Source organism: Ornithorhynchus anatinus, chromosome 2 (assembly GCF_004115215.2).
Source record: "Ornithorhynchus anatinus isolate Pmale09 chromosome 2, mOrnAna1.pri.v4, whole genome shotgun sequence".
NCBI lineage: Eukaryota > Metazoa > Chordata > Mammalia > Monotremata > Ornithorhynchidae > Ornithorhynchus > Ornithorhynchus anatinus.
This window is the reverse complement of record NC_041729.1, coordinates 150,726,643-150,838,469: the sequence shown is the minus strand read 5'-3', so window position 1 is coordinate 150,838,469 and position 111,827 is coordinate 150,726,643. Positions and strand designations below refer to the sequence as shown.

At 45.7% G+C, this 111,827-nt stretch overlaps 1 protein-coding gene, 1 long non-coding RNA gene and 1 other non-coding gene across 3 annotated transcripts; 1 reads left to right on the top strand and 2 right to left on the bottom strand.

The window, feature by feature from the left end:
* Positions 1-4,705: 4,705 nt before the first annotated feature.
* LOC114809022 lies at positions 4,706-7,020 on the bottom strand. Its single transcript, XR_003756777.2, has 2 exons — positions 6,927-7,020; positions 4,706-5,176 (listed from the first exon to the last, which is right to left on the bottom strand). It is a non-coding gene; the product is annotated as an uncharacterized LOC114809022 (long non-coding RNA).
* Positions 6,898-65,920, top strand: YAF2 (YY1 associated factor 2). Its single transcript, XM_029057502.2, has 4 exons — positions 6,898-7,008; positions 7,433-7,558; positions 63,555-63,707; positions 64,146-65,920. Exons 1-4 carry the CDS (start codon positions 6,983-6,985, stop codon positions 64,381-64,383), a joined length of 543 nt encoding a protein of 180 aa, XP_028913335.1. The 5' UTR covers positions 6,898-6,982; the 3' UTR covers positions 64,384-65,920.
* An 8,406-nt stretch (positions 65,921-74,326) lies between these two features.
* LOC114809732 lies at positions 74,327-74,465 on the bottom strand. The gene has a single exon (XR_003757509.1). It is a non-coding gene; the product is annotated as a small nucleolar RNA SNORA7 (small nucleolar RNA).
* Positions 74,466-111,827: the final 37,362 nt, after the last annotated feature.

The window sequence follows — 111,827 nt, the reverse complement described above, 5'->3', positions numbered from 1 at the left end:
GGAGGATTTTTGAGAGCATACAATCACCTTGCCCTCTCTTATTTTACCTCGCTGCTCTCCTACAACAACCCAAACACCCTCCACCCCCTGATTTTCCCATCACTGTAGACAGTACCACCAACCTCCCTGTCTCACAAACCTGTAACCTTGGCATTGTCCTCGACTCATCGCTCTCATTCAACCGACATATTCAATCTGTCAAAAAATCCTTGCGGTCAAACCTTCTTGACATAATAATAACAATAATAATAATGTTGGTATTTGTTAAGCACTTACTATGTGCCAAACACTGTTCAAAGCGCTGGGGTAGATACAGGGTCATCAGGTTGTCCCACGTGAGGCTCACATCTTAATTCCCCATTTTACAGGTGAGGTAACTGAGGCACAGAGAAGATAAGTGACTTTCCCACAGTCACACAGCTGACAAGTGAATCCATGACCTCTGACTCCCAAGCCCATGCTCTTTCCACTGAGCCACCCTGCTTCTTTAGACATCACTAAAGTCTACTCTTTTCTCTCCATCCAAATTTCTACCATGTTAATCCGAGCATTTATTCTATCCTGCCTTGATTACTGCATCAGCTTCCGTGCTGTCCTCCCGGCCTCCTGTCCACTTCAGTCCACAGAGGAGCAGCATGGCCTAGAGGAAAGAGCCTGGGCATTAGAGGACTTGGGTTCTAATCCAGCTCCGTCATATACCTGCTGAGTGATCTTGGGCAAGTCACTTCACTTCTCTATGCTTTAGTTTCCTCATCTGTAAAATGGGGATTCAATACCTGTTCTCCCTCCTACTTAGACTGTGAGCCCCAGGTGGGACAGGGACTGTGTCCAACCTGATTAGCTTATATCTACCTCAGTGCTAGTACAGCACTTAGCACATAGTAAGTGCTTAACAAATACTATTATTATTATTATTATACTTCACTCTACTGCCCAGATCATTTTTCTACAAAACTGTTCAGTCCATGTTTCATCACGTCTCAAGAAATTCTGGTGGTTTCTCGTGCACCTCCACATCAAGCAGAAACTCCTTACTGTTGGCTTTCAAACACTGGATCACCTTGCCCCCTCCTTCCTCCCCTCCTACAACCCAGCCAGCATATTTCGCTTCTCTATTGTCAACCTACTCACTAAACCTCGATCTCGTCTACCTTGCCGCCGTCCCCTTTGCCATGTCCTACATCTGGCCTGGAACTCCCTCCTGCTTCATGACCTACAGCCTGCCACTGTCCCCAACCTCAAAGCCTTATTAGAAGTACATCTCCAAGAGGTCTTCTCCATGTCCTAATTTCTTCTCCCACTCCCTTCTCCATTACACCTTGCACATGGATTTGCCCTTGATTCACCCCTCCCTCAGCCCCACTGCAGCTCTCTCATTCACCCCACACATCCAATCCGTCACCAATGCCTGCCAGTCTCACCTGTATAATATCGCCAAGATCCACCCTTTCCTCTCCATCCAAATGGCTATCTTACTGGTATAAGCTCTCATAATATCCCAACTGGATTATTGTCTCAACCTTCTCTCTGATCTCCTTTCCTCCTGTCTCTTCCCACTCCAGTCTATTCTTCATTCCGCTGCCCAGCTCATCTTCCTGCAGAAAGGCTCTGAACACGTCACTCCCCTCCTTAAAATCCTCCAGTGGTTGCCCATCAACCTCCGCACGAATCAAAAACTTCTCACTCTGGACTTCAAGGCTCTCCATCACCTTGTCCCCTCCTACCTCACCTCCCTTCTCTCCACTGCCCACCCCGCACGCTCCGCTCCTCTGCTGCCCACCTCCTCACCGTCCCCCGTTCTCGCCTATCCCGCCGTCGACCCCTGGGCCACATCCTCCCGCGGTCCTAGAATGCCCTTCCTCACCTCCACCAAACTAACTCTCTTCCCCTCTTCAAGGCCCTACTGAGAACTCACCTCCTGCAAGAGGCCTTCCCACACTGAGCTTCCCCTTTTCCCTCTGCTCCCTCTCTGCTCCCCCTCCGCCCTCTGTTCCCTCTCCCTTCCCCCCTTCACCTCTCCTCAGCTAAGCCCCCTTTCCCTCTGCTCCTCCCCCTTCCCTTCCCCTCCCCTCTGCACTGTGCTCATTTGTATATATTTTTATTACCCTATTAATTTTGTTAATGAGGTGTACATCCCTTTGATTCTATTTATCGTGATTAAGTTGTCTTGTTTTTGTCCTTCTGTCTCCCCCGATTAAACTGTGAGCCCGTCATTGGGCAGGGATTGTCTCTACCTGTTGCCGAATTGTCCATTCCAAGCGCTTAGTACAGTGCTCTGCACATAGTAAGCACTCAATAAATACTATTGAATGAATGAATGTACATAACCATAGTGTATTTATAATTGATCACATTTATTGAGCACTTGCAGTGTGCCGAGCACTGTACTAAATGCTTATTTATCTATATAAGTGTTGGTTTCCCCCTCTAGACTGTAGGCTCGTTGTGGGTTGGGAACAGGTCCACCAACTCGGTTATATTGCACTCCCTCAAGTGCTTAGCATGGTGCTCTGCACAGAGTAAGCACTCGGGTTGATTGATTGATTCCACTTTCTTGGTGCTGTGTCACTGCAGTAGCAAAGGTTATTCAATTCAATCCCACCAACATGGCTGATAGGTGATCCCTAGAGGACCCCACTGGACTGGAAAGCCCTCCCTCCTCAAATTTAACAATTACTCTCCCCCACTTCAAAGGCTTACCGAAGGCACATCTCCTCCAAGAAGCCTCCCCCCCCCCCCCCCCCCCCCCTCCCCGGGCTCTAGACTGACTGTAAGTTCATTATGGGTAGGGAATGTGTCCATTTATTGGTGTATTGTACTTTCCCAAGCACTTACTACAGTGCTCTGCACACAGTAAGCACTCAATAAGTATGATTGAATGAATGAATAAATGAGTAGTGAGAAGAAACTCCCGCCAAAAGTGTAACTATCCTGCCGGAAACCTTTCATCTGGTCCAGGTAACTGTGGAGGTGATTGAGCAAGCAATGTGTCTGATTCCCTTCAATTCCTCTGCTTTTCCCACTTTCAAAGCCATTCTGCAATAACGTCTTCAGGTCATGTGTGATTGATCTCTCTCCCACCGTCCCCCATCTTATTTCCCTCCACCCTGCCACGGGCACTTCAGCATTCCCCATAACCCAAGTTCTTGGGTACTCATGCCTCTCCTTCCCCTGGACCAGTAATACATCTCCTTTTAAACTTATTTGTAATTTATTTCTCCTTACTTGAAATGACTTTAATGTCTGCCTCTCTGGCTACATGGTAAACTCCTCCAGGGCAGGGGTAGTGTCTTTAACCTCTATTTCCTGACTGAGAAGGTGCTCCATAAATACTACTACTAATAATAATGATGTTGGTATTTGTTAAGCGCTTACTATGTGCAGAGCACTGTTCTAAGCACTGGGGCAGATACAGGGTCATCAGGTTGTCCCACGTGAGGCTCACAGTCTTCATCCCCATTTTACAGATGAGGTCACTGAGGCAGGTCACTGAGGCACAGAGAAGTGAAGTGACTTGCCCACAGTCACACAGCTGACAAGTGGCAGAATAGGGATTCGAACTCATACCTCTGACTCCCAAGCCCGGCCTCTTTTCACTGAGCCATGCTACTACTGATCAAGTACTCAATCAATCAATGATATTTGTTAAGTGCCTACTGTGTACAGAACACTGTACTCCATGCCTGGGAGACACAAATACTCCAGAGTCTAGAGACCCTTTCTCTGCCCACAATGAGTGTTCAGTCTCGAGGGCGAGAGACACTTTAATATAAATTACGTTGGAAAGAGCACCGGCTTGGGAGCCAGAGGACGTGGGTTCTAATTCAAGCTCTGCCACATATCTGCTGTGTGACCTTGGGCAAGCCGCTTCCAGTGGTTGCCTATCAACCTTCCTATCGAGCAAAAACTCCTCATTCTTGGCTTCAAAGCTCTCCGTCACCTTGCCCCCTCCTACCTCACCTCCCTTCTCTCTTTCTACTGCCCGCCCCGAACGCTCCGCTCCTCTGCCGCTCACCTTCTCACCGTCCTCCATTCACACCTATCCGGCCGTCGACCCCTGGGCCACGTCCTCCCGCGGTCCTGGAACGCCCTCCCTCCTCACCTCTGCCAAACTAATTCTCTTCCCCTCTTCAAAGCCCTACTGAGAGCTCACCTCCTCCAGGAAGCCTTCCCAGACTGAGTCCCCCTTTCCCTCTGCTCCTCCTCCCCATCGCTCCGACTCCCTCCCTTTCCTCTTCCCCCCTTCCCTGCCTCACAACACTTGTGTATACGTCTATAATTCCATTTAGTTATATTGATGCCCATTCACTTTTATTGATGTCTGCCTCCTCCCTTTATAGACTGTGAGCTCATTGTGGGCAGGGACTGTCTCTTTACTGCTATATCATACTTTCCAAGTGCTTAGAACTGTGCTCTGCACACAGTAAGTGCTCAATAAATACGATCGATTGAATGAATGAATGGCAAGAGGACGGGTTTGGGATGTGGGTTCTAATCCCGGCTCCGCCACTTATCCTCTCTGTGACCTTGGCCAAGTCAGTTCACTCCTCTGCACCTCAGTACCCTCATCTACCAAATGGGAATTAAGGCCATGAACCCCAGGTGGGACAACCTGATTACCTTACACCCACCCCAGTGATGGCGGACATCGGAGTCCGCCAGTACAGGGTTCAGATCGGGGGCGAGTAAAGAATTACTCGGAGGATCAAGCCAATAGCAAACAAGAGCAGCTTTATTCCAACTGATTACAAGTACCCCCGGTAGGCCAAATCGGTGTAACGCACGCAGCGGGCGTCCATCCCTTAAGGGAGGTGGCGAGCCTGGTCCAGTGGTTGGCTTCTTCTTATAGTTCCCTTCTTAAGGTGGAGTCCGCTTTTGGGCCCGTTCATGTCGAGCGGTGATAGGACTGATGTTTGCGGCCTTTCTGTCGTCACCCAGCGGCCTTCTAGGTTCCAGTGTCGAAACTTGGCCGGAGGCTGGTTCGTCAGCTAGGCAGGAAAAGCCCTCGTGACCCCGTCGGGTTCCGCGCTTCCCTCGGCCTTCTTTGATCCGAGTCAGACGCGTCCCAGGATAAGGGTTGAACATCGGGGTGGCTTGCCCGTGCGGCTAAGATCGCCGCATCCCAGGATAAGGGTTGAACATCGGGGTGGCTTGCCCGTGCGGCTAAGATCACTGCCTGTTAGGGCGACAGTTATTTCTTTGCGGGGTTGAGATAGTTGGACAGGACAGTTGTTAAATATATAAGTGCATTATCAGGGCAGCAAAAGCACATCATGGCCTCCTCTTCAAGGCAGCAAAAGCACACCAGGGCCTCCTTTTTCCGCCATCACCAGTGCTTAGAATAGTGCTTGGCACACAGGACGCGCTTAAGAAATACGATCATTACTAAGAGGAAAGGAGGGCTTAGTCAGGGAAGGCCTCTCGGAGGAGCCGTGCCTCCAACGGGAATTCGAAGAGGGGCGAGGGACTGTCGGTCAGATGTGAAGGGGGAGGGTGGCCCGGGCCCTCTTGGGGGGAAGCGAGGGGAGGGCCGGGGGCCGGCGGTGTGCGGGGAGCCCCTTGTCCGGTCTGCCCTGTTAGCCCGGCCCGGAGGGGAGAGGAGACCCGGAGGAGAGGTGCTGAGGGGAGGCCCTGGGGAGAGGCGCTGACGGGAGGCCCTGAAGGGAGGCGCTGAAAGGGGAGGCCCTGAAGGGATGAGCTGAGGGGAGGCCCTGAGGAGAGGTGCTGACGGGAGGCCCTGAGGAGAGGCGCTGAAGGGGGACCCTGAAGGGAGGCACTGATGAGAAGCCCAGAGGAGAGGCGCTGAGGGGTGGCTCTGAGGAAGGGCACTGAGGAAGGACACTGAGGGGAGGAGGGGAAGGGAGGCCCTGAGACGAGGCAGTGAGGGGAGGCCCAGAGGAAGGGCACTGAGGGGAGGCCCAGAGGAAGGGCACTGAGGGGAGGCCCTGAGAGGAGGCCCAGAGGGAAGGGAAGAGAGGCCCTGAAGGGAGGCTGAGAGGGGAGGCTCGGAGGAGAGGTCCTGAGGAAACACACCGAGGAGAGGCCCAGAGGAGAGGAGGGGAATGGAGGACCTAAGAGGAGGTGCTGAGGAGAGGTCCTGAGGGGAGATCCTGAGGGGAGGCCCTGAGGAGAGGCCTTGAGGGGAGATCCTGAGGAGAGGCCCTGAGGGGAGGCCCTGAGGGGAGGTGCTGAGGGGGTCCCTGAGGAGAAGCGGTGAGGGGAGGCCCTGAGGGGGGCCTGAGGAGAGACCCTGAGGAGAAGCAGTGAGGGGAAGCCCTGAGAAGAGGTGCTGAGGAAGGGCACGGAGGGGAGGCCCTGAGGACAGGCCTTGAGGAGAGGTGGTGAGGGGTGGAGGGGAAGGGAGGAGCAGAAGGGAGGGGCGGAAAGGAGGAGAAGGGAGGAGGGGAAGGGAGGAGGGAAAGGGAGGAGGAGAAGGGAGGAGGAGAAGGGAGGAGGAGAAGGGGAAAGGAGGAGGGGGGCGGGGAGGGAGGAGGGGGGCGGGGAGGGAGGAGGGGGGCGGGGAGGGAGGAGGGGGGCGGGGAGGGAGGAGGGGGGCGGGGCCGGAGCCCGTGGTCGCTGGGGCCCGTTTGAAGTGTGGAGCGCGGACGCCGGTTGGCGGGCGCGGGTCACGTGGGCGGGCCCTCTTCTCCCCCCTCCCCTCCCCCCCTCCCCCCCCGCCCCGCCCCCGCCAGCTGGAGGCTGCGCCGGAGGCCGCGCTGCGATCGGCGGCGGCTCCTCCTCCTCCTCCCCGCTCCCTCCTCCTCCCCCCGCCGGCTCCTCCTCCGTGCGGCGTCGCGCGCCCCTGCCCGCCCCCACCTCCCCCCGTTTCCGCTGAGGAGGGTGGATCAGCCCCCCGCCTTGACACATCCACACCGAGCCGGGGGCCCGAGGACCTCACCCACCCACCCACCCGCCGACCGACCGACCGACGCGCCGAGGCAGGCTCAGCCGCGGCCCACCGGCCGGCCCCATCCGACTAGCCATGGGAGACAAGAAGAGCCCGACCAGGTGAGAGAAACGCAGACGGAGAGACGGAGCGGGCGGTCGGAGGGCGGGGGGGGGGGGCCCCCGGGGCGGGGAGGGGGGGGGAGGGTGGCGGGACGGCGGAGGCCGCCGGGGGAGCGGCGGCCTCGGCCCGGGCCCCACAATGGAGCAGCCATGGCGGCGGCGGGCGGCGGTGTCAGGAGCCGCCCCCCCCTCCCCCCCCGCCGGTCCTCGTCCCCCCCCCCCCCCCCCCCGGAGTCGGGGGGCGAGGGGGAGTCGGGGGGTCCGGCCTCCCCCGCCCCCCGGTCCCCCCCGGTGCCCCGGCGGTTGGACCCCCCCCGATGCGGCCTGCCGGGCCCGGCCCCCCGCCCCCCTCCGGCGCCCCGCGCAGAGCGAGCGCCCGGGACGAAGGACTGAACGGTGTTTTGTGTGCGTCGGTGCGGTGCAGGCCGAAGCGGCAGCCCAAGCCGGCCTCCGACGAGGGCTACTGGGACTGCAGCGTCTGCACCTTCCGGAACAGCGCCGAGGCCTTCAAGTGCATGATGTGCGATGTCCGCAAGGGCACCTCCACTCGGTGAGTGACCCCCCCCCCACACACACCGGGACCCCCCCCCCCGGGACCGCCCCCCTCCAGGAGGAGGAGGAGGAGGCTCCCCAGGCCCCCCCACAACAGCCCAGGCCGCTGGTCCGTCCCCCCTCCCCCCCGACACGCCGACCTCGGAACGGGGTCTCGTTCCACCGCTTAGCGCAGTGCTCTGCACACCCTAAGCGCGCACCCAGGAGGACGGATAAATCCGGGGCGGGGGGCGTCTCCGAGCCGCCTTGCCATTTTTAGACCGCCAGCCCGTCGTTGGGGGGCAGGGATCGACCGTCCGTTCCGAGCGCTTAGGCCAGTGCTCCGCACACAGCACGCGATCAAGGCGACCGAGTGGATGATGTGAGGAAGCCGGAGGGGTTTGGCTGCTCCCCACGTTTCGGATTCCGGCCGCCGCGATTCACCACCCCCCCACCCGACACCACCCGACACCACACGACGCCACCCAACACACACACACCTTGTGGTTGCATTGTTGCGTCTTTATCGTCCACCGGGGACCGTGCAATCCCCGACCGGGCCCGGCTTGCCCACGCAGATCGCGGGTGACGGGGGAGAAATCCGTCCAGATTTGGGTTTTGAGGGGGGATGTTACGTTACATTCGAATTCTTCCAGTTCTCTGTCTTATCTGAGCTCAAACAAAACCCCCCTCAGTGAGGGGTAAAATGTCCTATCAGTGGCCCAGTTAAAAATCTGATTTTCATTTTTACCTGGTAGCGGTCTTTTGAAGAAAAAAAAAACTCTATTGTGTAGGTTCAGACATTTTCAGGGAATTTAACCGGCACTTCCTGCCCGATTCAGAAAAATGTGTGCGGGAATATCGGCTGTGAATTAAAGGGAACGGAACCGTCTCGTGTACGGAATAAGGTGGTTCCCCGAGTGATGGGGTATAATCAGTTCATCATCCGCAAAATAGAAACCTGCCGAAGGGGGTTTTAGTGGTGGTACATGAGTTGGATCTATTCGCTACTACAAGAATTGTATTTCTAGTTGAGAATGTTCATCTATAATCTGGCAATTTTAATTGTTCAGTAAATGAGTAAAATCTTTTTCCAGATTTTTTGCCTGGGAATGCAGTGTCTTAAATTTCAAGTTGTCTGTCATTTTATGTTCAGATTTGGAATGTAATCATAATTATGGTATTTAATAATAATAATAATGTTGGTATTAAGCACTTACTATGTGCAGAGCACTGTTCTAAGTGCTGGGGGAGATACAGGGTCATCAGATTGTCCTACGTGAGGCTCACAGTCTTTACCCCCATTTTACAGATGAGGTAACTGAGGCCCAGAGAAGAGACCCAGAGAAGCAGCGTGGCTCAGTGGAAAGAGCACGGGCTTTGGAGTCAGGGCTCATGAGTTCGAATCCCAGCTCTGCCACTTGTCGGCTGTGTGACTCTGGGCGAGTCACTTAACTTCTCTGGGCCTCAGTTCCCTCATCTGTAAAATGGGGATTAAGACTGTGAGCCCCACGTGGGACAACCTGATTCCCCTTTGTCTACCCCAGCGCTTAGAACAGTGCTCGGCACATAGTAAGCGCTTAACAAATACCAACATTATTATTAAGTGACTTGCCCACAGTCACAAAGGTGACAAGTGGCATATGGGGATTCGAACCCACAACCTCTGGCTCCCAAGCCCGTGCTCTTTCCCCTGAGCCACGCTGCTTCTCTAATGTAAGCACCTAGTGTGGGCCTGGCCCTCTACCAAGCACTGGGGTGGGTCCCAGCAAGTCGGATTGGACTCCGTCCCCTGTCCCACCTGGGGCTTCCAGTCTCAATCCCCATTTTTGCAGATGAGGTCACTGAGGCCCAGAGAAGTGAAGTAACTTGCCCCAGGTCACACAGCAGACAAGGGGCGGAGTCGGGGTTAGAACCCATGACCTTCCGATTCCCAAGCGCCTGCTCTGTCCACTGTGCCATGCTGCTTCTCTTGTAGGGGTCTTTATGTACTAGCTGCAGATTTCCCATAATTTAAAAAAACAAAACAGACTCTGGGCATCCCTCACCACCCACAACCGTATTAATACCCAATTTTAAGAGAGCCGATTTTTTAAATCTTTTTCCTACATTGGGAGAATGTTCTTCTTTCTTATAATTCTGACTTAATTAGTATTTTGATCACACCTGGTGTTAGCATCTCAAATGGTGTTTTGAAGAAAGCAAGGAAAGATTGGGTTACTTTTGGAGGCAAAAAAAGAAACTAAATATTGTCAACTCACTTTCTAGAACTGAAAAACTTGGTGCTGTTGGTTTTAAGAAGTCTGGGTGGTTTCAGATTATTTCATTTTTTTCCGCACTCTGCAGTTCTTAGTGCGCTACCAGAGTGAAAGGTATGAACTCCGAGGGTCCCAAACATTATATGAGTTTACTCATACACAGTAAGCGTCCTTCTGGGAAGTATCAGAATTTTAGGAATTTCCAGGATGCATAATTTTCATCCCTGTAATTCCTAGTCAACTTCTTTTAATGCACAAAAACAAAAGTGGGACAGGACTTCCGAGATGAGGGGAGATATTTCTGTGCCTCAGACGTTTTTGTTTTAGGTTTTTCCAGCCAGGAGAGTATTGTTAAAGACCAGGGGATGAGAGAAAGTTAGACAGGGAAGTAGCCTAGGTAGCAAGGAAAAACGGATGAGCTCATTCTACCTCCACTCATCCTCTTCCCTTCTGCTCCCTTCTGGATCCTTCTCCTGGCCTCCCCTTACGCCTTTGGCATCAGGTAGTGTTTTGAAACTCCAGGCGTGTTAATTTTTGCTCCGTGTTTCCAGCCTCCCTCCTAATATCTAGTGGGATTCTTGTTTGGACCCAGGAAGAGATGAGACATGAAGCCAGCAGAAAAGCAGATCATGCTTAATGTAGTAGGCTTTGGTCGCAGGTTGTGTTATTTTGTTTTCCTTTCACTGGGAATGTTAGAGGCCTTAAGCACACCGTCGGAGGCAGGACTTGCAGCAGTTTGAAGTAATCATATACCACATGTCTGAGTCACATGCTCATTAGCAGTCAGTGTGTCTCCAAGGCAAAGGCACTGCTTAAACAAGTCAATACTGGAGGGGGGAGAATGTGGCCTTAAAGAGCAAGGTTGACTCTTACAAATGAGTTTGAATTGGCTGGTGAGTTGATTAAAGAGAATAGGGCTGGAAAAAAAATCTAGTTCCTTCCTCCAGTGTCCCTCAGATGTATGAATTGAGTGCTTACTGCGTGCAGAGCACTGTACTGAGCGCTTGAGTGTTCAGTATAACAGAGTTGGAGAGTCGGTCGATCTGGTCCCTGCTTACAAGGAGTTACGGTCGGAGGTGGGGAGACAGACGAGATCTGGAACCTGGGTTCTAATCCCGGTTCCGTCACTAACCTGCTCTGTGACCTTGGGCAAGTCACTTATCTTCTCTCCCCTGCAAAATGGGGATTCAATATTTATTCGCACTTCTACTTCACCTTGAGTCCCGTGACGGGACCTGATTACCTAGTATCTATCCCAGCACTCAGTACACTGCTAAGCACATAGTAAGAGCTTAACAAATGCCATTATCATTACTACTATTATTCATATCTTAAAATAAGGTATGAATACGTATGTAAATGCTGTGGGGTTAATAAAGGGAACAAATCCAAATGGAAGGGAGAAGGGAGTCAGGGAAATGAGGGCCTCTTGGAGGAGTTTTGATTTTAATAAGGCTTTGGAGGTGGGGAGAGTGATGATCTGTCAGACGTGAAGGGTGAGGGAGTTGTACACCAGAGGCAGGACATGGATGAGGCGGCAGCGGGGAGATAGAGGAGACGGAGGCACAGTGAACACGTTGGTGTTAGAGGAGCAAAGTGAGAGATCTCTGTTGTAATAGGAGGAGTCCGTAAAAGAGACTGAAAGTGAGTGTCCAGGGGGATGGGAGACCCAGGAGTGGACGCTGTCAGAGAAGTCAAGCTTGACGTTTTCCAGGAGAAAGGGGGTAGTCCACAGTATTGAAGGCAGATAAGAGGAAGATTAGGCTGTAGTAGAGGCCACGTTGGATTGGGCAAGAAGGTAATAATTATGGTATTTGTCAAGCGCCTACTATGTTCCAAGCACTGTTCTAAGCACTGGGGTAGATACATGGTAATCAGGTGTCCCACGTGGGGCTCGCGGTCTTAATCCCCATTTTACAGATGAGGTAACTGAGGCGCAGAGAAGTGAAGAGACTCGCCCAAGGTCACACAGCAGACAAGTGGAGAAGCTGGGATTAGAACCCACGACCTCTGACTCTCAAACCCATGCTCTTGCCACTGGGTCATCCTGCTGCTCATTGGTAACCTTGGTAACCTTAAAGAGGACAGTTTTGGAGGAGTGAAGGAAATGGAAGCCAGAATTTGGAGGCAGTCGATGCAGAGAGAAATTGCTCAGAGTTGGGTGAGGAATGGCAGGAGAGAGATGGTGATAACTGGAGGGAGTTGTGGGGTCAAGGGAAGGCTTTTTTGGGGTTTTTTTTTTTTTTGGACGGAAGATACCTGAACAAGTTTGAGGAAGACATTGGAGAATGAAGAGATGAAAATGGTGGTCAGAGAGGGAAGAAGGGAGGGGGCAAGTGTTCTGATAAGGTATGACGAGATGATAGGGTTGGAGGTGTAAGTGGAAGGGGTAGATTTTGAAGGGAGGCTGGAGATCTCTTGAGGTACCGCTGGGAAAGGTGGGTGAGTCGAAGAAGAGTCAGGAGGAGGGAGGGACTGGAGAGTAGCAAGGGAAATTTTAGGGAGATATTGCACTTGATGGTTTCAGTTTTCTCAGTAGAGTACATGGCCAGGTCACAAGGAGAAAGAAGTCAGATGGTGGAAGGTCAGGGGCTTTGAGGAGGGAGTTGAATGTCTGAAACAACCAGTGAAGGCAGTGGGCAGGGGGATCAGTAAGGATGGAGAAATAATATTACCAGGTGGAGTTAAAGCATGGGACTGGGACTCAGTGGGACCTAATCCGGCTCTGTCACTTGCTGAATGAGAGATGGGTAAGGTCAGCCTGTTTAATGGGATTTTGGCCACCATTGCTCCCTGGCTCATTTCCAGGAGCAGAGGAAGCACAATGTGGAAGCACAGTCCAGGGCTGAGGGGTTAGTGGTAGGAGTTCAGCAAAGAGAGGGAGGAACGTGAGTTGAGAGGAGATGATGGAAGTGTTGAGGGTGTTCGTTTGTGTGTGTAAGTGAAGGGAAGGAAGTTTGGGTAAGGAGACTAAATGGGGTAGGATTTGAGAAAATGGGTGTGGGTCAAAAGATTAGATGTCTAGGGGGACATAGGACAGATTTGAAGGGGATTGGAGGGGATGTGTGTGTGGCAGGGGGGAAGACAGGTGAAAAGGTTAGATAGAGGCACTTCAGAGTTGGTGAAAGTAGAGATGGTTCAGTGGATAGAGATGAGAGCCATCACAACATAAAAATCTTAGACATTTAGAGTAGGAAGAGCTATAACCCCCTTCATTACCCAGTGTTGTCCATTTCTTTGGGGAAGTTCTAATATATAGTTAAGCTAAATCCTAATTGCATCAAAAGCCCATTTCCCATTCTGTCTTTAATAACAGCAACAACAATAGTGGGATTAAGTGTTTACTATGTGCGAGGCACCGTACTTGGGTAGGGGTAGATAAAAGGTGATCAGGTCAGGTACCAACCTTATTCCATGAAGGGTTTACAGTTGAGGGGGGTTAGTCTAGGAAGGAGGCAAAACAGGTGTTCCCCATATAACCGATGAAGAAACTGAGAAGCAGAAGTTAAGTGACTTGCCCAAAGTGACACCGCAAGCAAGTGACAGAGCCGGATTAGGTCCCACTGAGTCCCAGTCCCATGCTTTCCACTGGGTCTTGTCGTCTTTGGAATTAGAAAGTAACAGGTCACTGTCCCTGGTATAGTTATTCTGGAGTAGAATGAAGTTTCATTAAATCAACATCAGTTGACTGGGAGACATTTTAGAACTTGAAGCAAACCAAATAAAACCAAATCATCTACCGGTTTATCCCAGCTTGGTCAGCTAGTGCAGTGTCCTCTGCCTCATTCCATCCTCACAGCGTGGCTCAGTGGAAAGAACCTGGGCTTGGGATTCAGAGGTCATGGGTTCTAATCCCAGTTCTGCTGCTTGCCAGCTGTGTGACTTTGGGCAAGTCACTTAACTTCTCTGTGCCTCAGCTACCTCATCTGTAAAATGGGGATTAAAACTGAACCCCACGTGGGACATCCTGATCAGCTTGTATCCCCCCAGCACTTAGAACAGTGCTTTGCACATAGTAAGTGCTTAACAAATACCACCATTATTATTATTATATTCATCTGTCTGGAGAAGAGAGGTGAAGTTATTCTGATCCAAGTTCCTTATCTCTTTGCAAGGGGACCCATTTTCTAGCTCTTGAATATCTTTGAGGAATCTGTAGTCCTCCATAGAGGTGAAGCCCAGAAAATGTCACCGAACAATCTCAGTCACAGAGTTTAATGAAAAGTTACATTCATTCAGATGCTACAAGAATTGACATGTACTTGCACTTTACAGTTCCTCAATTTTTCCCTAGTGCTCTGCGGAAGGCACCTTGGTTTAATTTTAGTGAGGTGGGCCCAGCTGTCCTGCCAGAGGAGAATCAGCAAGCAAGAATCAGGGGAGATCAACCCACCCTGGAGAGACCTCGTAGCTAGGTACTGGTCCCCAGGGGGAGTGGTTTGTTCCTCAAATGAAGGTGCAGAGTCTCATGATGAATGGGATTCTCCCGGCAGCATTCTGTTTCCTCTCAAACTTGCAACTTCTGATAATACTTGTATTCTGCTTAACGCATTTACCAGCCTTCAAAACGATTTTTCAGATTGTAACCCCAAATAGTAAAATTAAAAGCGTGTACTTTTGCGCTGGCCTATTTTTTTTATATCCTTTGCTAGGGGTGAGTATCAGTTAACAGGGATGCCTTCCCGTTTCTGTCAAAATAGTAATGTCATAAATAAACTCTGAGGTGCTTTCCAGAAGAATTTTTTTTGAAATTAGTGTAGTTTTGGATGTTGGCTTCTTGTCTCCTCTGTTGTTGACCACCTCTAATCCAATTAGCTCAATGGCAGTGAGAGCAGTTAAACATTAGTTTCCTCACTATCGCTCCTATTTAGTAGCTTTTTAAATATTAAAAGGACATAACAGGTAGGTGTTGAACTCATAACTTCATTCTGCGTATTGATATTGTGAAAGTCGTTAACGTCATTATAATAGCTGTCTTGCACTTCAGGGTTGAATAATTGGTTATCTTGAAAGGCAAATCAGTTGGCATCGATGGTCTGTAAATGTGCTGGTTACTGAGGCTTGAAGCTTGAAATTCCAAACTGTACGGTACCATTTAAATGAGCTTACTACTAAAATGGAGGTAAATAACTTGTATACTTGATGCTCGAAATAGTGTTTCTAGAACATTGAAGCTGTGGGATTTCAGCCACGCCCATTAGCAAGTATCCGATGACTGTGATCGAAAGCAAGTTTAATGAACACTGCTTCTTTTTTGTTAACCTTTTTATTCCCAGGTTTTCATGGAAAAATAGTTTCTTGTAGATGAACTGAGTCAATCCACCAGCCGCTTCTGGCAATTAAGCATTTATACCCCTTCTCGATACTTGTGTACTTAGGTGTATCCAGTTGAACGTTAAATTTGTTCAGATGCCATCATTGCTTAAATTGTAAGTTTTCCCTGTGGGTAGGCAACGTGTCTTGAGTGAGTGCCTGAATGGTAGTTTTCCAGGGGTGGACTTGTGCTTTTCAGTAAATACCATTACTGTAGCTATTTGACTATGGGGAGGTGCTTGCATGGTCTTCATCTAGGCTTTGTGGTAAAGGTTTTGCAGGTATGGCTAGGTTGGAAAGGACAACTGATGAGGATTTTGTGGAGCCTGATATTTTTTTTTAAAGTCTCTTGATTGAATGAAATGCAGTTAGACGGATCCACCCTTGATTGTGTTCTACTGTGTAAGCATGAGTTCTGTGGGGGGGATTTTGGAAGTGGCTTTCTTTGACATCTCCAAAATTTATGGTTATGTCTATTCCTAAAGGGTTTTATTGCTTGTAGTTTTTAGACCGGCTGAATTATCAGGGTCAACTTTTCTTCTGGTTTGATAGGGCTCTTTCAGTAAAATATGTTAACCCTGATGTCTTGGCTAAAATTTGTTTGAATAATTACATTTTCCTGCAGAAATTCCCTTTAGTACTTCCAGTTAGATTATATTACATTGTTTGTCCAGTTGAAACTGTAACAGTTCAGTTTGTTGGGTTCGATCAATCAGTGGTATTCATTGAGTGCTATCTATATGTAGAACACTGTGTTTAGTGCTTGGGAGAGTACAGTTGGACAGAATTAGCACACAGGTTTCCTGCCCATAAGAAGCTTACAGTCTAATGCTTTTTAAAAAACTTCCATGTCAGGAAAGGATTAGGATGAAAATCTGTATAAATAAATGACCACATGATCTTAAAGCCTTCTACAGGGTATAAAAATAGTGTTCACAGCAGGATCAAAGTATTTTGTGTGTGATATAGAGAACATTACTGATAATACTAAGGTATAACAGGATTTTACAAAGTCTAGTGCTTTACGGAACTATCTATATCCGAAGTTAAATTTAGGTTTTATTATTCCCAAACAGATCTCTAGTTTTTACCGGTTGCCGTGCATCTGAATTCAGGATAAATTTTCCTCAGAGCTTTGATACATTGCACATGTACTAACAAAAACCAGGAAGCTTGTCTATGTCCTAATTTCAGGGCCATGAGGTATAGAAAGTCTTCAGTTTTAGCCATCTATTGCAGTTTTATTGAATATTTTTCTGATTTTGTGTTATTGGACTTTTGGGCACCTCAGAGGATTTTATAAAATACTGCCATTATTTGTGCCAAGTTATGAAATGCTTTGAAGTTTTGTTTGGCTGTCGAGGTCGTTGTTGCATTCAAAATTATTTTTCTTGTGCCTTCTGGATGTTGACATTTTTGGCTTTGAGATGACCTGTTTTAGAAAGACAGGTAGGGAGAGGTTAAGAAGTCTGTGGTTGGTTAGAGGTGAGAGGACACAACCCCTGTGTGCTTTTTTTTTTTTGGTATTTGATAAGTGTATTGAGCACTGTACTAAGTGCTGGGGAAGATACAAATTAATCTGGTCATAGACCCTATTACACTACATGGGGCTTACAGTTCAAGTAGGAGGGAGAACAGGTATTGAATCCCCCTTTTGCAGATGAGGAAACTGAGGCACAGAGAAATGAAGTGACTCATCCAAGCTCACACAGCAGCCGGGATTAGAACCCGAGTTCTCTGACTTCCAGGCCCATACTCTGTCTGCTATGCCATGCTGCATGTCAGTGAGCTCACATTCCCCACACCCCCCAAACTTATCCTCAAATCCTCTTCCACTTCAACCCAGCCCATACACTTTGCTCCTCTAGTCAGTTATATTTATAGAGTGCTTACTATGTGCAGAGCATTGTACTGAGCACTTGTAAGAGTACAGTATAACAGTATAAAAGAACATGCACTCTCCCCATCTTCAAAGCCCTACTGAAATTATATCTCCAGAAAGCCTTCTCTGACTAATCTCTCAAAAAGTGGCATGGTTAAGCGGATAGAGCACGGGCCTGGGAGTCAGAAGGTCATGGGTTCTAATGACAGTTCCACCACTTGTCTACTGTGTGGCCTTGGGCAAGTCACTTTACTTCTCTGTGCCTCAGTGACCTCATCTGCAAAATGGAGATTGAGACCGTATCCACCCCAGTGCTTACTACAGTGCCTGGCTTAACAAATACCATCATTATTATTATCAATTATTATTATTATTCCTCTGCTTTATTTTCCTTCCATTCTGTGTCATTTGTGCACTTAGTGCCTCCTAAGCACTTAGGTACAAAGGAATAATAGTATTTATTAAGCATCTATTATGTAAAGATCACTGTACTAAGTGCTGGGAAAACAAAAACACACAGATGAGAATTAGACATGGTCCCTGGCCCTCAAGATGCCCACATATCTTTATATTTGGTTCCTTTACCTGTAATTTATTTTAGTGCCTGTCTTCCTTATTAGCCCGTAAGCTCCTTGAAGGCAAGGATTATGTCTACCAACTGTACTGTACTTTCTTAAGCACTTGTACTGTCCACTGAACAGAATGCTCCGTAAATCGCATCTATTGATCTGGCGTGATCTCCCCATAATCTTCTTCCCACTCCCTCATCTATATTCTCGTCCTTCCCTTCCATATCTCAAAATCTACCCCTCTGTCTCCATTCCCCCTCATCTTCTAAAAACACTCGTGTCCACTTTTCCCTCCCTGAGTAACATTTCAACTGCTCATTCTCTGATGGCCCCTTTCCCCTCAGCTTTCAAGCATGCTCACATCTCTTATCTCTTCCCCCGCCCCCAAATTCCCACATCTGTGCTCTCTGAACACAGGAAGTGCTCAATAAATGCCACTGATTTCTGTATTCCACCGCATCTTCCAGCTCTAACCTCTTCTCCCTCTTCCCATTCTGGTCCAGACTCTGTGAATGAGTCCCCTAAACCCACTGCTTCCACTTCCCCTTTTCCAGCTCCCTCCTTGACCCTCTACAATTCAGTTCCTGTTCCCTCCACTCCACCGAAACCACTCTCCCAGGCCTGTGACCTTCTTGCAAACTTAATGGATTCAATCCTTATTCTCTCAGACCTATCTATAGCGTTGAAGGCATCTTACCACTCCTTTCTCCGTCAGTGGTGTTTATTCTTTCGAATCGACTCTCCCAAGTGTATAGTACGGTGCCCTGCATATAAGCACTCAATAAATATTGATTGTTTTGTGCAGAGCATTTTCTTCAGGAAACATTACAACTGTTAACCAGCTGGCTATAGGGACACAATTCTTATCTCTTCAATCGGTGGTATTTACTGAGTGCTTACTCTCTGCAGAACACTGTACTAAGCACTTGGGAGAGTAAAATACAACAGACTTAGTGGACGAGCTCCCTGCCCATAAAAAGCTTACAGTCTAGAGACTTCCTGGCGGATCCTTCTCAGTGTCTTTTGCTGGACTTTCTTCTGCTCTGCCTTCCCACCCCCTACCCTTGGGTGCCCCTCAGACTCTATTCTGGGTTCTTTCTATTCTCAGTCTAGCCCCACTCCTTTGGGGAGCCGAGCTACTCCCTCTGTGAGGATGACTCCTGAGCTCTTACTGTGAGCAGAGCAGTCCTGATCATTCAGGTCCTCTGCAGTTGTGCATTTCCTCCTGCCTCCAAGGCATCTTGATACAGACCCGTCTGGCACCCCAGGCAGGCTCCATATGTTCCTGCCCAGTCCTTTCTCCGATTCTCCATTCCTTTCAAGATAATCTACTCACTGACCCGTGTTCTCACCTTGCTTGCTCATGTCCATCCCCCTTCCTGGAACTCCCCCCACCACACACAAATTGGACAGTTCATTGCCTTCCTTGTCTTCAAAGCTCTTCGGAAATCTCATCTTGTCCACAAATCTACATCTCCAGGCCTGATCTTTCTCCCTCTCTGCAGTCTCTCATTTCTTCCTGCCTACAAATCATCTCTACGTGGATGTCCACCCGCCACCCCAAGCTTAACATGTCCCAAACAGAACTTATCTTCCCACCCAAACACTGTCCTCCTCCTGACTTACCCTTCGCTGTAGCCGGCATGACCATCCTTCTTGTCTTATAAGCCCGTAACCTTGACTCCTCTCAGTCATTCAACCCGCATAGCCAATCCATTGCTAAATCCTGTCAGTCCCCTCTTCACAACATCACTAAAATCCGCCCTTTCCTCTCCATCCAAACTGTTGCCATGTCAGTACAGTGCTCTGCCCACAGTAAGTGCTCAATAAATACGATTGAATGAACGACTGAATAATAGTCACTCATCCTATCCTGCCTGGATTACTGCATCAGCTTCCTTGCTGACCTCCCATCTTCCCCTCTCTTCCCCACTCCAGTTCTTTCTTCACTCTGCTGCCTCGATCATTTTTCTACAAAACTGTTCAGGACAAGCTTCCCCACTCCTCAAAAAGCTACAGTGGTTGCCCATCCACCTTTGCATCAAACAAAAACTCCTCACCATTGCCTTTAAAGCACTCAATCACCTTGCTTCCTCCTACCTCATTGTGCTCCTCTCTTCCTACAACACAGCCCACATACTTTGCTCCTCTAATGCTTACCTTCTCCCTGTGCCTCAATCTCGCCTATTTGCCCCCGACCCCTCGCCCATGTCCTTCCTGGAGCACCCTCCCTCCTCAAATCCCACAGACAATGACTTTCTCCCCCTTCAAAACCTTAATGAAGGCCCATCTCCTCCAAGAGGCCTTCCCAGACTAAGCCCCCTTTCCTCTCTTCGCACTCCCTTCTGCCTCACCCTTACTTCCTTTGTTTTTCCCTCCCAGCCCCAGAGCACTAATATACATACCTGTAATTTATTTTATTTATATTAACGTCAGTCTCCCTCCTTCCCCCAGTCTGTAAGCTCGTTATGGGCAGGGAATGTGTCTATTTTTGCATTGTACTATCCTAAGCACTTAGTACAGTGCTCTGCGCACAGTAAGAGCTCAATAAATGATTGAATGAATCATTGTTAAATCTCCTCTAGGAAGCCTTCCCAGACTAAGTTTTGATTTCCCTTATTCACTCGCCTTTGGATCTGCACCCCTTTAGAACCTGATATTCACCCCACCCCCACAGCATTTATGTACATATCGTTATACTCTTCCCACGTCCCTCCCTCTCTAGACTGTAACTCTTTGTGGGGCAGGGATCGTGTCTATCAATTCTCTTGTATTGAACTCTCCCAAGAGCTTAGTCAAGTGCTCGGGACAGTAAATGCCCAGTAAAATGCCATTAATCGATCATTGGCTGGGCCAGTGATCCCCCCGAGGGAGGTGCCCTGGGTTTAGGAGAAGGTGTTTCCCTTGACTGTTTAGGGTCAGGGGATTCTAGTCTAATTTTAACCTGTCATTTATGTAGGAAGGTTGCCCCATTTTAAGGATATGTTCCATTAAACTTTTTTTTTTAACCTTATGACCTTGTCGTTTGTTTTAAATTAGGAGGCGACACCGAGTCAACCTCTTAAGTTAAATAATAGAATTTTTGTATTTAAGCTCTTACTCTCTGTCAAAAACTAAATACAAGATAATCAGGTCAAACACAGTCCCTGTCCCACATGGGACTCACAGTCTAAGGGGGAGAGAGAGCAGGTATTTTAATCCACATTTTACAGATAAGGAAACAGGTCCACAGAGGCTTAAGTGACTTGCCCAAGTTCACACAGCAAGCAAGTGGTAGAATTGGGGCTGGGATCCAGGTCCTCCGACTCCCAGGCCTGGGCTCTTTTCATTTGGCCTCTACTCAGAGTAGGGGGAGAGATTTGGATTCTCTCCAAATAGAAAATCTCAACTGCTGGCATTTGGGAGAGCAGAATCCTTTCTTGACCCACTTACCTGGAGGGGATTTAACTTGAGTGGGGATGGCAGCATCCAAGAAAAAAACTCGGGAGACTTTGAATGTTGGCAGCTGAACCCTCCTCCTTCCCCTCCCCCTTCCCTTTCCTCTGGTAGGTCACATGTCTCTATGGGTCAGAGGCTTGTTCTTCATACTCAGTACAGAGAACCAAGGTAATGGGCAGGTTGCCCAGTTAGAGCATAAACACGGGATCCAAATAGAATGTTTCAAAATAAGGGCTAGCAGTTCTGGAAAAATCATGTATTTAATTTCACTTTGACAACCTTTCTTTTTTATTATTAATTTTTTAGGTTAGTACCTTGACTCTTTAGAGTCTAGGGCTGTATACAATCGGTAGCTTTTTTTTGTCTTTTCAGCAGTGAGCAGCTTTCACACTTAAATGGAACAATAGCCCCTAAAGGCCTTGGAGCTAGAGGGCCAAGAAGGGAGATGGTCCGGCATGCTTACGGCATGCTTACGGTGGCTTTGAGGACCGCTCGGAGAGGCAGATCTAGACTGTACACGTGGGCGTGTCTTGTGATGGACAAAGGGTCAGTCCCTCCCCAAATCCACCACCCACCTTGCTCTCCTCTCCCCACGTCTCACTCCTTTTCAGCTGCTGCGGTACTCCTTCCCTCTTCAAGATTGCCCCGGGGTTCCCATAGAACTAAAGCTTCTCGAAGTCCATGTCCACTGTGACAACTGCTCGTGGCCAAAAGTAAAGTACAAGCCCAGGAATTTCTTTGACTCCCCAGCCCCCATCCAAGAAAAAGGTTGTGTGGGAGGCATGTATCTCTTTCAGATCTGGATGCTGTGGTCTTGGAGCTAAGTTTGGATCAAGGACTGGGCTGCAGAATTTCATCCTGTGTTGGGTTCCACCAGGTCTGCCAACTCTATTATATTGAATTTTCCCAAGATACTGGGCTCTGCGCACAATAGGCACTCAATAAATAATATTGATTGAGGTGGATGACAAAGTTTCTTCTCCTCCTCTTCTTCCCGCCCCCCCAACTCCCCCAATATCTTTGGCCCTTGGTTTCGAGAGGTTGAGCAGGCCAGCTTACAGCTTCCTGCCCTCCTCAAAAAGCTGTGGGCATGAAATTAATGGTTTGAGCGCCTCAGTGCCAGTCTCAGTGAGTCATCATCCCCTTTGCTTTTCCGGATTGGCATTGTGCTCTGGCATCCTCCCAGCAGGGACACGTTAATGGTATCGCTGCAGTGTCTGCACCGGGGTGACAGCAGTTGCACTTACTAGGCAGAAAGGGTTTCCGTTCCTCCCAAAGTCCCTAATTTACTGTCAAGGAATATTTGGGGGAACTGGGGCTTATCGTGAGCTGCAATAGCTCTGGGAGCCACACGAGGTTTGTTGTCTTAACTGTTGCTGATGAACTGCTTCTTGCCAGCCTCCTAAGGCTCGAGGCAAGGACAAAGGGAGCGTCAGGTGCAGGAAAAAATAGGAGCAGCTGCTGCTGCGCCACCAGCCTGCTTCCAGCTGCGCTGGTCTTCATGAAGCCTGAGGTGAAGGGGAGAGGAGCAGTTTTGCTGCTGCTGCTGCTATCAAGAAAAATAAAACTGTTCCCCTCCGTCCCCGGCCCAGACCTCTGCCTGCCTATCTCCATCTTGTCACCTCTGAGTGGAGCACAGGCAGTATTGCGATTGGTTGTTAAGATGATTCGATTCAATTCAGTTCATTCAGTCATGTTTATTGAGCGCTTACTTTGTGCAGAGCACTAGAAAGTACCAGAGATATGGGGGGGTGGGGGGAGGAGGGGAGAGGAGGAGGAGCGCTTGGGAGGGTACATTACAACAATAAACAGACACATTCTTTGTCCACAACGAGCTTACATTCTCGAGCTGGGGGAGACAGACATTAATATAAGTAAATAAATTAAATATGTACATAGGTGCTGTTGGACTGGGAGGGGGGGATGAACATTCATTCATTCAATAGTATTTATTGAGTGCTTACTATGTGCAGAGCACTGTACTAAGCACTTGGAATATGCAATTCGGCAACAGATAGAGACAATCCCTGCCCAGTGACGGGCTCACAGTCTAAACAAACAAAGGGAGCAAGTCAGGGCGAGGCAGAAGGGAGTGGGAGAAGAGGAAAGGGGGATTTAGTCTGGAAAGGCCTCTTGGAGGAGATGGGCCTTCATTAAGGCCTTTGCAGGGGGAAAGAGTCATTGTCTGTGGGATTTGAGGAGGGAGGGCGTTCCAGGCTAGAGGCAGGACGTGGGTGGGGGGTTGGCGGTGATATAGACGAGATAGATGAGATGGGGGCACAGTGAGAAGGTTAGCATTAGAGGAGTGAAGTTTATGCCAGTACCATCAGTAGGGTTGTTGCAAAAGTATTTAAGGCACAGTATCCTCACTTACTACATTTTTTTTTTCTGTCAGTGGGATATGCTGTGAGACTGAGGATAAAGTTGGATGAGAAGTGAAGTAGGAATAAGCAAAAACTTAGAAGAAGAAGCATGGCCTACAGGGGCCTGGTAGTCTGAGGACCTGGGTTTTTAATCCTGGCTCCGCCACTTATCTGCTCCGTGACCACTTAACTTCACTTCTCCGTGCCTATTACCTCTTCTGTAAAATGGGGAATAAGACTGTGAGCCCCATGTGGGACAGGAACTAGGTCCAACCCGATTAGTCTATATCTGCTCCAGTGTGTAATAGTGCCTGACTGATAAACGCTTATTTACAGATACCCTTTTAAAAAAAAAGGTGATTCCAGCATCTTCTGCCCTATCAGGTGGCACGTACCTAGGGATGGCCCAGTCAGACCTCTGTTTCGGGGGGATTGGTAGTGTTGCCAGATGGGTTTCCATAGAGGGAAAACGTTTCTGGCTTTGCCTGTGGGCAGAGATGTACGTTCAGATATCTTATAAAGTAGAGGTTGCGTTCTTGCAAAACCTCATGTTAAGGAGAATTCACCATTTGTTTGCATGCCTTGTGCATGCGCACAACCCCTTCTCATACAGCATCACACTGACACAGCGTCGTCCAGTATCCAAAACAGGCTTGTGTTATCACACAACATTCCCAAATTCCCCATCCGTGCCCTAGCCAAAATGGGCAGTAAGTGTGCATTCAATCAGTCAATGGTATTTATTTAGTGCTTACTGTGTGCACAGCACTGTGTTAATTAAGGGCTTGGGAGAGTGCTGCGAGCTGGTGGCTGCCAAGGAGTCGACTCCAGTGGAACTCTGACGGAGACTGTGTCCTACCTGATTAACTTGAATCTACCCCAGCACTTAGAACAGTGCTTGGCACATGGTAAGTGCTTAACAAGTTCCATTTAAAAAGAAGGCAGATTGTCATTGTGTTCTTATTTTTTGCTGTAAATAACCAGGTGAGTCTTCAACTTGCAGTGCAACCTTAAAAATGTAGACTCAGTAACTTCCAGAAGTGGGGAAAATATTTCCTCTTCCCTACTGACTCCCTTCTGTGTTCCCTTCAGAAGCATATTAGCACTGGCAGCAGAATTGAAGTGTGGAGAATACAGTACGCAGCTGTTAGTGCTGTTGGCCTTCCCCCTGTGAATCTTGTCTTTGACTCTGCCTCTCTCCAATCTGGCACTTTCTTGGTAACTTACTCTTTCTCCCCTCCCACGTTCTTCCCTTTTTTTTTTCCCCTCCTCCAGAAAAATTTTAACTCTTCAAGATAAGCTTAGGTACTAAACTGTGGATTTTAGAGTAAATATATTAACCAGTAAAAAAGGACAGTAGCAGAATAAGCAAGGGTGGACCTATTCACTATTATAACCAATTTAAGAAATTAAACATTAATCCAGTGTAATTTTTCGTTATGAAATGCAAAAAAAGTAATTTTAGCATTCTAGGATTTTATGGTTGTCCTGAATAGGAGGCAGATGTGAAAATCAATTTTTGTGTATTTATTGGCAATTGTTGTCTACCAACTTTGTCACGTTGTACTCTCCCAAGCGCTTAGTATGGTACTCTGCACACAGTAAATGCTCAAATAAAATTGATTATTAAATTTGAGAAACATCCTGTTATGAAGTTGTTATTACTCAGTGTTGCTCAACTTCCTAATCTATGTGGTTGTGATTTTCATGTGGAGGTATGAATCTTGCACTTCAGTGACTCGAAAATAACTCCCTAAAATGTTGTCTCTTATCGAATAAGGTAATTCTCCATCTCAATGGTATTGCCAAATTAATTTTAGTAGCTGTTGCTTGCATATGTATGTCAAATACTGAAAGCTTTTGGTGTGTTTACCTACAGGGTTGAAATGTATTAATCCAAAGCAAATGATTCACCTTCATCAAGCTAGACTCTAGATTGTAAGTTCCTGATGGGCAGGCGACATGTCTATCAACTCTGTTATACTGTACTCTCCCAAGTGTTTAGTACAATGCTCTGCATGCAGTAAGCGCTCAGATAGCACTCCGTGCTCACCAAGAGACCGGGAGCAGTATGTATTTAATCAAGAAAAGTTGAAGTTTTCAGAGGTCTTACAATTAACCTTGAAAGCTAGTATTATACATTTTAAACTTGTCCTGCTACGAAGATAATTCTGAAATCCGAGTCAATCACTTGGCGTATTTACTGAGCGCTTACTGTGTATATTTACTGAGCGCTTACTGTGTATCGAGCCCTATATTAAGCACTTGGGAGAGTACAGTAAAATCGAGTTGGTAGACATGTTCCCCGAGTCCACTCTGAAGTTTTTTCCCAGCACGTTACACAAAGCCCTGTCTGGTCCTTCTTTCAATAATAAACCAAAGTTGTCTCAGAAGACCAAGAACAAAGCCATTCAGACCACTTCTTCAAGTTGTTTCTAAATGGGAGTTTCTAAAAATAAATAAGATACAGGTAACCGGTTCCAGAATACTTGCCGCACGGTTTCTGGAGGTCGTTTCTTCCTTTTCCCCTAAATGAAATGCCTGAGTGGCTTTCAAGTAGAGTAAGTCATTTAGCATTGGGGTTTCGGATGCCATGGAAACACCTTGGCCTGGCTGTTTTAATCAGATGCACCTACTAGCCGTTCTTAAATTTAAATCGTCATGGTCTCAGGCACAACATTTTTCCATAGAAAGATCTATTTCTAGAGTTGCTATCTTTAACTCTGTCTCACAGTGTCGACCTGCGTATGGTATAGTACAAAACAATTTTTCTTCAAGTAGCTCAAGGGTCCTGTGGTTTTTGTTCCTTTTAGATACTTAAACATTTCAACTCTTCTAAGTGATTCTAAGAATGTTTTTGACTCCTTTGTGAAGTAATTGGTCTGAGGCCATAACAAAAGGGCGAGTGGAGTAAGTGACTGTGGTAAGCTCATATCGAGAGGAAATATAGCAAGTTGGAACTGATACAAAACAACCACTAGTGTTGCTGGTAATTTGTAGTGCCACTGTTGCACATTTCTCCATCTACCCTCCTCTTAGGGTTCTCTTCTTTCCTTAGTTCTTTACACCATAGAGTTCCCATTTTCTTTCTTAAATGGTACGAGGACATACGTACATGATGTTTTCACCTAGTCCCTGCACTTTTGGGTTTCTTTCTGCTCCCTTTCCATTCTTCTCCTGAGCTGGTGATTATATTTCCACCCTCTGATTGGGCCTTTTTCTTTGTATCTGCTAGTTTCTCTCTCTCCAGTTCACGGCCCCTTGTTTTTCTGCTCATTCTTTTCTTCCACTTCAGTCAGTCGGTGGTATTTGAGTGCTGCTCTGTGCAGAGCAGTGTGATAAGTATTTGGGAAAGCACAATGATCTCTGCACTCAAAGAGCTTGCAATCTAGAGGGAGAGATCACATTAAAATAAATTACAGGTAGGGAGGAAGCAAAAGAGTATAAGCATGCATACATAAATTATTTGGGGTTGGGAAGATTGATCCAAGGCATTTAGGGGGTATGAACCAAAGCACGTAGGCAATACAAGAGGGATGGGGGAGTAGAGAGGAGAGATGATGAATCATTCAGTGGTATTTAGGGCTTACACTGTGCAGAGCACTTTACTACTAAGTGCTTGGGAGATACAGTTCAACAGAGTTGGCAAACATATCCCCTCCCTTCAAGGAGCTTACAGTCTAGGAGGGGAGATATGTTAAAATTACAATTTTTAAAAAATTTTATGGTAATGCTGGGGTAGATACCAGATAATCAGGTTGGACTCTGTCCATGTCCCACACAGGGCTCACAGAATTAATCCCCATTTTACAGGGGCGGGAACTCACTCCCAGGCCCATGCTCTAACCACTAGGCCATACTGCTTCTGTGCCTGTGATAGGCATGTAAATGTTATGGGGTGAATATCAAGTGCTTAGAGGGTTCACATCCAAGTGTATAGGCAACACAGAAAGGAAAGGGAGTAGGGGAAATGAGGGCTTAGTTGGGGAAGACCTCTTGGAGGAAATGGGATTTTTCGTAAGACCCTGAAGATTGGGAGAGCGATGGTCTGTCGGATATGAAGGGGAAAGGGTGTTCCACATGAGAGGAAGGCAGCAGTCAGGAGGTTTCCCGGAGGAGGTATGATTTTAGGAGGGCATTGAAGGGTGGTGTTCTGTTTGTTTTGAAGGGGAAGGGAAAGGATATAAGTGCGTGCAGCAACATGGTAGTTACTTTGGATGGTGAAGAAGGTACAGATTCTAGGTGCAGAGGAAGGTGCAGATGCAGATGTTGTGAAGGGAAAACTGACCAGATTTGAATTGCAGGTTGAATGAGAAAGACGAGTGGAAGATAATGCCAAGGCTGCAGGCTTGTGAGACAGGGAGGGTCTCCATCCAAACCGCTACCATGTTAGTATAATCACTCATCCTATCCCGACTGAATTACTGCATCAGCCTCCTTTCTGACCACCCAACATCCTGCCTCTCCCCACTTCAGTCCATACTTCACTCAGCTGCCTGGATTATCTTTCTGTAGAAATGTTCAGGGCACTTCACCGCCCCCTCAAAAAATTCCTGTTGCCTATCAACCTCCATATCAAACAAAAACTCCTCACTATTGGCTTTAAAGCTGTCCACCTCCTACCTCACCTACCCTTCTCTCCTTCTACTGCCTAGCCCACACACCCCACTCTTGTGGTCCTAACCTTTTCACTGAGCCTCAGTCTTGCTTGTCCCGCCGTCAACCTCTGGCCCATGTCCTTCCTCTAGTCTAGAGAACACCCTTCCTCCTCAAATTCACCTATCACTCTCTCCCCCCCGCTCCCCCAAAGCCCTCCTGAAGGCACACTTTCTTCAAGAGGCCTTTCCAGACTAAGCCCCACTTTTCCTCAGCTCCCTCTCCCTTTTGTGTCACCACAACTTGCTTTGCTCTTCCCACCCCACAGCACTCTGTAATTCTGTTTAATTCTATTGATTCTTGTTTACTTGTATAGATGTCTCCACCTCTCCTCCCCACCCCCCCCCCCACACCAGACTGTGAGCCCTTTGTGGGCAGGGATTGTCTCTTAATTGCTGTATTGTACTTTCTAAGCGCTTAGTACAGTGCTCTGCACACAGTTATCACTAAGTAAATGCGACTGAATGAATAAATGAAAGTGTTGTCTACAGTGATGGAAGAGTCAGGGAATGGACAGTGTTTTGGTTCTTATTGCTTTGATTCAGGTTTCTTTCCCACTCCTCCCATCCGTCCAACTTCCTGTTCCTTTCCTTGGTCAGCTCTCTTCCTCTATTTGATTTTTCCCACCTTGCCTTTGCACTAGCATCCTCTCCCTACTGGGTAGACTGAAGAAAGCCTGTCATTGTATTGAAAACATGGCAAATGTATATTATTTTCCCTCCCTTGTCCCTCTTAGATTGCAAACTCTACAAGGGTATGGATCACGTGAGCTCGTTTTGGACAGGGAATGGGTCTGCCAACCCTGTTGTACTGTACTCTCCCAAGCACTCAGTACAGTGCTCTGCAAACAGTAAGCAGTCTATAAATACCCTTGATGTCCTTCTGTTGTATGTTCAGTCAGTAGTATTTATTGTGTTCTTACTCTGTGCAGAGCACTCTACCGAATGCTTGCCTAGCATAGTGCTCTGCACGCACAGTAAGCTCTCAGTAAATGTTGGTGGTGGTAATGTACATCTTGCAGGAATCCTGAAAAGAGCTAGCTAATAACGTGGATGATAAAGTCTGAATAACTACTGAGTCACCTCACCTGGCAACTGCCTGCTGGACTCTGGCTCTGTGGTCCAGCTTCACCATGTTGCTGTGGCTATTTTGGGGCTGTAAAATGCTAATAATCATTCTGGTATTGGTTAAGCGCTAGGTACCCGACACTCTACTAAGCACTGGGGCGAATACGAGTAAATGGGGTTGGACACAGTCTCTGAGACTCACAGTCGCAATCCCCAATTTACAGCTGAGGTAACAGAGGCCCAGAGAAATGAACTGACTTGCCCAAGGTCACACAGCACATCAAGCGGCGGAACTGGGATTAGAACCCGTAACCTTCTGACTCTCAGGCCCGTGCTCTATCCACTGTGCCGAAGGGTTTTGTACCTAAAGTTCTTGCATATATTTCCCAGTGTGCTGCATCCTTGCCCACCCACTTGCTTGGTGCACCCACTGCCATGATAATAATTTTAGGCGCATACTCTGTGCCATTCACTGTACAAGCAAATCGGTTTGGACACAGTCCCTTGTCCCACGTGGGGCTCACAGTCTCAATCCCCATTTTCCAATTGGGGTAACTGAGGCCCAGAGAAGTGAAGTGACTTGCCCATGGTCCCACAGAAGATAAGTGGCAGAGCCGGGATTGGAACCCATGACCTTCTGACTCCCAGACCTGTGCTCTATCCACTATGCCATGCTGCTTCTCACGCCTGGCAGGGATGAGAATACGAGCGGTGGTATGCAAACCCACTGCCGTGAGTCGATTCTCTTGCCCAGGTTCTTGGCCGAAGGCCCATGTCCTTGTTCTTTAAAAGAAATGCTGTGTTCACCCCCATCAGTGCAAATCAGCCAGCTCTCTTCTGGAAATTGACTTCTCCCTCCAGTGTTGGTTTACTTAAGCTTTTCAAGCCTCTTGAAATTCCGTCCTCATTTTTAAAATTAGGGCAAAAATTTGTTTTTAAAGTGATGGATACATTTCTAAAACTGCAGTTCCTCAGCCTTAGAAGGAAATTGGAGAACTAAATCTCAGTGCTCGGGACTCAGCATTTCTGATCTTATGTAGGTTTATTTTTTCATTTTTTTCAGAGCAATGAAAAATAACTTAAAGTGCATAAAGTGTGTGGTCCTCCCCCATTCTGAAATGAATAAAACTTAAAGAACTAGGAAGAAACTCATCCCTGGTGCACCTGAGAACCAGGCATTCACTGCTGAGCCTGTTTTTCCTATGCAGGCTCTAACCACAGATTTGACTTTCTGAAGTAAAAGAAGCTTTGGAAAGTCTATATTGTGGTAAAATTGATTTTCTTGTATTCATTCCGCTCAAGAGCTGTTCACTGGGGAAAGTTCCCTCAAAAGTTGCAGAGAAAATTGAGCCCCGTACACAACTGTCATAATGTCACAAGATCCTTTGTGGGCCGTTTCATGCTTGCTTCATAATTCCTGCATCCCTGAGTATTTATTATCTTGTTTTATAGGGTAGCATATTCTTCTGGAAAAAATAACATCCATTAGAGAGGAGAAAAGTTTTGTATGCTTTCACTTACTGTCAAGACTTGCAAATGTTCATAAAATGAAGAGTGCTTCAGTTCCAGACCTGTTAGTGGATATTCTAGGTGTGTGGGTGTTTTTTGGATTTTGTTTGTCTTTTAGGTTATCAATTGACTGTTTGCTGAAGTATAAAGTATAAAGTATATATTTTTCATATGTTGGGTAACTAGTTTACATATTGCAGTTCCCATCCTCAGATTATTCTTATCTATTATGAAAAAATGAGCATTCTTTGTGAGAGTTTTCACAGGCAATCTGATTTGTTTGATGCCTGTTTAATGTTTTTCTTCTGTACTGTTGAAAAAAGAGCAAGGTTGAATTTTCCCTTTTTCATTTTATTTATGACAGTGAATTTTTAACTTTCAAAGGACTAGACAGTCAAAAGAAGCTAGCTTCTTTTTGCTTTATGGCCTAATGGGAAGGGCCTAGGAGTCAAAGGACCTGGGTTCTAATCCCAGCTCCAGCAAGTCACTTAACTTCCCTGGGCCCCAGTTAACTAATCTGTAAAATGGGGCTTCAGTAGTTGCTCTCCCTCCTTAGATGGTGAGCCCCATGTGGGGCGTGGACTGTGTCCAACTTGACTAGCTTTAACCTACCCCAATGCTTAGTACCATGCCTGGCACATAGTAAATGCTTAACAAATACCTTTCAAAAAGACAAAACACAAGACTGTCCGACCTGATAAATTTGTATCAGCCTCAGCCCTTAGGACGGTGCTTCGACACTGTAAATGCTTAACAAATTACAATAATAATAATTTGTTATTAATCAATGATATTTACTGAATGCTTACTGTATGCAGAGCACTGAACTGAGCCCCTGGGAAAGTACAGTGCAACAGAGTTTATAGACACATTCCCTCGCCACAAGGAAGCAGTGTGGCGTAGTGGAATCCAGTAATAGCTTTGTTATCCCACATGCTTCGGAAATGGGGCTGAGTGCTGGAGGGGTTTATATAATTATACAGAGGATTTGAAGAGAAGCCCCGAGGACCTATAGCTCAGTAAATCATTTTAGAATGAAACTTTGTGGATCATTTCATTCAATCGTATTTATTGAGCGCTTACTGTGTGTAGAGCACATTTTAGGATATAAGCCATTAGCAGATATTGCCCACCGTATAAGACAACTTCCACAGCACAGTTGACAGAATTGCCCAGAGTGGGGTGAATTAAAAAACCTGAAGGATAGTTCATTTATTCATTCCATTGTATTTATTAAGTGCTTACTGTGTGCAGAGCACTCTATAAGCGCTAACCTCCTCACTATGCCTCATTCTCATTCCCGTCCAGTCGTCGTCGTCAGTCCGCCCCCCCCCCATTGACCCCTGGCCCACGTCCTACCACTGACCTGGAATGCCCTCCCTCCTCACATCCGCCAAACTAACTCTCTTCCCCTCGTCAAAGCCCTACTGAGAGCTCACCTTCTCCAGGAGGTCTTCTCAGACTGAGCCCTCCCTTTCCTTCTGCCCCTCCTCCCCTCCCCATTCCCCCCTACTCCCTCCCTCTGCTCTACCCCCTTCCCCTCCCCACAGCACTTGACATTAATTAACATAAATTACAGACATATGCATAAGTGCTGTAGGGCTGGGGGGCGGTGAATAAAGGGAGCAGGTCAGGGCGGGGCAGAGGGGAGTGGGAGAAGAGGAAAGGAGGGCTCATTCAGGGAAGGGCTTTTGGAGAAGGGGTGCCTTCAGTAAGACTTTGTAGTGGGGGAGAGTGTCGGATTTGAGGAGGGAGGGCGTTCCAGGCCAGAGATAGAACACGGGGGAGGGGGTCACTGTCAGTGAGATAGATGAGATGGAGACACAGTGAAAAGGTTAGCATTGGCGGAGCGAAGTGTGCAGGCTGGGCTGTAGCAGGAGAGTAGCGAGGTGAGGTAGGAGGGGGTAAGGGGATTGACTGCTTTGAAGCCAATGGTGAGGAGTTTTTGTTTGATGTGAAAGTGAATGGGTCGTGTGCTAATTCGACTTTGTGCTGGCCCCACATGGGAGTGGCATGCTGACCTGGGAAGAGCAAAATATTGCAAGCCACTTCTCCATGAGGAGTGAAGGGGTCAAGATTATCCTTGGATTGAACAGCTCTAAAGTGCAAGTGAGTTGAGATGATGGGTTTTGTTTTTTAATGTCATTTGTTAAGCAGTTGCTATGTGCCCAGCAATTTTCTAAGCACTGGGTTAGGTACAAGCTAATCAGTTTGGAAACAGTCCCCGTCCCATCTGCGGCTCCCAGTTTTAATCCCCATTTTACAAATAAAGTAACTGAGGCCCAGTGAAGTGACTTGCCCAAGGTCACATAGCAGACAAGTGACTCTCGGGCCCTTGCTTTATCCACTAGGCCATTCTGTTTCTGGATTAAAGAAGCATTTGATACAGTGTCAGATATTCTAGTTTCTACTCTCATGTTTAAATATTAGTAAATAATGACAGGTGAAAGTCTTAAAGGCAATGTACTAATGAATTCGAATTGAAAATCCTAATCCAGTCTTGCATATAATGGAGTTTTTCTGAACTTTCATCATTTATCATGTTAATTTTTGGTATTTGAGAGATGTTTCTAGTTATAGGCTTCCATGTAGCTAAAGGAATTACCAGTGGCTCTAGTGTTAGAAACATACGGTGTTAAGTAAAATGTGAGTGTTGGACAGCATTATTATGTAGCACTTTACCAACCATCAGGCTCTGGCAAATTGGAATTTCTAATATTCTCTCCCACCCTCCCCCATTGCAGTGCCTTACAGTATGCTACGCTCTTGCCCATCTATTCTCTTTGCGCTTGGTTCCCTAATATAATGATAGTGTTTGTTAAGCACTTACTATGTTCCAGGTACTGTACTAAGTGCCGGGGTGGATACAAGCAAATTGAGTTGGACGCAGTCCCTGTCCCACATGGAACTCACCATCTCAATCCCCATTTTCCAGATGAGGTAACTGAGGCCCAGAGAGGTGACGACCTGCCCAAGGTCACATAGCGGACAAGTGGCGGAGCAGGGATTAGAGAGTGTGGCGGGAAGTGACCAAGAGAATGGGAGTGATGCCGCCTGAGCCCCTAGCATTGTGAACAGTTCCTCTGTGCATTTTTACTATCGTAAAGCTTCCTATCTGATGGGAGACTCCATCATCTTAAAAGCAGTCTTGGCCGATTGCTCTTTTAAGAAGAATGTTTTGACTAGTGATCAATTGCGTTCGAGTCCCTCTAAAGGAAAGAGGATAGCGAAGCAGCTGCCGAATTCTCTCATAATAATAATTATGGTATTTGTTAAGCACTTACTATGTTCCGAGCACTGTTCTAAGGGCTGCTGTTCCCCCTCCTCGCCTCCCTAGCTTGTAGTATGGTGCTCTGCATTATAGTAGGGGCTTAATTTATACTCTTACTAATACTGATCAAGTCAAGTTCAGTGCAGTTTTTAAGTGTTCCATAAAGTCTCCAGAAAGATCTAGCAGGCTCTCTTGGGTTGGATTGGCAAGCAAATATATTTTTACATCTGGTTAGTGAACAGGCCCCCTTTGAATGGGTTCAGAAGTTGCATCCCCAATAAGTTGTAGTATTTTTAAGCACTTATGTACCAGAAACTATCCATAACCACAGGGTTAGATAGAAGATAATAAGGCAGTTCTACCTAGTCTACATCACTCAAATCCGCCCTTTCCTCTCCACCCAAACTGCTACTATCCAAGCTCTTAAAGCCCACTTTGGCTACTGCATCAGCTTCCTGGCTGACTTCCCCGCCTCCTGTCTCTCCCCAGTTCAGTCCATACCTTACTCTGATGCCAGGGTAATTTTTCTACAAAAACGTTCAGTCCATCTTTCCACACTCAAGAACCTCCAATGGTTACCCACCCTCCTCCACATAACAATAACTGTGGTATATGTATTTGCTAAATGGCAAGCACTATGCTAAGTGCTAGGAAGATAGAAGATAATCAGGCTCCACTTGGGGCTCACAGTCTAAGTAGAAGGGAGAAAAGATTTTGAATCACCATTTTGCAGATGAGGGAACTGAGGTACTGAGAAGTCAAGTGACCTGTCCAAGGTCACAAAGCAGACAAGGGGTGGAGTCGGTTTTAGAACCCAAATCCCGTGACTCCCAGGCCCACGTTCTTTCCACCAGACAATGCTGCTTCTCCATCGAACAGAAACTCTTTACCATTGGCTTTAAAGCACTCCATCACCTTCCCCCTTTCTGTCTTTCCTCACTGATTTCTTTCTTCAACCCAGCCCACACACTTTGCTCTTCAAATATCAACCTACTCACTGTACCTCCATCTCGTCTATCTAGCCGCCGACCCCTCGCCCACATCCTGCCTCAGACCTGGAACTCCCTTCCCTTCATATCTGACAGAATCACTCCCCCCACCCCCCAATCTTCAGAGTCTTATTAAAATCATATCTCCTCCAAGAGGCCTTGCCCTCATTTCACCTACACTCTCTCTTTTGTGTCACCTAGACACGTGGATTTGTTCCCTTTAAGCACCTGATATTCACCCCACTCTTAGCTTCACAGATCTGTAATTTGTTTTAATGTACATCTCCCCCCACCTTCCCCCAAACTAGACAGCTCCTTGTGTTCAGGTAACATGTCTAGCAACTCTGTTGTACTGCATTTTGCCAAGACCTTAGTACAGCACCTTGCATTCATTCATTTATTCATTCAGTTGTATTTATTGAGGGCTCACTGTGTGCAGAGCACTCTACTAAGCACTTGGAAGAGTACAATACAGCAATAAACAGTCACATTCCCTGCCCACAACAAGCTCGCAGTCTAGAGGAGGGGAGAAAGACATCAATAGAAATAAATAAAATTACAGATATATACATAAGTGCTGTGGGCTGGGAGGGGTGGAAAAGCAAAGGAAGCAAGTCAAGGTGACACAGAAGGGATTGGGAGATGAGGAAAAGTGAGGCTTAGTCTGGGAAGGCCTCTTGGAGGAGATGTGCCTTCAGTAAGGCACATGGTAAGTGGTCAGTGAATACGTTGAGGTCAGACACAATCCCAGTCCCTTTTGAGGCTCATGGTCTAGGAGGAGAAACAGCTATTTAATCTCTCTTTAAGAGATGAAGAAACTCAAGTACAGAGAAGTTGCTACCCAGCGGGCAAATAGAGCTGGGCTTAGAACCCGGTCCTCTGACTCCCAGGCCTGGGCTCTTTCCAAGTAGGCCACATTTTTTCTGGGTTTCAAACTAAATCCCAGTCAAGATTCAGCTAGTAACTGAACTGATAGTCTCCCTCAGGTCCACTTTTTGCAGCGCATCCTGGGGCCAAATGCACAGCTCTTGCTAGTTTTCCTTACGACCCGTGCATCCTGGAAGCAGTTCCCTGGAACAGCCCTGACTCTAAACTGGAATTCTTGACTAACCTACATCTCCCATCTTCCCCCTGCATGTCTGAAAACAAAGCTTTTATTGTAACTGGCTGGCTTCCTAACTGCCCTACTTCCACTGTAAGGCCTTAAAAAAGCAGCAGCATTTCTTACTGTTCTCCTCGGCCTCCTTCGGATTATTGAAGAACTGCCATGATTGCAGATTTTAATTAGGCTTTCAGACAGTGCTACTGATGCATGTTTCTAAGTGGATATTTTGGGGGTCTTATAAAGTTTATTGAGCAATTTTCATGGAATGGATACCAGAAAGCAACTCAACACATTGTTTGGGAGAGGACCTGGCGTCTGCTTGTGAACTGAGGACTTGTGAAACTTTTTGTGGGTGATTAATCAATCTTATTTATTAAGTGCTTATTATGTGAAGAGCACTGCGCTGAGCACTTGGGAGAGTACACTACAACAGCATTAGCAGGCTTGTGCCATACCCATAATGAGTTTACCATCTGGGTTTTCCAAAATAATTTCCAAGGCAGTTGTAGAATATTCAATTTAGAAATGATTTTCCAGCTATATCCACAAAGGCTGTACAACACCCATATTTAGAACAGTGCTCAGCACCTCGAACAGTGCTCAGTACATAGTAAGCGCTTAAATGCCATCATTATAACATTGTATGTTCCACATACAACATTAGTAGATATCTCAAATTTGTGGGCTTAGTATTTCCTTTTTCTGTGAAGGCTGGGGACATATCTGTGTTATGAGCAGAGCTGAAGATTTTCTAAAACCTATTTAAAATTGTTAAAGTTGTCTGAATTCAGTTACAGTTCAAAATTTTAAAAGGAGATAAAAGCTCAGTAAAAGAGATTACATTAGATTAGTCTGAAATAAGGTTAAGGCCTACCCTTTCCTCAAAAGCCTCCACTAGCTTCTTATGTTTCTCTGCATCAGTCAATCAGAGTGGTATGTATTGCAGAGCGATACGTGCTTCTATTCAGAGCATTTTACTGAGGGCTGGCAGACTACATTGCAGAAGGATTGGTAGACCTGATCCCTTCCCAGAAGCAGTTTACTGTCCAGATGGGGAGACGGACAGGAAAATAAGTCACAGGGGAAATGGCAGAGTGTTAAGGACGTGTTCATAAGTGCTGGTGGTTGGAGGTGGGTGGGCTGAGTATCAGATGCTTAAAGGGTGTAGATCCAAGTGCCTAGGCAACTCAGAAAGGAGGGCTTAGCCCGGGAAGGCCACTTGGAGGAAATGTAATTTTAGTAGGACTTTCAAGGTATGGGGTTTCGTGGTCTGTGGGTTACAAAGCCAGAGGGAGGGCACGAGCAAGGAGGTGGTGACAAGTGCTTAGTACAGCATCTGGCACATAGTAAACACTTAACAAACACCATAAAATAAGATAGATGAAATCAAGGTAGAATGAGTAGGTTGGCATTAGAGGGATGAAGTTGGTCGGTTGGCCTGTAGTAGACCAGGAAGGATGGGGAGAGCTGATTGAATGCCTTAAAGCTGGTTGTAAGGAGTTTCTTTTTGCCTTGAAGGCTCACTGGCCATTCACCCCACCTTGTCTATCTGCTCTTTTATCCAACTATTACCCAACCTGTTCTCTTCATTCCTGTTAAGCCAACTTTCTAGCTACTCCTGGCTCTTGACTATCCCACCTCCATCTCTTGCCTCATACTGCTCTCCTGGCTATCCCAAATCAGACAGGCCACAAAGCTCTCCCCATATTCCAAGCCCTGCTAAAATCCCACCTCATCCAACAGTCCTTCCTCAATTAACTCTCCAACAACCTGAACCATATAAACCCATCATCAGCCAACTCTAGCACTTAAAGTATTTACTCCCAGCCTCATCTTATTTTGTGTGTTTAATTGAATGTTCAATTATTTTTTAAAAATTTTCACTACAATTGAAACACCGCTTTCATTAGTTGTCTCTGTTAGCCCCTTGTGGGTAGGAAACATGCCATTTTCTTTTTCTGTACTTCCCAAGCACCTAGTACAGTTCACTTCAACAAGAGGCGCTCAATATTTATAGTACATATACCACTAAACCCCAGTTGGAGCCCTTCCTATTTTTTATGGTATTTAAGCTCTTACTCTGTGCCTCGTACTGTACTTAACACTGGGGTAGATACCAGCTAATCAGGTTGGACCCAGTCCATGTCCCTTAGGGGCCTCACAGCCTGGATCCCCATTTTACAGATGAGGGAACCGAGCACAGAGAAGTTAAGTGACTTGCAGTGGCAGAGCTGTGATTTGAACCCAAGTCCTTCTGACTCCCAGGCCCAGGCTGTCCCCTAGGCCATGCCGCTTATCTGTTATGAATGGCAAGCAGAAGAAAGCAACTTTGGTTAGCTAAAGATGGAGGATAGGTATCAATAATGCCCCAAGCATATCTGGGCAAAGATTAATTGTCATCAAATGGTGACTGACTTATAGGATGGCCGAGGGATGGTGGACTGCTGTAACAAATAGCTCCCAGAGTTTAAAATACTGGGTTCATTGACTCAATTCATATTCATTTGAATCCACAATCCACAAATTGCTCACTGCTCATGTTTCACCATGTACCGTGGAACTAAGAGATTGGACACTCACTTATGAAGCATTTGCGCTCTTTCCCAGTCGGCTTTTGGAACATTGAGTAGTGGTGGAAACGAGCGCCACATCAGCAGTGTTGTTTGAAGCTGATGAGGGCTTAGCAATAACTGCTGCTGAGAAGGACGCAGAGGGGTATTTTGTTCCATGGTCAAAAATCGTACCCTTAACCCCGGCCAGCAATTTTGCAGTGTGTGGTGTGCTACTGGCCCAACTGAATACATTATGTCGGTTGTGAAATCTATTTAAGAACACGTTCTGCTGAGATTGGGGGAAAATCTCAATTATAAAACCATTCAAGTAGCCAACTGAGTACGTCGTTTGGTAGAGGCAGCGGTCCCATTTGATGACAAACCCTCTTCTCAGGAACACGTTACTTCACCCTAACTGGGATCACCCGAGAACTGTGGGCCTTAACTTTATGTTGGAAAAGAACAAAGAGAAACCCGTCTAAAAGGTAGAGAATAACAATTGCATCAAGAAGCATGGGGACGTGAGGGTTGTTGGAAACAGAACTCTCCCGGAAAGTGGTGCCAGGTGCGGAGAGCTCTTGTTATACATGGACCAGCGAGTTGTGAAGTTAACATCACAATACTGAGCCGACAAGCTGACCTTAGAAGCAGCTCTCAGAAAGCAGTATTGGAAATACACTGTCTGGAGAAGTTTTTTTGTGAGCTTATCCAGACATGTGTGTCTACATCCAGTTGAAGCATAATGCTCCAGTTTATCTGCTGAATGTGCTTCCATCAAATAGACATACGTAGACTCACTGGAGCAGCCCGAATCTGACAAGCAAGCAGTCATGGGAGACTTCAGCCATGTGTTGGCAGTGATGTTAAAGTGTGTTTGGGGCGGGGGTGGGAGGGGGGGAAATGACTGGACCGCCAGGGAATGAACATTAAAAATAAATGGTCAGTTCTTCCCTTGCGAATGCGCTTAACGTCAGTATGTATTCAATAACACAATATTCAGTTTACCTTAGGAGAGACATCTTGGAAGTCCCAAAGACCTAAACATTGACATCAGCATTTTCTGACAGCAAACCAGAAAGATATTTTTGTTACTGTCTCAATGTGTGATGCTGAGTGCTGGAATTATCATCATCTGATAAATGTCAAACTTGTACTAGTACTAACAGTGAATAGCTCATAAATGGCCTCCAGATGACAAAGTGTCCAACTCCTGAGAAATGAAAATGCTAGCCAGGAGCTCTGTGACAATCCCAAGACAGCTCTGTTAAGAAAACCACATCTGCCTCTAACGTGACCTGGGAATGGGTGGTGCCTTAAAGATGCTCTCTTCTAAGCAGCCATTTCATTCGTTCAGTCATATTAATTGAGTGCTTACTACCTGTAGAGCACTGTACTAAGCGCTTGGGAGAGTACAGTACAACAATAAACAGACACAACGAGCTTACAGTCTAGATGGGGAGACAGACGTTAATATAAACAAATTGCAGACCTGTACATAAGTACTGTGGGACTGGAAGGGGGGATGAATGAAGGGAGTGAATCAGGGCAACGCAGAAGGGAGTGGGAGAAGAGAAAAGGGGGACTTTAGTCAGGAAAAGCCTCCTGAAGGAGACATGCCTTCAGTAAGGCTTTGAAGGTGGGGAGAGTAATTGCCTTTCGGATTCTATTTCGGCTGCGGACACTTGTCAAATCAGTCCTCTGGTTGTCTGCTGAAATAGAACTATTTGCAGCGAAGCCAACACGAAGCCAACATCTTCAGCACCCTACACTTGATTCTGACCCCAGAGAAGTGGCATGCTTAACAAAGTATGTCCTACATAATAATGTTGGTATTTGTTAAGCGCTTACTATGTGCAGAGCACTGTTCTAAGTGCTGGGGGAGATACAGGGTCATCAGGTTGTCCCACGTGAGGCTCACAGTCTTCATCCCCATTTTCCAGATGAGGGAACTGAGGCACAGAGAAGTGAAGTGACTTGCCCACAGTCACACAGCTACATGACAAGTAGTAGGACACTCAGACTGAAGCCTTGAATGGCTACATAACAGAAAAAACCAAAACATCTCTGAAATCCTGAAGAGTTTTACGTGGTCTTGTTCGTACGCCAAAGTGCTAGTCGTCCCAGGTAAGAAAGTCATTTTACTAATGCTAACCACACTTAAGTGACCTCGTGAGATTACTTTCCAGCCCTGGGATCACTCCCACAGATCCACTTCCTTAACTCACTCCTTCATCCAGTCATGTTTGAGTGCTTACTGTGTGCAGAGCACTGTACTAAGCACTTGGAAGAGTACTATACAACAATAAACAGTCACATTCCCTGCCCTCAATGAGCTTACAGTCTAGAGGAGGGGAGGCAGATATCAATAGAAATAAATAAAATTACAGGTATGTACATAAGTGCCGTGGGGCTGGGAGGGGAAAGAGTAAAGGGAGCAAGTCAGAGTGTTACAGAAGGGTGTGGGAGATGAGAAAAAGTTTGGCTTAGTCTGTGAAGGCCTGTTGGAGGAGATGCGCACTCATGTGGCTGAGCAGTCTTAGTGGAAATCCAGCAGTGTCAGCCAATGTCAATTTACACTTCTTTAAAAATTATATTTAAGCACCTGCCAGGTGACAGGCACTACTAAAAGCTGAGGTAGATACAAGCTGATCAGGTTTGACACAGTCCATGTCCCACGTGGGGCTCATAGTCTTAATCCCCATTTTACAGATGAGGTCACTGAAGCACAGAGAAGTAAAGTGACTCGCTCAAGTCACATGGCAGACAAGTAGTGGAGCTGGGATTAGAACCCAGGTCCTTGTGACTCCCAAGTCCATGCTCTATCCACTAGGATATGCTCTTTTCCTTGCCTGTCATACAGCCTTTTCAATAGCAAGCAAATATTACTCTTCCTCTCTCACCGTCACACTCATCACTCAGGTTTTACTGGCTATTCCCTGCCTCCAACTCCCTCCTAAGTCTTCCAGTCCCCTGGACTCTTTAACCCCCAATGCTTTTACAAACCATTACATTGACAAGAAACTGTCGAGAGGTCATTAAACGAGAACTCTTTTGTGCATCCCCTTTCTGCCCACATTCTCTCCCTCTCCCTACCCGCTCGCACTCCCTGTTGGATACAGTACCTGTCCCCTGTGGGGCTCACAGCCTTAATCCCCTTTTGACAAGATGAGGGAACAGAGAAGTTATGTGGCTCACCCAAGACCACACTGCAGACAAGAGGGAGAACTGGGTTTAGAACCCAGGTCTGCTGATTCCCAGGTCCGTACTCTTTCCACTAGGCCATGCTACTTCGAATAGGTTTATCTGTTATTCATGTAGTTACTTGATTGTTTTTATTCGTATCAGACAGTCTTCCATCCATCTGATTCTTCAGTTTATTTCGCTTTGTCTTCCCTGTTAGGTTGTGAGTCTCTTGAGGGAAAGAATTGCTTCTTTTACTTCTGTAAGCCTCCTTAAGTGCCGAAGCAGTGTTCTGCGCAGAGAACATGAAGAAGCACTCTACAGTGCTACTTGAAGTAATGGTGACATTCTCCCTGTTAAAATCCCCAGCCCGGGAGACTAGTTGTTTTCAGGCACCTGCACAGAGTTATCCCCTTCATACCTTTAAGAAAACAGTTACAGGATTTTAAAGATGCCATCTTTGCCATCTTCAAAAAGAAAAGCAAGATATTCCACAGTCAGCTATCGTGGAACCTCCCTGTGCTCACGTGTTTAAAAGACCTTTTCCCAAGCTGTTCTGTACCAACTCCTGAGGAAAACGATTAATCCTGTGATCTGAAAGTTAGTTGGGCAGGCCATAACAATTTGCTGTACATCAAGTATAGAAGTGCAATATACACCAATCAGACTTTCATTCAGTAGTATTTATTGAGCGCTTACTATGTGTAGAGCACTATACTCATCGCTTGGAATGTATAATTCGGCATCGGATAGAGACAATCCCTGCCCAATGACGGGCTCACAGTCTAAACCGGGGAGAGACTTCTCAGTGTGGCTTTTGTAAATCACTCAGAAGTATTAGAATCCATCAGGTAACTTAACCTGTGCGTACTGCTAAATCAATGTGGTTGTCCTGAAGTGGTTTAGGATCACAAGGGAATATTCTACTCTGATGTGTATGACTGGTTACTACAATCAATAGTATTTATTGAGTGCTCACTCTGTGCAGAGCACTACATTACACGCTTGGGGAAAGTACAGTAGAATAGAGTTGGTAAATGCTATCCCTGCCCACAAGGAGCTTCAGTTCGTCATCCCTTTCATTCAGTCAGTGGTATTCATTGAACAGCTACTGGAAGAGAGCACTGTACTACCCTTGAAATAGTATAATAGAAGCAAAACAGGTGGTCCCTGTCCTCTAGGGACTTGCAATCTAATGGGGGAGACATGCAGAGAAAAGGTATGACCTAGTAATATGGGTATGACAGAATGAGAGTACTGAATAAATAATTGGATTTTACAAATATTTAGGTGCTGAGGATGGGCAAGAATACAAAAGTGCTAAGGGGCCCTTTGGCCTGTACTAAGCAGTACTGTATGGTTCCCTGCTCACAGTAATCAATAAATACTATTGAATGAATGAATGGTTCATCCAGCCCACCTTGGAGGGCTGAGAGTCAATCGGGAAGGCTTCCTGGATGAGATAGGGATTTGAAGGAGGACTACGAAGAGGTGAAATGCTGTGGTCTGCCGAGTTTGATGTTGAAGGGAGTTCCAGTAATAGTGATAGAATTAAATGTATGAAGCATGGGGAAGGAGTGTACAAATGGGAATTAGATATTTCACCATCCCTCCCAGAGGCTTACAATCTAAAAATAAAGAAAGTGGAGAGTGAATGGGCAACATATATAGGAATGATGAAACACAACAGGTAGGCAACATACAAATAAAAACAAAGATCAGAAGGGTACTCATGCTAGATGAGTAGAATTTCAGGCTCCTCATAGCTCAGAGTCTACAGTCCCAATGTTGGCCATAGTGACCACTATAGTAGCATTCATTCATTCAGGCATATTTCATTCATTCATTCAGTAGTATTTATTGAGTGCTCACTATGTGCAGAGCACTGTACTAAGCTCTTGGAATGTACAGTTCAGCAACAGATAGAGACAATCCCTGCCCAATGATGGGCTCACAGTCTATTACTGTGTGTAGAGTACTGTACTAAACACATGAGAAAATACAGTGCAACATTAAACAGTGACATGTAGCCACCACAGCCCTCCCAAGGTTTGTGGAAGTGGCACCAGGCTGTGGCTGTTTTTCTCTGTTCCACCAGGGTGGTGTGGGGGCATTGTGAAGGAGTTTCCTGAGTTTCCCAAGGAGAACTGGGCACGATCCCACCAAGGCAGCATCGTGGTTGGGAAAAGGAGGGTGCTGGGAGGGTGCTGGGAGCTGCGCCGGGTGGCTACTGGTCCCCGTTAGAATCGCATGGCTACCTGACCCGGGTCAGATGGTGCGGGGCAGTCAGCAGTAACTTACGTCCATGACGTCTGCCCAGGGTAGACACGGCATGCTGGGAGCAGAGCCCCGAGAGCTGCAATGGAGAGGCAGGCAGCAGGCACCGACAGGTCAGCGGGAGCGAGGGGTAAGAAACAGGAGAGGAGTCGAGAGCAGTGAAGAGGGTGAGTCGGGACACGACAGAGAGGGCGAGCAAATATATAGGCCGGGAAAAGCTGGTGGGAAACCATCCACTAGTGGCATAAAACCAGGTCGGGATCCGTTTCAGTCTTCAACTTTTCTTGATGTCTGTGCTCGCGTATCGACAGGACAGGATTCTGGTCCCTCGAGAACCTCTTCCAACTCAGCAGGCTAAGGGCATCTTCAGAAGTCCTTGAATTAATGGTATCTATGGTGATGACTCAAAGAACCAACTGCTAAAGACTAGCAATTAGCCTGATTACCACCAGGATCACGGACTAAGTTCTTCACGGCACATCCTTCACATCAACCAGGATCTCTGCCGGCCACCGTGAGTAAAGTGAGAACACCAAATTCTGTTATCAGCGCTTTCCAGTCAGCTGTGGGTGGAGAGAAAAGCATGTCTATCGGAGCCTTGATTAGCTAGAGCAGCCTGTGAAGAGAGCGAGAACAGCAGGATACCGAAGCTTGCTACTCAGTAGGGAGCTAAGACGGGGAAAGCGCTATAAACAGGGATGACTGATGACTAGCCTAGTAGGAGGTTGCCTATCAGAAATATGGTGGCACCTTGGCTATGAGAATATCAGTATGACGCAGGATTGAAGATGGCATTATGCTCCAAATAATAGTGGGGTAAAGGATCAATCAGTCATGTTTATTGAGCTCTTTCTGTGTGCAGAGCACTGTACCAAAGCGCTTGGGAGAGTATAGTATAACAGAGTTGGTAGTCACATTCCCTGCCAACAGTGAGTCTAGAGTGGGAGAAGGACATTAATAGAAATTATGAAAATGTACATAAGCACCATGGGGCTGAGTATGGGGTGAATAAAGGGTACAAATCCAAGTGCAGGTGTGAGCTGGATGGTGGATGAAGAGGAAACAAGGACTTAGTTGGGGAAGGCCTCTTGGAGAAGATGTGATTTTAATAAAGCTTTAAAGGTGGGTGAGAGTGATTGTCTGATATGAAGGGGGAGGGAGCTCCAGGCTAGAGGCAGGACAAGTGTTAGGGGTCAACAGTGAGATAGATGAGATGGAGGTACAGTGAGTAGGTTGCGTTAAGAGTGTGGGCTGGGTTGGATTAGTAAATTGTGGAGTAAATCGTGGAGATAACATAGGAGGGGCAAGGTGATTAAGTGCTTTTAAAGTCACTGGAAGGAGTTTCTGTTTGATGTGGAAGTGGATGGGCAACCACTGGAGGTTCTTGAGTGGGTGGGAAAACGTGAACTGAATGTTTTTGTAGAAAAGTTATCCCAGCAACAGAGTGAAGTATGGACTTGAACTGGGGAGAGGTCGTCGGGAAGTCAGCGAGGAGGCTGATGCAGTAGTCAAGTCAGGAAGGGATAACTGCTTGGACTAATGTGGTAACAGTTTGGATGGAGAGGAAAGGTTGGATTTTAGGATGATGCGGAGGTTGAACTGACAGGATTTGGGGAAAGAGTGAATATGTGGGTTGAATGAGATAGATGAATCTAGAATAATGCTATGGTTCTGGGTTTATGAGACAGAGAGGGTGGTGGTGCTGCCCTCCTCTATGAAAGGGTAGGACAGGGAATATGGGAATATGAATTCTGCTCTGGACATGTTAAGTTTGAGGTGTTAGCAGGATGTCTAAGTAGAGACGTCCTGAAGGCAGAAGGAAATTGGAGACTGCAGAGAAAAAATTGGAGACTGCAGTAACGTTGGACCAATGGATTATTGGTCATTAAACCCATCTTTTCAGTCAGTCTTGCATGGTGTAGTGGAAGTTGCCGGACCCAGGTTCAAGACTGATCTCTCCTACCGGGCTTCATTGGGGCCATGAGTGAGTCACGTAACCTCAGTTTTCTCATCTGCAAAGTGTGTAATAATAAAACCTGCCTTTTTTACCTTCCTCGCAGGGTTGTTGGTTGTCAGGGCAAAAATGAGCTAACCAATGTGAGCGTGCATTGGGAATAAAAGCACTATACTAAATGAAGGAAGTATTAGGGGTGAAATTGTTCCATCATTAGCAGCATCATTGAACCTGAAGGGTAGCCACATATCGATCGTAATTAGCTTTTGCTCTATCAGAAAGTGCATGAATGATCGCAGAATTGGATTCAGGAACTCAATCTGAATATACTTAGACTGTGAGCTCCATGTGAGACAGGGACTGTCTCCAACCTGATTAATTCGTACCTACCCAGTGCTTAAACAGTGCCTGACACATAGTAAGTGCTTAATAAATACCATAATAAATGAATAAATAAATACTTTAAAAGCATTCTAAATCACAGATTAAATGGTATGATGGGTAAGATGTTTTAACAAGATTTTGAAGGACATTTAATAATTTTGTTTCCTTTATGCTCCTTTAAAACCTTATTGGGATTATATTCCAGTTAATAAAGCCTAATTTTGAGGTGAAGTTTATGGAAATATGGGAAATACTGGCATTCATATGATTTCTAATATGTTGAATTCCTTTTCCATACATCCTGTAGGGGAGTTGTTTTCCATGATCCTAAAAATAATCTCTAAAAGTACTGCATCTAGCTTTCCATTGTAACAGAAGTGTGAGGAAGTGTTGTGAAGCCTGTCTAGATCCTTTCAGTGAAATACACATGTCAACAAATGGGAAGCAGGGTGGTCTAGTGGGAAGCTGGCCTGGGTTCCCATTCCAGTTCCACCCTATGCCTCTCGATGATCTTCCATAAGTCGCTTAGTTTCTCTGAGCCCCTCTTTCTTCACTGTAAAATGGGGATTCAATTCCCATTCTCCCTCCTCCCACGTCGGACAGGAACTGTGTCTAATCTGATTGACTTGTATCTACCCCAGTGCTTAGAACAGTGCTTGACATGAAGTACTCAACTGCTGTATTTTGAGTTCATTCATTCAATAATACATATTTGAGCACTTACTACGTTCAGAGCAGTGTAGTAAGCACTTGGAAGAGTACAATACAAGAGAATGGTAGAAACATTTTGAAGCTACACTCGGGAGTTTCATTGTTTAATATCCACTCTTTGAACAAGCTCCTGGACTGATTTTGCTCACAGCTGAAGGTGGTGATGGCAAATTTTGCTTAAAGCTGAAGGTGGTGATGGCAGATTTTGCTTCCCACCCATTGAATAGCTGAAGTGTTCGTGAAGAATTGCTGCTCTCCAGGGATTTCCTGGCTCCTCAAGTCCCTTTCACAAACTAGGGAATGGCATAGGAAATCGTAATATAAAGATCACTAAATCATCAATGATTATGGTGGGAAATTTTCCCAGGATCCTAGTCATGATTCAGTCGACACAGTGATATCCTGTTTCATTTTGGGGATGGGCATGGGGTAGAAAAGGGGGAAAATGAGGAAAGGACAGAAGGAAAAGGAGGGGAAAAAGAGGGAAAGATCTGGAAACATCTTTTTAGCTAGGATTGTTGAACACCGAAATGAGTAGCTAGTGGAAATTGCAGAATCACCCTAGGGAATCTTTTAAAATGAGCTAAGTTTAAATATAGGATTATTATCTGTGTAGAAAAAGAACATGATTGTAGTCTTCCTGGAGGGTGCAGAACAAGCTGGATCAGGGGTTCTCTAAATTGTGGCCTGTGGGTTGTTAGTTGATCACAGAATTTTGATCTCTTATTGCTGAATCTTCTTGTCTTTTTTTTTTTTTGTATCTTTCTGTATTCTGCCTTGTGGTTTGAGGCAGTGAGTGCGTGGGTAAGGGAGATTTGGTAAGACAAAAAAATCAAATAGCATCATTTAGTGAAACAGTCATTGGACAGTTGCCTGGAAATAGTCTACAGTCTCTCAAGCCTTATGCAAATTTTATATTTTGTATGTAAGTACACTTATAACCCTCATAACATTTCATTTCCCTGAAGGTGGCCTTGAAAAACTCGTATAAATTGACTTATATGTTCCATTTATTCATTTTTCCATATTCTTGCTATCAGCTGGTTCTATACTTTTTCACCAACTATATTCCCACAATTGATAGTTGCCTGTCGGTGCCTCTCCCTCCTCCCCCAGTCAATCGCATGCTGGTCAAGGGCAAGGGCTTTGTCTTTAAGTATTTTGTTCGTTTCTCGATGGCGATTTCTCATTACTAGATTACAGAGAATGTAATTTATAAAGTGACTCCAGTTCTATAAAACATTTGTCATTTTTAGTTTTATTCTCTTGGGTTTGGATGTTACCACAACCTGAATAGGAACATGTAGTGATATCAGTAATATGAGATGAGAAGCAGCGTGGCTTAGTGGCAAGAGCACGGGCTTGGGAGTCAGGGGTCTTGGAGTTTTAATCCCGGCTCCGCCACTTATTAGTTGTGTGACTTTGGGTAAGTCACTTAACTTTTCTGTGCCTTAGTTACCTAATCTGTAAAATGGGGATTAAGACTGTGAGCCCCACGTGGGACATCCTGATTACCTTATATCAACCCAGTGCTTAGAACAGTGCTTTGCACATAGAAAGCGCTTAACAAATGCCATAAATATTATTATTAATAGTATTTACTCAGTACCCACTGCATGCATTGCATTATATTAAGCGTTTTGGTTAAAATGATCTTATTACTGAGGATTAACAGCAGCCACAACATACATTCAGGTCATTCTTGATTTGATATCTGTAAAGATGGTACTTGAATATTGTTGGTCTGTTGGCATTTTGTTGCGATGTTCATTTATTGTGTGTGCGTGCATGCTGAGTACACTTGTGGTGGTTTTCTCTATCCCATATAAAATTAACTTGCTCTGAAATATGAAGAAATTTAGGTTGAGAAGAGGCCTTGTTCTGATACCGGAATTTAAAAAAAAAAAACGGATCACTTACTAGTAACTGGAATTCTAATTGGGTAATCTCCACAGATCCCTATTCTTTGAAGTTATTGTGAATGCCTAGAAGACTTTGGAACCATTGAGATTAGAAATTTCAGGAAGGTAAGCAAGTGCTCTGGCGCATGTCTCGAGCGTCTCCCGAATCATCTCCCTCCCCCACCCTCCACTCAGTCACAGGGGATGTCTGTCAAGATGACCTGATGACCTGCAGAAAGAAGGGCAGGAGGTTGCAGATCTGGGAGGAAAAAGACTTAACAGGGTAACTCCGGTTACCGGTAAGTAGTTTAGTTTTACTGATCTTGAGAACTCCTTCTCCAATTTCCTCCCTTTCGGAAGAGTGACGCTGTTTATGAATGGAAGGATTGGGCATAGGAGATACTCTTGGAGGAATATTCTGACTACAGCCCACTAGGAAATCATAAGATCACGATTATAGGAAAGTATTGAAATCTGTCTTGAAGGTCTGGTGTCGTTCTTTCTTTTGAACCCTCCCCGATTGCCTTAGTATATTGCCTGCAATAAGTGATGTCGGGGAGCAAAGCGTAGCTCAGTAGAAAGAGTAGTGGTCTGGGAGTCGGAAGACCCAGGTTCTAGCCCCAGCTCTGCCAGGGGTCTGTGTGTCCTTGGTCAAGTAACTTAACTTCTCTGGGCCTCAGTTTCCTCATCTGTAGAATTGGGATAAAATAATTGTACGCCCTATGTGGGACAGGCATTGTGTCAGAACTGATAACCTTGTTTCTACTTCAGTGCTCACTGCACAGTAAGTACTGTAATAAATGCTGGAAATGCTATGGTGCGCATATAGTAAACATCAAGTTAAGGGTCTGTCAGAGGCTTAAAAGAAAGACTCTCCATAGGCAATATAGTCTTGGAACTGCCACTTATTCCTGTCTTATGCAAAATGATACGGTAGTCAAGTGAGATACACCTCCTCCTGTCTGCTTGCTCCTGTACTCCATGATCCATGTACTCCGTGACCGGCAGGGAGGGGGGCAGTTACGAGGAATGCTGTGCAAACCACCAGCAGAAAAATCAGTTCTTCTGGTGGGTTTGTGGTCTTGAAATAAACGACCTTCACCCGTCATCCTGAAAGGAAACTCCATCACTATATAAGGTGGCTAAATCTATCCTTGACTTACTTCTTGGGAGATGCTGTATGGATAAATGAGATTGTGTGTGGTATGTATGCACATGCACAGTGTGGAATTCATAAGAAATTATTTTAAGATAACATTAGTATTATGAAGTAGACAGAGGCATAAAGTCAAATAGGAAAATTTTTAGAAGGGGGCCTATAGTTAGTTATTTGAATCATTTTAAACAGTAATTTTTATGTGAACATATTATACGGAGAGCCATTTTCTTGTCCCAGGAACATAATTTAAGTAGTATACTTTATTCCAAGCCTCCAACTTTTGCTTGATCCTGCAGTGAATTGTACTTTTTTTAATGACATCCTTCACATGGAAATGGCTAGCTTCATGATCATTAAAGGTGGAATAGGGAAAGGAGTATTGTGAATCTTTTAAGTTTTCTCCCAATTTTTGTTCCTTTGAGAAGTGAATCTAATTTTAAACTTTTAATGAACTGTGAATGCCTTTGAAATTATAAATCTGAATTACTAAATAATTTTCTGTCGTACGGTTAGTTAGAGGTAATCAAAAGTGAACTCCAAAGATGGTGTCAGGATTCTATAAATTTGAATAATACATTTCAGAAGTCTCCCTTTTGTTAGAATACCTTTAGTTTCATTGCTTTTGAAATCTCTGTGATTTAGGTCAGTCGTAAATCTGAATTCTGAGCATTTCGATAACTGCAACAAGATTGGTACCAGAGATGGGAGGCATTATTATTTTCACTTTTAAAAAGAAAGTCTAGAATACAAATAAAAAAACCCATGAGAAGCAAAAAAAAGAGCTGGATCACTTCTACATGATTTAATTTAAGACTGAGAAAATTGTTTTTAAAAAAATTGTAGTACATTCTTCATAGCCAATTCCTCAGAAACCAGCCTTGACCTACTTTATTAGGTGAGCATAAGTAGCCAGTGATTGGCAGTAATCCACTACTGGTTTATTGGAAACTTTGGAGTTACCTGAGACTTTTTCAACAAGATAAAGATCTGTAAATACTGGGTGCATGGCAAAAGGCCAAGGAGGGTTGGGCAGCAGACACCTTAAAGGAAGGACCAAAGCAACAGAGACAGCAAACTCAAAAAATAAAGCTCAGCTTTGGGAAGAGGCCTCAAGGAGCAGCTCTTCTGGTGATCCAGAGTCCACTTACAGCCAAAGCCCCCCAGCCCTCGGGACAGGACAGGACAGGAGGTAAGGCCCCGGACGGCTCTGCGGATGGACGGCAGATGTGTGGAATTCCCAGTTCTTTTGCAAGGTGTTCGGGCAGATGGAAGACCAAGGGAACTCGTTGAACCAGTTGGAGCTCAGTGATTGTCTCCCTAGGAAAAGTTGGATTCAGTCTTAATTGAGGAAAATATAAACACCCTTAAGAATGTACAGCTTAATTCTTCATGTTTTAGTAGAGAAGCAGCTTGGCTCAGTGGAAAGAGCCTGGGCTTGGGAGACAGAGGTCATGGGTTCTAAACCCGGCTCTGCCACGTGTCAGCTGTGTGACTGTGGGCAAGTAACCTCACTCCTCTTTGCCTCCGTTCCCTCATCTGTAAAATGGGGATTAACTATGAGCCTCACGTGGGACAACCTGATTACCCTGTATCTACCCCAGTGCTTAGAACAGTGCTCTGCACATAGTAAGTGCTTAATAAGTACTAACATTATTACTATTTTTCCATACATGTTAAACTGAACATGTTAAAAATTAGAGAACTTAATCTTTATAACCTTTATTAAATCAGAAGATTTAGCAAGTAGGATGGGGAGGCCACATAGTGGTTGAAGAGGACCTGGTTAATTAAGTCTTGTTTTGAAGTCTTTGACACATGAAATATTTTAAAGGACATCTCCACCAATCATTCGATGGTATTTGAGTGCTTACTGGGTGCAGAGCACTGTACTAAGCGCTTGGGAAAGTACAGTGCAATAGAGTTGGTAGACAGGATCCCTGCCCACGAGGACTTTACAATCCAGAGGGGAAGATGAATGTTAAAATAAATTATAGATAGGGGAAATGGCAGGGTATAAGGATATAATAAGAGAAGCAGCATGGCTTAGTGGATAAAGCACAGGCCTTGGAGTCAGGAAGACCTGGGTTCTAATCCTGGTTGTGCCACAAGTCTGCTATGTGACCTTGGGCAAGTCACTTCTCTTCTCTGGGCCTCAGTTCCCTCATTTGTAAAATGGGGATGAAGTGTATGAGCCCCATGTGGGCCAGGAACTGTGTCCTTCCTGATTAATTTGTAAATACCCCAGTTTTTAGAACAATGCCTGACACATAGTAAGCGTTTAACAAATGCCATGTTGGTGATGATTAGAGAAGCAGCATGGTGTAGTGGATAGAGCACAGTCCTGGGAGTCAGAAGGTCATGGGTTCGAATGTGGATCAGCCACTTGTCAGGTGTGTGACCCTGAGCAAGTCATTTCACTTCCCTATCCCTCTTTTCCCCCCATTTCCCTCTGCTCCTCCCCTCTCCCTTCCCATCCCCTCAGCACTGTACTCGTCCGCTCAACTGTATATATTTTCATTACCCTATATTTATTTTGTTAATGAATTGTACATCGCCTTGATTCTATTTAGTTGCCATTGTTTTTACGAGATGTTCTTCCCTTTGACTCTATTTATTGCCATTGTTCTTGTCTGTCCATCTCCCCCGATTAGACTGTAAGCCCGACAAACGGCAGGGACTGTCTCTATCTGTTGCCGACTTGTTCATTCCAAGCGCTTAGTACACTGCTCTGCACATAGTAAGCGCTCAATAAATACTATTGAATGAATGAATGAATTCTCCGTGCATCAGTTCCCTCATGTGTAAAATGGGGACTGGAGGCTGTGAGCCCCATGGTGGACAGGGACTGTGTTCAACCCAATTTGCTTGTATCCACCCTAGCACTTAGTACAGTGCCTAGCACATAGTAAGTGCTTAACAAATATCACAATTATGATGATGATTAATAATTGTGGCATTTGTTAAGCATTTACTATGTGTCAAGCACTGCTCTAAGCATTGGGGGAGATGCAAGATAATCAGGTCAGATACAGTCCCTATCCCACAGAGTGCTCACAGTTTAGGTGGGGAAACAGGTTTTGAGTCCTCATGTAACAGATGAGGTAACTGAAGCACAGAAAAGTTAAATGACTTGGCCAAGGTCACACATCAGGCACGTGGTGGGGCTGGGATTCAAAACCAGGTTCTCTGACTTACAGGCCCTTGCTCTTTCCACTAGCCCGTGCTGTTGTACATCAGTGCTGAGGGGCTGGAGGTGGGGTGAAGAATATCATATGCTTAAGGGGTAATGCTTGAGAAGCAGCATGGCGTAGCAGTGGAGCAAGGGCCTAGGAGTCAGAAGGTACTGGGTTCTAATCCCGACTCCATCATTTGTCTGCAAGTCACTTCACTTCTCTGGGCCTCAGTTACCTCATCTGTAAATTGGGGATTGAGACTGTGAGCCCCACCTGGGACAGAGGCTGCATCCAAACCGATTTGCTTGTGTTCACCCCATGCATAGTACAGTGCCTGGAACATAGTAAGTGCTTAACAAATACCATAATTATTGAGTGGTATAAATCCAAGTGCAATACGCAGTGCAGAAAGGAGAGCGAATAGGGGGAGTGAGGGCTTAGGGAAGACCTTTACAGGTATTCATCAAAACCTGCTGTCATTAACTTGCACATCTGTAGTGCAAGAACATAGTAAATCATGCCTTTTTTGAGAAGGTACAAACATTTTACAGGCATTAATTAATCTCTATAATGCAAATCATGAAGTAGTTTAGGTCAATGGTGAAGAAAAAAAAAAACTCTAGAGATGGGTAAGATGATTTTCAGGCAAGGCAAGCAAGTTAGGGAGATAGAAGAGGAACTAGAAGTGCGACCTGAGGCTTTTTTCCAGCCTCCACCGTGTCCTCCACCTGCACCTCTTTGAGAAGTCCAGAGTCAGAGCTGTAGCGTACGGCCTTTACTGACATCGGCTCTGTGACTGAGAAATGCTTGCCTTATGCCACCCCTTTTCTTTTTATCTCCTCTCCCTTTTCTCTTTCCTTCCTCCCCTCTCAATTATTTTACTCTCTTCTTTTTCTTCCCATCTTCGTCTTCCTTAGATTAGTGGATTCATCTAATAGTAAGGGCTAGTGTTCAATTTCTGTCCTTCAGTCTCACATCTGGAGATTTTCTTAAGAAACTGAGCTTTATCATCCAGATCGGGAGATTTGGAAGACAAGGAGGTGGAAAGAGGGAACAGACCCAGGGGAAATAAGGACTATGTAAGAGTATATTCTCAGATAATACTATGGAGGCCCTCTTGTGATTTCCCTAGTCTCCTCGTCATGCCCCATTAAGGATAACAGCTTTGGTTGCTTGTGAAATTGGCTTTAGAGAGCAAATAGAATCTAATTGGGTGCTAAATTCACTTTAGTGCTTGAGGAGGCCCAGGCAATGGAGATAAAGTCCTTTATTTCTCCTCCCCTCTGGGTTGACTGTGAACTTGGCTGTGTACCCCTTAGGGGCTTTGATACTCACCGTACCCACCACACTTAGGTAAATATTCTTATTCCTCTAGTTCCCCTGTCCCTAATCTGTTTAAATGTCCCTCTCCCCCATAGACTGTAAATTACCCGTGGCCAGGGATTGTGTCTACCAGCTCTGTTGAATTGTTCTTTCACACATGCTTAGTACTGTGCTCTACGCACAGGAAGTGCTCAATAAAATAGGCACTCAATTAGAGAAGCAGCATGGCCTAGTCGATAGGGCACGGGCCTGGGGGTCAGGAGGACCGACCTGGGTTCTAATTCCAGCTCTGCCACTTGTCTGCTGCATGATCTTGGGCAAGTCATTTCACTTCTGTGCCTCAGCTCCCTCATCTGTAAAATGGGAATTTAGACTGTGAGCCCTATAAGGGACAGGGACTGTGTCCAACTTGATTATCTTGTATCTACCCCAGCGCTTAGTACAATGCTTGAATACGTAGTACGTGCTTTAAAAAATACCACAACTATTATTATTACAATTATTGCTCTGCTTGACTCTCCTTCCTGTAGCCGAGACTGTTAGAGTACTGGAAACTCTCCAGGTGCGACCCTGAGAGGGGTGAAGTAACTGAGGGCCAAAGGAATGAAGTGACTTGCCCAAGGTCACACAGCAGACAAGTGGTGGAGCAGGGATTTGAACCCAGGTCCCTCTGCTTTCCCAGGCCTGGGCTCTATCCACTAAGCCCAGAGTTACTTGGTAGGCATGTTCCCTGCCCACTTTTATGTAACAAAAGTGCTACCTAGCATAGTCTTGGAAATCAGGAGACCTGGGTTCTAGTCCCCAGTCTGCCCTCTGCCTGTTTGTGTGACCTTGGGTAAGTCATTTAAGTTTTCTCTGTCTCAGTTTCCTCATCTGTAAAATGGGAATAAACATCCATTCTCCTTCCCCCTTAAACTGCAAGCCCAAGAGGCACAGGGACTGTGTCTGATCTAATTATCCTGTCCCTATTCTAGTGATTAGCACAGTGGTCCGGAGAAAATAAGGGCTTAATTGTTGGTAGGAATAAGGGTTTATGGGATAAATAGTTTAAGGACTCCATAGCTTTGGACACACCAGGAAAAAATTTGATAAGGTTTATGACAGTTAAAAATAAACAGGATAAATTAATTGTTAAAGTGTGTCAAATTCATTTTCATTTACCTTCTAATAGAGGTAGTTTATTAGGATACAAGCAAAAATTACTCCAGAAAAAACACAGAGGACATGTCTGCCAACTATGTAATAGTGTACTCTATCAAGTGCTCAGTACAGTGCTCAGCACACAGTGCTCAATAAATGCAATTGATATTTTTCTTATATATATATGTAACAGTTTATGACTTTTACATGCTGGTAGACAATTATAACTCTTTCCGGATGATTCACGGATTTTATCCCTTATCCATATGGTCCTAATCTGTAAAATGAACATTAAATATCTGTTATCCCTACTGTTTAGACTGTGAGCGCCATGTGGGTCATAAACTGTCTGGTCCGATTTACTCGCATCCACCTCAGCGCTTAATACAGTGCTTGCACATTGTAGGCACTTGACAAAAAACACAATTTTTATTATTAGACTTACTATTCTAAAGTTCCCCTTGCACTTGGGTTTTTACCCTTTATTCACCCCCTCCCTCGTCTCCACAGCACTTATGTGAATTATCTCCATAATTTATTTAGATTAATGCCTGTCTCCTCTAAACTGTAAACTAATAATAATGATGATGGCATTTGTTAAGCACTTACTATGTGCAAAGCACTGTTCTAAGCACTGGGGAGGATACAAGGTGATTAGGTTGTCCCACGTGGGGCTCACAGTCTTAATCCCCATTTGACAGTTGATGGAACTGAGGCCCAGAGAAGTTAAGTGACTTGTCCAAAGTCACACAGCTGACAAGCGGCAGAGCTGGGTTTTGAACCCATGACCTCTGACTCCCCAGCCCGTGCTCTTTCTACTGAGCCACACTGCTTCTAGTAAACTAGTAAACTAGTTGTAGGCAGGACATGTATCTGCTAATTCTGTTGTATTTTCCCAAGCGCTCAATAGTCAGAGGATGTGGGTTCTAATCCTGGCTCCACCATGTCTTCTCTGTGACCTTGGGTGTATCACTTAACTTCTCTGTGCCCTCAGTTACCTCATCTTTTAAATGGGGATTAAGCCTGGGAGCTCTACGTGGGACAGGGATTGTGTCCAGCCCCAGCACTTAGAACAGTGCTTGGCACCCAGTAAGTGCTTAATAAATGCCACTTTTAGTAGTAGTAGTAGAAGCAGTGTGAATAGTATTCATTCATTCATTCAGTCGTATTTATTGAGCGCCTACTGTGTGCAGAGCACTGTACTAAGCACGTGGAAAGTCCAGTTCGGCAACAGATAGAGACAATCCCTACCCAACAACGGGCTCACAGTCTAGAATAGTAGTAGTACAAGCAGTGTGGCCTAGTGGATAGAGGCCTGGCCTTGATGTCAGAAGGATGTGGGTTTAATTCCGGCTCTGCCACGTGTCTGCTGGATGACTTTGGGCAAGTCACTTCACTTATCTGGGTCTCGATTTCCTCATCTGGAAAATGGGGATTAAGATTGTGAGCCCCATCTGGGACAGGGACTGTGTCCAACCTGATTTCCTTGTATCTATCTCAGAGTTTAGAACAGTGTGTGGCACATAGTAAGCACTTAGCAAATACCACATTTATGACCGCTATTATTATTATTAGTAGTAATAGTAGTAGTAGGCACTCGGTAAATACCATTGATTGATCTGAAACCAGTTGAGGCCAGAAGTGAGCCTTCTGGAACCTCACTTCCAGTGATTGCTACCACTTGGAGGAAACCAGCTTGGGAGTCGAACCACCCAGAAGACAAGTCACTGTGTACAAAACCACCGGGCCCATTTGGCAGCACACCAGCTGCCTCGTGCTCATCTTGGCCCAGGCTATGGGGCTGCTTTGGCTCCTGAAGGGCCAATGTAATCGGGCCAGGATTGGTTTTGGCTAGTGGGCCTGTTCCAACCGGTGGGTTTGGTACTCATGACCTAAACCTGGGCCAGGCACGGATGGCTGTGGCATGCATTTTCCATCTTAAAATTACACACTGACACTTTTATGGTTGGGGCTGTTCGGTGGTTCCATCCCCCAAACTAGGCCTTCATGTCATTTGAGAACAAATTTGTTATTTAACTGGATTTGGACTGGGTACTCAAGGAGGTAGGCTATTTTTCAGTCTGGTTGAAAGAAGAATGTGACACTCTTCCCGCTGCCCTAGAGGCCTTGACAGAAAGGTATGAGATTTGGGAAAACAGAATATAACCTTAAGCTGACTTTTTTGAAGATACGAGGAAAGGCAAAGATGCTCACACCCACTGTTTTATTTCAGAAAGTGTGATATTTTTTAAAAGTGTCTGAAAAGCATGGCCCTTGCCCCAGTAAAACTGATTTGGGAAAGGGAGACATCATTCTTGTCAAGGCTCTGTCTGTGAAAGATGAAGGAATGCACTATACAAAAGCAGCACTTGGTTTCAGAAGAACGGTTTCTTATCACTCTGACCTTTTGGATGTTTCATTAGGAAGCGGTTGCCATAAAAATGAAAGTTACTTAACCTGAAATGGTGTATTGCCTTTGTGACCCTATTACCTTCTTCCTGAGAAAATGGTAAAATCAAAGGCTTAAAGGAACAGGTAGTAGTTAGCTATTAATTTCCATAGTCTCATAACTGAGTAACATTTGTTCTAAATTCTTGACCCTCACACCTGTAACTCTGCCCTCCCCTCTGCCTGGCAACAATACTTCTAATAATAATGGTATTTGTTAAGCGCTTACTATGTGCCAGGCACTGTACTAAGCGCTGGGGTGAATACAAGCAGTTCGGGTTGGACACAGTCCTTGACCCACTTGGGGCTCAGAGTCTCAATCCCCATTTTCCAGATGAGGGAATTGAGGCCCAGAGAAGTGAAGTGACATCCCCAAGGCCACACAGCAGACAGGTGGTGGAGCTGGGATTAGAACCCAGACCATCTGACTCCCAGGCCCTTGCTCTATCCACTACGCCACGCTGTTTCTCCCTCCTTACTGACTCCCGTGCCCATTGCCTGCACCAGCTGTTTCAGGCTTACGTCAGTCTTCAAATCTCTTGTCCCCAGTATCCCACCTGTTGTTACTGGTGAGCTTCCCAACTACTTCATTGAAAAATTGAAACTATCAGGCGTGAATTTGCTCAAACCTCCCCACACCACTCTAGCCCCACTCTCCCACCACCTCTTCATTGAGTTGCTCGTTCTTCCATCTTCCAAGAGACCTCCCTCCTCCTTTCAAGATCAGCCCCTTCCCCTGCCTCTCCAACTCTATTCTTCTGCACCTTATTAAAGCACTTACCCACTCCCTTCTTCCCTCTCAGACCACCATCTTCAACCATTCACTCTCCAGTGGCTCTTTTCCCTCTGCTTTCCCCATCCTAAAATAATTTCCTCCCTTGACCGTACTTGGCTTTCCAGTTATCACCTCATCTCACTTCTGCCATTCATTTCCAAACTCCTCGAATGAGTTGTTAACATCTGCTGCCTCCTCTTCCTCTCCGCCAACTCTCTCCACAACTCGCTGGCAATCTGGCTTCCACCCACTTCAGTCCACTGAAGCTGCCTCTCCAAGGATATCAGTGACTTCTCTCCTGCCGAATCCAGCAGCCTCTACTCCATCCTAATCCTCTTAGACCTCTCAGCTGCTTTGACACCGTGGACCACCCACTTCTGTAAACACTATCTAACCTTCGTTTCGGTCAGTCGGTCATATTCATTAAACCTTTTACTGTGTGCAGAGCACTGTACTAAGCGCTCGGGAGAGTACAGTATAACAGACACATTCCCTGCCGACAGCAAGTTACACTCTAGAGGACAGACACTGACACTGTGTTCTGCTGCTCTCTTACCTCACTGACCCGTCCATCCTCTAGTCTGTAAGCTCACTGTTTATTGTTATTCTATTGTTATTCTAAAGTTCTTAGAACAGCGCTTTGAGCACAGTAAACGCTCAATAAATACGATGGAATTGAATTGAATTTCACTTTCTTTCTCTGGCTCTTCCGCTGCTGCCCATCCCCTAACTGTGAGGGTTCCTCAAGGTTCAGTCCTGAATCCGGTTTTCTGCTCCATTTACCACCTCTCCTGGGAGAACTCATTCCCTCCCACAACTTCAAGTGCCATCTCTATGCAGATGACTCCCAAATCTATTCCTTCTTTTCTGTGATCCTGCATTTCCTCCTGCCTCCAGAACATCTCTATCCGGATGTCTCATCGACACCTTAAACTAAACATGTCCAAAACGGAACTCATTTTCCCATCCAAACCCGTTCCTCCCCCTGACTTTCTCATCACTGTGGCAACACCACCATCCTCTCAGTCTCACAAGCCCACAACCTTGGCGTGTTCTTCGATTCATCTCTCTTTCGACCCACACATCAAATTCAGTCACCAAATTCTGTCAGATCTCCTTTGACAACGTCTCTGAAATCACCCCTTCCTTCCATTCAAGGTGCCTCCATGGTGGTCCAAGCACTTCTCAAATCCTGTCTGCACTACTGAATTAGCTTCCTCACTGACCTCTCGGCCTCCAGCCTTTTCCCTCTCCAGTCCAGGCTTCGGTCTGCTACCGGGATCATTTTTTAAAAAATAGTTCTGTGCATATTTCACCACTCCTCAGAAACCTCCAATGGTTGCTGTCCTAGCTGTGCATCAAATTCTCAATCAGCTGTCCCTCCTACCTCTCCTTGCTTATCTCCCACTCAGCCCTTCTGCTTTGTTCCTTTTTTATTTTTGGATGTATTTGTTAAGTGCTTTTTATGTGCTAGGCACTGTACTAAACGCTGAGGTAGACACAAGATTATCAGCTTGGACACAGTCCCCGTCCCATATGGGGCTCTCAGTCTCCATCCTCATTTTACAGATGAGGGAGAACTGAAGCACAGAGAAGTTAAGTGACTTCCCCAAGTCACCCAGCAGACAGTTGGCAGAGCCAAGATTACAACCCAGGTCCTTCTGACTCCCAGGCCTATGCTCTATCCTCTAGGCCATGCTGCCTCTCACAGCTCTTCCCACAGTAACCTGCTTCCCGTGCCTCAGTCTTGTCTGTCTTCGCTGTAGTCCCCTTCCCTCCCTCCCCTTTACACAACCTCCCTCCCCTTTACATCCAGCAGGTATAGATCCCTATCTTCAAAGCGGTACTGAAATTTTGTGATTGTATTTGTTAAGAGCACTTATTATGCGCCAAGCACTGTTCTAGGTGCTGGGGGAGATAACAAGATAATGAGGTCCCACATGGGGCTCACATTCTAAGGAGGAGGGAGAACAGGTATTGAATCCCAATTTTGCAGATGAGGGAACTGAGGCATAGAGAAGTCATACAGCAGACGTAGAGCAGAGCTGGGATTAGAACCCAGGTCCTCTGACCCCTGGATCCATGGTTCTCTCCGGTAGGCCATGTGGCTTCCCCAGGAAGCCTTCCCTGACTGATCTTTCACCTCCACATCCTATTTTCTCTTCTGGGTCACCAGTGCACTTGTGTTCATACCCCTTTAGGACTTAGACATTTCACCCTACTTCCAGAGTATTTAGGTACATGTCCTTATCCTCTGTGACTTCCCCTCTCTGTAATTTATTTCACGTCTGTCTCCCCAACTAGATTTTGGGCAGGGCTGCTGTCTACCAACTGTATTGCTTTCTCCCAAGCACATAGTCCAGTGTTCTGCACACAACAGATAACTTTGATCGATTGCTCCAGGTGGTCCGTGACACCTTTTCTCTTCTGTTTTTTTTTTTCAGCACATTGTTGGGAAGGTCCTATTTATCATTCATTCTCTTCCCTGAACCAGCCCATGAATGAATCAGTGCTAGTGAGCCTGGATTCACTGGCATGCCATAAATGGACTAAAATTGATGAACTCATTATTGAAGATCACATTGTTTAGGATGAATACATCCAGTGTTTTCATTATGCAATTTGGTAGAAAAGTATTGAGGAATTAAAGAAAGCCTTCTCACAATACATGTCTGTCCAAATGCAGAATACAGTACGTTGCTCCTTGTGGTCAATCTAGAAGCAGCTTAAGGTCAAGGGTTCTAATCCTGATTCTGCCACTTGTCTCCTGTGTGACCTTGGGCAAGTCACTTCACTTCTCTGTGCCTCTGTTCTCCCTCATCTGTAAAATGAGGATGGAGACTGTGAGCCCCACGAGGGACGGGGACTGTGTCCAACTCAATTTGCTTGTATACACCCCAGTGCTTAGTACAGTGGCTGGCACATAGTAAGTGCTTAACAAATACCATCATCATCATCATCGTCATCAAATTGTCTATTACTGTTCTGAATATAACTTAATCAGTAGTATTTATTGAGCACTTACTGCATGCAGAGGACTGTACTAAGCTCTTGGGTAAGTAAAACACAACACGGCTTAATCCCTGCCCTCAAGGAGTTTTTGGACTACAGAAAGAAGCAGACATTAAAATAGATTAGGGATAAGGAGAAGAGTAGAATGTAAGAATATTTCCATAAATACTGTTGGGCCAGGTTGAATATCAAAGTGCCTAAGGGCTACACGGCTAAGTTCATAGTCCACGCAGAGGGGAGGGTAGGTAGGAGAAATAAAGGCTTATTTAGGGAAGACCTCTTAGAAGAGATGTGATTTGAGGAGGGTTTTGAAGGTAGGGAGAAAGTGGTGGAAGTATGTTGTGGGAATAAGGTTTTACGCAAGGGTCCGGCATCAATCAAGGCAGGAGAACTATAATGTTAGCTTGTTTGAGAATACAGCCCTCTCGCTGGAGAACTCTGGATGGTTATTAAAGATGACTTTGGGGTCAGATTCAGATCTCATAATCAAATGTAAGGTTTTGACGGATCTGTTGCGCGAAGAACTTTGAATTGGGGTGAAGTTGGCTTTACTTGAAGCCTACTTGCATCTTCTAGCTCCCCCTAAATTGGCATATTGGGTTCCACTTTCTGATTTCTTTTTGGTTAGCAACTCAGTAAACCACCTGTGCAAACAAATACTTGTGTCCCCAAACTGCCTTCTTCCCCATTTAGAGTCATCTGTCATGTGGCTTCCACTAAGAGGCAGATGGGGTTTAGTGGTCAAACCTTTCAAGGGGCTGAAAGGGCTGTGGGTTTTCTCCATGGAGGGTTACTGATGAGGAGCTTTCCTGGGACTGGGGCCTGAGTGAGCAAAATTGCTTGCGAATTGATTGGTGGAAGCGATCTCTCCTTGTGTGTCTGTCTTCAGTCCTCTCCCCCTTTGGATTTTCAGATTGTGAGCCCCCTGAGGGCACGAACTGTGGAATTCATTCCTGTGTACTCTTTCTCAGTGCTCAGTGTAGTATTCTGCACACAGCAAATGCTTAATAATTACTATCATTCCTCCTCCTCCTACCCCACCGCTCCTCCAAATTGCTTGTAATTGCAGCCTTTTCTGCTCCTACCTATTCTCTCTGGCAACTGGGAGGAGTTTATACGTCTGGCTGTCTGCAACCTTGAAGTTGGGTAAGTGGCTCTCTGGCGGAAATAAATGCTCTCTCCATACTTGGGTGAATCATTCCAATGAATTCTAGGTCCAGCCCTACTTTTCCTGGCTCTACACGAGAACTTTTCACGGGCCAGATGAGTCAGTAACTTGGTATACTCAAGTGCGTGTGTCTGTTCTACTTTTCTCTTCTGTCAGCCTATTATGTGCTTCAACATGTATTACCTTTAAAACAGCACTGCAACAGCATGGGAGAGTTTCAAGTGGTTCCATGATAAAATCGAGTTTCACTTTTTCTGAGCTCTTGCGGCAAAGGCCAGGTAATTTTTGGATTTCTCTTAATGGCCTCAATTTTATTTTACCTGGTTTTCTAAGAAATATTGTTTGGAATTTGTCATGAGGGTTTGTTTTCTAAAATGGAACCTATACAGTGAAAAAGTTATACGTTTCCAAAGACTTGTTTTTCTCTCCTGTTCACAGGAAGCCTCGGCCTGTCTCCCAGTTGGTCGCACAACAGGTCACCCAGCAGTTTGTGCCCCCTACACAATCCAAGAAAGAGAAAAAAGATAAAGTAGAAAAGGAAAAGAATGAAAAGGAAACAACTAGCAAAAAGAACAGTCAAAAGAAGACCAGGTAAATCCACGAATGGTTGGAGGTATTGAGAAAATGAAATTGTTAGCGGACTAACTTGGAGCACAAACCCAGTAGCTGAACCAGGTGCTCTGTGGGAAATGGGGTCTCCTTCCTCTTTTCTACCTAGCGCCCAGAATGCAGAATTTACGGCTCTTGTTCTGAATGGTGGGTATGGAAATCAAACCACATCCTAGAAAACTCAGTGTTTACAATTCATAGAGGGGCGTAGACATTTTCTTCCCATGGGAATTCCTATAAAAGAGTACTAAAAAAATTTTGATCGATAGGTCAGTCTTAATCATGCCTCTTAGAGGCCTAATTAACTGAGTATGTTTGTCAGTATACATTAGGCATTTCGGGGTGACGTGGTAGCTCTCCTCCACCCGCAAGAAATGGAAGAAAAAAATGACTTTACATTTCTTCCCCCCTTTCCTGTAGACCAAGATTGAAAAATGTAGATCGGAGTAGCGCCCAGCATTTGGAAGTTACCGTTGGCGATCTGACGGTCATTATTACAGACTTTAAGGAGAAAACCAAGTCACCACCTGCGTCTAGTGCTGCTTCTGCAGATCAACACAGTCAGAGTGGGTCTAGCTCTGATAATACAGAGAGAGGAATGTCCAGGTCATCTTCACCCAGGGGAGAAGCCTCATCGTTGAATGGAGAATCTCATTAAAGTTTATTTTCTCCAGTTTCTTTAGTCTTTCTCTTGTACCATGCAAATACACAAATTCTGCCAACAGCTGCCACATTTTCATGACAAACTTGTGCGTTCACAACTGCATCCTATCCAGAACATATGTTTTGCAAAAAAAAAAAAAAAGAAAGAGAAATGCAGCATTAGGATTAATAATTTTGTAGGAATCTACAATTTATATAAGACATTTTCAGATTAAACATTTTAATCTTCACAGTTTAAGGTGCCATGAAAGTGTGGTTAACATTTATTACACAGTGTTATTGGTAAGTCCGTTTTCACTTTTAGTTTAGTGAATTCTAACACAAAATATTTAATTGGCATGTTCATGATTTAAATTTTTAACATAGTTCAAGCTGCCTAAATATGTATTATTTGAGGATTGTGAAACAGATAGTTATATGTATTCAAGTCAAAGATCAGTTTAATCAACTATTGCTGCAACTGGATTTTCGTAATGGTTTTCTTCTTAAATACACCTGCTGGTACTTGGTGTGGTTAAATAGGAAAAATGTTATTAAATAAAGCATTTGTATGAACTTTTGCCAATGTTTTTCAACACATTTTATTAGATTACTATTGCTGTTTCTGGTTTTGCCTCTCTTTTTGTTTTTGCTTTTGTCATTCATTTGTTGTCGTGTTTACTGAGCAAATTAGTAAACATATTAAAAAGCATTGTTTAGCTTTATAATTCAGATTCAGTACTTTTGTCATTTTACACTGGCATTTTCTTTTTTTATGAAATATTAAATCTCAAGTTATTGTGACTATTCCCCTCTCCTTCCTCCCATCCTCCCCACCAACCCCCACAAAAAAAGTCCTACCATTGTTTTAAAAAATCTCTCATTCTGGAAAAGCTTTACCATATTATACTGTTTTCTTTCCCAAAACTTATCACGTGTCAGAGACACTAAATAAGTAGTAAAGAAAAATGAAATGTTGCACAAAACTGGGAAAATAGTTTTGTCCCATTTGTTGTTAGATTAGCTTTTGAGAACTTTAATTGGCCCTTATTAAATACTATTACAATTCCTATGAAGAATTTGCAATTCCCTATTTTCAGACACAACTGTCAATTTATGCATTTATCAATATGCCAATACAAATAAATATTTAGTCCCATCTGGTATTATGTAAAATTACCAATAAAATATTTTTATGACTACAGATTTTGCACTTTTGTTTACAACCAATATTTTGGATGTCCAAAAAGCCAAACTGGAAAGTACACATATTCTTAAATCTTCATGTTGTCTCTGACTCTCTTAGCTTTCAGCTTAAATACACACACTAAGTATAGGGGCTCTGGTGTTAATATTCAATGGATTTTTAAAAAATGAATCTAGGCAGAAAATATTATATGGAAGATTAGACATTTGTAGATTCTGACCGTTGTGATATTTGGTAGTTTCTTGTAGTAATGTATTTTCTGTTTAAATGCAGTACTTCTACAGGCACAATGGTACTGTCTATTTTGTAAGATGCTAGTTGTGAAATACAATTAGTTGCATAAAAATCAAAGTCTGATGTGATATCTAAACATTTACATACTTTTTCCTTTGTAGTGTTAAAGTCTACAGACCACGCCAAATGAAAATAACCTAAGCGGTTAAAACATTTAACTTTCTGAACAGGATTATTTTTCATCTGCTTGTATAATCTCTGCAATACTTTCCAGATCTTATCTTAGGTTGGCATTCTTTTGGGGGTAGTGATGATTATATGACAAAGCATTATGCTAAACTTACCATCATCCCATTTCTCAGATATCTAGACTGAGGCTCCCAGATCAGCCATCGACAGTACTCAGGGCAAGTCTGTGTGCGGGCCTGTGCACTGAGTCACTGGGGGAATACAAGAGTCAGCCAATACGATCCCTATTCTCACGGAGTTTGCAGTCTAGTCAGGGAGATGGACACTGAAGGAAATTTCATTTTGGGGAGGAGGGGGAACAACAGAGTTAAGATATGCACATAAGGATTCCTGGAGAGGAGGGGTTGGTGGCCATCCAAGGGCTTAGGGCGGGCACGGACAGGCGGTGGAGTTGCCGTTAAGGAGGGAAATAGGTTGGGGAGGGGAGAGATGAATCGGGGAAGGTCTCCTGGAGGAGATGTGATTTTTGAATTTGGGGAAAGTAGTGGTCATCTGGATGTGAAGGGAAGGGGAGAAAAGACAGGGTGAGATGAGAATGAGACAGTGAGTGGGGTGGCTCGAGAGGAGCGAAGTGTGCCAATTGCCTTGTGGAAAAGGGATGAGGGTAAGTAGTCATTCGTTCAATCATATTGAACGCCTACTGTGTGCAGAGCACTGTACTAAGCGCTTGGGAGAATGCAATACAACAGACACATTCCCTTACAGTCTAGAGGTGGGGAGGCAGACATTAATATAAATAAATTACAGACATGTGCCGTAGTGCTGTGGGTCTGGGAGGGGGGAGGAAAAGATAGTACTCTATTCACGACACCACGAGAAGCAGTGTGGCATAATGGATAGAGCACGAGCCTGGGAGTCAGAAGGTCGTGGGGCCTAATACTGGCTCCGTCACTTGTCTGCCGTGTGGCCTTGAACAAGTCACTTCTCTTCTCTGGGCCTCAGTTACCTCATCTGTAAAATGGGCATTGAGACCATGAACCCCAAGTGGGACAAGGGACTGTGTCCAACACCATTTGGTTGTATCCACCCCAGCACTTAGTACAGAGCCTGGTGCATAGAAAGCGCTTAACAAAAACCGTCATTACAGGGAGCAAGTCAGGGCGACATGGAAGGGATTTGAAGAGAGGGGAAAGAAAGCCTCTTGGAGGAGGTGCGGCTTCAATAAGAATAAGCGCTCAATAAATACTATTGAATGAATGAATGAGGCTTTGGAGCTGGGGAGAGTTATTGTCTGTGGGATTTGAGGAGGGAGGGTGTTCCAGGCCAGAGGCAGGTCGTGGGCCAAAGGTTGGCGGCGGGATCGATGGGATAGAGGCACAGTGAGAAGGTTAGCGTTAGTGATGAGAATCCTGATTGAGTGCTTTAAAGCTGATGGTCAGGAGATCCTACTTCAGGCACAAAGTACTAAGCCATTGGAAGATTTTGAGAAACAGGCACAAAACAGGATTTGGTGACAGTCTGAAGATGCAACCTGTGCACTCTTTCCAAGTGCTTACTATAGTGCTCTGTACACCGCAAACATGTAATACTATTACAACTATACTACTTCTAGAGGAGTCCAGGCTAATGGCAAGTGGTTTGCCCAAGGTGTCACAGCAAGCCAGGGGCAGTGCCAGGATTTAGCACTCTGGTCTCCTGGCTCCCAATCCATAAGGTTTTTCCACTCATTATGCCATGCTGCTTCCCTAATTTGAAAGCCCGTTCGCATTTCCAGCTTCATAAACGCCTGCACAAAGCATAATTAATGACCCTTACATTTTGATTGGTCTTATGCTGTTGTTTCTGACCCATAGCGACACCACACACACCTCTCTCCCAGAACGCCCCGCTCTTTGTCTGCAAGTGTCCTGGTAGTGGATCCATAGAGTTTTCTTGGTAAAAATACAGAAGCGGTTGACCATCGCCGCCTTCTGCACAGTAAATTGAGTCTCTGCCCTCGACTCTGTCCCTTGCTGCTGCTGCCCAGCATGGGTGAGTTTTGGTTTGGAGCAGATTGCCTTCCACTTGCTAACCACTACCCAAGAAGGAATGGAATGGGCAGGCCTCTGCTTCACTCTCCCTCCCATAATCAAGGCTGTAGAATACTTGAAACTCTCCAGGTGTGATCCTGAGAGGGGACACAATGGGTTTACAGTCTAGCAATCTACTAAATTATTGGGTGAGTACAATACAACAGAATTGGTAGTTAAGTCTCTTGCCCACAGTCGACCTACAGCTAGAGGAGACAGACATTAAAATAAATTACAGACTGGAGAAATGGGAGAGTATAAGAATACATAAGTGCTGTGGGGCTGGGGGAGAAGATGAGATGAATATCTGGTGTTTAAGGGTTACAGATCCAGGAGCATAGGTGACCCTGGAGAGAAGACAAATAGGGGAAGTGACAGCATAGTCAAAGCCTCTTGGAGAAATATGATCCAAGTAGGATTTGAAGGCGGAGAGGTGGTCTGTCAGATATGAATGGGGAGGGAATTCCGGGTCAGAAGGGGTAGGTGATGAGAGAGACCAGATCAAGGTTCCATGAGCAGGTTGGTGTTAGAGGAATGAAGTCTGAGGTTTGGGTTACAGTAGGTGAGATAGGAGAGAGAGCTGATTGCCTTAATAATGTTGGTATCTGTTAAGTGCTTACTATGTGCAGAGCACTGTTCTAAGTGCTGGGGTATACAGGGTAATCAGGTTGTTCCACATGAAGCTCACAGTCTTAATCCCCATTTTACAGATGAGGTAACTGTGATGCAAAGAAGTTAAGTGACTTGCCCACAGTCACACAGCTGACAAGTGGCAGATCCGGGATTCAAACCCATCACCTCTGACTCCCAAGCCCGTGCTCTTTCCACTGAGCCACGCTGCCTTAAAGCATTCAATCTCCCAATCTCTTCCATCTCCAATCCATACCTCCCTCTGCTGCCGGGATCATCTTTCTAAAACATTCTCCACACATCTTTCCCACTTATCAAAGACCCTTAATACTTAGTACTGGAGAAGCAACGTGGCTCAGTGGAAAGAAAACGGGTTTGGGAGTCAGAGGACATGTGTTATAATCCCAGCTCCATCACTTGTCTGCTGTGTGACCTTGGGCAAACACTTAACGTCTATGTGCTTGGAAGAGGATTAAAACTGTGAGGCCCACTTGGGACAACCTGATTACCCTGTATCTACCCCAGCCCTTAGAACAGTGCTGGGCACATAGTAAGCACTTAAATACCGAAATTATCATTATTATTATTACTTATCCATCCATTCCACTCCACCTCAAGCAGAAAGTTCTCTATTGGCATAATTCTTTCCCTCTTATTTCTCAACTCTATTCTCCACTCCACCTAAGCTTGTGTTCTTTGTCCTCCCCAAGTCAGCCTTCTCATGTCTCATATTCTCAACTATCCCACCTCTGATCCATCTATCACTCCCATCCTCCTGTTTGAAAATCTCCCCCTTCAAATCCAGAAGGTGACTGTGCTCCTAGTTTTCAAAATTCTCCAGATTACCGCCTCCTCCATGTGGCTTCTCCCAACTATTTTTTTTACCTTTCCCCTAGTTGTATCCTCCCATGTATTGGAGAAGCAGCGTGGCTCAGTGGAAAGAGCATGGGCTTTGGAGTCAGAGGTCATGAGTTTGAATCCCAGCTCTGCCACTTGTCAGCTGTGTGACTGTGGGCAAGTCACTTCACTTCTCTGGGCCTCAGTTACTTCATCTGTAAAATGGGGATTAAGATTCTGAGCCCCATGTGGGACAACCTGATTCCCCCGTGTCTCCCCCAGCGCTTAGAACAGTACTCTGCACATAGTAAGCGCTTAGCAAATACCAACATTATTATTATTATCTTTTCAGCACTGATGAACTTAAATCGAACTGTAGTTTGATTTATTTATTTTCACACTGTAATATTTAAAGAGTTATTCACCTATCCATCTTTCCATCTATTCTGTGTCTTGCTCCACTCCTTCCACCACCCGCCCCCAGCTTTAGATTGAAATCAATCAGTCAATGGTATTATTGAGCACTTAGAGCATGTACCAGACTTTGAACTAAGTGATGGTGTAGATACAAGATAATCAGGTCCCATATGGGGCTCACAATCTATGTAAAAGGGAGAAGAGGTATTGAATCCCCACTTTGCAGATGAGGGAACTGAGGCACGGAGAAAGTGGCAGAGAAAGTGACGTGCCCAAGATCACAAAGCAGGTAAGTGATAGAGCAGAGATTGAGAAGCAGCACGGCCCAGTGGCAAGAGCACGGGTTTGGGAGTCAGAGGATGTGGGTTCTAATCCCGGCTCTGCCGCTTGTCTGCTGTGTGACCTTGGACAAGTCACTTCACTTCTCTGTGCCTCAGTGACCTCATCTGTGAAATGGGGATTAAGACTGTGAACCCCGTGTAGGTCAAACTGATTACCTTGTATCTAACCCAACACTTAGAACAGTGCTTTGCACATAGTAAGCGCTTAACAAATACCATCATTATTAATTATTATTATTAGATCCCAGATCTGTGGTCCTTCCACTGGGTCACGCTGCAAATGCCAGTTGCCAAGGAGACTCTTGAGCCATTTTGGATTAGAGAGAAGGGAAATCCCTCAGAAAATAAGCATTTCTAACTTATTGAAAAAAATCAAACCTGCTGGATATGGTCCAAAATGTAGAATAAAAGTGAAAATATTAAACTGAACAAGCTTAAAATGATCATTTTTATAAGTTTTTTGCTTAAACTCAACTTCTTAAAAAGTGGCTTAGATTTAAATTGAATAAAACCCCAAAATCCATACATGTCATAAATGACCCAGATTATTATTGGGACCCAAAACACAAGGGTGTTGTCTAATAGCAAAAAGCAATGTCAAATTTCTTTTAAACGCCGATTTATGAATAAATGAGAAAATATGTTGGTAGTTTGCGGTTCTACTGGAATTTAAATCTAATTTCTTGTTTCCAGAGCTCAAGGAATACTGATTAAACTTTAAATAATTCTGAATTCAGCCCCTTAAATTGATTCTGCAATCTTGTGGAATTGTGATGCTTCCTAATCACGCTTTTGGAACTCTCCCAAGCAAACCTCTTAAAATAGTCTTAAAAATATTTATCCTCCATTCATATCTATTAAATCTAGATTTTATTAAGTTGAAAACATTTTGGTAATGAATACGCTGTAACCTCGGATCATACTGATAGAAAATGGAAAAACAAGAATTGAACATTTCCACATCAACGTCAAAATTAGAAGGAAAATCAATGCAACAGTGAGCAAGAGGAGGCCATCTGTTACCGATAAAGCATCAGAATCCTTAACATTAATTTTAAATTTATCTTTAGACAAGGGATAAAAAGCACCTTCAAGTCCTCAGAAGTGAAGGTCTCACAAAGATATCCATTGAATTAATCAACCAACCAGTGGGATTTAGTGAATAAACCATGGGCAGAGCAGAGTGTTTGAGAGACTCTAGTAGAGTGGGAAGACATGATCCCTGACTTCAAGGATGTTTAGGGAACGCGTCTGCCAATCCTGTTGTACTCTCCCAAGTGCCCAGTACAGTGCTCTGCATGTGGTAAGCGCTCAATAAATACAATTGATGACGATCTCCCAAACTAGTCGGGGAAACAGACATTGAACTATAGGAAGGCAAAGCAAGAGAGTATGAACTTGGGTAGGCGTATTAAGTGCTGCTGTGCTCTGAGAGTGGGGCTAGTACTCAAATGCAAAAGTGACACGGAAGGGAAGAAAAAGAAGGGTTAAGAAGGGAAAAAGAAGGAGCTAAGAGATTATTTAGTGAAGGTTTCCTGAAGGAGATACGATTTTAATATGGCTTTGAAGATAGGGAGAGTGGTGGTCTGTTAGCTATGAAGAGGGAGGTAGGGTGTGTCCAACCCGATATGTTCATATCCACCCCAGCGCTTAGTACTTGGCACGTAGTAAGCGCTTAACAAATGCCATTATTATTAGGGTGTGAGCAAAGGGTTGATGGTGAGCAACATGGCCTAGTGGATAAAGCCACTAGGTGACAATTTATAATCCCTGCTCTACCACTTGTCCGCTGTGTGACCTTGGGCAAGTCACTTCAGATACCTGTGCCTCAGTTACCTCATCTGTAAAGTGGACTGTGAGCCCCATGTGGGGCAGGGACTGTGTCCAACCAAGTGCCATCCAGCCTGTATCCAGCCCAGTGCTTAGTACAGTACCTGGCATGCAATAAGCGCTTAACAAATACCACAATTTTAGAGATGAGTTTGAGGCCCAAACAATCAAATCAATATTTATTTAGTGCTTACAGTGTGCAGAGCACTGCATTAAAGTACTTGGGAGAGTACAATATAACAGAGTTGGTAGACATGTTCCCTCCTCACAAGGAGCTTACAGTGTAGAGGGGGAGAGACACATTAAAATAAATGACAGAGATGCACATAAAGTGCTGTGGGGCTAAGGATGGGGTGAATAAGGGGTACAAATTCAAGTGCAAGGGCGACACAGAAGCAAAAGGGAGTAGGGGAAATGAAGGCTCAGTCGTGGGAGGCTTCTTGGAGAAGATATGATTTTAAGAAGGCTCCGAAGGTGGAGAGACTGGTGGTCAGGTATATATGAAAGGAGAGGTAGTTCCAGGCCAAACAGAGGACATGGGTGAGGGATCGGCAGTGAGATATTCAAGATCAAGATAACAGTGAGTAGGTTGGCACTAGAGGAGCAAAGTGTGCAGGCTGGTAGTAGAAGGAAATCAGCGAGGTAAGATTATGGGGTGAAGGGGAAAAGTGATCTAGTGCTTTTAAGTCAATGGGAAGGAGTTTTGGTTTGTTGTGGAGCTGGATGGGCAACCACTGGAGGTTCCTGAGAAGTGGGGAAACATGGACGGAACTTTTTTTTTAGAAAAATAAGGACAGCAGAGTGATGTGACATCTCAAATTTAACATGTGGGAAACAGAACTCGTCATCCTTCTACTCAAACCCTGTCTTCCCCCTGACTTTCCCATCACTCTAGCAGCACTATCCTCCTCCTTGTCTCACGGCCTCATAACCTTAGCATTATCCTTGACTCAGCTCTCTCATTCAATTCACATATTCAGTAGTATTTACTGAGCACTTACTATGTGCAGAGCACTGTACTAAGCGCTTGGAATGTTGTGTCACCAAATCCTGACACTTCTATCGTCACAGCATCACTAAAATTTGTCCTTTCTTCTCCATCCAAACTGCTACTGCAGTGATACAAGAATTTACCATATCCTGCCTTGACTACTGCATTTGTCTTCTTATTGACTTCTCTGCCACCTGGCTCTCCCCTCCCCAATCCATATGTCACTCTGCTACCCAGATCATTTTTCTAAAAAAAGCCATTCAGTCTATGTTTCCCCACTCCTCAAGAACCTCCCGTGGTGGCCATCCACCTCCGCATCAAATAGAAACTTCTTGTCACTGTCTTTAAAGCACTCAATCACCTTGCACACTCCTTGATTACCTCACTGCTTTCCAACTGCAAACCAGCCACCTCGCTTCACTCCTTTAAGCTCAACCTACTCACTGTGCCTCAATCTCACCTATCTGGCTGCCAAGCCCACACCCATGGCCTTTCTCCCCGGCCTGGAACTCCCTCCCCTTTCATGTATGTCAGAGCACAGTTCTCCCCATCTTCAAAACCTTATTAAAAGCACATCTCCTCCATGAGGGCTTCCCTTACTCCCTCTCACTTCGGCATGGCCCTCAGATTGGTTCCCTTATAAAGCATTTGATATTCACCCCACCCTCAGCCCCATAGCCCTTATATAAATTTCTGTAATTTTTTTTAATGCCTGTCACCCCTTCTAGACTGCAAGCTCCTCTTGGGCAGGGAACACGTCTACCAACTCTTTTGTATTGTTCTCTCCCAAGAGGTGAGTGCAGTGTTCTGCACACAGTAAGCACTCAATAAGTATTGATTGATACTAACTGAATGTACAGATTGAAGGAGAGATATGAGTCAAGGATAATGCAAATGTGTGTGCTTGTGAAACAGGGAAGATAGGGGTGTTGTCAACGGTGTTGGAAAAGTTGGGGGAGGACAAGGTTTATATGGGAAGATTTGTTTGTTGTTGTCTTATGCTGCCGAGTCGTGTCCGACCCATAGTGACGACGTGGACACAGCTCTCCCAGAACACCCCACCTCCATCTGCAATCGTTCTGGTAGTGGATCCATAGACTTTTCTTGGTAAAAATACGGAAGCGGTTTACCTTTGCCGCCCTCCGTGCAGTCAACCTGAGTCTCTACCCTCAACTCTCTCCCATGCCACTGCTGCCCAGCACAGGTGAGTTTTGATTTGTAGCAGATTGCCTTCCACTCACTAGCCACTGCCCAAAGCTAGGAATGGAATGAATATGCCTCCGCTTGACTCTCCCTCCCATAGCTGAGACTGGTAAAGTACAGGAAACTCTCCAGGGGCGACCCTGAGAGGTGGAGATCTGTTTAGGCTTATTGAATTTGAGGTGTCGGCAGGTCGTCCGAGTAGTCCTGAAGGCAGGGGGAAAGTTTTTATCAACTGATAGAACTGATCAACTGATGGAACATATAAAACTTCCAGCCCTTGTGGAGTATCACATTTGTCTCATAAATAAATACATTTTAGGTAACAATTCTAGGTAGAAACAGTAAATTCATTTACCTGAATCAATCATTCAGTGGTACTTATTGAGCACTTACTGTATGTAGTGTGCTCTGCATTGCTGTCCACACAGTAAGCACTTAGTAAATGTGATTGAATGTAGAGCACGGTACCAAGCAGTTGGGAAAGTATACACAACAGAGTTGGTAGACACAATCCCTGTCCCCAGTGAGTTTACAATCTGGTCGGAGAACAGACATTTAAATAAATAAGAGATAGAGGAATGGCAGAGAAAAAGGATATAATAATAATGTTGGTATTTGTTAAGTGCTTACTATGTGCAGAGCACTGTTCTAAGCGCTGGAGGAGATACAGGGTAATCAGGTCGTCCCACGTGAGGCTCACAGTTAATCCCCATTTTACAGATTAGGTAACTGAGGCACAGAGAAGTTAAGTGACTTGCCCATAGTCACACAGCTGACAAGTGGCAGAACCGGGAGTCAAACCCATGACCTCTGACTCCAAAGCCCAGGCTCTTTCCACTGAGCCACGCTGCTTCTCAGCATGTACAGAAGTGCTCTGGAGTTGTGGGTGGGATGTCACTTAAAGGGGTCTGTGCTTAAAGGATACAGACTCAAGGGCAAAAGAAGGTGTCTTTTTAAAATGTTAATGGTATTTCTTAAGTGCTTACTATGTACCAGGCATTGTACTAAGCACTGGAATAGATACAAGCTAATCAGTTTGGATAGAGTCCCTGTCCCACATAGGGCTCACAGTCTTAATCCCCATTTTATGATGAGGGAACTGAGGCACAGAGAAGTGAAGAGGCTTGCCCAAGGTCACACAGCTGACAAGTGGCAGAGCTGGGATTAGAAGACCGGTCTTCTGATTCCGAGGCCCATTCTCTTTCCACTAGGCAACCCTGCTTTTTGGAGGTTATGAGACTTTAGTAAGGCTTTGAAGATGGAGAGAGTGGTGATCTCTCGGCTATGAAAGGGGAGGGAGTTCCAGGCAGGAGGGAAACTGTGAACAATGGTTTGAAAAAAAAAAAAAGTCTCACAGTAAATCGTAGAATAATTAGAAAACTGTAAAAAACTAAAATTTTAGAAAGATTTAATCTTGTTTACCTTAGAAGAAATAAACTAATGGAAAAATATTAAACAGGATATATCTAGATGCTGATGGCACATGAACATTAAATTCCAGATAATTTGAGAATAAATACTTCCAGAAAAAAACAAAATTGGAGAATGCAGTAAAGATTTTTTTATATTTTGCATGAATTCTGAAAATTGATTTATCTTTAAAAGAGTTAAAACCATTCTGTCCATGTTCCCCGACTCCTCAAGAACCTCCAGTGGTTGCCCATCCACTTCCATGGAATAGTAGCTGCTCACCATCGACTTCAAAGCACTTAATCACCTTGCTCCCCACTACCTCACTTCCCTGATTTCCAACTAAAATGCAGTCGACACATAGCCTGGCCTAGTGGATAATGCATGGGCCTGGGAGCCAGAAGGACCTGAGTTCTAATTTTGACTCCACCACTTGTCTCCTGAGTGACCTTTGGCAAGTCACTTCACTTCCCTGTGCCTCAGTTACCTCATCTGTCAAATAGATTAAGATCGTGAGTCCCATGTGGGACAGGGACTGTGATCAACCCAAATCGCTTGTATAGATCCCAGCACTTAATACAGTGTCTGGCCCATAATAAGTGCTTAACAAATAGCAACATTTATTAAAATTATTATTATTATTACTAATAATAATGCTTACCTACTCGTCTATCTCACGGCCGACCCCTGGCCCACATCCTGCCTTAGGTCTGGAATTCCCACCCCCTTCATATTCGACAGACAATCACTGTACCCACCTTCAAAGAAGCAGCGTGGCATAGTGGAGAGAGCACAGGCCTGGGAGTCAGAAGGTCATGGCTTTTTATCCCGGCTCTGACACTTGTCTGCTGTGTGACCTCAGGCAAGTCACTTCACTTCTCTCAGTTACCACATCTGTAAAATGGGGATTGGAATTTGAGCCCCAGCTGGGACAGGAACTGTGTCCTGCCGATTTGCTTGTATCCACTCCAGTACTTAGTACAGTGCCTGGTACATAGTAAGCGCTTAACAAATACCATAATTATTATTAATTATTATTCAAAGCCTTATTAAAGGTCCATCTCCTCCAAGAGGCCTTTCCTGACTAAGCCCTCATTTCCTCTTCTCCCACTCCCTTCTGCATCACCCCTGCACTGGGATTTACACCCTTCAGTCATCCCTCCCTAAGCCCCACTGCACTGAAGTACCTATTTGTAATTTATTGATTTATAATAATGTCTGTTTCCCCCTCTAGACTGTAAGCCCATTTTGGGAAGGGAATGTGTCTGCTGACTCTTTGTATTGTACCCTCCCAAGCAGTGCTAGGCACATTGTAAGCGCTTAACAAACACCATCATTATCATCATTTAGTACGGTGCTCTGCATGCAGGAAGCACTCAATACACTCGTCAGCTGTGTGACTGTGGGCAAGTCACTTCACTTCTCTGTGCCTCAGTGACCTCATATGTAAAATGGGGATGAAGACTGTGAACCTCACATGGGACAATCTGATGACCCTGTATCTACCCCAGGGCTTAGAGTGCTCTGCACATAGTAAGCGCTTAACAAATACCAGCATTATTATTATTATAAATACCATTGATTGTTAGCTCATTATGGACAGGGGACATGTCCATTAATTCTGTTGTATCTTACTCTCCCAAGCGCTTTGTAAAGTGCTCTGCACATAGTAAGCACTCAATAAATACAAATGATCGATTGAATAAATAAATAAATGAAAACTGATGTTGACTTAAAATCTAGTTAGCTGTTTTCTGTTTTTTTTTTATCAAATATATTGAATTTCTTTTAGCTATAGAAGAAAAGGTCAAGTGGTCGTTTAATGCCTTAGCACTCAGGATTCCAAATTCTTCAGCTTTCACAGCCCATGCTGTTTAGTATTAGTTTGTTATTTTCAAATGATAGGGGCATTCCATGGTAACAGAAGACTAATGATAGAAATGAATCTCATAAGAATTAAAAGGACAATGAATAAACAGAGAGCCCTGTAGTAAGCACTTGGGAAAGTACAACAGAGTGAGTAAACATGATCCCTGCCCTCAAGGAGCTTACAATCTAGTGGATTGAATGAGAAGGTGAAATGACTAATATAAAATTGCATCAAAAAGACCAGAAAAAGGGTCAATGGGGTAAAGGGATCAGGAAAGGAGAAGTAAGGTGGGAAGGAATAGAGAGGAATAGGAAAAAGGAAAATATGATTAACAGATGATTAATCTTGGCTTCACGGACTCCATCCTCTCCTGGTTCTCCTCTTATCTTTCTGGCCATTCATTCTCTGTCTCCTTCGCAGGCTCCTCCTCCCCCTCCCATCCTCTAACTGTAGGAGTTCCTCAAGGGACAGTTCTTGGCTCTCTTCTGTTCTCCATATACACTCACTCCCTTGGTGAACTCATTCGCTCTCACGGCTTCAACTATCATCTCTATGCAGATGACACACAAATCTACATCTCTGCCCCTGTCCTCTCCCGCTCCCTTCAGGCTCGTATCTCCTCCTGCCTCCAGGAGTCTCTACCTGGATGTCTGCCTCCCACCTAAAACTCAACATGACCAAAACTGAGCTCCTCATCTTCCCTCCCAAGCCCTGTCCTCTTTCTGACTTCCCTATTACTGTGGACGGTACGACCATCCTTCCCATCTCTCAGGCCCGTAACCTCGGTGTCCTATTTGACTCGGCTCTCTCATTCACCCTACACATCCAATCCATCACCAAGACCCGCCGGTCTCACCTTCATATCGCCAAGATCCACCCTTTCCTCTCCACCCAAACGGCTATCTTACTGCTACGGGCTGTCATAATATCCCAGCTGGATTATTGTGTCAACCTTCTCTCTGATCTCCCTTCCTCCTGTATTTCCCCGCTCCAGTCTATTCTTCATTCCGCTGCCCGGCTCATCTTCCTGCAGAAACGCTCTGGGCCTGTCACTCCCCTTCTTAAAAACCTCCAGTGGTTGCCCATCAACCTCCACACGAAACAAAAACTTCTCACTCTAGGCTACAAAGCTCTCCATCACCTTGCTGCCTCCTACCTCTCCTCCCTTCTCTCTTTCTACTGCCCACCCCGAAGGCTCCGCTCCTCCGCCGCCCACCTCCTCACCATCCCCCATTCTCGCCTATCCCGCTGTCGACCCCTGGGCCACGTCCTCCCGCGGTCCTGGAATGCCCTCCCTCCTCACCTCTGCCAAACTAACTCTCTTCCCCTCTTCAAAGCCCCACTGAGAGCTCACCTCCTCCAAGAGACCTTCCCAGACTGAGCTTCCCCTTTTCTCTCTGCTCCCTCTGCTGCCTCTCTGCCCCCCCTTCACCTCCCCTCTGCTAAGCCCCCTTTCCTCCCGTTTCCCTCTGCTCCTCGACCCCTCCCTTCCCGTCCCCTCAGCACTGCTCATCTGCTCGTTTGTGTATATTTTTATTACCCTATTTATTTTCTTAATGAGATGTACATCCCCTTGATTCTGTTTACTGCTATTGTTTTAATGAGATGCACATCCCCTTGATTCTATTTATTGCTATTGTTTTTGTTGGTCTGTCTCCCCCGATTAGACTGTAAGCCCGTCAGTGGGCAGGGACTGTCTCTATCTGTTGCCGATTTGTACATTCCAAGCACTTAGTACAGTGCTCTGCACATAGTAAGTGCTCAATAAATACTACTGAATGAATGAAAGATGAGCATCAGGTTAGATAAAAAAGGAGGGAATAATAATAATACTTAGAATACCATGTGCCCGGCACTCTTCTAATTGCTGGGGTAGCTACTGGCTAATCAGGTTGGTCACACTCTCTGTCCCACAAGGGGCTCACACTCCCACACGGGGCTCACACTCTTAATACCCATTTTACGGATGAAGTAACTGAGGCCCAGGGAAGCTAAGTGACTTGTCCAAGGTAACACGGCAGACGTGTTGGAGCGGGGTTAGAACCCAGGTCCTTCTGACTCCCGGGCCTGTGCTCTATCCACTAAGCCATGCTGCTTCTCATCCACTGAAAGAAGAAAAGAGTGGCTACTCATTTTCTTTCTGGGCCTTTTTTTTGATGTATTTATCTCTGCCTTGCATATCTACCATGAGAACCATGGGCAGATGAGCTCCTGATCATCAGCCCCAAAGGGAGACTCCTTGGGAACCAGAGACCGTGACTAATTCTCATCTGTATATCTTTTTCCAAAGCTTAGTGCAGTTTCATAGAGTTCTGTTGTACAGTGATGCTCAGCAGCTGTTCTCCTATTTCCACTGAGGATGAGACAAGAGGGGATGGCTTTGATTACATTACTATTATTATCAAGTGCTGTTGAGTCGTTTCTGATTCATAGCGACTCTGTGGATATATTTTCTCCAGAATGTCATGTCTATTGCCATAATCCGTAACCTTGCTAAAGGTTCTTCTGCTATCGTTGTTGTGATGTCTATCCATCTAGCTGCAGATCTGCTTCTTCCAAGTTTTCCCTGGACTTTTCCTGGCATTAGTGTCTTCTCCAGAAAATTAGTCCTCCTGATAATGTGTCCAAAATAAGCTCATCAAAGTCAACTCATTTGGCCTTCCTAAGACCACTTTGGCTTAATTTGCTACAAAACTCATTTGTCTGTTTTTCAGGCAGTCCATGGCAAAATGCTTTTCCAGTACCCCATTTCAAAAGAATCGATGCTCTTTCTATCCTTTCTTTTCACTGTAAAACTTGGGGATCCATATACTGTTAGTGGAAACACTATAGAATTGACAATTTGTATTTTTGTGGTAATTGTTACATCAGCCCATTTCACGACTCTTTTCCAGACTCTTCATAGCAAATCTTCCCAACATCAATCTTTGGTGTATTCCTTGACTACTAGTTCCTTTATTATTGTTTATCGACCCCAGAAAAGAAAAATCGTCTTCTATTTCAATCTTCTCTCCATCTGCTATTTATGTGTTAAAACTTCCAATTGTCATGATCTTTATTTTCTTGACATTCAAATGTAGGCCCATCTTTTCACTCTGTTCTTTAGCATTTAATAATAAGCCCTTCAAATCTTCTTCACTTTCTGCTAGGAGGTTAGTATCATCAGCATAATGAAGGTTGTTTCTATTCCTTCCTCCAATCTTTATTCATTCATTCATTCATTCATTCATTCATTCATTCATTCATTCATATTTATTGAGCACTTACTGTAGTGCAGAGCACTGTACTAGGCGCTTGATAGAGACAATCCCTACCCAACAATGAGCTCACAGCCTAGAAGGGGGAGACAGACAACTTCATCCATCCTTCTCTCATTATGTACTCGGCATAAAGGATGAACGGATAATAATGTTGGTATTTGTTAAGCGCTTACTTTGTGCAGAACACTGTTGTAAGCACTGGGATAGATACAGGGTAATCAGGTTATCCCACGTGAGGCTCACAGTTAATCCCCATTTTACAGATGAGGGAACTGAGACACAGAGAAGTGAAGTGACTTGCCCACAATCACACAGCTGACAAGTGGCAGAGCTGGGATTCGAACCCATGACCTCTGACTCCCAAGCCCGGGCTCTTTCCACAGAGCCACGCTGCTTCTCTGAACAGATAAGGTGGTAAGATACATCCTTGTCTCACAACCTTACTTATGGGAAACCAATCTGTTTCTCCATATTCTGTTCTTATTGTAGCCTCCTCTCTGGCATAGGGGTTCCGTACTAATGCAATTAAATGGTCTGGCTTGCCCATTTTCCTGAATGTCCTCTAGAACTTCTCGTGATCCACGCAAGGGCCTTACTATAATTAATAAAGCACAGGCAGACTTCCTTTTCATATTCTCTTGTCTTTTCAGTTATCCAACAGATGTCAGCAATAATATCTCGGGTCCCTCGTCCTTTCCAGAATCCTGCTTGAACACTGGACAGTTCACGTTCCACGAAGATCTCCGTTAAATGCTGTATAACTTTTTAGCAACACCTTGTTGACAGGTGAGAGCAAGGAAACTGCATGACAACTGTTGCATTTACTTGTATCTCCTTTCTTCAGGATTGGATAAACTGATCTCTTCCAATCAGATGGCCGTTGAGTGGTTAGCCATGCCTGTTGACATAATTTGGTAAGGACTTTAACCAATTCTTCTTTAGATGCCCAAAACACCTCAATAGGAAACCTATCAAAGCCAGGTGCCTTATTTTTGGCAAGACAGTGAAAAGCTGATCTAACTTTGTTTTCCGTGATAAGTGGCTCTAATTTTTCAAATATTTTTTGCACATTGCTATCCTCCTGGTATAGTTCCTCTGTGTATTCCTTCCAACTCTGTTTGATTCCACTGGTATTTATCGTCAGTCCATCTTAGAGAAGCAGAGTGGCTCAGTGGAAAGAGCCCGAGCTTGGGAGTCAAAGGACCTAGGTTCCAATCCCGGCTCCACCATTGTCTGCTGTGTGAACTTGGGCAAGCCACTTAACTTCTCTGTGCCTCAGTTCCCTCATCTGTAAAATGGGGATTAAACTGTGAGCCTCACGTGGGACAACCTGAATACCTTGTATCTACCTCAGCGCTTAGAACAGTGCTCTGCACATAGTAAGCGCTTAACAAATACAATGATATATTTCTCTTTGCTTTTGACAAAGCCAATCTGAGGATGAAATGTTCCCCCAATTTCCCTTAATTTCCTTAATCTTCTGAAATAGTAATCTTGTCTGCCCACATTTGTTATTGACTTCCATTTCTTCCACATGCTTTTATAATAAAGAGAAGCAGTGTGGCTTAGTGGAAAGAGCCCCAGCTTGGGAGTCAGAGGTTGTGGGTTCTAATCCTGGCTCTGCCACTTATCAGCTGTGTGACTTTGGGCAAGTCACTTAACTTCTCTGTGCCTCAGTTACCTCATCTGTAAAATGGGGATTGAGACTGTGAGCCCCACATGGGACAACCCCAGCACTTAGAACAGTGTTTGGCACTTAAGTAATCGCTTAATAAATACCATCATCATCATCATCATAATTATCCTGTTTGTCCTTCCTGGCAGAGCCCTGGAATTCTTGGCTACAATACAAAAGAGGTTCTTTTGTCCTCTGATTTTTGCTTCTTTCCTTTTTCTGGCTACTTCCAAAGTTATGTTCGACATCCATTTTGGCTTCTTCTGCTTCCTCACTTTGCGAAACTGTGTCGCTTTCTTCCGTGTTGTCATTTTCACTCTCCATCCATATTTTCTCCGGTTCCTTGTCTGTGAGGTTAAGCGCCTCAAATCGATTTTTTACATGATCCTTAAATGCAGGGGAAATATTCCTCAGGTCATATTTGGACAGCTGTAAGGCATGATTGATCTTTCTAAGTTTTAGCCCCAGCTTGCATATTAACAGCTCATGATCTGTTCCACAATCAGCTCCACGCCATGTTTTTGCTGCCAAAATAGAACCCCTCCATCTCTTTCTACAAATAAAATAGTCTATTTGGTTTCTCTAGTTGTCGTTTAGGTTGATTGAAGAAGGTATTGGCAATAAAAAAGTCATCCGATTCACAGAAATCAGTAAGTCTGTCTCCTGGTTGATTCCGATTTCCAAGGCCATATTTTCCAACAACCTTCATTTCCATTCCATTACCAACTTTTGCATTCCAAGTCCCCAGTGATAATCAACACATCTTGTTTGCATTACATTAACGGGGATTTAAATTTGATTTATGAAAAATCTGCTAAGGATTGTGAGAGGATATGTTGGAGAATAAAAACGTTAACATTGCGGTGCACCTGATGGAGAAGTTTGCCATTCTTAAGGTGCTCAGCTCCCCAGGACAACAGAAGAAAGAGCAGACTCCACCTCCCTCCTACTTAGAATGAGGGTCCCAGGGAAGGCAGGGGCTGTGGCCAACGGGTTTAGCCCAAATCTACCCCAACCCTTAGAAAAGCGTTTGACACATAGTAAGCACTTAACAAATACCATTAAAAAAATGCAGAGACGGGCCTCTGGAACCAGTTGGAAACTGACATGGAACCCTGCTGAGGCATAGGTGAAACTGAGAGCCTAAAAACTGCCCTGTGACCTCACCTTGAAGACAGAAGCAATCCATTAATGGTATTTATTGTCTGTCAGTCAATCGTATTTATTGAGCACTTACTGTGTGCAGAGCACTGAACTAAGCACTTGGGAAAATACAGTATAACAATATAATAGACACATTCCCTGCCCACAGAGAGGTTAGTCTGTTGAGAAGTGCTTCGTAGAGTACAATATAACAGAGTTTACACTCTAGATGGGGAGTTTACCTTCTAAATGAGGAGACAGACATTAAAATGAATTACAATATGGACAGGGAATATGTCTGCTAATTCTGATGATGATGATGATGATGATGGTAATGGTTAAGTGCTTACTATGTGTCAAGCATTGTTCTAAACCCTGGGTTAGATACAAGCTAATCAGATTGGACACAGTCCCTGTCCCACATGGGCTCAACAGTCTTAATCCCCAATTTAGAGATGAGGTAACTGAGGCCCAGAGAAGTTAAGTGACTTGCCAAAGGTCACACAGCAGACAAATGGAGGAGCCGGGATTAGAACCTGGGGTCTTCTGACTCCCAAACCTGGGCTTTATCCACTAGGTCATGCTGCTTCCCTTCAATTCGACTCTTTTGTACTTTCCCAAGTGCTTAATATAGTGCTTTGTGCATAAATACCATTGATTGATTGATTAAGATGTAGATAAATGCTGTGGGGATAAAAGTGCTCAGGGGCAAAGATAACACGTTTTGATACCACAAAGCAGCAGGGAAGCACTGTGGCCTTGTAGAAAGAGCACGGGCCTGGGAATCAGAGGACCTGGGTTCTAATCCCCACTCTGCTGCCTGCAGTGTAACCTGGGATAAGTCACAACTTCTCTGGGTTTCAGTTTCCTCAACTGTAAAATAGAGATTTAATACCTGTTCTCCCTCCTACGTAGACTGTGAGCCCCATGCGGCGGACAAGGATTGTGTCCAATCTGTTTGATTTGTATTTGAGAAGCAGCGTGGCTTAGTGGAAAGAGCCCGGGCTTGAGAGTCAGAGGTTGTGGGTTCTAATCTCGACTCTGTCACTTGTCAGCTATATGACCTTGGGCAAGTCACTTCACTTCTCTGTGCCTCAGTTACCTTATCTGGAAAATGGGGATGAAGACTGTGAGCCCCACGTGGGACAACCTGGTTACGTTGTATCTACTCCAGTGCTTAGAACACTACTTGGCACAGAGAAAGCACAACAAATACCAACATTATTATTCTTATTATTATCCCTCCCAGCACTTAGAACAAGGTTTGTCACATAGTAAACGCTTAACAAATCCCATTAAAACCCCCTCACACCACTCCCCCGACATCAACAAAGCAAACATTTGAACAGTCATATGAGGCAGAGGTAACGTACAAGTGCTTGCTAAGCCTGCCCAATAGACTCTGCGGGCAGGAAGGGAAATCGCTACCACTTTCTGAGGAACCCTCAAGCAACAAGACTGTCAGCCCAGCTGCAGGGGTCGGGGAGAAGGGGCTGCAGCCTGGCTCTTGTGTGGTGGTGGAGGTGGAAGTGGCGATGCCAGGGTACCCGGCCAAGAAACACATCTGTTCACCCAGCGGATGTCTCTCTCGTTTGGATGACTCTGGGGAAGGTGAGTTAACGACTAGATGTGCTCCATGTAGCAGTCCATCACCTTACCCCCTCCTACCTCAACTCTCTTCTCTCCTTCTACAACCCAGCCCACACACTTGGCTCTTCTAATGCCAATCTGCTCAATGTACCTCCATCTCATCTATTTCGCCGCCGACCCCTGGCCCAGGCCTCTGGCCTGGAACGACCTCCCTCTTCATACCCGACAGTCAATTACTCTCCCGGCCTTTAAAGCCTTATCGAAGACACACCTCCTCCAAGAGACCGTTCCTTACTAAGCCCTCGTTTCCTCTTCTCACATTCCCGTCTGCATCACTCTGACTTCCTTCCTTTGCTTGACTCTATTTATTGCCATTGTTCTTGTCTGTCTGTCTCCCCCGATTAGACTATAAGCCCGTCAAACGGCAGGGACTGTCTCTATCTGTTGCCGACTTGTTCAATCCAAGCGCTTAGTACAGTGCTCTGCACATAGTAAGTGCTCAATAAATACTATTGAATATTCACTCCCCCCATCAGCCCCACAGTACTCTAGTACATATCTGTGATTTATTTATTTATATTAATGTTTGTCTCCCCTTCTAGACCGTAAGCTCGTTGTGGGCAGGGAATGCGTCTACCAACTCTGTTATATTGTTATAGTGTACTCTCCCAAGTACTTAATACAGTGCTCTGCGCACAGTAAGCACTCACTAAATATGATCGACTGACTGACTGACTGACTACCTCCAGTGGCCCAGGCCCTCCCTTCCCCTGACAACGCGATGCTCAGCCCATTCTGGAACGCAGTATGTCCTGGACACCACTAGCCCCTCCCCATCGTTGTCCCATGTTCTGCCCACACCTTAGTAGTAGGGGGGTGTGCCCTTCTCCCCCTGCCCTGGGTCATGTGGCTCCAAGATGGCAGATCTGGCCACTTGACGAGGATCGAGAAGCCAGTTTGGAGGTCATCGAAAGGTAATAATAATAATAATGTTGGTATTTGTTAAGCGCTTACTATGTGCCGAGCACTGTTCTAAGCGCTGGGGTAGACAGAGGGGAATCAGGATGTCCCACGTGGGGCTCACAGTCTTAATCCCCATTTTACAGATGAGGTAACTGAGGCAAAGAGAAGTCAAGTGACTTGCCCACAGTCACACAGCTGACAAGTGGCAGAGCTGGGATTCAAATTCATGACCTCTGACTCCAAAGCCCGTGCTCTTTCCACTGAGCCACGCTGCTTCTCAGCGTCTAGTGGAGTTGTTGTGCCAGTGGGAACGTTGGAGAAGGGTATCATTAGCGTGGCTCAGTGGAAAGAGCCTGGACTTCGGAGTCAGAGGTCATGGGTTCCACTCCCGGCTCTGCCACTTGTCAGCTGTGTGACTGTGGTCAAGTCACTTCACTTCTCTGTGCCTCAGTTACCTCATCTGTAAGATGGGGATTAATTGTGAGCCTCACGTGGGACAACCTGATGACCCTGTATCTCCCCCAGTGCTTAGAACAGTGCTCTGCACATAGTAAGCGCTTAACAAATACCAACATTATTATCATTAGAGACCAAAGGCCACCGACTTCCAGCTAGGCCACCAATGGGAAAACGCAGAACTTGACTGACAGCACGGGGACAAATGATAGTTGGTGCTGGTGGGAAGCAGCGTGGCTCAGTGGAAAGAGCCTGGGCTTCGGAGTCAGAGGTCATGAGTTCGACTCCCGGCTCTGCCACTTGTCAGCTGTGTGACGGTGGGCAAGTCACTTAACTTCTCTGTGCCTCAGTTCCCTCATCTGTAAAATAGGGATTAAAAGTGTGTGAGCCCCACGCGGGACAACCTGTTTACCCTGTATCTCCCCCAGCGCTTAGAACAGTGCTCGGCACCTAGTAAGCGCTTAACAAATACCAACATTATTATTATTATTATCATCTAAAGGCCCAGGGGAAGCTGAGTCAGCTAGGGAGGGGATGATCTAAATAGATAGGTGTGTTAAAATCTAAGACAGGTAAGCGAGCTGTGCTCAGTGCTTGGATCAGCGGCCACATGCTGGGACCTCCAGGGAAGTGGTGGTGGGGGTGGGATTAAAGGTGCCTGGCTTGGAACATCTGTTGTCCCTGTCTTTTCTATGCTACACCTTTCTGGAAGGGGCAGAACGAATAAAAGTAGTTCGAGTTGGAATTTTCTGGTCTTCCTCCTTTAGTTCCTGGTAAAAAAATAGAACAGGTCCTTTTAGTGAGTCAAAGATCTCAAGTCTAAAACTTTTCATAGTGAGTTCAGTAATAAGATTGGTAAATAAGGGAATTTGTAGGATCTGAGATGAAGCTAATGTGTGACAGATTTATTTAGAATACTGCAAAGGGGAATGGGAAATTTCTTCTTCGAGTAAGGCAGTGAAATCTTTGTTTTAAAAAAAGCAAAGGCAGTTTCTTTCATTTAAAAGCAATAAACATCATTAATTATATCCCGGTTTCCTAATGAAACATCTAAATTTTTTTTCTCTCTAAAAGTCATTATAGAGCCAAACCATGATGTGCCTATCACACATTAGAATGTCTGTTCTTTATATTTATTTTTTCATACCATTTGTGATGTGATAAAGCACCAGAGCAAATATTTTATAAGCACATTTTTCTAAAGCTGCCACATTCACTAGCTCTCATAAATCGAAAGCTTATTTTCAATAGAGAAAATGAATGACAAAATGTTACTGAGGCCTAGTAAATAGACTGTAAATTATAAATATATAATAAAATATCATATATTAATATTCATAACTGACCTTTTAATTATAAGGACCCTCCCCAAATCCTTACCAGGTCAAAGTACTGGTCCCTCTAGCTGAATAATCTATCTCTGGCAATTGACACCAAAGGATTTTGGGAGGAATGTGTGATGGTTTTTCTCCGTACATCCATCTTTAAGGTTTGCACTGCACCATTTAACATCACTATTTCCCTTAATAAAATCACAGATCTGCTGCCGATGAATGTACTTAAAATGAGAATGACCAGTGTCCCATTCTCCTTTCCCCCTGTGTACGCGTGTGCATGCGCGAGCACACACACACTCTGAGATGCCTCCTGGAAAGACTATAGGGCTGGAAGTCAGGAGATCTGGGTTTTAATATTGGCTCCCTCACTTCCCTGCAGAGTGCCCTTGGGCAAGACATTTGAATCTTCTATTATTCAGTTTCCTCTTTTGCTGAATGTGGACTCAATACATATTCTTCCTCCCCCTTGTACTGTGAGCTCCGTACGAAACTGGGACTGTGCTTCCTCTGACTGTAGTGTACCCATCCCAGCACTTAGCATTGAGTTTAGCACATAGCAAGTCTTAACAAAGACTACCGTTATTATTGTTAAATACACTGGGTGACCTTGGGCAGGTCATAACTTCTCTGCACCTCACTTTCCTCATCTGTAAAAAGGGGAATAAATCCTTCTCCCTTTACTTGGACTGTGAGCCCCTGGTGAGACAGGAACTCTGTCCAACCTGATTAATTTGTATCTCCCCCAGCAGTTAAAACAGCGCTTGGCACATAGTGCTTGGCACATTGTGCTTAACAAGTACCATAATTATTATAATTAAACGCTTGAAGGTATCTGAGACCATGAGCCTTAATGAGATCCCAGTGGATAGAGCTGTGGGATAGTTGCAGTAAGCATATGATGAATCCCTGATACGTTCTGGGAAAAGCAACGTGACCTGATAGAGCCCGGGCCCGGGAGCCAGAAGGAACTAGGTTCTGTTCCCGGCTCTGCCACTTGTCTGCTGTGAGACCTTGGGCAAGTCGTTTCCCTTCTTCCGTGACTAAACTGCCTCATCTGTGAAGTGGGGATTGAGACTGTGAGCCCCATGTGGGATGTGGACTGTGTCCAACCTGTACTGACCCCAGGCTGATACATAGTACAGGGCCTGATACATAGTGAGCCTTTGATAACACCATTAAAAAAAAAAATGAACCATGTGTTGTGTAGAGCATTTAGGAGAGTACAAATCGAGGAGGTAGTTGAATGGAGTTAATTTAATTTAATTTAATGTTGGTATTTGTTAAGCGCTTACTATGTGCAGAGCACTGTTCTAAGCGCTGGGGGAGATACAGGGTAAACAGGTTGTCCCGCGTGGGGCTCACACACTTTTAATCCCTATTTTACAGATGAGGGAACTGAGGCAGAGAGAAGTTAAGTGACTTGCCCACAGTCACACAGCCGACAAGTGGCAGAGCTGGGATTCGAACTCATGAGCCCTGACTCCAAAGCCCGTGCTCTTTCCACTGCACCACGCTGCTTCTCAGTGTAATCCCAAGTAGTTGGGATTACTATTTTGGGTGAAGGGCAACAGTGGAAGAAAAGACAGGGACCTGCTTGCCTCCTCTACCTCCTTGGTCCCAGGGTGTGTGTGTGTGGGGGGGAATGAGACGGGGACGACACACCCATTTTTTTTAAACAACGTGGCCTAGTGGACAGAGCACGGGCCTGGGAGTCGGAAGGGCCTGGGTTCTAATCCCTTCTCTGCCACTTGTCTGCTGTGTGACCTTGGCCAGGTCACTTCACTTCTCTGGGCCTCAGTGACCTCATCTGTCAAATGGGGATGAAGACTGTGAACCCCATGCGGAACAGGGACTCTGTCCAATCGGATGATCTCGTATCTACCTCAGCGCTTAGAACAGTCCTTGAAACATAGTAAGCGCTTCACAAAGACCATCATTCATTCATTCATTCATAAGTATTTATTGAGCGCTTACTACGTGCAGAGCACTGTACTAAGCGCTTGGAATGTACAAATCGGCAACAGATGGAGACAGTATTAGGACCATCGTATTTATTAAAAAAGAAAATCCAGGGGTGCAAAGCCAGCACCCCAATTGCAAACAGGACTCTTGGAGGCAGCGACCTCGCTTTCGTCCTTGGGAGAACAAACACCTCCAGACAAATACTCCGGGTGGCCCGTGCAGCCACAGGCCCCCGAAGCAGCGTGGCCTAGTGGTTACAGCCCGGGGCCTGGGAGTCAGAAGGTCATGGGTTCGAATCCCTTCTCTGCCACTTGTCTGCTGGGTGACCTTGGGCAAGTCACTTCACTTCTCTGGGCCTCAGTGACCTCATCTGTCAAATGGGGATGAGGACCGCGAGCCTCACGTGGGACAATCAGCTTGTATTCTCAGCGCTTAGAACAGTGCTTTGCATATAGTAAGCGCTTAGCAAATACCAACATTATTATCATTATTATTACTATTATTATTATTCGGCGGAATGAGCGCTACTCGAAGACGGGGCTTCCTCCGCGCTCCCGACGGCGTGGGCCTCCCGCCTCCTTCTCCCGGGCACGCGCGCGCGCCCCCGTCTTCTCCCGGGCACGCGCGCGCGCGCCCCGCAGTTCGTGCCCAGCGCGCCGCCGCGCCGCCCCCGCCCCCTGCCCTCCCGCAGCCGCTCGCGCCGCCGCTAGGGGCAGCCTTGGGGGCCGGCGCGCCTGCGAGCTCTCGCCCCGCCGCTAGGGGCAGCCGTGGAGGCCGGCGCTGTTGCAGCCGCTCGAGCCGCCGCTAGGGGCAGTGTTGGGGGCCGGCGCCGTTGCGACGGATCTCCTGCAAGGTCTCACCCCGCCGCTAGGGGCAGCGGTGGGGCCGGCGCTATTGCAGCCGCTCGAGCCGCTGCTAGGGGCAGTGTGGGGGGCCGGCGCGCCTGCCAGCTCTCGCGGCGCCGCTAGGGGCAGCCGTGAGGGCCGGCGCGCCTGCTAGCTCTCGCCTCGCCGCTAGGGGCAGTGTGGGAACCCGGCGCGGGCGCGGGCTCTCGAGTGGCCGCTAGGGGCAGTGTGGGGGCCGGCGCGGGCGCGGGCTCGGGCTCTCGAGTGGCCGCTAGGGGCAGTGTGGGGACCCGGCGCGGGCTCGGGCTCTCGAGTGGCCGCTAGGGGCAGTGTGGGGGCGGGCGCGCCTGCTAGCTCTCGCCTCGCCGCGAGGGGCAGAGTGGGGACCCGGCGCGGGCGCGGGCTCTCGAGTGGCCGCTAGGGGCAGTGTGGGGGCCGGCGCGCCTGCTAGCTCTCGCCTCGCCGCGAGGGGCAGTGTGGGGACCCGGCGCGGGCGCGGGCTCGGGCTCTCGAGTGGCCGCTAGGGGCAGTGTGGGGGCGGGCGCGCCTGCTAGCTCTCGCCTCGCCGCGAGGGGCAGTGTGGGGATCCGGCGCGGCGGCGGCGGCGGGGCGGGGCGGGCGGGGCGGTTGGGCGCCTGCGCGGTTTCCCCCGAGCGGGTGTGCGGGGTCCGGGGCGGGGAAGGGGTCCGGGCGGGGAGCGGGCGGTGCGGGCGCGGCGGGCGATGCGGGGGTGTCGGCGGGCGTGGTGGCTTTGCCTGGGCTGCGGCCTGTGCTGGCTGCTGTTGGCCGTCAGCCAGCTGGGCCCGCACCCGGACCCGCGCCCGCACCCGCGCCCGGACCCGCAGCCGCGGTCGTCGTGGTCGGCGGCGGCGGCGGGGCGGAGCGGGAGCAGCAGCAGCAGCAGCAGCAGCAGCAGCAGCAGGAGCAGCAGCAGCAGCAGCAGCAGCAGCAGCAGCAGCCCCCCCGGGGCGGCCCCCGCCCGCACCCCCAGGTACCTCCCCTCCCTCCCCCTTCCCCTTCCCCTCCCCCCCCTGAGCCCTTCCTGCTCCGCCTGGGTCCCCGGGGCCCGGACGGACGGGGGGCGTGGGTTCGAATCCCGCCCGCGCCCCTCGTCGGGCGGGGCCGCTCGGGGACCGTCGCCGCCCTCCTCCGGGCCTCAGTGGCTCCATCTGGAAAATGGGGACGAAGGCCGGGAGCCCCGCGCGGGACCACCTCATCCCCTTGCATCCCCCCCCCAGCGCTTAGAACAGTGCTCCGCACCTAGAAAGCGCTTAACAGATACCACCATTATTCTTCTTCTTCTCGGGGCCTCAGTGGCCCCATCTGGAAAATGGGGACGAAGGCCGGGAGCCCCGTGCGGGACCACCTCATCCCCTTGCATCCCCCCCAGCGCTTACAACAGTGCTCCGCACCTAGTAAGCGCTTAACAGATACCACCATTATTATTATTATTATTATACTCTGGGCCTCAGTGACCTCATCTGGAAAATGGGGACGAAGGCTGGGAGCCCCACGCGGGACCACCTCATCCCCTTGCATCCCCCCCCAGCGCTTACAACAGTGCTCCGCACCTAGTAAGCGCTTAACAAATAAGAATAATAATAATGTTGGTGTTTGTTAAGCGCTTCCTCTGTGCAGAGCACTGTTCTAAGCGCTGGGGGAGATCCAGGGTCATCGGGTGATCCCACGTGGGGCTCACAGGCTTCACCCCCATTTTACAGATGAGGGAATGAGGCACAGAGAAGTAAAGTGACTTGCCCACGGTCCCACAGCTGACATGTGGCAGAGCAGGGATTCAAACCCACGACCTCTGACTCCCCAGCCCGGTCTCTTTCCACTGAGCCACGTTGCTTCTCTTAAATACCAACATTATTATTATCATTATTATTATTATTCTCGGGGCTTCAGTGGCCTCATCTGGAAAATGGGGACATAGGCTGGGAGCCCCACGCGGGACAACCTCATCCCCTTGTATCCCCCCCAGCGCTTACAACAGTGCTTTGCACCTAGTAAGCACCTAACAAATACCAACATCATTATTGTTATTATTCTCGGGGCCTCAGTGGCCTCATCTGGAAAATGGGGACGAAGGCTGGGAGCCCCACAGAGGACAACCTTATCTCCTTGAATCCCCCCCAGCGCTTAGAACAGTGCTTGGCACCTAGTAAGCGCTTAACAAATACCAACATTATTATTAAGGGAAGCAGCGTGGCTCAGGGGAAAGAGCCCGGGCTTGGGAGTCAGAGGTCATGGGTTCGAGTCCCGGCTCTGCCCCTTGTCAGTTGTGTGACTGTGGGCAAGTCACTTCGCTTCTCTGGGCCTCAGTTACCTCATCTGGAAAATGGGGATGAAGACTGTGAGCCCCACGTGGGACAACCTGGTCACCCTGTATCCCCCCAGCGCTTACAACAGTGCTTTGCACATAGTAAGCACTTAAATGCCAACATTATTATTATTATTATTATTATTATTATTATTATTATTATTATTATTCTTGGGCCTCAGGGACCTCATCTGGAAAATGGGGATGAAGACTGTGAGCCCCACCTGGGACAACCTGATGACCCTGTATCAACCCCAGCGCTTAGAACAGTGCTGTGCACATAGTAAGCGCTTAACAAATGCCAACACTATTATTATTCTCGGGGCCTCAGTGACTTCATCTGGAAAATAGGGACAAAGATTGGGAGCCCTACGGGGGACAACTTCATCGTCTTGTATCCCCCCGCCCAGTGCTCAGAACAGTGCTTGGCACACAGTAAACGCTTAACAGACCCCAACATTATTATATTCATGCATTCAGTCAGAGCATTTATTGAGCGCTTCCTGCGGGCAGAGGACTGGACTAAGCGCTGAGGAAGGAGTGGGGCTCGGTGTCAGGGGCCATGGGTTCTAATCCTGGTTCTGCCCCTTGTCAGCTGTGTGACTTTGGGCAAGTCACTTCCCTTCTCTGGGCCTCAGTGACCTCATCTGTAAAATGGGGATTAAAACTGTGAGCCCCGCGTGGGACAACCTGATGACCCTGTATCTCCCCAGCACTTAGAACAGTGCTCTGCACAGAGGAAGCGCTTAACGAATACCAACATTAATATTATTATTATTCTCTGGGCCTCAGTGACCTCCTCTGTAAAATGGGGATTAAGACTCTGAACCCCACAGAGGCAGAGGGGCGGAAGGAGCAGAGGGGAAAGGGGGACTCAGTCTGGGAAGGCCTCCTGGAGGAGGTGAGCTCTCAGTAGGGCTTTGAAGAGGGGAAGAGTGTTAGTTTGGTGGAGGTGAGGAGGGAGGGCGTTCCAGAACAGCGGGAGCACATGGGACAGGCAAGAACGAGGCCCAGTGAGGTGGTCCATGATGCCTGTTTACTTGTTTTGATGCACATATATCTATAATTCTATTTATTTATATTGACCCCCGTTGACTTCTTTGGGTGCCTGTCTCCCTCTCTTCTAGACTGTGAGCTCGGGGTGGGCAGGGAGTGTTTCTCTGTTGCTGAATTGTACTTTCTTTCATTCATTCATTCAGTTGTATTTATTGAGCGCTTACTGTGTGCTGAGCACTGGACTAAGCGTTTGGAAAGTACAGTTGAGGAACAGATAGACGCAGTACCTGCCCACTGCGGGCTCACAGTCTAGAAGGGAGGGGAGACTTTCCTAGCGCTTAGTACAGTGCTCTGCTCACAGTAAGCAACTCAGTAAATGCGACTGAATGAATTATTTGTATAGCTCCAATTCATTCAATTGTATTTATTGAACGCCACTGTACTAAGCGCTTGGGAAAGTCCAGCACAGCAATAAACAGACGTATTTCTCGCTCACAAGGAGCTTACAGTGTAGAGGGGGAATACCTCGGTTTGCTGTAACGCAGGTGAATTAATTAGTCCATTAATCAGTTCATTTCAACCCCCACAACCACCCTGTGAGATAGGGAGACAAGGCAGGAATTACTCTCTCCATTTTACAGATGGGAAAACTGAGGTATAGAGAAGTTAAGTGACTCGCCCACGGTCCCTCAGAAGGCTAATAGCAGAGCTCGGATTCAAACCCGGGTCCTCCGGCTTCTGGACCGGAGCCCTGTCGTTTTGCCGCAGTAATAATTCTAGTATAGTGCTTCACAAACACCCTGCAATAATTCTAGTATAATATAATAATGTCATGAGATTTAGTATGATATAATCCGATTTATTTATATTGATGCCTGTTTACTTGTTTTGAAGTGTATATACCTGTCATTGTATTTATTTATATTAATGCCTGTTTGTTTTGCTGCCTGTCGTCCCCCCTTCTAGACTGTGAGCCTGGTGTGGGCAGGGATTGTCCCTCGCTCTTGCCGAATTGTACTTTCCAAGCGCTTAGTACAGTGCCCTGCACACAGTAAGTGCTCAGTAAATACGATTGAATGAATGAATGCCCCATGGCTCTTCGTGAGGGCCCTTCGTCAACTTGTGCTCCTTTTTGATTCCTCCGATGCTCACCTCCCAGGGCGTGTGCGCGCCGCTTTGCCCTTTTCGCCCCTGCCCGGCCTCCCGCAGGCCTCCCGGGACCATTTTTCACATTTCGTTTTAGTGTTAAGAGGGTAGACTCGTCGTGGGCATGGGAATGTGTCGTATTCGTGATAATACTACTAGTGGTATTGGTTAAGCCCTCAACTGTGTGCCAGACACTGTACTAAAGTGCCCGGGTGGATGCAAGCCAATCGGGTTGGACACGGTCCCCGTCCCCCGTGGGGCTCACAGTCTCGATCCCCATTTTACAGAGGAGGTCACTGAGGCACAGAGGAGTGAAGTGACTTGCCCAGGGTCACACAGCAGACAGGTGGCGGGGTTGGGATTAGAACCTGTGACCTTCTGTTTCCCGGGCCCGGGCTCTATCCACCTCCCCCTGCTGCTTCATTCATTCAGTCGTATTTATTGAGCGCTTACTGTGTGCAGACCACTGTACTAAGCGCTTGGACAGTACAGTACAGCAATAAAGAGAGATACTCCCTGCCCACAATGGGCTTACCTTGTTGTCTTGCATTCATTCATTCAGTCGTATTTAGTGTCTGCTTTGTGACCTTGGGAAAGTTGCTTCCCTTCTCTGGGCCTCAGTTACCTCATCTAATAATAATGATGATGGTGTTTGTGAAGCACTTACTATGCGCCAAGCGCTGTTCTAAGCACTGGGGTAGTTACAAAGTAAGCAGGTTGTTCCAGGCGGGGCACACAGTCTTAGTCCCCATTTTACCGATGAGGTAATTGAGACCCAGAGAAGTTACATGGCTTGCCCAAAGTCACACAGCAGATCTGTAAAATGGGGATTGAGTCAGTGAGCCCCATGGGGGTCAGGGATTGTGTCCAACTTGATTTGCTTGAATCCACTCTGGTGCTTAGTAGAGTGCCTGGAACATAGTAAGTGCTTAACAAATGCCAGGAGTCATTACAATAATCACTACAATAATAACGATGGCATTTTTTAAGCGCTCACTACGTTTATTGAGTGCTTACTGGGTGGCAAACACTGTACTAAGTGCTTGGGCAAGTGTGATAGCTCAATAGAGACAATCCCTCCCAAGCGCTTAGTTCAGTTCTCTCTCTGTCGTATTTATTGAGTTCTTACTGAGTGCAAAGCACTGTACAAAACACTTGGGAGAGTACAGTATAACAACAGACATATTTGCCCACACAACGAGTTCTCTGTACATAGTAAGCAACTCAATAAATGTGATTGATGGACTACTTTTATTAAGCGCTTAGTACAGTGCCAAGCACCTAGTAGAGTGCTTTGCACACAGTAAGCGCTCAGTGAGTACAATTGAATGAATGGTATTTAAGCACTTACTAGGTGCCAGGTGCTGTACTAAGCACTGGACTTGTGTCCACGATAATCAGGTTGGAAATAGCCCCTGTCTCATATGGGGCTCACAGTCAATCCCCATTTTGCAGATGAGGCAACTGAGGCACAGCAGGGAAGTGATTTGCCCAAGGGGACGCAGCAGACAAGTGGCGGAGCTGGAATGAGAACCCAGGTCCTACTGACTCCCAGGCCCATGCTCTATCCACTAGGCTAGGCCACGTCGTGTCTTGATTGTCACACTTGGTTTCCCCGAGTTTAAAAAAAAAAAGAAAAAGTTCTACATGTTACTTTTGAAAACCCAACTTTCATTGTGTATTGGGGTAAAGTAAATAGACCTTAAAATGGGTCTCTGTTAATCTCTGTAGCGTTCATGTGAGATCAGCTAGATTTTAATTATTTATAGTTGGAAAGGGAGTTTTTTGCATGTAAGGATTTGATAAATAGGGAAGTGAATTGCTCACAATCATAGATACATTATGTTAGGTTGAGGAGTAAAGCAGGATACTGAGTTTTACAATTCATGCTGCGGACTACTAGGAATATTTTATTTCAGTTCAGAGACGGTGTGCCCAACTTGCTTTGTAACAACCACACACACCTGACAACTGAAAGTTACTAGTCTGAAGTCTACAACTCCCGTAGTGTATTTGAATGGTCAGAACATCGTAAAATCTGTAGAATGTTGTCAAATTTTAGCATCATTTATCTTAGGATTCATGGCTGATGTTTAAAAAACGGTGTTAGTTTGTTATGTAGTTGTACTGTTTGTGATGTCAGGGCAAAAAGTTGTACACTGGTAAAATATTGGTTGAGAGGGAGGGTATGGGATCAATGAAAATAGGACATTTTCCACTAGGAGTATTAACACCTTTTCAGATGGCTTACCTAATCTTGAAGTTTGTGAGCCTCATGTGGGACAACCTGATTACCCTGTATCTCCCCTAGTGCTTAGAACAGTGCTCTGCACATAGTAAGCACTTAACAAATACCAACATTATTATTGTTATTATTTTTCATAGCATGCTTAGGTATTTTTCCTGCAGTTTCATTAACACTTTATGCTTTTTCGTGTGATTAAAAAAACAAAAACAATCTACAGATATTGGATTTTAAGTGTGTGCCTTAGGAAGTGTTTGCACACATCAGTTCCACAACTGTGCTTCTGTAATGTATAATTTTTAGAACTTTCTTTGAAACAATTTCTAGAATTGTGCATGTACAAGCAGCAGCATGGCTCAGTGGAAAGAGCTTGGGCTTTGGAGTCAGGGCTCATGAGTTCAAATCCCAGCTCTGCCACTTGTCGGCTGTGTGACTGTGGGCAAGTCACTTAACTTCTCTGTGCCTCAGTTCCCTCATCTGTAAAATGGGGATTAAGACAGTGAGCCCCACGTGGGACAACCTGATTCCCCTATGTCTACCCCAGCGCTTAGAACAGTGCTCGGCACATAGTAAGCGCTTAACAAATACCAACATTATTATTATTGGGGCCTAAGGTAGGAAATCATAGCCAGTTTCATAGAATTTGCAATCTCCCTATTATAGTTACTGTAATAATACTGGTATTTATGTGCTTACTGTGTGCCAAGCACAATGCTTAGCGCTGGGATAGGTAGGTACATAATCCCTGTCTCAGTTGGGGCTCAGAGTATGAGAACAAGTCATTGAGCCCCATTTTATAGCTAGGAGATGGAGGCACAGGGAAATAATGTGGTTTGCCCAAGTTCTCACAGCAAGCAAATGGCTGGCCTGGGATTAGACCCCAGACCTTCTGATTCCCAGCCCTATTGCCTTTTCAAGCATCAGACCCCCCCCTTAATTGTAAATAACATGTCTCTTCCCAAAATAATAATGATAATAATAATAATATTTAAGTGCTTACTAGGTGCTAAGCACTGTTGTAAGAGCTGGGGTAGATACAGGGTTGTCCCATGTGGGGCTAACAGTCTTAATCCCCATTTTACTGATGAGGTCACTGAGGCACAGAGAAGTAAAGTGACTTGCCCAAGGTCACACAGCAAACAGGTGGCGAAGGCAGGGTTAGAACCCACGTCCTCCGACTCCCAAGCCCGGCCTCTTTCCACTAAGCCATGCTGCTTCCCCCAAATCCCAGGGTACTCTCACATTAAAAAGGAACTCTCTGCTCCTTCCGGTAGTTTGGCTTCTTACATCTGGCTGAGTTCAGAAGGTATCCTTTCCACCGTCCAGTTCCACTCTGAAGTTCAGTCCCGGGAAAGGAAGGTTGGGAAAGGGGAAATTGGAAGGTGAGAGGTGGTAGTTCTGGAACAGCAAGTAATAATAAATCATAATAATTATGGTACTTAAGTGCTTTCTATGTGAGTACTTCTGCTCCCTAAGCCGCCTCTTCATTTACCTGGAGCCACAAAATGCCGGTTTTCCTGCCTCACCAAACACCTGCCCCATTGGGGCAGGGAGGAGTTAGTGAGTTCTGCTGCTTACTTGGGGGAGGAAGGAGAAACCCTGAAAGGGGGCCCCTAAAATTACTTTCCGTTTGTAGTTGGGGACGGTGAAGCATAAGTTATGTGGCTGATCCAGTGTATCACGGTGAATAATGGAGCCGGAACTAGAATCCAGCCGTTGGTCTCGCAGAGTAGTATTTTATGATTTTTTTGGTCAAGGTTCCAGTTGAGGGAGATAGGAGGAGAGGGAAGGCACACCTTGATGAGAATAGTTTTTCGGTTGTGTTTGAAGTCACTGTCAATGATCAGAGTACAGTCCCTAGTCTTGCCTCTTAACTAAGTGCTTGGTACAGTGCTCTGCAAATGGTTAGTGCTCAATAAATACCAGTGATGCCGATGTTAACTGGTACCTGTCCACTGCTGGTACGTAGTTAATACAATCAACAACTGGAGTCACGAGGACCCAAAAATCCTAAAGTAGGAGCAACTTTGAGAAAAACTTTCCCTTGTCATACTATATTGGTCACTGACTGGTTTGTTTATTGCACACAGTGCCAGAAGCATCAAAGCAGGGAGAAGAACTAGTCTTGTTGTTTGTGACCAGGCACGTAGGAACTAGGCAGCCATATAAATATAACACTGTACTGAATAAAATGACAAAACACACCCCTCACACAATCCGAAAGTTTTCTTGCTTCATCTGTTCTTTTCTGAAATGTATACAGTGAATTAATAAACAACAATCCCTTTATGAGTGTTTCATTACTTAAGAAAGTTAGAGGCGAATGACTGATTTCACTTTAGGACCCCAATTTTAAAATGTTCCTTAGAACGAAACAAAATACTTTCATTATGAAACCATAGTCATAAGGAGTTAATAAAAAATACAGTAATAATGATGGTATTTGTTAAGCGCTTACTATGTGCCAAGCATTGTTCTAAGCCCTGGGGGAGATACAAGATAATCAGGTTGTCCCATATGCGGCTCACAGTCTGCATCCCCGTTTTCCAGATGAGGGAACTGAAGCACAGAGAAGTGAAGTGGCTTGCCCAAGGTCACACAGCAGACAAGTGGTGGAGTCGGGATTAGAACGCACGTTCTCTGTCTCCCAAATCCGAGCTCTTTCCACTAAGCCACACTGCTGTAGTTCGTCCCCAAGCCCCAATTCGGAGCTCATGTTGAGGAGGAAACACTGTCCTAGATTGTAAGCTCCTTTAGGGCAGGAATCGTGTCTTCCAAATCTCCTGTATTCTCCCAGGAGCTTAGTACAGTGATCTGCATTTAATAGCCCACAAGAAATGCCATCGATAGATTTATGGTACTAAGTTCTTGGGAGATTACAAGAGAAGGAAATCACAAATACCAGTGATACTATTTTATGGTAACTTGTTGAGCTTTTAGTGTGTGCCCGGCACTGTTCTGAGCGCTGGGATAGATGCAAGATGATTAGGTCGGACAAAGTCCCTGTCCCACACAGGGCTCACGGTCTTAATCCCCGTTTTACAGCTGAGGGAACTGAACCACAGAGAAGTTGTGACTTGCCCAAGGTCACTCAGCAGCCGAGTGGCAGAGCTGGGATTAGAACCAGGTCTTTTTGACTCCCAGGCCCGGTCTCTGTCCTTCAGGCCACGCTGCTTCCTTGTGAGGATATGTTAAGCAGAAGCAAAGAGAAAAAGGATCGAAGAAAAGAGTAAGAAGGAAGACAAGCGTACAACATACATGCAGCACACAAGCGTGCTATGTTATTTTTTCATATGATTTTGGTAAAGCCCTTTGTTGCAAGGATTGTACTAAGGTTTGGGAAAAGGTACAAGGTTACTGCTTTGGTCACTGACCTGGGCCCCCAGAAGGAGGCTCACTCTCAGGGTGGGAGGAATGATGAGATAAAGAGGAAAAGCAATAAAGAAGCACAGCAGCCAAAATAATAGAACAATAAGCTCTCGTTCTCTCTTCGTCATCTATGTATTTGGATCTGTGACCTTTGGACATTTGATATTTGCCTCACCCTCAACCCCACTGCACTTACGTACATGTCTTTAAGGTATATGTTATAAATAACGTATTTATTCATACTGATGTTTGTTTCTCCCTTTAGACTCTAAGGTCATTATGGGCTGGGAATGTGTCTACTAATTCTGTTGAACAGTACTCTCCCAAGTCAGTACAGGGCTCTGCACACTGTAAGCACTCAGTAAATACCACTGAGTGAGTGATTTGGTTCTCTGATTTCCTTTTACCAAGTGAAGGACTCTTGCTCAGCAGCCATCTCCAGCATTCCGATTTGATAGGTGATCATCTTAGCTGGGTTTCGCAGAGTTTGTCTGCAGGCCTCGTAGCCCTTCTGGTTAGGAGAGAGGCAGGCTTACCATGCTGAGGGGCCTTTCCAAAGGTTAAAGCACAGCAAACAGAGCCGAGAGAGCTGCCTTGGCCTCCCACCTTCATCACCTCCTCGCCGCCTTTGTTATGTGTACACGCTCAGCATTTACTCTCCCTGAATCTCCGCTCATGATCTTCTTTCTGAATGCTAGCTCTCTATGGATTCTTTCTCATTTGTGTCTCCTCCCTGGTATCGACTGGTCTTGGGCTTTATTTCAGACCAGGGTCTTGTGGGGCCACGGCAGAGATGATTGAATCCTCTCTCTCCACTGGCCCGTGTCTTGAGTCGAGGAATCTGTCTAGCCAGGATACTAGTCTTGTGACAGCCCGTGGTAGCTTCAGCGGTTAAGGTTCATCACCCCCGCCATCTCCAGCAACCTGCCAAGGCAGCCTTGGAAGACCTTAGTTTGCCATGAACTTGGCTCCCTGTCAGGGAATCCCAAACTGGGGAAAGTGTCTCCTGATCAATGTGTCCCTAACCAATTGCCTAGCCACTGGTGGACAGAGAAAACGGAGGCCAGAGAGACCCAGCAGGGAGCCCGCTCAGAGTTAATTTCTCATCGTTATTTTCAGGGGGTTTATATAACCTGGTCTTCCCTTTGTGAAATTGTAATGAAAAACAATTGCATATTTCCAAGTGGTTGTCAATCATGTCATGACCTAATTGTTTTGGACTTCATTCACAGATCATTCTATCAAGGCTCCATCCTGAGGTCCTGTTAGGTGTTTACATCCTTTCTTCATGTTTTCTTCTCTAGGGGATTGCTTTGACTCAATCTGTTTTCCTGTTTCACTTGCCAATGTGGTCATTGGTTCTTTCCTATTGGGAGTCTGTTTATTTTTTGCCTTTGGCTTGGGTTTTTACAATTCTGCATTAAAATATATACAGCTTTATTATATATATGAAAAATATATATAATAAAATAATATAGATATTATTAGGAATAATTAGCCAAAGCTGTGTGTATATATGTCACACACACATATACAGCTACATATACAGCTATATATATATATATATATGCACACATAGCTTTGGCTAATTATGGAAAATATATATAATAAAATAATATATATTATTAGGAATAATTAGCCAAAGCTGTATATATATATATTATATATACACACACACACACACACACACGTATATATACACACACATATATACACACACACGCACACATATATATACACATGTATATATACACATACACACACACATATAATGAATATCCTGATTATTATTAGGAATAATTAGCCAAAGCTGTGAATATATATATATATATATATTCCATCCCTATTGCAAAGGGTAACTGTCAGCAGTAATTATTTGTTCTGTGTACCCATCACCAGTGAGGTAATGGTGGAGTCCCTACCCCAAGATGAGATCTGTAAGACTAAAATTTGGACCTTCCACAGATGTCATCTGTTTTCTCAAGCAGCGTCTACTGTCACTTGAATGCTATACATTATTTAAATCAATGGCAGTACCATTTAACCCACAGTGTGAGGTCCCAGATGGAAGTTACACCAAAAGAATTGAAGCAATGCTCATCGCAGTGTACCTCTGCCAGGCAGAGGATTGTTGACCGGGCAAAAAGAAAAGCAAACCTGAGGCATAGCTGAGAATGTCTAGAAGAAAAAAATTATCATGGCACTTCAGTGCTTCCTATGTGCCAAGCACTGTTCTAAGCACTGGGGTAGATACAAGTTAATTAATCAGGTTGGATAGGACACAGGCCCTGTTCCACATGAGGTTCACAGTCTTAATCCCCATTTTGAAGAAGAGGTAACTGGGGCCCAGAGAAGTTCTCACTTTGCCCGAGGTCACACAGCAGACCTGTCGCAAAGCCAGGTTTAGTATCCAGGAGGTCCTTCTGTTGCCCAGGGTCATGCGCTGTCCACTAAGCCATGCTGCTTTTCAAAACTCTCTACCCCCCCGCCCCCCCAATCCCCATACACACAACACACACACACACACACACACACACACACACACACACACAGAGTCAGGCTAGGCATGCAATGGCTCTTTCTGTGGAAAGTTCTGAGCAGGTGCTTCAGGAAGATTATGAGACTGAGGCAGAGTTGAAAGCAAAGCCAGTTCTATATATAGTGAATTTAGTGGCAAAACAAAAAGTCTGTGTGTATGGTAATTAACATCCATCAGCCTTGAGCACTTTCAGCATCATCATCAAACCCAAAAATAATTGCCATGTTATTTCCTCAGATTTTTTTCTGAAGCTGATGCATTTGTTAATAAATCTCAAAAGTTCTTTGCCTCTGTGAATAATCTGCTCTCTTATGTGTAACAATTGTGATAGTTGTTAAGTACTTACTATTAACCAGAGACTGTGGTAAGTATAGGGTTGATTGGACATAGTTCCCATCCCACACTGGGATCATATTCTAAGGGGGAAGGAGAACAGGCATTGAATTTCCATTTTGAAGTGACATGGCCGAATGGAAAGAGCACAGGCCTGAGAGTCAGAGGACCTGGGTTTAATCTCAGCTTTTCCAATTGTTTGCTATGTGACCTTGGTCAAGTCACTTAACTTTTCTGTGCCTCGGTTTCCTCAACTGTAAAATGGGGATTAAATCCCTGTTCTCCCCTCTCCTTAGACCGTGACCCCCATTTGGGACAAGGGGATGTTCAGTGTGATTATCATGTATCTACCCCAATATCTAGAACAGTGTCTGACACATAGTAAGTGCTTAGCAAATACCATGATACTAATTTTACAGATGAGGAAACTGGGGAACAGAAAAGTTAGGTGATTTACGCTCACACAGCAGGCAAGTGGTGGAGCCAGGACTAGAGCCAGACTCCCAGTCTTCTCTTTACTCGTTTCACTGGGCGGTGCTGTGTTAATCTTCACATTATAAAAACCTTTGACCTTTTCGTGTTAAATTGTCCACTGATGGTGTAGTGCACTTCTGCTAGTGAAATAAGGAAAATAATGGTGAAAACCCCAATTGTAGAATCTATAATAGGTAATAAAGATAACTGGGTGAGTGTTCATTAGTCCAGTCATCCCAAGCGCTCATTTACTGCTGAATACGAACCAGGTCTTAATGTCTTAGATTTACCTCTCCAAATGTTGGTCTTTTAAAATCTTTTCTAGCTCTGTGGCTCTTTTATTTCAAGATCAATTTTGTTTAGAAGATTTTATTTTTAAAAAACTAATAATAATGCTAATAGCTATGGTACTTGTTCTGTTCTTACTGTGTGTCGAGCACGGTACTAAGTACTGGGGTACTGGGGTACAGAGAAGCAGTGTGACTCAGTGGAAAGAGCACGGGCTTGGAACTCAGAGGTCATGGGTTCAAATCCCAGCTCTGCCACTTGTCAGTTGTGTGACTGTGGGCAAGTCACTTCACTTCTCTGTACCTCAATTACCTCATCTGTAAAATGGGGATTAAAACTGTGAGCCCCATGTGGGACAACCTGATGATCCTGTATCTCCCCCAGTGCTAAGAACAGTGCTCTGCACATAGTAAGCGCTTAACAAATACCAACATTATTATTATTATTATTAGATATAAGATAATTAGGTTGGACATAGTTCTTGTCCCACATGGGGCTCACAGTTCAAGGGGGAGATAAAACAGGTATTGAACCCCATTTTACAGATGAGGAAACTGAAGCACAGAGAAGTTAAGTGGCTCGCCCAAGGTCACAGAGCAGACAGACATGAAGTGGAGCCGGGATTAGAACCCAGGTCTTTGACTCCCAAGCCTTTGCTCTTTCCACTAAACTATGCTGCTTGCCCTGCTCTGAAAGTTATTTGTAGATTAGAATTTTTTGTATTTCTTTTCTGATAGGGAGTTGATGGTGTTACACTTAGAAAATTTTATATGTGTAAAATATAATGATTGTATCCAATTAGCAAGGTGGGGAACAATAGAAGGATTGAAAATCAGGGGAGGAGAGTACAAGAAAGAAAAGAAAACAAGAGCAAGCAGTAGTAAATTCAAAAGGAACGTATGATGAACAATTCAAAATTGAAGCCCCTGCAGCTATTAAGCACAAATAAGTATAAAGGCAAACTCTCTCTAGCCCCAATTTATATCTAGAATGTTGTTTTTGTCAGTTGCTTATTGCTGGGAGCCACACGAGAGATATTAGATGTTTAGATCCACAGCTGATACAGAAAATTCATGATAAAACACATCAGTTTTTTTCTTTTTTCTGCATATCTGTTTATAGGTCTTGATAGGATGGGTTCTTGCTCATGGCAGCTAGGTCAAGGTGAAGCAAACTGTTTAGTTATGGGTTCAGCAAAAGAATAATCTACTGATGTGTCACTTGAGATTCACTGTTTTTGTAAGTGATAATCAATCCCATTTATTGAGCACTTAATGTGTGCAGAGCCCTGAATTGAGTTCTTGGGAGAGTGCACTATTACAGAGTTGGTAGCCTTGTTCCTTGCCCACAAGGAGCTTACAGTCTAGAGGGGGAGACAGACATTAACATAGATACATCACATATGTTCCTAAATGCTGCGGGGCTCAGGGTGGGGTGAAAATAAGGTGCAAATACAAGTGCAACTTGATAGCTTGGGAGTTTTCTCTGCAGTTTGCTTAGTTAAAACTTAAAAAGTGTAGTATGAGATATTTTTGTTAGCTTCTGGAGTTAATATGCCTGTGAAAAAGAGCTTTGTTCTTCTTAATCACAGAAAGCATCTTTATAGAAGAAGGCATTAGTACTGTAGATACAATTCCTCTTACAAAAAATTAAGGCACTGTATTTCCGGGGAGTTTGTTTATTGGAGTGAGAGATAACTACTGTGTTAATCTCGTAAAAATTCCAAAAAGCTTGTACAGTAAATCTTACGAGAAACTGTAGGGAGCCACCTGCTAGATTATAAAATACTTGAAGGCATGGATCGTGTCTACTAATTCTTTTATACTTGCCCAAGTGCTTAGTACAGTGCTCCGCACTAAGGAGGCACTCAGTAAGTACTGTTGAATAATATTAGAAAAATGATAGTCCGCCTAGTGTTGTGGGAGCATATAAGATCAACTAGACATCTTGCCTTCTAGGTAGTAAGTGGACAGCAAGATTATAGGTGTAGGACCGTCTCCTGAGAAATTATCTCCTCATTCATTGCAATGTTTTACCCCATTCTTCCCACCTTCGAAGCCTTATTAAAACCACATCTCCTCTAAAAGATCTGCCCAAGGTGAAATCTTGCCCTTGGATCTGTACCCTTTAAACACTTGATATTTTATTCACTTAGCCCCACCCCACTTGTGTACATACCTGTACTTTATTTTCATTTTTATTTCTTCCCTCTGAATTGCAAGCTCGTTGTGGGCAGGGAACATGTCTACCAACTCAACTTACTTTCCCAAGACCTCAGTACAGTACTCCGCACACAGTAAGTGCTCAGAAAATACCAATCAGTGATATTTATTAAGCACTTACTTTGTACAGAACACCGTCTTAAGTGCTTGGGAACGATTGTTTATTTCTGCTAGTCACTTCACCATCAGCATGAAGAGGATAGGTCTGAAGAGTGGCATAGTATGAACTGTGGTAGCATGGGTCTGAGTAGTCACTAAATATCTTGTGTTAAATAGATGCCTGCGGGAGACGAGAGGGGAAGAACTTGGGTGAGATGATGCTCTGCTTCACTAATAGAGAGGATGGATTAGATAGAAAGCTCCTTGTGAGCAGGGAGTGTGTCTACCTACTCTGTTATATTGTATTCATTCATTCAGTCGTACTGATTGAGTGCTTACTATGTGCAGAACACTGTACTAGGCGCTTGGGAAAGCTCAGAACAAGAATAAACGGACACATTCTCTGTCCACAATGAGTTAACATTCTAGAAGGGGGGAGACAGACATCAATACAAATAAATTACAGATATATACATAAATGCAGTGGGGTCAGGAGAGGAGTAGGACACAGGGAGCAACTCAGAGTGCCACAGAAGGGAGAAGAGGAAAGGGGGACTTAGCCTGGGAAGGCCTCTTGGAGGAGATGTGCCTTCAATAAGGTTTTGAAGGGGGGGGCAAAGTAATTGGGAGTTGAGGAGGGAGGGCATTGCTGGTTAGAGGCAGGATGTGGCTAGGGGTCGGTGGTGGGACAGGCGATACTGAGGCACAGTGAGAAGGTTATTCATTCAATAGTATTTATTGAGCGCTTACTATGTGCAGAGCACTGTACTAAGCGCTTGGGATGAACAAGTCGGCAACAGATAGAGACAGTCCCTGCCGTTTGACGGGCTTACAGTCTAATCGGGGGAGACGGACAGACGAGAACAATGGCACTAAACAGCGTCAAGGGGAAGAACATCTCGTAAAAACAATGGCAAATAAATAGAATCAAGGCGATGTACAATTCATTAACAAAATAAATAGGGTAACGAAAATATATACAGTTGAGCGGACGAGTACAGTGCTGTGGGGATGGGAAGGGAGAGGTGGAGGAGCAGAGGGAAAAGGGGAAAATGAGGCTTTAGCTGCGGAGAGGTAAAGGGGGGATGGCAGAGGGAGTAGAGGGGGAAGAGGAGCTCAGTCTGGGAACGCCTCTAGGAGGAGGTGATTTTTAAGTAAGGTTTTGAAGAGGGAAAGAGAATCAGTTTGGCGGAGGTGAGGAGGGAGGGCGTTCCAGGACCGCGGGAGGACGTGACCCGGGGGTCGACGGCGGGATAGGCGAGACCGAGGGACGGTGAGGAGGTGGGCGGCAGAGGAGCGGAGCGTGCGGGGTGGGCAGTAGAAAGAGAGAAGGGAGGAGAGGTAGGAAGGGGCAAGGGGATGGAGAGCCTTGAAGCCTAGAGTGAGGAGTTTTTGTTTGGAGCAGAGGTCGATAGGCAACCACTGGAGTTGTTTAAGAAGGGGAGTGACATGCCCAGATCGTTTCTGCAGGAAGATGAGCCGGGCAGCGGAGTGAAGAATAGACCGGAGCGGGGCGAGAGAGGAGGAAGGGAGATCAGAGAGAAGGCTGACACAGTAGTCTAGCCGGGATATAACGAGAGCCCGTAATAGTAAGGTAGCCGTTTGGGTGGAGAGGAAAGGGCGGATCTTGGCGATATTGTAGAGGTTAACACTAAAGGAGTGAAGTGTGCAGGCTGGGTGGAAGAAGGAGAGTAGCGAGGTGAGGTAGGAGAGGGCAAGGTGGTGGAGTTCTTTAAAGCCAACCTTAGGAGTTTTTGTTCGATGTAGAGGTGGAAGGACAACCACTGAAGTTTTTTGAGGAGTGGGGTGATATGTCTTGAACTGTTCTGTAGAAAAATGATCCAGGCAGCAGAATGAAGTATAGACTGGAGTGGAGAGAGGCAGAAGGCTGGGAGGTCGTCAAGGAGGCTGGTGCAGTAATCCAGTCGGGCTAGGATGAGTGATTGTGTTGCTCTGGTAGCCGTTTGGATGGAGATGAAAGGGTGGATTTTAGTGATGTTGTCAATGAGGGACCGACAGGATTTAGTGAAGGATTGAATATGTGGGTCCCTTACTGCTGTCTTCAACTGTTCACTCTCAGAAGCAGCATGGCTCAGTGGAAAGAGCCTGGGCTTGGGAGTCAGGGGTCATGGGTTTGAATACCCGCTCTGCTACTTGTCAGCTGTGTGACTGTGGGCAAGTCACTTCACTTCTCTGTGCCTCAGTTACCTCATCTGTAAAATGGGGATTAACTGTGAGCCTCAACTGGGACAACCCGATTACCCTGTATCTACAACAGCGCTTAGAACAGTGCTCTGCACATAGTAAGCGCTTAACAAATACCAACATTAATCTTATTATTATTGTTCTTCCCCTCTGCTTTCAAACATGCTCACATCTCCCCAACCTAACAAAACCCTCTTTTGACCCCACGGCTCCCTCCAGTCATCACCCCTGTTCTACTGTTCCTCTGCAGTACTGTTCCTCTGTTGGGTGAGTTGTCTGCATCAGGTGTCTCAAGTTCCTCTCCTCTCCTTGAGCCTCTACAGTCTGGTTTCTGACCCCTTCTCCACAGAAACAGCACTTTCAAAGGTCACAAATGATCTCCTTCTTACCATCCTAATCCTTCTTGACATCTCAACTGTCTTCAACACTGTCGACCACGCCCTTCTCCTGGAAACATTATCCAACCTCGGATTCATCGACACTGTCCTCTCCTGGTTCTTTTCCTATCTCTGGCCACTAATTCTCAGTCTATTTTGCAGGGGTCTCCTTTGCCTCTCACCCCCTAACTGTGGGGGTCCCTCAAGGTTCAGTTCTGGGTCCCCGTCTATTCTCCATCTGCATCCACCCCCTTGGAGAAGTCATTCACTCCCATGGCTGCAGCTACCGCCTTTATGCCGATGATTCCCAAATCTACATCTTCAACCATAATCTCTTTCCCTCTCTGCAGTCTGGCATTTCCTCCTGCCTTAAAGACAGTCTCTTCTTGGATGTCCTGTTGTCACCTCAAACTTAACATGTTTAAAACAGAACTTTTTATCTTCCCACCCAAACCTTATCCTTCCCCTGACTTTCCCATCTCTGTAGACGGCATCATCCTTCCTGTCTCCCAAGCCCTTAACCTTGGCTCCTCTCTCTCATTCCTCCCACTTATTCAATCAGTCACTAAATCCTGTCAGTTCACCCTAGTTATAATAATGATGATGATGGTATTAAGCGCTTATGTTGTGTCAAACACTGTTCTAAGCGCTGGGGTAGATACAAGTAAAATCATGTTGGACACAGTCTCTGTCCCACATGGGGCTTACAGTCTTAATCCCTGTTTTACAGATGAGGAAAACTGAGGCACAGAGAAGTTGTGTCTTCCCCAAGGTCACAGCAACAAGTGGCAGAGCTGGAATTGGAACCCAGGTCCTTCTGACTCCCAAGCCTGTGCTCTGTCGACTAGGCTATCCTGCTTCGCAACATCAGTAAAATCTGCCCTTTCCTCTCCTTCTAAATATCTACCATGTTATTCCAAGCATTTATTGTATACTGCCTTGATTAGCGTATCAGTCTTGTTACTGAACTCGCTGCCTCCTGTCTCTCCCCACTTCAGTCCATACTTCATTCTGCTATCCAGATTATTTTTCTGCAGAAACGTTCAGTTTGTTTCCTCACCTCCAGTTGTTACCCATCTACCTACGCGTCAAACAGAAACTCCTTACTGTCGACTTTAAAACACTCAATCACCTTGCTCCCTCCTACCTCACCTTGCTACTCTTCTACTACAACCCAGCCTGCACACTCCTCTCCTCTAATGCCAGCCTACTCACTGTACCTTGATCTCGTCTACCTCGCCAAGTCCTGCCTCTGGCCTGGAATGCCCTCCCTGTTCATAGCCAGGAGACGGTTACTCTCGCCACCTTCAAGGCCTTATTGAAGGCACATCTCCTCCAAGAGGTCGTCTTTGACTCAGCTTTCATTTCCTCTTTTACACTTCCCTCTGCATCACTCTGACTTGCTCGCTTTTCTCACCATCCTCCCCAGCCCCTCAGCCCTTATGTATATATACATAATGTATGTATTTATATTAATATATCTCCCCCCAGATTGTAAGCTCGTTGCGGACAGGGAATGCGTCTGTTTTATTGTTGTGGTGTACTCTCCTAAATGCTTAGTACACTGCTCTGCACACAGAAAGTGTTAGATAAATACAATTGATCGATTGGTTACTGCATCAGATAACTTGCTGACCTCTCTGCTTCTCCTTTCTTCCCACCCCACTCCATACTTCACTCTGCCGCCCAGATCATTTTTCTGCAAACCTGTTCTGTCCATGTTTCCCCACTGAAGAACCTCTAGTGGTTGTCCATCCACCTCCACATCTAACAGAACCCCCTTAACACAGGCTTTAAAGAACTCAATCACCTTGCCCACCCCATGCTACCTTACCGTTGCTGATTTGCTCCTACAACCCAGCCCTCACACTTCGCTTCTAATGCAACTACTCATTGTACCTCAGTCTCGTCTATCTCACCGCTGACTTTGCGCTCACGTTCTGTCTCTAGCCTGGGATGCCCTTCGTCTTCATAACGAATAGATGATCACTCTCCCTACCTTCAAAGCCTTATTCAAAGCGTATCTCCAAGAGGCCGTCCCCAACTAAGCCCTCATATCCTCTTCTCCCACCCCCTTCTGGGTTGCCCTTGGATTTGTACCCTTTATTCACCCTTCCCGCAGCCCCATAGTACTTATGGATTTAGCCCTAATTTATTTAGATTATGTGTCTCCCCCTTCTAGACTGAAAGCTTGCTGTGGGCAGGGAATGTGCCTACCAATTCTATTATATTGTACCCTCCCCAGTTAATACAGTACTCTGCACACAGTAAATGCTCTGTAAATACAGTTGATTGGAGCAGTTTGGAAATGGACCAAACGCCTGGAGTTAGCTCCTATCAGAACAATCATGGATTCTTGTTCTTAAGGCCCATAAAGTGAAGACG

Bases quoted from the DNA above. Each gene is read 5' to 3' on its own strand.
- YAF2 (XM_029057502.2), top strand. From the start codon at position 6,983: ATGGGAGACAAGAAGAGCCCGACCAG. The intron at 7,009-7,432 runs GTGAGAGAAACG...GGTGCGGTGCAG, and splicing joins GACAAGAAGAGCCCGACCAG to GCCGAAGCGGCAGCCCAAGC. The intron at 7,559-63,554 runs GTGAGTGACCCC...TCCTGTTCACAG, and splicing joins CGCAAGGGCACCTCCACTCG to GAAGCCTCGGCCTGTCTCCC.